Below are 144,179 nucleotides of genomic sequence, written 5' to 3'. Positions count from 1 at the left end.
GGCCATGACGTCAGTGGATGGAAAGCGTTACTGTCCATCAACATTTCACTGCTTTGTTGACAGTGTGTGCGGGTCTCTGTTGTTATTATTATTATTATTATTATTATTATTATTATTATTATTATTATATAACTTTTTGTAAAACCCTTTGCCTTTGAATTCTTTCATAACAAAAATGTTAAGAACTCAGATTCACAACAATTGAATAAGATATGGATCATTCCGATCACATTTTTAAGGTTTACAGTGCAGAGAATATCAAACAGAGAATAAGTGATTGTTTAAGTTATTGAAACAAATCCTGAAATAAATACATTTTATTACTTGTATTGAGTCAAACCAACAAGACTCCAGTGCAGAACCTGAAAGTAAGACTGAACAATAAGCCTTCACCCATCCACATCCTTATTATTGGAGTGGTTCTTTTCGTGTGCGTGCGTGTGCGTGTCCATCCTAACAGAAGCACACATGCTGTGAGTGAGTGAAACTGCTCCAGCTGTGGTGTGTGTGTGCTCTGAATGAGTGAGCAGAGGTGGGAGCACACAGCCAGGTGCTGCCCTCATCTCACCCCAACACCCCTGATTAGTCCACTTCCTCCCCATTAATTAGAAGGACCTGTAGGTGGGTGCGTGAGGGATTGTATAAGTGCATGTTGTGAAACAGCTGTCAAGCCTCGGTTACATCAGAGCCCCACTTCACACATCGACCCAGATTCAGGTAGATTAGTTACATTCCGACCAATCAGTGTCTTTCATTAGGGCTTGGTAATCACTGTCACCTGAATGAGGATTCACCCATGTTTTAGGGCTAATCATCTTAGATTTGTTATTGTACAAAATGATCACTTTCCAAGCTTTGAAGATGTAGGGCCTTAGATTTTCCATTTCAGAATCTCCCCAATTCTCTGTCAGTCTTCACCCATTTCCGTATCAATTGACCTATTTCCCTATAGTCTCTTTTTCATTGTCTTTCTGAACTCATCAGGAACATGCTAAATAGGGTAAATAAAGTCAACTACTGATATCAATTTTATATCTATAAGTCCCTAATTATTTTTTTTGAAACCTTTTTTACCACCAACCGGCAAATCCCACTCACGTTTTGAACTAAATCCCGCACAGCCGTGTTTTTGGAAATGCTTCTGCCGTGACGTGTCAACAGGTGAAATCAGCTAATCCACCATCAGCTAAACCTGTCTTTGTACCAGTGCCTTTTTAGATTTAAATGCAGTCATAGAAAAAATACATAAATAATTAAATGCAGTCATAGTAATCTAAACCACACATTAAAAACACAGGTCAGGTTAAGCTCTACATTCATTTTCGATCACGGGATAACATGATCACTACTTAACACTTAAAGCTGATATCCAGAGTTTCTGAGAGAACCTCAACAGCTCCACCTCCTCCCTCTGCCTCTGCAATCTATCAGAAGCCACGCCTCTACTTTCCTGCTTGTGCATCGCAGAACATGACAAGGTCACATAGGGTCACATTGATATATGTCTATGGGTCAGGTAAGAGCCTAAATCATATTTACCTGTTTGCTGTTGTGACGCGCGGCCTTGTTTCCGTGCACAGTTCTGCATTCACTTTGATTGACAGTCTCAAAAACAGGAAGTCGAAGCCTATTGGCTGGTCGCAGTCTGCGATTGTTTCTATTTGTATAGGGGTCTATAGGACGAAGGAGGGACTTATGTACATTAATGTATATAAATGACCACCGGCAGTAGATCATAGTAAAAGACTAGTTAGGTATTTTTTTAAATTTCAAAAGAATCATACATAAACATAGATTTATCAGAAACTCCGGATATCAGCACGAGAATTTGACGTGATGATCGGTGAAATTGAACATGTCTATTTGTCACACGTTCCGGCACAAAATAACATGTAAATGTGTAATACCGTCCCAAAACATGCATGTGAGACATTTCCATGTCATGTTGGGGCCAAAGTAAAACAGGTCAGATTGATTTTCTCCGTTTCAGAACGTGCATTCCATTTTTTCCATCTGTTTTCTGTGATCAAGAAAAATCAGAGGCCCTGAAAATGTTTCTTTTATCTGTTAAATTCTGTCAAACTTATTTTGTTGGCACTTCTCTCTGCTGCCAGAAAGAGATGTGGTGAAATCTCTGTTTGACTTCATTAAAGCATGTGTAGGGCCCTATAAAATCTGTTTGGTTTTTTTTTAGAAGTATTAATCTTTTTTTTCAGAAAATATTAGTTTTTAACTCCTGCGAGGAAACAAAATAAATACTAAAAAATAAAAAATTAACCAAAATTAAACAAAAATGTATGTCAAAAATAAAGTAATTCATATAATTAAATAGTAGATATAAGTTGTAGTGACATGGATTATTCTGACTGCTCCTTTTTAAATATTTATGTTACATAAAAATATATGAGATTGAGAACAGCATTAATGTCACCATATTTCCCTCAGGAATCAATGGTTTACTGAATCTGAGCAGGTTTATGGTTTAAGTTTTGATCAACTTAATTTAAATTAACCTAATTTAAATGATCATGATTAAACAAAGATAAATGAACCCAAGGATGCATCAGTTATTTCACCACTAGGGACCAGAATATTTTACAGTATCAGAAGTTATCATTAACCTACGATGTTTCAGACTCTACAATCCCTGACATTGATGGTCTCGTCCACAACTATAGAACAACTGTTCTAACAGATTTTCTATAACTCTGATGAGGTGTTGTTTAAACGCTCTGAGCAGGTGAAGCAGATTAAAGCTGACTCATGTTTTCATGTGTGTGTGCTGCGCTACACGAGAAATGGACGGAGCTTTACAGGCACAGCAAAGTTAAGCGGGCACTGGTCGGCTCTGTATTTAGGAGTCAATGATGATTTGTGTAGTTTTTTGGCAGTTTAGATGGTGTTTGTGGTGGTTTAGGAGGTGTTTAATGCAGACACAACAGGAGGGGAGAGGGCAGTGCACCTAATTGAGCGCTCCCCAGAAACATTCCCCCGTAAGAAAATGTTCCTTGCCTTATCGTGACGGTGTTATATGCCGATTCAGTCCATTTCTGTGTTTAACCGTTTTCAATGGTCGATTCCGTGATTCCGTCTGCAATACTGTTAACGTGGATTTTATAGGGCCCTATGTGTCTGTGGATGCATTGTTATATTTTAACTCACCATTCTGGTCTCTCTCTCTCTCTAACTATAAATATCCAACCACAGAAATAAGTACAGATTGATTTATGTGGGATGGTTTCCTGATGCTTGAACCTGTTGGTTGATGTGATTAAAGACTCACCCTCGCACTGCTTGCCGTCTCCTTTGTAGCCTGGTTTGCAGATGCAGTTGTACGACTTGGCTGTGTTCTGGCACAACGCATCAATGTGGCAGTCATCTGAGCCCTCTGCGCACTCATCAGCATCTGTGCATACATGAACAATCAATACTTCATTAGATCTGCGTCCCCGAGGATTCAACCCATGGTGAGTTGGGCTAATGAGACACCAGATCAGTGCCTCGGAGAATCACTGGTACAAGAGCTTAATCATAGGGAAATGTTCCTGGTGACAAATGGAATGAAGATGTCTCTTATTTCCCGGGAGTGACTTATCCTGACATCGTGAACTACCTCATCTTTACATCGAGCTCATACAATGGACCACATGGAAAGTTTCAATGGACTGGAAGCTTACAACCAGTTTGTTTGTGGCTGGATTTGTGAAGTAGCTGTTTTTATTCTTAATGGACTCCATGTGGTTAAATCCAGGGTAAGTAGGCAATTTTTCATAATTAATCTGTAATATGAGTGTGAAATGTTGGTTTTTCAGAACCTGAGCTATTTTATTGATGACATAAATTTGTGTGAAAAAAGATCTGCACACATGGATCAATGCAAATAAAACAATTCAGTTTAGTTTAGTTCAATTTCATTTCCTGAAGAAAGACTTGTGTACTCCAGTCCCAACCGTGTTAGAACACCCAAACACAGCTCAAAAGTTTACCATCTGTGGGCTCTCTGCTTCGCTAAAACGTTTCCTGCGGTGGCTTGTTCTTCCATCATGGCGGAGGGCCGTACATCACGTGACCTGAGGTCATGTGGCATGGGTCTATATCTGGCAAAGAGGATATTTGTGATTCATGGCAGAGGATTGTGCTCTCTGAGTGCCCTTGTTTTAAGTAAACTCAATAAGGTAGAGTTATTATTAATTTTGAACATGTTTGACAGAGAATCATAAATGTCAAACAGATCATGGCTCAGATTCCACAGTTTGACTCCCAACTAGCAGTAAACAATCACATCTAACTGTTTATTGTGAGGGACTCTTGGACGAATCTGATCCAAGCACCAGCACAGTGTATATGTACATCATACAGAGAGCCCAACGACTCCTCGATTGATCCACTTATTGATGAGGAAGTTGGTCACATCTGGGCAGAGGGCCAGCTCATTACGCAGCGTCATGTTCACGCGCGCGAGGAAGCAAACTGTGTTGAATGAATAGTAAAGTCACACTTAAACGATCCTGTTTTTAATCAGAAAAGCAGATTTCAGGTCTTTGTTCCTCTTTGCTCTGCTGCGTAAAGCTGGAGTCATCTCCGGGTTTCAGTGCATCCACTCATATACACGACCCCCAACACCATACCACACACACACACACACACACACACACCATAGTTCCCCCTCCCCACCTCAGTCAGACCACTAAACCCGGAGACGAGATGCTGAGGCGGACTCCTGAAAACTGCACCGACATCAGCTCAAACCATGTGAACGGGCTGCGACCAGGAGACACTTTAGGAAACGGAACCGAATTACGCACCCCAAACTACGCCAAGAGAAGATGAGCCGTGATGTAGGGCACATGTTGTATTAAAGCAGCCAGTGGAAAGTAAAATAAATGTATACAAAAAACACATCAATCCATGAGCGTGTTTAAGGGCGATGCGTAATTTCAGCAATGTCAAAAATAAAGACATAAAAATGATAAATATTTGGTGCGTAAAAACGTTTTCAGAGGTTCAATCTCAGATCTCCAATCACGTGCAGTCCAGTCTCTCTTAAGCACATCCAGTAACTATCACGGAAAGTTTAAGGGAAATTCAACAATGTTAAATAAAGTATAACGTGACAGACGAACAGGGGTTTTACAGCGGCTTCTTCTGTCTGCGAGGATCCCTCCGTGGAGCCGGTAAGCCTGGAGGCTTCAGTGAAAGCAGAGACAACAAGCAAGGCAAAGACAGGGAGGACAGAGTCTCTTACCTGTGACTCCGACATTCCCCATCACCATGCAAGTATTTATGAGGAGGATAAACAAACACACGTCCCGGGAAAAACAAGCGCTCCCCATGCTGACAGACGGTGTGAGGATTCAGAGGCTGTGGACTGGACTGGAGAGAGAGCGCGCACTGCGTGTGCGTGTGTGTGTGTGTGTGGATGTGTGTGTGTGGATGGAGGGGGGAGAGAGAGAGAGAGAGAGAGTCTAGTCTAGTCTTCTTGTAGTAAAGAAAAGACAGAGAGCAGATAGTGTGTGAGTGCTGAGGAGGAACGCTAGAGGGTTCACCAAACAAAGGGACGATGGTCAAATCAAATGTTATTTCTACGTCACTCTTTTTACAACGAGTTGCGACACAAAGTGCTTTACATACATACAATCAAACATATCCACTCTACACACTCATGCGCACTAAGTCCCACAAATTGGCCCATCACACCCCTCCCTGTTGGGGCCACACCCCTTCTCAAAGTAGTTAAAAAAATAAGCAGTGGCTATCCGTACGGTTGCCGTATCAATATACCGACATTCTATTCGTACGCAGATTTGGCCAATTTAGGTCACGTGATAGGTCAGTCATTGGCCAGTTTAGGTCGTGTGACTAAGACTAAACTTAACCAAAATGTTGCGATATTGGGTTATAACCTAACCTAAACATAACCCTAACCCTATCCCTAAAAATTGTTGCAATATTGGGTTATAACCTAACCCTAACCCTAAGACCCTGATAGCACACATACTGTACATCTCGCCGACGTCGGCATGATGAATGAAGTTGCGAGACGTATTATGGAGAGCGTTTGCTCATTAGGCAGACGTTGCAGAGACATCGGAGTTTGGCCGATGTTTGGACGATGGATTAAAGATGCTCAGCGCGGCCTCTCTACAGTTTATATTAACCAATATTTTGCTCGGATCATTCAATTAGTAGTGTGGAGTGAAAGAATAATGCAATGTAAAGCGCGATCTAAAATCCAATGTATTATTATTACAGATTTTTTTCCCCCATTGTTCATGCTCATGATAAGCAAGCCTGCTGTCTTCCAATAATCCCAAAAGAAGCACACCACAATCAATCTTTCTCCAACTCATGTGATCAAACAACTTATATCTAATACAAGCTACTCTGAACTCATGATTTTCTGACCTCCTACTTGACTTGGAACACCACCTGAAGTCAGAGCTCCTGCTCGGTAAAGTCTGGAAAATAATCTAATATGTTTCAGATATTTTCATGTGCTGGCGCTGAACTCAGTTGAACGCGAAGATGGGATTTTTCAACTGGGAAATTCCGATTTATAAGTTTCCCGGAACGCATCATTGCATGTTCCTCAGTCAGCTCGTTTCTTGGATTATTTCTCTCTACTCTCACAAATCACAGGGTCATGAGTTGGGAGTTGTCAGCTTTCCGCACACAAGAAGTGTTTTGGTCGGAAATATTGAAGAAGTTTAATAGATGAGATTTTAATAGATTAGATTTTCATCCCTGACTTGTTTCAACGCTGATTTCTGAGACAAATTCACTCTTAACACACCTCAGACCACACAATCTTAGAAAGTGTCTTGTACGGTTGCCGTACGAACAACCCCCAGTGCTATTGGTAAGGTTACCAAAGTAAATGTACTGTACGTAGCGGGTTAAGGTTAAAGTTAGGGTTAGGGTTAGGGTTAGGTTATAACCCAATATCGCAAACATTTTTAGGGTTAGGGTTAAGGTTAAGGTTAGGGTTGGGTTTGGGGTAAGGTTTAGTCTTAGTCACGAGACCTAAACTGGCCAAATAGAGGCGCTGCGTACAGATAGAATGTAGGTATAATTATATGGCAATCGTACGAATAGCCACTGCCATAATCTTATAATCTATAATTATAAGACATATTATAAGACCTTGTTCTGGAAGGGGAAAAATCTGGACGAAAGCAGCCCCATTATCTTTAAGTGTGTACCCCACTTTAGTCTTCACCCTCATTTGCGAAACAAATGCTTGTAACAGTGACGTCATAGTGGTGTTATTAAGAGGTGGATTAAGTAGTCAATTCTCCACTGAAGGCCAAGGTACCACAACTGCACTTATTCTACCACTGTTAAAAGATAAATATCTACTTTTGTTTTGTTTCTTCGACACTGCTCACCTCGATCGTTACTTGCTACAGTTTTTAGTTCAAATATTTCAACATCCAAGGATTATTGGGAATGGGCGTGTGTGCCTTATTGAACTGAAAAGGGACACACTTTGTTTAGTATTTCTCTGAAAATGTAAATAGACAATAAAAATGTTAAAAAACCATCGGGATTATGGAAATGTTTGAATTTTCCACCTTCCATCACACTCCCTTCGTTTAAATAACTGTAGATCTGTTCAAATCAGCCCAATTAAAAGAAACCCAAACCTTTCTGAAAGCTAAGATGCTGTTATGGTACTTTCACTCACATGTGAGGAGAAAGCTTTGAAATCAGCTGCTTTGTGTGTCGAGTGACAGTGAGACAAAGAAGAGAAACACACAATGAGAGTAAAATAACAGCAGATTCTGATCAAAATGTCAGCAGAAAAGTCTGAGTTTTCAAACCTTAAAGAGGACAGCTGCTTGCAGAGGTTCTCAATGCCAGGGTTGAGGCCCAAAATTAGGTCGCAGATCCATTTTAGCGGGTCACTGGCAAATAACCTTTTTGTTCCGACTTCTCTCTTCACACCTCCGATAGTAAAGTTCAGTTTTACAAACTAATAACAGGAAAGTTCGATTTCATATACGTCTTATATCCTTTTTTCTCTTTAAATTGGACTTTGATTAATTTATTTAGAATTTTTTTTAAAGAAAAAAAAACATTCTCTTTAGTTTCTTGGGGTTATTTGTCTTAAATTCCATCAAATGAGTGTAGACTGCTATGATGTGACTATCATTATTTTCTACTGCCCTGTTGTGATAATCTGTATTATTGCAGCTGTAAACTACTCCATATTTTAATTTACTGGTGTTTAAATTGAATATTTGAAGGTGTTGTTTTGACGTTACTGAGGTCGGCTGGAATTTTAATGTTTCGTATTATATTTTTTCTAAATATTCTGTACTTTGTGATTTACTTTTACTTTTACTTTTACTTGTAATATTTATGTATAGTTTTTCATAATATACTTTGGGTAATTAGGTACAAATAATTTGAGCTACTTGAAAACTTTATTTACCTTTAATTTACTTGACTTTCACTTTAATCAAAGGGATTTTCAGTTATGGTACTTGTAGGTTTACTTAGCGGTTTTTTCCAAGTACTTTATACACAATCCTCCTGCTCGGTGAGGGGTGTGAATTTACCAAAGAGCCGTCAACAGAGTTTCAGGACAAAGTGGAAAAGGTTCAACGGTCGAATCAGTAAAGAAAACAAATGCTGGTAAAGAATGGTATCAAATCAAGGACACTCATCGTAGATAGTAATAAAAATTAAAAAAACAGTTTTTACGGTTCATGCTGGATGTAATACACTGCTCTGCACATACCGAAAGAAGAACTGAAAAGATCAAGATCATTCTTAAATCAGCAGAACAATTTCTAGGAATCAAGGGGCTAGGGTTGGAAGAGGTTGCAGAATAATTGCATTGAGGAACTTTGAGTTGCTAGTCTGTGACTGGAGAACACTTATTACAGACATAACAGCTATATTGAAATATACAGAACTAGTATAGCACAGATTGAGTACTGTTATAGACACTGTAATGGACAATGCTGAAAGATTCTCGAACTCATGGAATGCACCTGCAAGAGACTGCAAATGGCCAACCATACAAGTAGAAGAAGAGAAGGTAGGGGTGGAAGATTGGGGTGAGAAAGAAAAGAAGAAAAAAAAGAAGCATCTCATCCTGGGGAGTCTGGTTTGCTCACTGGTTTCAGTTCTTCTCCACTTCCACTTCTATTCATTGGCCATTTGTGACAAAGATGTTCAGCTAAAATGTTGAGAAGACTTTTCTCATCAAACTTATTGTACCTCACCTGTCACCCTACCGTCACCTCTAATAAGGGCAAAGGACAACATGTGCTAGAGAACAAAACATTGCACAGTCCCTCATATTGCATTGTCACCTAAATGTTACAAAGATATTGAGGAAAGTCCATTTATTCATAATTATGTTTTGTTTTTCCAGATCTGGATGAAACTCTGTGGATGAAAGAGGAGCCAGCCCTACAGGTCTGTATAAAATCTATGCATATCAGTCAATTACAAACCAAGACATAAGTTTATGACATTTCACAATCTGGATGAAATGCGGTGGGTTATAGAGAAACCAACTCTATATGTCCCGGTCAAATTTGATGAACACTGGGATTACGAACCAAAATATACATTTTTGAAACTTTGCCAATGATTAAAGATAGAGATTTTTCTATTTATTTTTAAAACTGATCCAAATGTGGGATCTTGAGCCAGATAATCCTCAAAATGTAATCCCGTTTTGGATATTTCTTGAACATGTATGTATAACCTCTTTGGTGGAGATAATACATCTTTCAGGAACTGGCCCTACTGCCGGATGATGACTCAAGTAAAAGACCTCAGCAGGAACGATATTAGAGAAGAGAGTTTCCTCTCAGGAAGATCCACATCCTTCTACCACCATCAGTGCTGCTTTTTTAATTCCACGGGTGACTGATAACACAAAGCATGCTAAATAAAAAATTAAATGTTCAATAGAGTACTGACTTTGTTCATGAACACCTGAGTTCTCCCTCAATACACTCAGGGGACACTATTTGTGAACTTTTTTTTTTTTTAAGTTAGTGACAAGCTATATTATTTCCTATTGATGCGCGATATATCGGCCAATATCGGCATCGAGCAATATCAGCTTCTAAATGAAGTATGGGATATCTGCCAATCCGCCCATACAATGTAATCAATTAAATAACAGGCTTTACTTTCTTGATCGGCCCGTAGTCATCATATACAAGATGAAACCTCGTCTGTAGTGGTAGCATGCCAGAGCATGGAGGATGCCGTAAGACGTTTTCCCTGCAGGCTGTGCCTTCTCCTCACCCTCCGTTCTCTTTTCTGTTTCAGGAGTCTTGATGCTGGAGCTGGCGGTTCTTGATCAGTGGTTCACTGCTCAACTAGTCTGGAACACTCTGATGGACTATCCTATTCTGTTTGCCCTTCTGTCCACAAACCCCAACCAGTCAAAGCGGAGGGCTGCCCCCTCTGAACCTTTTTCCGCTGGAGATTTTTTCCTATAAAAAAGAGAGTTTTTTCTTCCCACTGTCGCTAAATGCTTGTTCATGTGGATCTTGTTGGGTTCTTTCTTTCTTACTATGGACTTTATATTTTGTTCAGTGCTTTCAGATGACTTTGTTGTATTTTGCGCTATATAAATAAATTTGAATTGAATTGAATATATGTAGACGCTATCTGGGTATGAAATTACAGAGAGGGTACTTACTGTATGATATGAAGAGGGGGTACATGTGATTTGACTACAATGTGAAGGGGGTACACGGGACACAAAGTTTGGGAACCACTGATGAAGAATGTCTAGACCTGGCAAGTAAGCACCAAATGTAGGAGATTAAAAGTCAAAAAAACGTCTAATTCTCTCTATTTTTTCTTCTTAGTGCCACAGTGGAAAAGGCTTAATCAATATGTTGGGTTTTTGGTCCCTTAATGAAATGCCATAGATTCTAGTATGTAGTTCTGAACATCAGGTCTTGTCTCAACGCCAGTCTCGAGACCATTTTTTTAAGAGTCTTGCTCTCGTCTTAGACGTGAGGGCATTTTTATTTGGACTTGTTTGGTCCTTGAATTGGGCAAACTGTGTTTTTTTTTTTAATAAAACCAATCGAGACATTTTCTGATGCTTTTTGTCTATGTTTTACGGACAAGAGCAAATGGCAAACAATCCAAAAAGTACCCTCTTAGTCTCAAATGCTACCTGTGCGATGTCGCTGAGTGACGGAGCCACCCCTACATATATGTCGGCCATATCAAACAGGCCAATCAAAGGTTTAGAAATCAGTCGGGAAAAAAAGAAATGTAGCTGAGATCAAGCTTACAAAAATAAAAATACAATAAACAAACTGCACATTTAATCTGTTTTCATTATTCATAGTCATATTATTGAACAAAAATATTGTCGATCATTTACAGATAAAGCTGCCAAAAAAAAAATACCCTCCTCGTCTCAATGTCAATAGGATAAAAAAAAACTCCACTAAATTCACTAAATGTAACTATTGGTTTATTCAGGGGAGAACATAGCACATCATCCTTGCAATTTGACAGGCTTTGGCAACTTTAACCATTCATTTTGAGAAAAATGGTTCTCTCGTGTTTCTAATCATTGATTTCTTCTTGATATTCAGATTTCTGAACAACAAAGCAGGACCAACCATGCCATCCTTCGCCCAGAAAAGGTCGATCCACAGTCCACATCATCCATCCATCCATTTTCTTACCCGCTTATTCCCGTTTAACAGGGTCGCGGGGGTCTGCCGGTGCCAATCTCCGGCTCTCATAGGGCGCTTGGCGGGGGTACACCCTGGACAGGGCGCCAGTCCATCACAGGGCAACAGAGACACAGACAACCATTCACTCTCTCATTCACTCCTATGGGCAATTTAGAGACTCCAATCAACCTTACGGTCATGTTTTTGGATTGTGGGAGGAAGCCGGAGTACCCGGAGGAAACCCACGCAGCACGGGGAGAACATGCAAACTCCACACAGAAAGGACCCAAGTCCACCCCAGGGCTTGAACCCAGGACCTTCTTGCTGTGAGGCGGACGTGCTAACCACAAAGCCACCGTGCGCCCCCAGTCCACATCACTGGTTCCCAATCTTTTAAGTCCCGTGTACCCCCTTCACATTTTATTCAAATCACATGTACCCCCTCTTCATATCATAAGTACCCTCTCCATAATGTCATGTGCTTATTTGTGGAACAGCAGGCTCCCCTAAACCCCAAAATATGTCTCCAACATTAGTTCCCTTAAGGCTTCATCTACAAATTCACGACAGTGAGTGTAATTTAAAGTAGGATTTAGTTAAACTACAACTTTTATGTGATTATACTTCAATAGCAAATAATTATAGTATCCTTTGTAAAATGTTGCTAAATATTGTGTCCTATTGTCAGAAATGTGGGAAAAATGGTCTCTACATTATTACAAATTACAAGAAAATATAGTATTTTATTGAACAAAAGCACTGTTAGTTTTTGGTGAATTTATTAAAAAAGAAAAAGAAAGAAGAAAAAAAATAGAAGGAACGAGGAACATTTCCTGAAGCAAGTTAATGGATAAACAGCGTTCTCAGCTGGACAATGTGTGACAATGCCGCTCTCGTTTCTGTCCAATCAGAGAGAGGACACGCGGTGAGGCGTTCACGTGTCTGTCTGTGTGTCTCTTTTAAGTGAGCCTGTGTGTACCGGTATATTTCCATAATACATCGAAGGCTATAAACCAGATATATTCATTGATTTTGTTTATCCACTATGGAAGCCCGTTTACACTACTAAAAAAATAAATAATAACTATGGCAAGGCATAATTATGAGATAAAAAGTCATAATTAGGATAAAATTATATTTTATGTAAAGTTGCAAAGAAACTATTGCAATTGCAATAAAGACTTATTTATGTACTTTCACTATTTTTTACACCATGTACCATGTGTTGAATTCTAACTGAATAACTAGCCAAAATATGTTCTGAATTCATTCTTATTCAAAGTGCAGACTGCAGCAATTGCTCAATTTGTATCTCATAATTAGGACTTTCTATTTCATAATTATGACTTTACTAACTCATAATTATGACTTTACTAACTCATAATTATGACTTGCTGTGGTGATTTTTATTCATTTTTTCCATAATCCTCTGCTCTTGCGTTTGGTTCTATTTCTAGCAGCTGGAAATGTGCAAACTGTAATACTGAAATGAATAAATAATATTAATAATTTGGAGGAAACAGAAGTTCCATAAGATTATTTTTGCTTAAAACTAGTGAAAAACTTTAAATAATTGGTCTTGTTCATTTTGACAGGAGTTTATCAAATTTCCGAGGAGGCGTGAACGCAGCACCAGCCCGCGGTAACTGTCATGGCGGCTTCCTTGAAGGGGGTTTGGTGCTGGAGAAAGTAGCCGCTGTCATTGTCTGTGTCTTTGGTCGCACGGAGTGGTTGTGCTGGTCTGAGGCGGTTGTTAGCGGTGTGGAGCCACCATGGGGACCGTTCATGCAAAGGTAACCCTCCTCCAAAATGGCTGGAGACCGCTTTGATACGTTCAGGGCCGTGACCTCCGAATGCATGTGTACCTAATGTACGGATACCGACATGTTTACCTAATGCACGGACACCGACATGTGTACCTAATGTACGGACACCGACATGTGTACCTAATGTACGGACACCGACATGTGTACCTAATGTACGGACACCGACATGTGTACCTAATGTACGGACACCGACATGTGTACCTAATGTACGGACACACCTGAGGGAGGAACTAAGGATGGTCAGTGAAATACGTGCAATGTGTGTTGATCTGAGGGACATAAAGGATCAAAATTTTCCTTAAGATGATTAAATGTCCGCTGTAGCTGTGGTTTACATCATCATATGGATGTTACTTTAGTGGATGTTTAACTCATCACCAGAGATTTACTTGTGTTTATTTCCTTTATGAAAACCCATTATTTCACGTGCGAAAGGTTTATTGTGTAACGTTCACTGGCCGTAGGACATCACATCGTCCTCTATAAAAGCCCCACTTACTGTATGTCTTTCTGTAGCTCACTCCCATTAAAGCTGCAGCTCACAACTACAGTATTTCACTGTTTCAAAGTTAGAAGCATGAAATTATTAAAGGTGCCAAGTTGTTTATTTGAAGCTGCTGGAGACGATGGTTAAGACACAGTGTAGGCCTCGTACATTAATACATCTGAGATCATTTGTTAGGAGGAAAAAAAATGTAAAAGTTTAAAATTTCCGCTCAAATCTTTCTGTTAAACACTCTTACAGTTATATTCAGAAAGACAGTGGCTATCAGTACGTAATACTAGGGGTGGGAACCTCAGGGTACCTCACGATACGCGATACAAAGCTCACAATAACGATGATCTCACGATATGACGATACTGCAACTGTCGATATTTTGGTCAGAAATCAATCAACGATAATCTATGACATAAGAAAAAAAAAGATTAAGTGAAAAAATATAATTTTTATTTTATATCTCTGAAAGACAATATATTGAAAAAGTGTCCTATGAACAGTGACACTATTTTAGTGCAACATTTCTGTAAATAAGTGTCAACATATCAATGTAAATGAATAAGTGTCTCCATTAGTGATTTCTGTAAACAAAAAATAGGGTCTTTCTTACCAGTGACACCATTATAGTGCAATATTCCTGTAAACAATATATTGGTTCCCTCAACAAACAGTGACAACATTTTTGTGAAGACGTACCTCCACATTTTAGTGAAAAAGCAGAAAAGGTTTAATAAAAAAAAAAAAGATAAGAAAAAATATCGCGATATATCACCGTATTGAGATATTGTCACACTCCTACATAATATGTGTCAATTAACTGGCAGTCTATCCGTACACAGCCCCCCTCCTTGGCCAGTTTAGGTCACGTGATCAGTGCATCTGTCAGTTTTATTTTTGCTCATTTATTTTTCAACTACCCCTCTAACCGTTTCATTTAAGCCCTAACCCTAAAATGTTTTTTTTTTTTTGTGTGTGTATGTATACTTAAAGACTGCTGGTATATAGATACGTATTATGTACTAGCAGACACTTCCTTTCAGAAAGGTTTCATGCATTGCATTATAGGAGTGTGACAATATCTCGATACAGCAATATATTGCAATTTTTTGCACGATCGATTATCAATATGCTCGCGCTAAGTATCGATTTAAAAAATATGTGTATATATATATATATATATATTTTTTTTATTTAAGATTTAAATTTTGTCACTGTTTGTTGAAGGATCCAATATATTGTTTACTAGAATATTTCCACTATAATGGTGTCACTGGTAAGAAAGACCCTATTTTTTGTTTACAAAAAGCACTATTGGAGATACTTATTCGTTTACATTGGTATGTTGACACTTATTTACAGAAATATTGCACTAAAATAGTGTCACTGTTCATAGGACACCTTTTCAATTTATTTTCTTTCAGAGATATAAAATAAAAATTGTATTTTTTCACTTAATCTTTTTTTTTCTTATGTCATAGATTATCGCAGATTGATTTCTGACCAATATATAGATAATCGCAGTAATGTCATATCGTGAGATAATCATTATCGTGAGCTTTGTATCACGTATTGTATCGTATCGTATCGTGAGGTACCCAGAGGCTCCCACCCCAATTGCATTGTGGGATGTGGAGTACCGTTATTGATTGCGTAGAAGTGTTTTTACTTAATTCTTACTGCAAATTCTTGTCTATCTTCACCAGACACAACGAGGAGACAGTGGTTGTTCTAGTTTGTTCCGTTATATTCCTCATGATATCATCTCACTCTGCCAGACATTTAGTTTTAGCCAGATTCAGATATTTCCATGTTAGCCCAAAAATAAACATCCACCATTGTTTTTCCACAACATTCCGCTCATGAAAACACCAGAAATGTGTTGGGAAGTCACGTTGGCAGCGCTTTTTGGGTACAAATGGAAGAAATTACAGCTTTTTGTAATGTTTTCCCTGTTGTTTAGGCAGATAGTTGGAAACCTCTGCTCATTGTACCAAGACTGTGGCCTTAAATGTTAAATTAATGATTTTTTCAGTCACTGCCCTTGTGTCCTTACAACTTTACTGTCATCTGTAGCTTATTTCTGATTACAACAGAAACCATCTTGTCTTCAACCTGCTTATCATATCCCTCCTTTTTTAAAAAGATGTGAAAGGATGGTCTGAGAAGCAAATGTAGTTCTAATTAAATGTAGTCATAGAAGAGTTGATTGTTGAAAACCAAAGGCAGAGATGGGACGTGTGTTCTTTAAAGCTCTTCTTCTCTTGCTCTGGGTGCAGAGTCTGGATTCTATCCCGATGCACGGCAGGGACTTGACTGTCCATCCAGATGACCTGATGGAGCCTCCAGAACAGGTGAACGACTCCAAGCAGGAGATCCTGGAAAACAAAGATGTGAGTACAACATAAATACTTGATAACTGACTTTATTTTATTGCATAACACAATGACAGCACTGTTTTTCTTCATTGTCATTTTTAAATAACATCAAGTTGCAGGTGTTTTGAGTTGATTAGCTGATTAGGGTGTGACGCCATGACTTTCCAAAGCTGAAGTTTTTCAAAATATTCTAGTTGTCTGAGACACCGAATTTTGGGTTTTCATTGTTTGTAAACAATAATCATCAACGTTTCAAGATATAAAGGCGTGAAATATTTCACTCTGCCATGAGCCTGTATCATATGCATTAGACTTTCTGAAATGAGTGACCAAAAATATTTAGCTTTTTCACGATATTCTAATTCCAATGTACCTGTATAAAGTGGTGGTGGTCTATTGCTTAGGGAAGCCGGTTTGTAACCGAAGGGTGGTCGGTTCAAATCTACTGTGGGCCATCACTGTAGGACCTTGATCAACCTCATTGCTTCCAGGACACTCTTAAAAAGAGGTTCTTAATCTCAGTGGGACTCCGCTAAAAAAATAAAGGTCATTTTTTAAAAAAATGACGGGGAATATATCCTCACATGCATGTTTTGGGAAAATATCCTGTATTTACACGCCATTTTTTGTTCTGTAAACGGGTGGTCAGAGAAATAAAAATTTGATGTAAAATGATGCGTTATAATGAACTTCACCTTCTAAAATGGAAACGTATATATGGCGGGAACTAAACCTTTACCCACATGTTTTGGAACAATAGCACACATTTACACTGTGTTTGACTGTGAAACAGATCGTCGAATGTATAGCATGTGTGAAACCTAACGTGAAGTCTTGCGTGATTTCAGCCCGTGCATTTGGCACACTTCTACAGCGGAGAAATAAGAAACTAATAACAATAGTTAACTCCGTTTTTACCATTTTAAGCATTTTTAGCATGATGTCAGGAAGTTTAATAGCCAGTAATGATGACATATCCGATTAGGGAAAGATGATGAAACGGAAACAAAATGGCTCTACTGCATGTTCACATAGTTAGTGAATCATGTGTTGAAAACATCAGTATTCTCTCTTCTCTTTCTGCTCTAGCAGCATCACAGCCCTGCTGAGTTAACCGGGCAGGACTGGCTCAGTTTCCTCCTCCTGTGTACCTGTATTTACTCTCCTGATATGAAGGGACATGGGGAGTAACGTGGCTAAATTGTTTTGTGTTCAGGTGGTGGTCCAGCATGTCAATATTCAGGGTCTGGGGCGGACCAAAGAAGACCTTCTTGGCTACGAGATCTCAGATGTTTTCCACAGCAAAAATCTGATTGATGTAGGTGTTTCTACTTCACAGCAGTGGTCATTTGATTTAGTTTTAGTCATTAGACTTTTGACTAAAATGGAACTTAGTTTTAGTCAAAATGTAGTCATCAGGACTATTTCAGTTATAGTCTAGTTTTAGTCAAATGAATGACATTAAGATTTTAGTCGACTAAATTTGTCACAGATAGAGTCGACTAAAATACAAAGCGTAAGTATTGGGACATCCCTAGTCCCATGTGACAAAATTATATATTGTTTTTATTAGTTGTCAAAAATATAAATGGTTTAGGTTGTGTTAATGTGTATTTCTTTTAAATTATTCAAAAAGTAGTCGATGAAAAGATGAAAAAAACGTGTCGACAAAGTTAGCACTGCTGCACTGCACAGTAAATCCCAGCATCTCTTTGAACCAGTTTAGTTCAACAGAATCCCACAATCTGTTTCAGGTGATGAGAAAAGCTCACATTGCCAGGCAGAGGCTGCTCCGCCTGGGAATCTTTAAACAGGTCGAAGTCCTCATCGATACTTCTGAAGGTAAAACGAGCGCACCCTTTGAATTAAATCAATAATGCATGGAATCAAAGTTATCATAAAAAATGTTTTTATGAAAAGTAAATTCCTATTTTCTTAATATTAGTTTTCTTATTGTTAATTGTTTTCTAACTCCAGATGTGTTGTTTTTTAATGACTAAATCTGACATAAACACTGTTAGAGCAGATACATGTGTATTGCTGACAGTGATGTATTTAACTGGCTTTGGCTTCTCTCTGCTTAGGCACTGATGCTCTGCCCAATGGTCTAGATGTTACTTTTGAAGTGACAGAAGTGAAGAGGTTGACAGGAAGCTACAACACTATGGTTGGCAACAATGAAGGCAGTATGGTAAGACAGGGGCAGCACACGAAGACACCAGCCAACCCAGATAAAGGCCGCTTTGCCTGTTGCCAACTGTGTGTTTTGTGATGCTCCGTCTGTGATGTTTGTCAGGTTCTTGGCCTGAAGTTGCCCAACACGTTTGGTCGTGCAGAGAAGCTCACCTTTCAGTTCTCTTATGGCACTAAGGAGACGTCCTACGGCCTCTCGTTTTTCAAACCTCAACCTGGAAACTTTGAACGCAAGTATGTTATGGATCCACAGAGAGACAGGGTGATGAAATATTCCCATAGGACAAATTAAAGGAAAAAAACTTTACTTTTGCTGATTACAGTTTCTATACCTCTCTATGCACCAAGTCTGCTGATATTAGGGCAGAACGATTTTGGAAAATAATTTCATTGCGATTTTTTTAATTTATTTTTTTCCTCAATATTGCGATTGCGATTTCCTATGCGATTATTTTTAAGGGCCTCTTATCATGTATTTTTCAATGAACACAAGCAATACATCAATCTGTTTCATATTAAACCATTTAAGATTTATTTAAACTTTAAATAAGTATAAAATATACATTTTAAAGCACAGATTACAACAACAAAGCAAACAAATCTGTAGCTTTACCTCTTCAACATATCTAACTTCACGTTTCATGAAGACTGCACTTATTAAACACTCTCTGAACTTAACAAGACAAAACAAGAAAGAAATTAATTAAATCAGATTTTTTTTTTTTTAAATTGCAGCATTTGCTATTAGAAATTAGCTTTTTATAAAATTGCGATAATATCGCAAATGCAATTAATCGTTCAGCCCTAGTTCTGGTCCACATGTTCCCCTCCTCTTGTTTTACACACATAGTAATTAGAAATGACACCAGTGAATCTGCTCACATTGCAAGCTACTTCATCTCCTTTAATGTAGACATGCATGTAATGGATCTGTGGCTCTCAGCTTCCTGTTTGTTTGGTGGGCGGGGCTAAAGTGGCTCCTATGATGTTGAAGTTTACCCTAGATCTCCTGAAAATAGAAAATTGCCAACAATAATGTATTTTTATTTTTTAGCTTATTTTTTTAATTAAAATACTTGTTTTTAGAGTCAACTTTTGCTACTTCTCAGAACAGCATGAAAAGCACAGTTAGGATGCACTCAGGAATCCATTTAAAAGAACTCACTCACACGTGCTGTCCCTTAGAGGAGAAAAAAGCCTAAAGTGTTACATATTGTGAGGCTGTTTGTTAATAATTGTGCCTGTGTGGCATTTTGCTTCAGCAAATTTCACCCAGAATTGTCTTTCTGGTAAAACTTGATTGATTTAGAAATACTGAAATTTGTATCGCTTCTTTGAGAAAAAAATCAAAATATGAATTTTGATCCATATTGCCCATTCCTATAGCATTCAACCTTTTATTACATTTGTAAGAAAATCAATGCATTAAAAATGTGTGTGTTTTTTACCAGTGTGTGTTTTCTGTTTCAGCCTCACCCTTAACCTGTATAAAGTTACAGGTCAGTTTCCATGGAGCTCCTTAAAAGAGACGGACAAAGGCATGTCAGCAGAGCTAAATGTAAGGCGACCTGTTACACCCTTACAATCTCCACATGATCTGAGTTGAGTTATAAAACATGTAGTTCTGGAAGCTTCACAGCTGATGATTTGTGTCTCCTGCAGTTCCCACTCGGGGTGACCAACCACACTCTGAAGTGGGAGGGTGTTTGGAGGGAGCTGGGCTGTTTGGCACGCAGTGCATCCTTTGCTGTGCGGGAGGAGAGTGGACACTCTCTGAAGTCTGCCCTCTCGGTACAGCAGTCTGATGCTTTTCTCCAGCTCTTTGGACACTCTTTTCTTTTTTAAGGCTCGTGCTAATCATTTCTCAGCAAAGCATTAATGAAACTGTTGGTTTTGTTTTTGCAGCACACCGTGTCAATCGATTCTAGGAATTCTGCCATCTTTCCCAGCAGAGGTGCCTTACTACAAATCAACCAGGCAAGTTTGAGCACAACCATCCATACCAGGGATAGATCAAATCCAAGGCATGACCATGTCAGTGGTTTATTACAGTCATGGACGAAAGCATTGGCATTGGTTGCCCTGGAATTTTTTCAGAAAATACGTCATTTCTCGCAGAAATAGTCGCAATTGCAAATGTTTTTGGTATACACGTGTTTATTTCCTTTATGTGCATTGAAAAAACACAAAGCAGAAGAAAAAAGCCAAAATTTTGGACAGGACAATATTGTTTGTTTTAAGAACCCCAACAACATAGTATTTGAGGTTTATTTTCCCAAACTCGCCTGTTTTCTGTTTAAGGCTAAGTTTTAGTCACTTTCTGACCATGACATTATCTTATGTATAGATTATAGGAATAGTTCATTCAAGGTGATAATTCGCTGTTTTGTCTAACAGCTGCGTCGCATTATGTCACAAACACACAGTCGGATTCGTGGTTCGTGTTTGGGCTGTTTTTATTGGAATGAGCAGGTTCTAAGATGTGATTGGGCTGGAAATTGTCAATCTGGCAACACTGATTCCTAATTTCACTTGTGATGTCACAAATGTAGAAAATTAAAAACGGAGCAATTTTCTCTGTGTTTTAAGAGTTACACAGACCACAAACAAACAACTGAATGTTTTTATTTCACATTTTGTGTGCTGGTGGACACTCAGGTTACCTCATATGTGATTTAAAAAAAAAAACTACAAAAGTAGATTTTTCATAATATGTCCCCTTTAAAGATGACGATGTGGATTGATGTCATTGTGCATTGATCTAATTGGATGAATTAATTAATCGATGTATCGATGTGGATTGACGTATTGTTATACACCACTATCTGCAGGACAGCCTGAATGTGTGGGAAGTTGACTGAGGATGTTTATCCACTATTCTAACTATCCTGCTTCGCATTCTTTCGTTAATTTTTCTCTTCCGTCCGCGTTCAGGGAAATTCACCACAGTTCCATGGCTTATAAACTTCTTGTCGGTGTTGTACACAGTGGACAAAGGAACTTGTAACCTTGAGATTATGACACACACAAAGGTTGAGTCAACTTTTATACATTGTCACTGACTTAAGGTGTGATTTTTTTATTTGCCAGCACCTGTTACTTGCCACAGGTGAATTTAAACGAGCATCGCAGGCTTGAAATAAAATAATTTATCCACAGTTTTAAAAGGGTGCCAAAACTGTTGTCCGGTCCATTTTGATTTAAATTATGTGTAAAATAATGTACATTTTGGCATTTGTCTTTGCTTTTTTGTGTTTTTTCAATACACATAAAGGAAATAAACACGTGTATACCAAATTCTGTAATTTTTGGGAGAATTCCAGGGGTGCCATTTGCCAATACTTTCATCCATGACTGTATGAATATCATTATCTACCCAAAAGTAATCACTTGTGACCCATACACTGACTGACTGAAAGTAGTTTCTGCAGCTTCTGTTTGATGAAATCACTTCATTTTCTGTAGAGTCCTAATTATGTGTGTGCGTGTGTGTGTCCTGCAGGAGCTGGCTGGATACACAGGAGGAGATGCCAGCTTCTTAAAGGAGGACTTTGAGCTGCAGGTCAACAGGCGTCTCTTCTGGGACTCTGTAAGTCTGAAACAAATCACTGCACACCTTTCTATTAGGTTTCCATCCTTTAGTCTGCAGCCAGTATACACTTGTTTTAATATCAATCCTGTGTGTGAAATACTCTCAATACAGCCTTGTGTGTGTGTGTGTGTGTGTGTGTGTGTGTGTGTGTGTGTGTGTGTGTGTGTGTGTGTGTGTGTGTGTGTGTGTGTGTGTGTGTGTGTGTGTGTGTGTGTGTGTGTGTGTGTGTGTGTGTGTGTGTGTGTGTGTGTGTGTGTGTGTGTGTGTGTGTGTGTGTTAGGTCCTGTCAGCATCCCTTTGGGGTGGGATGCTTTATCCTATTGGAGGGCAGTCATCGAGCATTGCCGACAGGTACTTTAAATAATCTTCCATGTCATATAACATGATGTATGTATGAGATGAGGGTTGAACCACAGAATATAACTTTGTCATTTGCATCAAGTACAATGAAATTGCAAAAGCCCTTTAGTCAGTGCAAACAACATCGATACTTACAAAGAGGCTGAGTATCACATGTTTTATACAAATATAGAACGAAAAAGCAATAAGAAAATTTAAATAACCCAGAAATGTGTTGGGAAGTCACTTTAGCAGAGTTTTTGAGGCAAGCACAAGAAATTACAGTAAGAATAAAGTAAAAACATTTCTATGCATCCGTATATGGGACTCCACATCACACAATGCAATTTGCAGAACTTTCCTGACAGTGTCAATAAACCGATTGTTTATGGCATAGATAAAACCAGACTTTTGAGCGGTAATTCCAACTTTTTACATCTTTTTTAGTAAATGATTTATTGATCTATGAGGCTTACACTATGTATTTATGTGATTTAAAAAAAAGATTTAAAAGCTTTAACAAGAAGAACACATGATAAATAGATGACTAATGTAGTGCATCTCCAAAACTGATCCTGGTCTGCAGGACGACAACCCTTTTTTCATCGTAAAATCCAAACTGAAGCACAAAACCAAGGATTTATCACACGCGTTAATGGCTGGTTGTGTGAGCATGTTGCTTTACTACACTAACTACATTCACTTGTATTGAAATTCAGTCATGGATGCTGCACATCAGATCTGATTTGACATCATTGACCAGATGCCACAGCACACAATTATGCATCTCATTTAAGTCCATGCTTTATTAGCCTGAGCTGCTTTGGTAGTAAAAGGGTGAATCTGTGATATGACCTGAACGTTGTTTCTAAAGAGATAATTTAGTCTTTGTGTTGTCCAGGTTTTATCTTGGAGGTCCCACCAGTGTACGAGGCTTTGGGATGTACAGCATCGGACCTCAGAGTGAAGGTAAAACACAATGTCTATGCTGTTTCAAACAGATTGGCACAGGGACACCATTTTCATCTACGATGCTCATAGTTTAAGCTTGATTTGTGTGTATTTACGTCACAATCACATAAATTGTGTAGAAATCACAAAACACAGGCTTTCTATTCTTTAGCAACCAAAAGTAGTTGGATTGAATAATTTGATAAGTGAAACTTCTCAATGTTTCGTGATAAATATATTAATGATAGTCCGATGTCTTAATGTTTCCTGAATAATGAAGGGATTTTGTTGACTGGGAAAGTATGATATAGTATAACTAAACTATGTTATAAAAATCACTTGTGATAAAACTACTTTATATCAGTTTGACAGCCCTGTTTTCAATGATCGTGAAGAACACATAGTGTCATTATCTAAATATACTTGGGCCTTATGTGTATGACTGTTTAATTACTAAGGAAAAATTTAAAGAACTATTAGTGTTGACAAATTTCATCAATAGTTTCTTTTTTTCTGCTAGTCCCCCTATGCACCACTTTTTAGGGTGAGCCTGAGGGTGTTGTATGTGTGTCAACTGTCTCTATGTGATCCAGGTGATTACCTCGGTGGAGAGGCGTACTGGGCCGGTGGGCTGCACCTCTACACCCCCCTGCCCTTCAGACCTGGTCGGGGAGGCTTTGGGGACCTTTTTAGGACACACTTCTTTCTCAACGCAGGAAACTTGTGCAACCTTAACTATGGTGAGTCAAATAAAACTTGAAGAAATGTTACTTTATTTTGGATTTTATTTGCATTCCAATATCTGCTGTTTCCTATCCAAGCTTGTTACTTAATTTGTGACATTATCCTCATATTTGAGCAGGTGACGGGCCGCAAGCACATCTCCAGAAGCTAGCAGAGTGCATCCGCTGGTCATACGGAGCAGGCATCGTACTGCGACTGGGAAACATTGCTCGGCTGGAGCTGAACTACTGTGTGCCAATGGGAGTGCAGAGTGGAGACAGGTGGGCATAGTGGAGACAGGTGGGCATAGTGGAGACAGGTGGGCATAGTGGAGACAGGTGGGCATAGTGGAGACAGGTGGGCATAGTGGAGACAGGTGGGCAGAGTGGAGACAGGTGGGCAGAGTGGAGACAGGTGGGCAGAGTGGAGACAGGTGGGCAGAGTGGAAACAGGTAGTCAGAGTGGAGACAGGTAGTCAGAGTGGAGACAGGTGGGCAGAGTGCTGCTAGCAAGGTGTACTGGGACTCGGGCAGGTCACTATAACAGTAAATTATTATGATCAATAGAAGAAGCCTGCCCCTAGAGCTAAATCTCACACACTGCATAGATCCGGGGTCTGTTCACGCAACACTCATAATTTTAGTATACTATACTGTTAGTATACACTGTGCTAACAAAAAATAATTCAACTCATCAAGGACTTCTCCAGCACTGCCCCTGGTCAAAGACATGATTGCTCTTCTACAGCATTGTACGTTATTCTAGTACTAAATCAGAAACAAGAGAAAATGATAATGATAATAAAAAAGCAATAATGACAAAAATGGAGATTTGCGCTCTCTGAGTGCTCTCCTTTCATATTTTTACACAGCTTAAATGCACTGACATAAGCATGCACTGAGATTAGGCATGAGGCATGTGAGTTGTTTGCTACGCTTGCTAAAATATGGTAGAAATGAGTGATATTGTCCCAAAACATATAGTTGAGGGTTTAGTTTGTGTCTGAGTTCTTTTTTCATTTCATATCTCCTCATATTACAATGGATTTTGCGATAGAATTTTCTGTTTCTTTGACCGCCCGTTTTCAAAGACAAGTGGGTAAATCGTGCAATATTTCCCAAAATTATATTCAGTGTTATGTTGAAAATTCTGCTTGATTTAAAAAAAAAAAAAAAAAAGATAATTTACAAATAATATTGATATTTCCGTTTCAAGAAATTAATTCTGTATTTCTGTTCATTTTTGTGATCATAGAGACCCTACACTCCATACAATTATGGTTGTCTTAGATTGTAAGACCCATCTCCATCAAATACATTTTCAATATTTCTGGAAAGCAATTTATCATGAGTTTGTACAATAAAGGTTAAATAAAATCATAAATTGTTTTTTTATTTGACCAATTTCACAAGTTTAAGAAGATTTTAATTCAGAAAGTTTGTTGGATAGGTTTAAAGCATTGTGCAAGGAGTCTTTAGAAGAATAAAGGCCTCAAAATGTGCTTTTTCTAAATTCATTTGCACTCGCAGAGACCTTAGTCTTTCTTTTTTCTGTGTCTTTGGCAGAATATGCGACGGCGTGCAATTTGGAGCAGGGATCCGCTTCCTGTGACCTCATCACTCCACTCCAGAAAGAGGCTTCAATGGAAAAAGGGAGAACTATAGTGTTCTGTGTCCCCTGTAACCTGTCGTATGGAGTGTTTCTCTGGTCTTTGAGTCTTTGTGCTAAATCCATCCACCAGAGAGTTCCACAGCCAGTTCTCCTGAGGGATACAAACTGAATTTTTAGCATGTTCTCAAGTCCTTTCCATCTGAGCTGCTTGTTGTCCAGGAGCAGCGTGCATTGGTCTAAGCGGAGTTATTCAAGCACTCACTTTTCTGCCTGCCTGTGTTAAGTAGAGTTGCACTTTTTAGGAAACCTTGTTATCTGGTCAGCAGCAGAGGTGGGAACACTGTTGCGTTCCCACTTGAAATGTACCACCACCACCAGTGCTCTTACTGTTGAATCCTTTTTTTGTTGTTAATATTCACAATAAATCACAGATGTTCCCCCATGTATTCTTTATTGAGGTGTATAAAAACTCCACCCAATGCATGTTGATAATTGCTCATGATGGTATTCCACAAATTGGTATGATGAGGTAGTGTTTTGCACTTTGACAACTACCCATCTTATTGTGTTACAGTTTAGTCACTTGGGGGCAACATTCAAACAGCTGTTTTTAATCCACTCCTCTGTTCCATCTTTATGAATCCTGGTGGCCTTCCAGTCCAGCACCAGCAACACAGTTTAAAGGAAAGAGACGTGGAAATGATCATGAAAATAAGGAACTGACTGTTCTCCCTGTAAGGAACAAACTCCTGTAGTGGGGGGATCACTCTGATCTTGCAGCTTTGCATTCACAAGTTTAATGCCACTACTAGTAGAGAATAGGGCTGTGGTAAATTATAATTGTAATCATGTAGTTGATAATTACAATTACGGTGGAATTTTAATTCTAATTGTAACTTTAGAAATCTGTTGCTATTGTAATTGAGTTCGGATAATTGACTAATTAAATCGAGGGGTATACTGACACAAAAAAGGCTCAGACGCCCGCACCAAAAACATTAAAACCTATATTTTCATTGATTAGGAAACCTAACAATGTAACCAAGAGATGGGAAAGAAATTGGATGATAGAAATTTGTTTTTAGTGTATTTTACAGCTGATTTCTGACCCGTTTTAATAAGAGATGCTAACACAAGAGGAAGGTAACTATCTTTTATTAGGTTATTTATTTCAGGCTCAGTAATTGTGATTAATTAATTGAGAACAGCTATCTGCGGACTGATGGGTGGGCCTGGGGGCGCCTTTGGTTGGGGGATGCTGCTCCGCACCGATTGTGTGCCATTGGGATGCCTTCTTCCCGGTTGGGGGGCATTGTCCGGTGGAGGGCGGGGGCCTGGGCTGCTGTTCTTGCGCCGGCTGGGTCTGCGCTGTCCTGCTGGGCTGTGACTGGTTCGTGGGCTGGGATGGGGTCAGATTTTTCTGTCTGTCACAATTTGGTAGTTATTTTTCATTGCAATCTAATCCCAGTTGTTGGAAGGCTTCATTCTTCTAAAATACTGCATTTTCTTACAAATAATTGTCCAATATTTCTCAAGAATTCCCCCAAAATGAATGCATTTTTAAGAAGACCCAACACTGCAAATTGTGATTTCATACTTGACTATTATAGGTGCCCACTGTATACATGAGTTACACGTGGAAGTGCAAACCTGGGCATGCAAATGTTGAAATTGCACATGAAATGCAGACATAAGGCAAAGCTGGAAGTGATGTAACACCAGTAATCATTCCTTGGGCAAAATAAGAGAAATGCTTAACTTACTAAAACATGTCATATTTATTCATGACAATTGTTTTGAAACAAAAAAATAAAGATAATTACATTTGAGTGTATAACAACATTTTATAAGATCCAAGCATTCTGTTCTATGTCATAGCTACATGTACTGTATCTGAGGGATAAATCAAACTGTTGGGAAATGGTTAACTTTAGTGAACAATTACACTCTTACATTATTGAGTTTCTCTTCCCGCTATTGATTTATGAGCTCTCCTGAAGTGTGCTCCACACAAACAAAATGGCAGTGCATAGTCACGCCTCTCCACAAGCGATGATGAATATATGATGTTTATGGGATGATCAAGGAAGCAAAGTCGGTTATCGATTAATTATAGGCAGTGGCTATCCACACGCAGACATACCAGTATACCGACATTCTACCAGTACGTAGCGCCCCTCATTGGCCAGTTTAGGTAACGTGATAAGTCACGTGACTAAGACGCTACATACTTGTACTTCTGTTTGCTATTAATACGTAGATTCTTAAAGTACGTTACAGACTAACTAATCCTAACCCAAAACTACGTTACGAACTAACTAACCCTGGCCCTAGCCCTAACCCTAACCCTAAACTATGTTACAAACTAACTAATCATAACCCTAACCCAAAACTATGCTACAGACTAACTAACCCTAACCCTAAACTACGTTACGGACTAACTAACCCTAGCCCGAGCCCTAACCCTAATCCTAACCCAAAACTACGTTATGGACTAACTAACCCTAAACTATGGTACGGACTTACTAACCCTAGCCCTAACCCTAACCCTAACTGCTACCGCCTCAACTCAATTGACCCTAACCCTGGCCCCAACCATAACCCTTATCCTAGATTTATTTTAAGAAACCCTAAATTTACACCAAAACTGAAAGAAAACCCAACATCTAAAGTAAAATTAACCAAGAATAATCAGGCAGATTGCACCAATACACTTCCACCTCCACCCCATTCCTTACAACAGGTAATGGGTGGGAGGCTGGAAGCTGGGAAGAGGTCCAAACAGACCCAGCTGTGGTGAAGCCCAAACAGGCTCTTGCTTCTGTCCCTCAGCTGACAGTTCTGTAAACCCTCATACCATACCACACGACACATTAATTGACAACAGGGTGTCCAAACAGACACAGAATGGGCGGGGTGCAACCATCCCCCCACGTTGTTCCTTGTCCCATATTTACAACACTGCATTGACACCGCACTATACTGATACAAACTCACAAAACCCCTTTTGGATGAATGGCACAAGGAAGAGAGGAACACGAATAACAGGCGTCAGCCCGTGCCTGCCTTTGATTCCCTGTTCAATTGGGGGGTCCTCGAATCCCCCCGGGGGGTCTCATCGAGAAAACACATTCCTTTACCTAACCCTAAACTATGTTGCAAACTAACTAATCATAACCCTAACCCAAAACTACGCTACGGACTAACTAACCCCAAACCTAACCCTAAACTACGTTACGGACTAACTAACCCTAGCCCTAACCCAAACCCAAAACTATGTTACGGACTAACTAACCCTAGCCCTAGCCCTAGCCCTAGCCCTAGCCCTAACCCAAACCCAAAACTATGTTACGGACTAACTAACCCTAACCCTAACCCTAAACTACATTACGGACTAACTAACCCTAGCCCTAGCCCTAACCCTAACCCTAATCCAAAACTACGTTACGGACTAACTAACCCCTAAACTACGTTACGGACTAGCTAATCCTAATCACCAACCCTAACCCAAAACTACGTTACGGACTAACTAACCCTCACCCTAACCTTCTGAAGTGGATTTGAGTTTCTTGCCACCGTGAATTCGTACGTGTATCGCTTGTTCAGCCATGAAACCCTTCTATGGCTCTGAGCTAGGAGCACTGTCTCTCCTAATGTGTCCCACCCCTCCCCTCCCTGCCTCCTCAGCAGTTTGAACCTGTGTGGGCCGGTGTGGTGTGCAATGCATGGCACAGGATGAAAGGATGGGAGCGTCACCTGTGTGAGAGTCATGGCAGGTGTGTAGCTCACTACTCCAAACTTCTAAGCCAGGATCTTACAGAGGCAATTGGAATGAAAGTAAATTAAATCAAGTGTCCAAAAGAAAAATTCATATGCACGGGTTGAAAACACACAAAAATATATATGTTTAATGGTGTAGTACAGAGATGGGCAACTTTTATCAGAGCCTAGCATTTAGAATAATGACCAATCCGAGCATAAACACAGGGAAGTAAATAAAGGTTTGGTCTTTGTGTGTGACATTTTGTGCATTTATGTTGACGATTTGTGTGTTTTTGTTGTTTTGTGTGTTTTGACAATAATTTGGGAACAGTTTACTTGAAGTTTTATACATAAGGCTGACATTAGCATCAATAAGGGGTCATAAAGGCTGTCATTAAGTGTTGTTCACTAATTTATGACACCTTTGGAGCTATGTTGGCATTTTTTTTGGGTTAGGTGGAGGGATCTCTGGGGGTTAGGTAAGGTTAGCGTAACGAATGACACTAAATGACAGCCTTCATGACACATTATTCATGCTAATGATAATAATTCATAATAATGACAGTGTAGTGTCAGCCTTATGTCTAATTTTTTTGGCTTTGTTTTTAGAGCTATTTAGTGTGTTTTGTGGAGTCATTTTCTGTATTATGTTAGCTTTCATTTTTATTTCAACTTCTTGAAATAAAACATTTGAGGTTTGGTTTTGTGGCCACAAAAAATGAGAGAGAGGGCCACATGTGGCTCCTGGGCAGCCAGTTACCAATATCTGGTGCAATAAAAAGGGCTGGAATGTGTGGGAGGGTTTCGAATAGAAATGTCACACACACACACACACACACACACACACACACACACACACACACACACACACACACACACACACACGCACACACACACACACACACACACACACACACACACACACACACACACACACACACACACACACACACACACACACACACACACAAGATATTTAAAGACAAAGAAATCTGGACTAAACCTTGCATGTTTCAGCCTGAAACACAATAGACAGACTATATATGATTTGTTACACAGTAACATATGTTACTATATAGTTTTTGGGATGTGTTTGCAATCACAGGAAACATTTAAAGCCTTCCATAAACTATGATTATTGTACTAAGCAAACCAAAATGCAAACATTTTGGTTTGCTTAGATTAAGACATATTATGAATGATGTCTTAATCAAATTTTAAATGGTAAAATAAAAAAGGCCAAATGATTTTGTTAATTTACAGTAGCATCTAAATTATTATTCTATTCATTTTAAGATATTAATTTTATTCAATATAGTTATTGGTTTAGAAAGCTACACTTTGAACAGGCTTCATCCACATTAAATAAACAAAGTGTGTAGAAGTGTTTCTGGTTCAAACTGCACTCCACTGCCTTTTCCTCTGAGGACTTTAACCCTTTCATGGTTGTTTCTGAGTCGTACATCCCAGTACATCCCAGTACCAAGAAGCATGTTTCCCGCGCGTGCGTATTCCTAGGCAGAGAGCGCGCACGTACGGCGCGTGTCTGTACGTGTCATATATATAAGCGGTGTGACGAGCCCGTCGCTCCGTGTCCGCTGCTTCAGTCACACGGTGCACCGGGACAGGTGTGTGGACACGGAGGGACCCAGTCTGCGGTTTATTTATAGAACGAATTTCACTCTTTTTACTCCAAATTTACACCGACATTATGCTGTGGACGGCCAGTCAGGTCATGAGGAAATTCTCCACCTCGTCCGTGAGTAGCGTTGCTCTGCAGCTAGTGAATGAAGCGGTGTTAGTGTGGTGGTGTTGGTGGTCAGCATGGCTCTGACATTAGGATGCTTTAGTGCTCAGTCAGTGTTTAGCAGCTGTCACCGTTAAACAGCCTATACAGGCTACAGCACGGGGACGTTGCTAGGTTGCCACGTCGTTGACCGCCGTTCGGCTCTTTGTGAGTGAGGACTGGGACTGTACCAGTCTCTGCTGGGACTGTACCAGTAACTACTGGGACTGTACCAGCAACTACTGGGACTGTACCAGTAACTACTGGGACTGTACCAGCCTCTACTGGGACTGTAACTGTACCAGTAACTACTGGGACTGTACCAGCAACTACTGGGACTGTACCAGTAACTACTGGGACTGTACCAGCCTCTACTGGGACTGTACCAGTAACTACTGGGACTGTACCAGTAACTACTGGGACTGTACCAGCCTCTACTGGGAGTGCACCAGTAACTACTGGGACTGTACCAGCCTCTACTGGGACTGCACCAGTAACTACTGGGACTGTACCAGTCTCTACTGGGACTGTACCAGTCTCTACTGGGACTGCACCAGTCTCTACTGGGACTGCACCAGTAACTACTGGGACTGTACCAGTCTCTACTGGGACTGCACCAGTAACTACTGGGACTGTACCAGTAACTGTACAACACTGTACAACATCAGAGGCAGTTGCATCAGCATATGGCCGAGAGCAGCTTATACATACAGTCCTAGCGTCATCCATTCATCCCTCCACCATAGCCCGACCATAATAACCTTCATGTACAGGCTGCTCCACCACTGGCAGCTCCCACTCTACATGGATCAGAACCAGTACAGGTCTGTGTCGATCCACCACACTTCACTGGTTCATTTGACAGCACCGTTCACGTGTGCCTGGGAAAGCTGACACCTCGCGCTCTCCCAGTGCTCCCACGTGTCCCACTGTCAGACGGTGGGTTTCCTCATAGAGGGAGGGAGGGAGAGGGGAGGGGGCTGTGGTCTATGACAGCCAATGGCTCTCTGCAAAGCTGCCTTTATCCCATAACCTCCATTAAAGCCTGTTAATGCAGGGGTAGATCCAGGGCTATGGGGACCAGTGAAGGAAAGACCCCTAAACTACACCCCCTCCACTTTATTGTATGTTGACATTCAGTGACATGCAGTTGTCAGATGTATGAGTGGTGGTGAAGCACTGACTCATCTGGAGTCTGATGTATGACCTGATGAACCTTCACTAGAGCTGCACGATTATAGCCAAAATGATAGTCACCCATTGTTTTTTATCAATATTGTAATCACAATTATGTGTCATGTTAGGGAAAAATCTGTATTTCTTTTGCACTACTATATATATATATATATATATATATATATATTACCATTGGTATGTTGACACTTATTTACAGAAATGTTGCACTAAAATAGTGTCACTGTTCATAGGACACATTTTCAAAATAAAATAAAAATTGTATTTTTTCACTTAGTCTTTTTTAGGGGTGGGAACCTCTGGGTACCTCACGATACGATACAATACGCAATACATAGCTCACGATATAACAATACTACGATTATCGATATATTGGTCAGAAATCAATTTACGATAATCTATGACATAACAAGAAAAAAAAGACACTATTTTAGTGCAACATTTCTGTAAATAAGTGTCAACATACCAATGTAAATGAATAAGTATCTCCAATAGTGCTTTCTGTAAACAAAAAATAGGGTCTTTCTTACCAGTGACACCAGTATAGTGCAATATTCCAGTAAACAATATATTGGTTCCTTCAACAGTGACAAAATTTCTGTGAAGACGTACCTGCACATTTTAGTGAAAAAGCAGAAAAGGTTTTGAAAATAAGAAAAGGGAAAAAAAAAATAAATTAAAAAAAAGTCGATACTTAGCGCGAGCATATCAATAATCGACCATGCGAAAAATATCGTGCAGCGCTAATAGTTTATCAATGTATTTTTATATCTGTAAATAGGGAGCAGTTATTTCCTATTACTTTTACATTTATTCTGTATGTGCTGGAACTGAAATGGTACGAGCCTGAATGTAATTATGTTATACTGATGTATAAAGACTTAATTAATTATCATTACATTTAAATTCTGACCTTAATTGAAACACTTAGTTCTTTTACAAGCGTTTATCATGGTTTACTCAATTCTGTAATGTTCAATAATACGGTAGAAAGAAACACAACCCAATATTTAATATAAGGTCAATATAGATTTTTTTTAAATGTTTAATTTTGGCACATCTCTTTTTAAATTGAAATGCAATCATGTATTATCTTTTTATTTGTCTATGAACTGAAGTTTGGGGGTTAGGGTTTTGTTTATGGACTAATGGTGGGGTGCATCCTGATAACTAGGCCACCATTTCACTGCACATTAACTAAATATGTCACATACATTCATTGATTATATTAGTCAGACTGTGGAAAGTCTGCAAGTGTAAGCAAACATGAATATTGAGGGTATAAAGTAATAATGCAATGGTCATGCTCCAAGTTACTGCGTGTTCAGTCACCCTGTGTTACAGAGAGACGTCAGAGGTGAAGCACAGCTCGTCCCTGCCTCCTCTCATCCCTTCCTCAAGGATTTAAACAGGAAATGCTTAAATACAATTATTATTTTTCCTGTTAAAAAACACTTTTAAATAAATTCAACATTGCAGATAGATTGCTCATCTATTGATTTGTGATTCTATGATTTATCTGAATACATTTGTTACTCAGATTGGAGGGTTAATCCAAATTAGTTTAACTGGATCAATAAAAATCCATCCATCTTTTCAATATATTGGATTATTTAAAAAAAAAAATGAAATAGTTGTATAATCATCACCTGCACATTAAAGCAGAACTAACTAAGTAATAGATGAGGTTACTCCACGTCTGTCAATATCACACTATCAGCAGTGTTGCAAAACCACTGAGAGTGAATGTTTGTTCTCTTCCAGGTTTATTACCAGAATAAACTGAAGCTCGCTATCATTGGCCAAAGCGTGTTTGGACAGGAGGTGTACAGCAGTCTGAAGAAACAGGGTCACAAGGTGGTGGGTGTGTTCACAGTCCCCGACAAGGATGGCAAGGCTGACCCACTGGGTGAGTTCTCTCTCTGTATCAATGCTGTTGTCCCCCTTAGTGAGACTGGTGTTTGTGTATATCGCTGATGTATCATTTGAGTTAACTACACAATCCTAAATCAGGTAATGATATGAACTGTAGCAACAGCCCCACCTTTGAACATGCCAGTTTATTTATGTGATAAAAAGCAACTATTGGATCTCCACCAGAATATGCTCTTAAGAAATGCCACGGTTTACTGCCCCCGAACGTGAATGATTCAAAACGGTGCATGGGTCACATCGTCATTTGTGATAAACACAGGCTTGAAGCGGAGATGAGATAAGACTGTAGTCTTATAATCAAAATGGGGTCATGATCCAAAAAAGGTTGGGAACCAATGGACTAAATACTGTTTTTTTTCCCACTTCTTTACAAAATTAGATTCTTTAAAATGTGTGTTATCACTTGTTCCTTCCATCATTATGCTCTATAGTTGTTTTTGAATAGTTCTCTAAGCAAAATGTTGCAGTCAGAAACAAGAGAAAGGGGGTACTTGAGCCAAAAAAGTTTGAGAACCACTGATCTTAAGAATATATGAAAAATTAGAGACATTCTGTCAACATCTGACGCAGAAAAAAAAAGTGATTGCCTTTATTTCAAGTAGACTGGACTACTGCAATAGTTTATTTACTGGCCTTTAAAATCCTCTGTTCAACGATTACAGCTTATTCAGAATGCTGCTGTTAGAGTCCCGACTAGAAGGAAAAAGTTGGAACACATCACTCCCACCTCAGATCCCTCCACTGACATCCAGCACATAGTAGGATTGATTTAAAAATTCACCACACACTCTGCTCCTGGTCCCAGGCAGGCTCTGGTTTAGCTGTCAGAAAGAGCATTCATTGTGTGGGAGCAGCTCTGAGGGGAAAAGTCTACATTTGGCCTGCAGGGTGATGCAATCTTTCTAGGAAACGCCATCATCTACTATCAGGGGCCTCATGACCTCTGCCTTTCAGCCCCATTAGAAACAGGAAGTATATGAACTTGTGAACTTGTTCCTGCATGCCTTTGCCTGCTTAGGTTTAGACTTTTTAAATAAGTAAACCCCTTCTCTAAAAAGGTCATTGTCAATTGGCGATTGTGACAGGCCTGCTAGAAAGGGCTTTGATGTTTGTAATGGTTACTGTTATAGCACGTAGCTGGCTCATTTATTAATGAATGTCCCAGTTATTACACGTTTTAAAGGCTGTGTTTTGGCCTGAGACCAACTGGAGTGAAAAGTGATCAGACACAGACTGAGACAGCAGGTGCTGCATTCAGCTCAAGGGTTGAATCATCTCTTTCTAATGTTAAGTAGTTCAGATAAATCATTTATTTATTCTTATCTGTCCAACTGCTGAAGTAACAGTCTATTAATAAACTTGCAGACATTTTATTATTGTTCTTCTGTATTATAGTATTGTTCCCTATGTCATACTTGGCAAGTTGCATTAACATAAACTCCTTTAGAGACTATTTTTACAGGTTTCTAAACCGGTTGTGTCTGCAATAAAAAAAAATAAAAAAAATCCTTTCATTACATTTCAAAGTCTTCTGGTTTTCCTAAAGTCTCTGCATGAGCCCCATTTCTGCATCACATTATACTTTTTTGTTTGGTTTCTGTTTTTACATCTTTCCCTGTTTAGATGACCTCACTGGCTATTAAACTTTATATCTTATTGAACTTCCCAAATATGTACCAAACATGCTACATTTGGTTAATAGAGTCAACTACTGTTATTCATTTTACATTCTATCGGGATGGTTACACTGAAGTCACGCAAGATTACATCCTGAGCATTGTTGGCCCCCATAGCCTCCTGTTTAATGAGAAAACTACCATTGAAATGTGTGATATGGTCCCAAATTATTATTTGCTAAACCTTTAATTACGCCAACCGACGAATAACCCTCAAGTTCTGCACAAAATGTAGATGCAATGCTTCTGTTTGTGACGTTTCACCAGGTAAACTCATGACCAGTTCAGCTACTACACCATCCGCTAAACTGGTCTTTGTACCAGTGCCTTTACAGATTTGAATGCAGTCATCATCATTCTGAAGCGCTTGTTCATCACATTAATTACACACTTCAGATGAAGCTCTGCCTTCATTTTCAGTCACACCTACTTGAATTATAACACGTAGGGCAAGAATTTGAACAGGGATTATTGGTGGAATTAGACGTATTGGTTCGTTTGTCACACTTTCTCAACATTCAGTCAGCAGTTTTTTAGGTGAAAAGTAGTGTATAAATACGTGATATTATCTTAAAACATGCAAGGCATTTCTGTGTCATATTGGAGCCCAATTTTAAATAAAGAGAGAGAGAAAACAGGTTAGACTGTTCTGTTTCAGAGCAGGAATTCAGTTTTTTCATCGTTCATTGCTTCTGTGATGCATAACTCATAACCATTACTGGTATGTGATGTACTTTAGAAACCTTCCTTTCTGGTGGATACTGTAGCAGGTTTTATATTTCAGTAGCTTCTATGTCTAGAAGGTTTCTCACTGTTCTTAGTTTATCCTAAAATGTGATCATTTCTCCTCCAGCGGTGGCAGCAGAAAAAGACGGAACGCCCGTCTTCAAGTTCCCACGATGGCGAGTCAAAGGGAATCCCATCCCAGAGGTGGTGGACACCTACAAGGCGGTGGGCGCTGACCTCAATGTCATGCCCTTCTGCTCCCAGTTCATCCCCATGAACATCATTGACCATCCCAAGCACGGCTCCATCATCTACCACCCATCGATCCTGCCCCTGCACAGAGGAGCCTCGGCCATCAACTGGTAAGAAACATCTCACTATCTAACATCAGTGGAGATAAGATCCACTAACAAACTGCATTACAAAGAACTCAAAGGTTAATGATCTATTAAAACAGCCATAAAAAAATATATTTTGGAGTATAAATTTTCACTGGTGACATAATAATGTCAGGATCTCTGTAATAAATCACCATTTATGTTAGTTCTTCATGTGACTCTGGTAGCACAGGCCTCACATATTTAGTGTATTTACTCTCATCGATCACCTAAAAAAACAAAATGAAATGCACAAAAACTCGGATACACAGGAAAGCTGAACATAAATGAGATGGATTAACTTGTAAAAGGAAAAAAATCTGCTTTTAAATGGAATTGTTGGGTATCTCACATTAAATATAATTATTGTGAAAGGTATTAATAGTTCTTTATTTGGCCTGCAGTGCTTTGTTGAACCGTGGATTTAGTGTATTATAGATCTTCAACTAATCACAAACAATCTGATTTTAAAGTGGTTTCTCTTTTTACATCAACATTGAGGTTGATGGTGCACTAGAGTGAAGAAAAGAGCAATTGAAAATGATTCATGGTGACATTGCTGATTATGTTTCATTTTTGTCATTCAACAATGCAATAGCAGATCTGAGTGGTGGTGGGTGGACAAGATTGATCTAAACATTTTTATATTTCAGTTTGTATTTGGCTGCATCTGATAATGAACCAAATTAAAATGGACAGTTAAAGCAGCTGTCAGCAGACAGCCTCATCTCTCCACTTCAAAAACCCTGAAGTACCAGAACTGTTCTAAGGGACACATTCAGTAGATTACATAAGGTAACTTCTTTGCATTATGTGATGTGTAGATAGCTACTCCACCTTCAGGTCAAAGTAATGGTACAGGTAGTTTGCTGTTGACTTTGCCATTGGGTTTAAACCAGTTCTGTCTGATCTAAACCTAGAAGCAAACTGGTTTTGTTATCTGCTTACCCTTCAGTCATCTCTCCACCCTCACTATCTACACGCTGCAGCCACTGTGTGCAAAGGATTTTTTCTTTTTTCTTTTAAATAACAATTCTTACTAAATGGGATCTTTTACTAGATTGTAATTCAAAACATACTGTCATACATAATGTCATACTGTATGTTTTGCACTCATTCAGTTACACTATGTATTTATTGGGGAACACCCCACATAACCCAGTAATGCACAGTAATGATAATAATAATCTTAGTCAATGTAAAACATTTTCAATGAAATAAAATTTTTATCCCATCAGTGCATCATTCATAGTAAATGAATGTACCATAAAAAACAACAAACTAACTAAATAAAAATCAATAAGATAAATAACACACAGCCAAGACTGTCCGTTAGTATTTTGGTCCTGTACTACGAAGTTGGATTTCCTCCTATCGCACTAACTTCCGGCATTTATTGTGTGACCTGTACTATGACTATGTTGTAAACACAAATAAAGCCCACCACGGTTTTTCATGATTAAACTGTAATTATATAAAATGTGTTTGCTAGTTGGCTAATTAGGGATTAAATCAGGAAGCTTGTTTCTGTCAGGCTTATCAATGTTTCTTTAATTAGTCTCATTCTGCTTTAATCCTTAGGGTTTCTGTTGTACTTAATAATCTGACAGTGAGTTGCTTATATTTTTCTGGAGGACGCTGATCCAGGGTGACAGGAAAGCAGGTTTCACAGTGTTCTGGGCTGATGATGGTTTGGACACGGGTCCTATCCTGCTGCAGAGGGAGTGTGCTGTGGAGCCCAACGACACAGTGGACACGCTCTACAACCGCTTCCTTTTCCCAGAGGGAATCAAGGCCATGGTAAGCTCATGGAGCGGCGATGAACCCTTGAAATGATTCTCACACACTTGCTTGGTGGAGACCAGTATGTTATTGTGTCTCTGGTGCAGGTGGAGTCAGTGCAGCTCATTGCTGATGGAAAGGCACCAAAAGTGCCCCAAACAGAGGAAGGAGCAAGCTACGAAGGCATACAGAAGAAGTCTAACGCCAAGGTAGATTATTATCATTATTATTATTAGACATGAGAATTTATTTTTTACTAGATAATGATTTTCAAATATTTTTAACACTAAGTTAGGCCATTAAAAGTTTGCTGCAAATTCATGACGACATATGTTTTCTTTTTTTTTTTTTTTAATCAAATAAAGACATAGTGTAGGCCTCATAGATCAATAAATCAAAGATAATTAATTCACAAACAAATGTAGAAGATTGAAATGGTCGCTTGAAAATCTGTTTTTATCTTCACTTCATCTTCGACGTGAATGGCAATCAATGAGTTAATGTGATGTTTGCTTCCAAAAACGGTACCAAAGTGAATTCCCAACACATTTCTGGTGTTTTCATGAACTGAAAGTTGTGGCAAAACAATGATAGATGTTTATTATGGGGCTGACACAGAAGGATATCACAGGGAAAACTGGGAACAAACTAGAACAAAAATTATGATAATTGTCCTACTTGTCTGTACAGTTTAGATCTGGCCCAAAAAAATCCAGCTCGAACTGACCCGGGCCCACGGGCATAAAACCAGCCCAACCCCAGCCCGACCCATTAACTTAAATTGTAGGCCTGAGCCCGAAGCAAACCCAAAATTATTTTATTGAACATATTGCTGCTGGTAGATTGGTAATGCGGTGCACACACGCACCGCTACTCAGCCCAAAAGGTATAACAATGACGTGACTCGAGACGTTATCACAGTTTTACAGGCTTTAATGGAGGTCGTAGTAACACGCCAGAAATAAACAATCAAACACACAAAGAACCATCTTACACCGTCATACACTCACACTATCGTGAGAACAGAATTATTCACTCTTTTCCCCACTTAGCCCGCCCTTTCCCCAGCCTCCCAGCCAATCAACACTCAGAACACATGTAAACAAAGACACACATTGGCAGAGAAAGCTGCTCGTAACCATGATGCCTTCTCGGTCATGAGAAATCTCAACAATAAGTTAACCACTGAATATACACAAGTGGAACATAACCAGAACATAGAACCCAGTCCGTTATAGCATGCAGACCAGATCAGACGGCGTGGAGCGCACGCAATCATTTTTGTTCCCTGCGCTCCAGCAGCAAGTGAGGAATGAGCAAAATCAGCAAATAATATTCAGTGAATGTGAACGCTGAACAACAAAACGCTACATAACGCCGGCAATATCCTGTCCCACTACTAGAAATCACTTTAGAAATGACACCACAACAATATAGAAGTGTTTTTGAGTTTATTAAAAAAATATATTAATGGCCGAGAAATCTAACCTCTACTTGTCTGGTAAAGAAACAACAACAAATCCCAACAAGAATGAAGTAAAAGCACTTCTATGTATCTGTCTACGGGACTCCACGTCCCACAATGCAATGCACAAAACTTTTCTGACAAGTCAATAAGAGAGCGTTTACAGTGGAGATTGAGCAGCAATTTCAACCTTTTACTTTATTTTTTCAGCAAATTATCTTTGATTTATTCATCTATGAGGCCTACACTATGCCTTTATCTGTGGAAACATTATTGTCCACAGCAGCTTTAATTATGTGTGCAGACCTCGTGGTGAAATATTTCCAGTGCTTTGTATTGTACTGTTAACTGCAACAGTAGTTGTGATTGGTCCTATCAGAGCAGTGTCATTTAATGCTGAGGCCTACAGTGCAAAGGAAACCACAGATGTTTGCCTTTCTGAGCTCTACAACATTACAGCGTGGTTCATTGTTGGGAATAGAAACAGTTTGCTGTATGTCTGTCATTCTGACTAATCACTCTGGCTTTGGCAGTTGTCAGGAGAACATGCTTGACTGGATTTTGCAGTCTATAGTTTGGTGTTGCGTTAGACCTCCAGATAAACTCAGATGAATATTCCAGGTCACCAAGGGCTTTTTGTACAGGTTTAATAAAACTCTCCATCTTTGTTGGGGGTTTTGGGTTTCTGGATTCTCTAGACAATTTTCTCAGCTTAAATGTTTGGCTTTGGTGGTGATGAGTTTTTTTTGGTGTGCTGCCTGTATTGTACACAATGTAAAATATGTTTGTGTTTGGTAAATATTTGGAGAAAAAGAAACCCTTGGTATCAGGTGAATTTCATGGAACCAATCAATTTAATGCGTTGTAGTGATTCCTTTAGTGTTTAGGCAGTGACTGCAGTGAATGCAAGAAAATGTAGTTGAGTTGTAGCTGTCAGTGATTCTTATGTAGTACAATATATTGCATAATAAAATACATGGTCTCTGCCAAATATTTTTTAAATTGCTGTGCATAAAGCAAGGTCCACAGAGGAACATATAAACCACCAGAAGAACTTGAGAATTAACTCATTCACTATCACTTTCACAGCAGCCAACCCCATTATGCCAGGCGTTTTAGATGATTTGCACTGATCCACAGAATATTTTGTACTATTACAATCTGAAATCTTCAGATTCTGAAAGATTAGACTCTCTATTTTCATCAGAAAAAAAAAATTTAGTTTCTATCTTGTTTTGTTCTTCAGTAATCCGCAGTTGAATAGAGGCAAATTTCAAATCTCCAGTTTATGACAAAAAGCTGAGAAAAAAATTTTGTTGCTGGAGTGACACCTCAACATTAGTTTCTTTCTATAAAACTATAAAAACAAGAATGAGAGCGGGCTTTTGATGGTGCAATCATTATTATTTTGCTATCTGAGTCAGAGTTGAATGGTTTGCTTACTGTATTTTGGCAATCCTCCAAGTCTCTCCCCCCGTCATTCTATACACACGGAACTTCTTCCTCCTCCCGGACATGCCGAGTCTCCCCGCTTGCCCCGTTTTTTGATTGTTTTCTCTCACCATCGCGACACTCTCAATAGTCCACTTAGTTCCACACATGCTCTGGTTGAGTGTGCGCTGCTGTGAGCTGGTGGGAACTTCAGCATTAACTCTCGTAGCGCCATTTTCTGTCTTGTAAACTCCTTTCCTCTTACTCTGAGCTCCGCCCATCACAGGTGATCTATCATCCAAAGGTGCACTGCTGCCACCTACATGGCACCAGTTGGTCACTACATCATGGTACAAGTTAGATATTCACAGGAGAGCTTCGTCACACTGTCTCCTAGCAACCCCAGCCAAAAAAACACAATTAACGTCTTTAGAGGTCTTTGGCAGTCAATGAGTTAATGAGAGCACAGCGAGTCTAAAACAAATGTGGAAACCTTCCCCTAGAAGAGTGGAAGTACGTTGTGCTAAACGTCCCTGCAGGTGTAGCATCTCATTAGAATTCATATTAGTCACAATGCAGGTGTCTAACGAAGGACAGGCTCGTACATTATTTCAAATTTCTTTTAAAATGTTTTCAGGTAATTTCTTTAATTTTTTAATCATTATTTTTGCATTTTGCCTTGTTTTTTGTTTTTTAAACCTGAACAGCAATGAATTTCCAGGAAGTAGAACAGCCAATCAGTTGTGTTATATCTTCATCTCCTAGTTGCTGGTTGAACGTATTACGTGAGGGACAGCAGACGGAGGATCTCTGCCTCTCTTTGTCGCTGCTAGTGTGTCCCAATGTGCTATTCATAGACCAGACTCCCAGCATGCCTGTGCCACGTGTCGTTCAGGGAGCCAAAGCCAGCTGTTGAGCTTTCCTCTCATTCTCAGAAGTTTGGGTGAGCTGCTGTGAAAGGGAATGTGAAATGTCAGCAAAGCTGCTTTCTGTTTGCGTTGCTCTCAGGTCAACCTGTCCCAGCCAGCTGAGGCCATCCACAACTGGATCCGTGGTCATGATAAAGTCCCCGGAGCCTGGACGCTCATCAACGGTCTGGTACGCTACAGGTTAAGATGCTGACACATCAAGCTTACCAAAACACAACATGGGCTTCTCCAATTGTTGAAATGGAATTGGCACATATAATTTTTTGAAACACTGTTATTAAATATAAGCCAAGCAGCTACAATTAAAACATCAAATGGGCTTTAATTTGTAGCAATCGTGATGTAGGTTAAAGCCACAGCGGGGGCCACCAAAATGTGATTGACTTGATGGTACTCTTTTGAACGAGAGGGTCAGAATGAACGTGTTGGCAGTAACGTTCATCAGGCAGAAACACAATATGTTCAGTTCACGTTCACTCAAAATATGAACTAGTTCATAAATGATTTTTCATTGAAAGAGCTCAGGTACAACACACGCACGTACGCACGCACGCGCACACACACACTTGAGGCCCATATTGTTTTATTTTATCAGTCCTTTACTACTTTTTAAAATATTATACTATAAAAGATTAGGATAATGAATAAAGTCAACTGTTTGACCCTTAAAAAACACAAAATTCATTCAGTATTGAACTTCCTTTATACACAAAGTTTAGTTCGCCAATGAATTTGAATAGTTTGTATTAAAATTATTAATAATGATTCCAGCGTTGCCGATTTATCAAAGTGATTCAGTTTAATATTAACATAAGGTGTACTTAATGCTTCTCTTATTGTGGTATTGAACGCAGCCCCGTTATGTGTCCATGCTGTCAGATGCGCTCCAAGAAGACACATTCACATGCACATCAATCACTCATGAACACATTTATTTTTGTAAATGAAAATAATTTGAAAGTTTGAAGTAACCACATGACATACCGATAGCGTCACATACAGAATGTCTTCTCTCTCCTGCTGCGCCGCTGTTTCTCACCCAAACCGACGCAGGTGTGTCTGCCACTTTAATCACCGATGCATCATCTTACTGCGCGCTCAAACCAAACTTTAGCTTTAGATTTTATATTTTGTTTTGGTTCAGCTAATTTGTATACCAGCAGAGAAGAAAATAAATTCTAAATCAAATATTTAAAAACATATTTTAAGTTGAATGTATATATTTATATATAAAATTGCTCATATTTCTTCTGTTTTTTAGTTGACTAAGTCAATGTTAAGTTGGAAATAAAAGAGTGTAACTAGCTAGAGTACGACCCCATTATAAACGTTTATTACTCAGCACTGAGGTTCTGGTTTACTGGTTTAATATTCAACCAGCTCTATTCAACCAAAGTTTGCTGAAAGCACACCCTCTGTGTGACCTGTTTCTCTTTCATCCTCCTCAGCCTGTCACCCTCTACGGCTCCTCCATGCTGGGAGGTTCTGCGCCAGCCGGTCAAGCCCTGGAGATAGAGGGAGCACCTCAGCCAGCCCTGGTCACTAAGAGTGGACTGGTCCTGTATGGGAGTGATGGCAAAGCGGTATGTGTATCAATTCAACACCCAGATCCCACTGGTGTGCCACTGTTTCTCTTTCTGGCATGTAGCAGCATAATGTGGCGTCTACTTTGAATACTACCTTGTTGTTCTGCAGCTGGTGGTGAAGAACCTGCAGTTTGACGATGGGAAGATGATCCCAGCCTCCAAGTATTTTTCATCTGGAGATACCTCCAGTGTGGAGCTGACCGATGAGGAGAAGAAGATGGCCGAGGAGATCAGGGTGATTTTCTTTTTCCTTTAACTGTCATTCCAAAAAATACTCTAATAGAAGCCAAACGGGGGACTCAGCCATGTTGTTTTATTGTTACTTCTAGAACATCTGGATGGGCATCCTTAGTAACGTACCTGCAGTTGAAGACACCACAGACTTCTTCAAATGTGGAGCTGCTTCGATGGATGTGGTCAGGTAAGGGAAACAGATTTAGAGAGTTAATAACAGTTAACTCTAACATTTAAAGTCCTTTTTTTTTTAAAATTAATCTTAAGGTCAATATTACCTCAAAATCAAAATTATGTATGTATTAATTTTTCACGAGGTAATAAGTTGCATTAGCCCGTGTTCTCACATACTTTAAATAAAATATTTAAAGCAGCTCATTGCCAAGTGGTCCAATTTCTCACAATTTTTTTTTCCATCTTTTTTTCAACACATTCCTTAATTCGTATATTACCCAACACCTAAATTATTCATGTGTTTGGTTAATATATAAAATATGAACAATATTAAATTCATATTCATCCATTTAATAATCAGGCCTCTGCTTTCATGTGCATAAACAATTTTACCCAAAATAAATGCTAAATATCCTTGTTTCCATCTATGCTAGTTTACAATTTTTTATCAACTGTTTATTGTGCATAATACATTGTACATAAATACACCAGATTAAGCATTTCAGCTGGATTTAGTTAAAGATAACCTTTTATTTTAATTTTGTTCTGGAAATTAGTTTTTGTCTCATTTTAGTCTAAGTAATTTGACATTTTATTTATACTGTAATAGGTTTTGCTAAATTGTTTGACAAGGTAGTTAAAGGTATGCTTACGATGGAGTTTCTACTTTTTGTTTAGTCATTTTAACCAAAAATACGTCATATGTCTACTCATACAAAATGTCTAAGGCCTGTTAGAAAATGTACAAATCAGAAAAATGTTTTTCACAAGTCATTTATTTTCTGTACATTTGAATAAATAACTTAGAACCTGCTAGAATAAAGCTCCAATCCTCTCAAGACATCAAAAAGATAATCAACAGCTGCCTATTTTAACTTTGTATTTTCTTAAAGGGCATCAATACCTAGACAACACATCTAATCATAAATCATTTCAGTGTCAAAATTGAACAGTAAGCCTCCTTTTACTTTACTTTTTCCTTTTTTTGTTATCGTGGCATCATTAGGCCATCAGAACAAACCATTTAACTGTGTGAAACCCTTTTTAACTATGTTCAATAATTTTCTTCAAAAATAAACCATATAAAACAGTGTAGAAAATTATAAAAATGCTTAGAGTAAAAAGAAAGAGAGTGTTGTTCTGCTGTCACAGAGGCATGTGCACACAGGCATGTGCTCACGTCCAGCTACTGTTTACCTTCCTATTTAGAAATGCAACGTTGAAAAGGGTCCGGTCTGAAAGGCGGCGCAGTATAGCGTTCCGAAAGTTGTGTTATCAAATACACCGGTGCGGCGGTATATTAAAAATTCATATCATAATGAAAATATATACCGGTATTCAGTATGAACTGGTATACCGCCCAGCCCTAAGTCATGGTATAAAGGGTTGATGAAAAGTTTTGTTTTTGTTGACACGTTTAACACTGGTCCATAGTCTCTAAAACATAAGCAATAAAACAGATCTTAGATTACAGGCCAACTTATTTTCCAGCTGTTTACTGACTCACTGTAAAACTGTTCCTGCCTGAAAAGTCACATTTCCATGGGCTGTAATTCTTGTATGTCTGTGTGCAAAGGCTGGTGGAGGAAGTAAAGCAGAAGTGCGCCGGTGTCCAGCTGCAGAACGAGGACGTGTACATGGCCACCACCTTTCAGGACTTCATCCAGATGTTTGTACGCAAGCTGAGAGGGGAGGATCAGGAGGAGGAACTGGTGGTTGACTATGTGAGTCCAACCAGCTGTTGTTGTTGTTCTTAAAATGCTGTTCATGGCTCTCATCCTAACTTTCAGTTGATGCCTTCATATTTCATCCACAGGCAACTAAAGAAGTCAATAGCATGACATTAAAGATGCCGCACCAGTGTTTCATCAACGGCAAGTTTGAAGATGCAGAAAACGGCAAATCGTACAATACCATCAACCCCACTGATGGATCTGTAAGTCACATGACTGCCATTGAATCTTAAGGACACTTCCAATGCTCGTCCTGCTGTATGTAAGCCCCCTGTGCTCCATCAGGTGATCTGTAAGGTGTCTTATGCCTCAGTTGGAGACGTGGACCGAGCTGTGGCGGCTGCCAAAGAAGCCTTTGACAACGGGCCTTGGGGTAGAATGAACCCCAGAGATAGAGGAAGTCTGCTGTACAAGTGAGAACCTGTGTGAGCGTGCTTATGTTGAAAAGAGAACAATGGATGTTTGTTTTTTTCTTTGTGCTAATGTAAACCTTAATGTGAGAGGTGTTAGATGAACATGTATTGCTTCACAAAACAAGTTTTTCTATAATCTATGTTCTATGATCTGAACAAAGCCACTTGTAGGAGCCATAATTAATTTCTGACATTATATCTGCCAAACACTAGGCCTGGAAAATCTGTGTATCATTCTTCAATCGTTTTTCATTATGTAAGAAAAACATGAAAAATGAAAAAAAACACTGATTATTTGATATTTGTTTCCAAAACCAAAATGAGAAAATGGAAAACTCCTTGTTTTTCCAAATTCAAGTTCTTTTGCTTCCGTACAGAAAACGGAAAACGAACACCCTTATTCGTTTTCTCCATTACCGATTGGCCAAAGTACGTGACCCGGAAGTGTACTCTCATTCGACGCTAACAGCTATGCTAACGGCAGTTCGGCAGATCGCTGCTTCCAACGTGTCCTTTTCGCTTTAGCTGGTGTTGGGCACAGAACCTTCTCACAGACATTTTGTTGGATTTAAAGACTCCTAAGTGTTGCAGAGCGGAATGTGTAATGCTTCACTTCCGGGTCTCGTTTTCTGTACCGAAGCAAAAGCTTGAATTTGAAAAACAAGGCATTTTCCGTTTTTTCATTTTGGTTTTGGAAACAAATATCAAATCATAAGTGTTTTTTGAGTTTTTTGAGTTTTTGTTACATAATGAAAAATGAATGAACGAACGATACACAGATTCGGGAACTATATAGCATTTTACTTTGTGTTTATCTGAGCTGGATGTGGGCGTGGCAAGCATGTTAATTTGAGTTTCCATTGTGTTTTCACAGGAGTAAAACAAGCAAACCCTTTTCCACTGTGCTTGTGTTTTCATTGAACTTGTCTTTCGAAATGATAAGAATCTGAATTGTTTTTAAATGGATAAAATGAGCAAATATATCTAAAGCAAAGGGGGACTTTTTTGGGTTTTTTTGGAACAAAGTGCATGCCAAAGCAACCCCTGATATACAACCAGTAATGGACAAAAGTTAAGGACTTTACTGCTACATCACTAATTATATTTAATATGAAATCACTAAATTATAATCATGTTATTTGATTGAATTTAGTGCAAAAACGTGAAGAAAAACCTCCACCTACAGTGGAAAATAAGAAGGTGGACAATGGGCGAGGGAGGATGCACTATTTTTAAACTTCCATTGTCTTGCTCCTTTGATTCTTTTAAAGGAACAACAAACAGACAGACTTGGTTCTCTGTTCTCAGGCTTGCAGACCTGATGGAGGAGCACCAGGAGGAGCTGGCCACCATTGAGTCCATTGACTCTGGAGCTGTCTACACACTGGCCCTTAAGACCCATGTGGGCATGTCCATTCAGACATTCCGCTACTTTGCCGGCTGGTGTGACAAGATTCAAGTACGTCCCTCCCCCCACTCATAATCTCTGCTCTATCTAAACATAGCTCACTTACTGTACGTTCTTCTGTGCAGGGCAAGACGATCCCCATCAACCAGGCTCGGCCCAACCGAAACCTGACCTTCACCAAGAGAGAGCCCCTCGGGTACTGCTCCGCCTCCACTTTCTGCCTCGCAATTTTGAATTTGAAAAGGAGTACATTGTTCTCAGTTCGGAGCTTTTTGTGTTGTGGTTCTGACAGTGTGTGTGCCATTGTGATCCCCTGGAATTACCCTCTCATGATGCTGGCATGGAAGAGTGCAGCCTGCCTGGCAGCAGGGAACACTCTGGTCCTCAAACCAGCACAGGTAACCCACGCAGAGTATTCTACAGCTTCTACATGTTCATCATTTCTTTTAATGTTAGACATAATGACCCCACCCAGTTTTAGGATCCTAATAGTTGTTGCTGCTGTAACAGGTCACCCCTCTGACGGCCCTGAAGTTTGCTGAGATCTCTGTAAAAGCTGGTATTCCTAAAGGAGTCATCAACATCTTACCTGGCTCAGGTACTGACTCCATCCAACATTTATGGCTGTTTAGTTCTCCTGATGGCATCAAGTGTCAATGAATAAATTAATAGATTTGTATTTGCCTAGAGATTGTTCAGACAGAAAAACCAGGTCCCTCTAGAAATATGTGATGTTGCGAATGCACCTATTAATGCAAATTCAGCCGATCTCCACAAATTCTGCACGGCTGCACAATTATGTTCAATCAATATTTTCAGCAATCTGACTAACTTCAGTACATCATCATGTACGTCTACAAACTTGCTACTTAGCTGTCAAAATGAACAAATATTATGACTAAACATCAAGCAGGTAATTTTCCAGATGTGTTGCATGAAAGTGGAGGTAAATTGCACACAAAGCCCAAACAAAAGTCATATTTTGAAAGACACTTTTCTACAGAGAACGGCAGAAATGCAACTATCACGTCACAAGTCACCATAACTGAAGCAGTGGCATTTTATTTTATGATTTTTTTAAACCTTTATTCAACCAGGAAAGTCTCATTGAGATTAATAATCTCTTTTTCAACCCTATTACCAGTGCTGAAATAAACAAACAATAATTAATATCACACGAGAGGGAGTGTCTGTTGTCCAATCAAATATAGAGTATGTATAGTGAAACTACACACTACATTGTGCACTCTGTGCTGCTTTGATTCGCACTCATTTCTTCCTATAATCACTGATATTTAAAAACAGAAACTTGTTCCATCCCAAAGGTTTAAGAAACAAAATCTAACAGCTGTTCATGAAGTGAGTTTAAGATTGGAGGATTATTGCATTTACCTACACATAGTTATGTAAATAAAATGTCTATAGATTTATCTCTTCTAGACAAAGATATATATTGTAATTGTTGATATCCAGTGCCATTTATGTCCATGTTTAATGTAGTGTATGAGCCAGTACATGTTCAATAATTGGTCTCCCACTACATGTTTTCAACATGTGAGCTCAAAGTTGATCTACTCTGGGTTTAGTTACTTAGTTAGTGCTGTGTCATAATAACTGTATGATTATTGTATGTCTACTTGTGGTGACTTGGTGGCTGTCATTTTAAACGTTGTGTTTCCTGCAGGTGGCATGGTGGGACAGCGTCTGTCTGACCATCCAGACATCCGTAAACTGGGCTTCACTGGATCCACGCCCATTGGCAAACAGATCATGAAGAGGTATGAGCAGGTGAAGTGTGTGATGTGCTAATTGATGAGGGGAGGGCTTTCATGGCTCGTGTGTGGTTTCTTGCTGCAGCTGTGCTCTCAGTAACCTAAAGAAGGTCTCTCTGGAGCTCGGAGGGAAGTCGCCACTCATCATTTTCAGTGACTGTGACATGGACAAGGCTGTCCGCATGGTGAGAGCAGTAGTACTGGACTCTGTTACTGTAGCAGATGCCTCTGTGTAAGGAGCACAGATGGTTAATGAGCACTTTCATATGAAGCCTGTGTGTGTCCACAGGGCATGAGCTCTGTGTTCTTTAACAAAGGAGAGAACTGCATCGCTGCAGGACGTCTGTTTGTAGAGGAGTCAATACACGATGAGTACATCAACAGAGTGGTGAGTCAGCTAAAACAGGCTCACTTCCACTTCACAGCAGATCTGGGCGGCTTCTATGACTTTATTTTTGTGCAGCATATTTGATAAACAATATTTGTGTTCATAAACCTCCTCAGATGCATTTTGCAAGTACCAGGTTGAGCTTGTTTCTCTATGCTTTCCCTCTAAGGTGGAGGAGATTAAGAAGATGAAGATTGGAGACCCTCTGGATCGTTCAACTGACCACGGTCCACAGAACCACAAAGCACATTTAGATAAGTTGCTGGAGTACTGTGAAGTGGGGCTGAAGGAGGGGGCCACACTGGTCTATGGAGGGAGACAGGTGGACAGGCCAGGTATGTCACCATCTTAGCCTATGTTTCCCTCGTGTTTCATGTTTCTCATTTAACTTAGTTGCAAAACTTTAAAATTTTTGTTGATATTAAAAAGTAGGGCCTCGGATGTTTTGTTTCAAAATTTCCCAAATTCTGTTTCAGCGTTTACCCGTTTCCACATTACATCAGCGCCACATTACACTTTTTATGTTTCCGTTTCATCATCTTTCCCATTTAGGCGACTTTACTGGCTATTAAACTTCCTGAAATATTACCAAACAGGCTTAACTGAGTTAATAGTCAACTACTGTTATTGATCATACATTGTATATGCCTCTGATTAACAATATTAGGGTAGCAAAGTTTAGCCACACCTGTTTAGTTTAAAAAGAAAAATCCCATAGAAATGTGTGATATGATCTCAAAACTTTTTTTGTGAAACCTTTAATTGCTGCCAACCAGCGAATCCCTCTCAAGTTTTGCACAAAACCCCACACGGCCATGTGATTGTAGAGGCTTCAAATGTGACGTGTCACCACGTAAAATGATCACCTGTTCAGCTAATACACCAACAGCTATACCTGTCTTTGTATAAGAGCCTATTCAGATTTGAATGCTGTGATGATAATCTTAACCATTTGTTCATCATAACACATTAAAAAAAGAATTAATAATTTTCTTTTTAGTAACAAACATGAGAAAACATGTTACAGAACTTTCCCTGACAGCAAGACAGGTTATACATGACGGTGCAAGAAAAAAAGAATACAGTAGTCCCTCGTTTATCGCTGGGGTTACGTTCTAAAAATAACCCCCCAATAAGCAAAATCCGCTAAGTAGTCTGCTTTATTTTTTTTTACTATTATTATACATGTTTTAAGGCTGTAAAACCCCTCACCACACACTTTATACACTTTTCTCAGACAGGAATTAACATTTTTTCACATTTCTCTCTTGTTTAAACACTCAAAGTTCAAACCTTCATAGATTTTAAAACATAAACCTGTTTTCAAACAAACAGAACTTCAGAGTCACACTGCTAGCGATCAGACATTGATGCCAAACACATTCAGAGTCTTTGTTGACGATGTCGTCAACATGGACACTGGTCTGTTCACTCATTCAACCATGGAGTAGAAGCTGTGTGTGACCACCTGGATCTCTATGACCCGGCCTTTATAACCAGGACCGGACTAGGAAGGATTAGGTGTGGAGGAGAATCAGCGAGGAGGTGGTAGTAGCAGGTAAAATTTATCTCTGTAGCACTGAGCTAGGATAGCATTAGCCGCTAATCACACCGGCTTTTTTCACTTGTGGTTCATGTTTATGAGAGGAGAAAAAGGAGCACAGCTCCTCGCTTCAGCAGGCAGTGAAACTCACTGAGTTGGATGTGTCGCTGGTGGGTGAACGCAGCATTAGCCAATCAGAACGCAGAACACAATGCGCGTTCATACGCTGTAAACAAATGCATGCAAAATTGCACTGTAAAAAAATCCGCGAAACACAGAGGCCGCGAACGGTGAACTGCGTTATAGCGAGGGACTACTGTTTATAAAGGAAAAGGATAAACATGTTGGGTCCCAGAAAACTAAATAAATAGATGGTCATTTAAGACATTACATCTGCATGCATTTCCAGTCACAGAATAACACGATCACTACTGGAACACAAAGTGTGAGATTTTGAACGCGATTTTGGGTTAAAATGGAAGTATTTGCAGATTTGTGAAAGATAGGGTGTGAATGTGTGCTATTGTCCCAAAAAATGGAAGTGAGTGATATCTGTGATGCTTTCTCTTCAGGCTTCTTCATGGAGCCCACAGTGTTCACCAATGTAGAGGACCACATGTTTATTGCCAAAGAGGAGTCCTTTGGCCCCGTCATGGTGGTCTCTAAGTTCCCTGATGGGTGAGATACAGAAGTAAAGCATTGTATGGCTTCCCTTGTTTAGCATGGATTTACCTGCCTCTCCATTCTCTGCAGCGATGTGGATGGCGTGCTGCGACGAGCCAATGACACAGAGTACGGCCTGGCCTCAGGTGTGTTCACCCGTGACATTAACAAGGCCATGCACGTGAGCGAGCGGCTTGAGGCCGGCACCGTTTTCATCAACACCTACAACAAGACAGATGTGGCTTCACCGTTTGGAGGCTTCAAGCAGTCAGGCTTTGGCAAAGATCTAGGTGAGCATGAGCACATAGAAACACAAGGTGGGCTTTTTGGTTCATCTGATCCTCTTCTATACGACCTGTGTCTGATCAGTGTTGTGCGGTGCTGGGGACGCTCGCTCTGTGAGTTAACAAGCATATGTTCTGGACTTGTACCAAACTAGTAAAAGAATGTTTCCCCTTGGAGAAAAGCTGGAAACTGGATTCAAACCATTGACCCTACAGGGTACATCTGTTATCTGTCACTTTTAGTAGAAATATCATTAATACTTAAAGCTCAGGTTGCACCAAACAAAGGCACAGGGCAAAACATGTGTGAAAGTAATTTGCTCAGGTTGAAATTGCCACTCAAAAATGTCTTTGGATCTCCACTGTAAATACTGTTAGACATTTTTGGGAAAGTCATTCTTTCCGTGATTATTCGTGTTTCTATGCCATACAAGGGGTACAGTGATTAGTGGACACCATTTTTGTTCTCGTTTGTTGCCAGTAATCAGAATCAGAATCTGCCCGTGAAATCACCTCACTACTCATTCAGTTTTGGCCGGATTCAGATTTTTCCATGTAATTCTCAAAATAAACATCCACCATTGTTTTTGCTGCAATTTTCACTGCGTGAAAACATCAGAAATGATTTGGGAAGTCAAGAGTTTTTGAGGCAAACACAAGAAATCACAGTAAGAATGAAGTAAAAACTAGTTCATGAATTTGTCCATGGGTCTCCACATCCCACAATGCAAATGTGCAAAACTTTTCTGATCATGTTCTGTAAACAGTGTTTATGGTGGCGATGAAAACAGACTTTCAAACATCAATTTCAACCTTCTCCGTCTTCTCTTACTTGGAGTGTTTTTAATAATAAATAATTCAATTAAACTTTTTTTTTTTTTTTTTTAAAGTAAACCTGCTGGCTTTAAACTCATTCTGAGGTCACCATAAAGGCTATGTACTTTGAATTACTCTCATGCTATAGGTATAGCATGTCCTTAACCTCTCTCTGAACATACTTGGCTTTAAAATACTAGGAGTTTTTGAAAATCCATAAAACCAAACAAAAACATTTGGGGATCTATTCTCCCATCTGGACTGGCTTCTTTGCGCGCCTGCAGTTACGCACTTTTGTCCTATGCGTATTCTCCGGTCCAGGCTGCTGACACGCCCACCGTGCGTAAGCAGAGCAAAAGCACATAGTCTGTGAATGAAGGCGGGCTGAAGGACAGGAGGCGATGATGTCATTTTTTTGGGCTGTCTAGAAATCAATGAACATGGAGTTTTCCCAATGCTTGTAAATGTCATTAAAATCCGTGAAGATGATAAGGTTCACTTTTAATTTGAAACGCCTTTCATTGATAAACAATATAACAGGTTGATTTGATCAGATTATTGATCAGATTATTGCAGTGTGATTGAGGATTGGCCGCATTCTTCAGTCCAAATCACAGTTAAAATATCATCATCTTCATCGCTGTAAAGCGTGACCGAGGTAGATGCACTGGAAATAACCTGGCCGCAGAGCGTCCTGCTTTAATACAGAGGGATGTTTGCAGTGAAACAGAACTATTGGCTTCCATAATACACAGTTATAAATATAAATAGTTTAAAGTGACCTGAGCTGAGTCTCATTAAAATATGTGTGGGAACAGTTTGTGGTCCATCCTCATCTGCATATGACAGCTTGTTTCACTCTGTAGTGGATCAAACTGTGACTTTAGGTTGGACATAGTATAAAATTAGTTGAATCACTGTGACCAACATGGACAGAAGTCTGCGTCTGTCACAGTTTTAATTAATCGCGCAGCAGCAGCTGAATAATCACAGCTCCACCCACAGTGCGTAACTGGAATAGCACACAGCCAGAAACAACGCTTTTTTGGACTTATGTGCATGGGAGAATAGAGCTCTGAATAAATATATACTGTAAAGGCCTGTATTTATAGAGATACTCATTTTAAGCTGTATTATTATATCCAGCCACAAAATGTGGAAGGTGGATATAGGTTTGAGGTATGTCCATTCGAGTTAAAGGGAACAGCTTTTCTCAGAAACCTTTTAAGATAAGATAACCAAATTTGTTGTGTGGCTTCAGGGTATCAATACCTTGATGGAGTTCGAAAATGAGAAGCACGCAATTATTTTTGGCGGGGTTAATGCCCTTGTGCCGTTTTTCTTTACTTTGTTCGAAGTATCTTCAAAGAGGACAGTTTTTCTTAGAAAATGTTTTACATAGTAATTGTATATTCTGATGTGATAATATTTTCTTGTGTATACATCTAAGTTCTTAGATTTAGGACATTTAGGAAAAGGTTGTGAGTTATAATGACAACCAATTTGGCGGTACGTTGATGACTGTCTTCTTGTTTTACATATTTTCTGCTGTGTTGTTTTTCCTTTGGGTTCCGGTGGAATGTTCCTCATTTTTCTCCTTCACCATTACAGGAGAGGACGCTCTCTTGGAATACCTCAAGACCAAAGCAGTGACTGTGGAGTACTGAGAAAGGAGCAACAGAAGCCACCTCTGAACATAAACGGTAGTTTTAGGTCAGACATCCAACTTCAATCAATGTTCGTCTCTACAGTGCATGTACGTGCACATGATGGGAGACGACGATTGCTTTGTCTTGACCACAGGTTGGACATTGTGCCAATGTTAGACACAGATGTCCTAGAATGTGTCTTTTCTTATTTCCGTCAGTTATCTTGTGATATTTTAGATGTCACTCTTAAGTGATAGGATCTCTACATTTTCAGGCTTTCCAGCATCAAAGTGTTTCACACTAAAATACGCCCAGCAGTCCCTCCTGAAAGCTGGCGTTCTGTTGTCTTCAGTTAATTGTGTCCAACTTTAAGCTAATCTCAATCACTCATGCAGCTGCTTTCCCCATTCCTTAAACACAGCTTCTTTAGGAGCTTTCAGGTTGTAAGACAGAAAAGACAAACAGGATTAAATCCAACGTTCTTTAATATTTGAGTCAATATTCGGAATAATCCTACCCCCAAGTTTAATTCATAGTAATGTTTAAGGAGTTTTGTTCATGATTATATAATTGGAATATTGATAAACTCACAGAACAGATTACTCAACTGAGTAATAACTAGACCTTGAGGTAAAGATGTTTGTACGTTTTTGTTCCTGTCTGCAGTGCAGTGAGCCTGAAAACCTGCACAAACACTTAATTTTTAACAGTCAATGGTATGAGCCAACTGTTGTTCTGAAAGACTGACAGACAGACAGAATTAATTGTTTTAATGATCAACTTAAGTCTTAAAAAAGTAATACTAACAGTTCTTGTTGTGGTATATTTGCAAACTTTTCTGGCTTCATTACAAACTGCCACTGGAACGTTCAGTGGACACACGCAGACTCTAGATGAACACTGTCTGATATTCTTGCACACTCCCATGAGGAATATTAGTGGTTAATTAAAGCTGAGGGTAGACATTAAGGAGAGAGATGCAGAATATATAAGTATAAAGTGTTTCTGGTAAGGATGAATAGAAGTGAAAGAGCTTTTATTGTGAAAAAGAAAATGGAGCAAAGAATTCCATATCAGAGCAGAACACTAAGTGACCCAATACTACACTTTATTGAACACTAGAACTACATGGTGCATCTAATGCATCCAGGAATGAGTTCGTCAGTGGAGTCCAAGTGCAAAAAGGTTGGATTACGATTAGAGATGGGCGATATTATTATCGGCTTTTATCTGCCATTAAATGTATTATCAGATGACATTGGTATTGGTTTTTCCACCAATATATTTTTTTATAAAATGTAATCATGTTTTTGCAACAAAAGGAATCGATCAACATGAACCATTCATACTCTTACTTATTTTATTTTGTGGAATGTTATAAAAAGTTTGATCAAGTGATATTAGTCAGAGAACAATAGTCAGGAACAGTAAGTATGAGAAAAACTGACTCCTTTATTATTAACTAATAAGTTACATTCTAACCTTAAAGGTGCAGTCCGCAACTCTCAGATCCCTCTTTCCCCCTCCCTCCCTGCTGCTCTCTTGCCCTGCCTCAAAACTTCCCAAAGTCCCTCCTTCAGAGGAGCTAGCAAGCTAACGTCAGTCCCACAGTAACATCACAGTGATATAACATTCTCTGTTAAAAGCATATTACTGCAGCGCTTCTCTCTCTATGTGCACACACCTCAGCAGCACACAGAGGCTGCTGCGCGCAAATCAACACATTCACAGCAGGGTCCCCACGGGCATGAAATTCTTGGAAAAGTTATGGAATTTGAAAAAAACGATTTTCCAGTCTTGAAAAGTTATGGAATATTTCAACTGTTTTCGGAAAAGTTTGAGAAATATAACCTATTTTATTTTAATGTTTAAAATATGTTAAACCCCAAAGATGCTAAGCGTTATCTCAAAGTGAAAGTGCTGCGTACTGGCAGCATCAATGAGCGGGAGTCACGAGATCTCAAAAATTTACGCAAATTCACTCTTTGCGTCATTTATAAAACTGTGCCTTGGCTGGTGTACGCTAAAAACCAGGAAATGCATATGCAAAAAAAAAAAATTTGGTAAAATATTTTGGAAAAGTTTTGAAAAATGATTGTGAAAAAAGTGTAGAAACCCTGTTCTAGGAAAATCTTCATGCTGTTTTTTGTGATGCTGCTTCAAATGCTGCTCGATGAGGTTGGTTGTATGAAACGTCCTCAGTTCTGTACCACCACGGGACCCTCGTGCATGTCTTTATCAGACTAATTACTATACGATTAATATAGTGTCACATGACCAACATCACTCCTACTCCTTAATACTTAGAAACACCTGAGCACACGCTGTTGCTGTGATGACGTGGGCTCTGCATACTTGACCCAGGCGCTGCTGATAGAAGTGGAGTCTGGAATTCACCGCTTGTCATTCAGTGCGTAGATTGGAGAATTTAGAGGAAGGCTGATATAATTACATGTTAATTTTTTTTTTTTTTTTTTTTCTGATATCAGATTGATATCTGATATCAATATCGGATCAGGACACTCTTTATATATATATATATATATATATATATATATATATATACACACACACACACACAATGTATAGTTCAGTATTTTGTCAATTCCTCACAGAATAATGGGTGTAGTTTAGGAAGCTGGAGAAACTTGAGAAAGGACAAGATCTGCTAAATAGAATCTAAATATTACTCAATAATTGATGTGTGTTTTACCATACAGATACACAATGTTATTTTTCCAACCTGTAGACGTCTAAATGAATTTGATGTTTAGTGCTTATATTCACAAAGGCAACCAAGCCTAAAAATGCCCAGTATTTATTTGTCTCCTAGATTAACATTTGAAGGTTCCAGATGACAATAGGGAAACTAGCATTTATATAAAAATACTACATATTAGCATTAGTTGGACATTTAGGTTTACATCACTCAAATAACTCCAAAGGAAGGTGAACTGTGTTTTATAGAAAATGCCTGTGTTCTGCTTTTGTCAGCCATTCTCTGACGTTTCTCTCCATCTTTGTGTAATTGTACATGTTCACACACTCTGTCCTTTGTCAAATGTAAATATTTCTAAACAAAAGGCTGAATAAGGATCCGATACAGTATTTTTTATGTATTTGTTTTGGACAGAGGAAGTTTATGACTCAAATGTATTATTTAAAAGAGAAAAAAAACCCACACCAGTTTTCATACTGATGGTAAGGAGTGTTCAGTGGACGCTGCAAGGGCTACAAACACGTTTCATTTCTTTTGAAGAGAAGCTGTCCCCGATAGTGTTTCGATCAGAAGCTGTTTATGTATTTTTATTGCCTGATGACACCACCCTCGTGCTTTATAAGGACAATAAAAGCTTGGATTTTGTATGTTTGTCTTTGCCAGAGGACATAACACACCCTTACACGTCTTTATCACCAGCTTTCAGCTCACACTGTAGGGATGTATTCATCTGTCACTGTTTAAATCTGTTTGTTGTGATGTTATATTTTTCATTTTTAGTACTTGTCGTTTCTCAATATTGCTTAAAATATTCTGCTTTTAGCTGCAGAACATAATGCATTTAATTTAAAAACATTACACATTCATGAAGTCTTTTTTTTTTTTAAATGCGAAAAATACCTAACTAGTCTTTTACTATGGTCTACTACTGGTAGTCATTCATATACATTCATGTATATAAGTCCCTCCTTCGACCAGTGTTTCCCAACGTTCTCTGTTTCATGTACCCCCCGATCCCTCTCTTCATATGAGAACCCCTTCCTCACTGCAATTTAGTAACCTTTGTTTTATTTACATGTTGGTTGGCCTGAAAATGTCAACCTGTAACATTAACGCACACTAAATATCAATGTTGTGAATTACAATTATTGTACTTCAGAGAATATATTTACCTCAATTTTTAGTAATGTGCAGAACATATTAGTATCAGTTTAGTAGGATATTAAGGCCACAGTATTGTTTATTCCATTAATGACGTTTGTCATCGGATTGAAAAGGTGTTGGATGAGCATGTTACAGTGTCTGAAATAGGCTTAAAAATGACTCAGCATGTTGGAAAAAGATTCATTATGTTTCCAAGTACCCCCTGCAATGTGTTCAAGTACCCCTATTGCTATAGACCCCATACAAATAGAAACCATCGCCGAGTGCACCCAGCCAATAAGCTTCGACTTCCTGGAGGGAGGACTGTCAATCAAAGTGAACGCACATGCTGCGTAAACTGTGCATGGAAATGAGAGCGTGCGTCTCAAACAGGTATCACTCTGAGCAGCAGGACGTCATGGAGGAGCGCTCTGAAACTCCATTTACTCATTTTATGATTGCTAACGTATAAAGCTTGTGGATAAATGTCTTCGTGACCACAACTGAATTGATCACAGAGCTGCTTTTCAAAGGGGCGGGACTTACAGCTTTTAAAAGGATTTTGAACAGACCTGGATTTGGCGACATTTCTCATGGACAGGTAATAAACATGTTTTAATCAAAAGTTATGGCACTAACAATAAATGTGTAGTTTTTGTAGTTCTACGACTGTTTTGCAATGCGTGTGCACAAATGTAGAGGCGTGGCTTCTGGTAGATTGACAGAGGCAGGGGGAGGAAGTAGAGCTGTTGAGGGCAGGATATCGAGACGTTCTCTCAGAAACTCTGGATATCAGCTTTAAACAATAATTTTTTCTTAAGTTTTAACAATATCTACTGGCATTAAGCTTGGAATTTTGCCCAAACAGTAATTTTTGGTAAAAAGAGAGTGGACGATCATAAGATAAAGCTTTCCATTTAATAAACCTAAACAGGTTAATCTATCGATTCATTGTGATTTTACTATTAACAACTATTCAATTTCTGAAGCTCTATTATTTACATTTCTCTTAATTGTAGTACAAACCAGGACATTCATCGGAATTTGGGTATTTCAATTACATTAAATAACATTGAAGGTGCTGTGAGGTGTTTCTCAAAAGAGAAGTCAAATAATTCAGCAGATGACTGATGTTAAAATAATGATAGAAAATCATTCATCACAAATTCAGTTTGTAAACTAATCGACACTTTAATAATCAGAATCAAATCTGGCTGATTAACCAGCTTATGGCATAGGAAGAATTAAATCAGGATATTAACTTTCATTCATAACATTCAGGGTGTCATGTATTTTCTATTTAAAGAGACAATCATTCCTCCCAGAATTCAGTGCACTAGGACAGCACAGTCTCTTTTTTCTGTTACAGTTTGTCTAAAAATAAAAGATCTTATGGTTTTAACCTGCTCGCCACAATAATGTGCACAGGCTCAAACAAAGGACATCTGTACACATGATCCAGGCCTCGCACATAATATTATAGATTTATCTCCACTTGTGAGGTCAGCTGATTCAGTGTTTGTATCACATGTTGAGCTTCCTCAGGCACATGGAAACAGTTTTCACTGATGTTCCTGCACATGGAGAGAACCTCCAGCAGCACACAGACAGAACCACTGAAACCTACTGCTGCTGCTCCAGGACCTGGATGTCCACCTTCTTCTTTGCTTTGTGTCCAGGAAGTTTAAGGTTCTGCTCTGTGATTTTAACACTAACGTCTTCATCCGAGTCTGAATCTGACGTGTCCTCCTCACAGTCGCTGTCTGACCCGTCCAACTGGAACACGCCCACATCCTGTCCAGTAGGAAACCATAGAGCCACGTCAGGTCATTAGAGCTAAAACATTGACGTATAATTTGTATTTGTTTTAAATAGAAAAAAGACAAACAAACAAGGTTTACAATAGAAATCAATGCTGACAATTTAAAAACAAGCTTCAACAAATCATTTAAAAATGAGAAACATTAAAACAAGCCATTTCAATTCTGCTGAGGATGGGTAACGATTTTATTTCTTGCAATGTGATTCTATCAGTTTGAGATATTCATACACCTATAAAACTAAAATATAAATGCAGCATCACTGATAGAAAACTAGTCCAGGGTTTTCACCAACATATTTCCACAGCATAGAAGGGTCACGACATTGGCGCAGAAAATTTTGAAATTTATATCTATCAAGGGATCCTCCACTGTTTTTATAAATGTAGTCTAAAACCTTTGAAATGTCCTTATTAGAAGATCTATGCCTAACAAAACACATTATTTTGCACCATATTCATTTTTATTAACTTTTAAAACTGGGACTATTTTACCAGGTGCGTCACCATGTTGAAATTTCATCATTGGCGTGTTTAGCCCCTTTTAGTCCATTGAGTTCTATATGAAGGTGAAGTATTAGTTCTGGATTATTTAGCAGCTTTTTCAGTTAAAATGACAACTTGTGCTGCTTTGGGTTGTTCTAAACATCAGTAAAAGTTAAAAAATCTATGTTAACCTCTTGTTTACTGAGAGATGAAGAGCAAAGATTTTTACATGTCACGGTTTTAATTTATCATCTCTCAGTAAACAAATATAATATCGTCAGATCTCACACCCTTAATATATATATATATATATATATATATATTATACCCGCAGTAATATTGCGACTGTTACGGCCTGTTATGCTACCATTGGGTCATTTTGATAGTGAGTCATGTATTGTTTCCTCCACATCTCAGTGGTCATACTGGAATGGCTGCTGGATCGTTTCCTACCATCTCAATGACTCTCTGTCCTTCTTCCACTCTCTCAATGTCAAAGTGTTCTGCTGGAGTCTCCTCCATCTGCAGCCTCAGCTTCTCATTGGCTTCTGCCATCTGAGGCAGGAAAGTCTGCAGCCGTGCCAGCACTAACCAACGACACACACACACGCACACACACACACTCAGAATCAATTTAAATGTAATGCAAAAACAATAAGGGCTCTATTCTCCCATGTGCGTAAGTCAAAACAGCCGTGCAGCGGTGCTGTTTCTGGCTGTGTGCTATTCTCCCCCTGTACTTAAGTCAGTTGCTGCACGCCTTCTTCCCAGTTACGCACTGTGGGTGGAGCAGTCCTGAAATGTGGGCGTTCCCATTCAAATCTGGCCTTACGCACTTCTAATAGGAATAAGCGCAGCGCCCCAATAAGGTTATGGTCCATATTACTAGTGCAATATAATGTTTCACCTTATCGGGGCGCTGTACTTATTCCAGGGTTAGAAGTGCGTAAGGCCAGATTTGAATGGGAACGCCCACATTTCAGGGCTGCTCCACCCACAGTGCGTAACTGGGATGAAGTGACTGACTTAAGTACAGGAGGAGAATAGCACAAAGCCAGAAACAGCGCCACTGCACAGCTTTTTGGACTTACACACATGGGAGAATAAAGCCCACAGTCAGTAGTAAACATAGGACCACTCACTGTTGCTCCTGGGCACACGTTCAGTCTGCAGAGACGAGGCAGCCTTTGGTTTGAGGAGCAGCTTCTCACTCAGACCTGCAGCATGAGAACATGTTCACAGCATTCCATCATTCACTTTACATTTGTAAACAGAAAATATTGTTAGTAGCAGAGGTGAAAGTAATGGATTACAAGTACTCACGTTACTGTATTTGAGCTGCTTTTATGGGTTTATTTTTCTAAATCAGTAATTACATTTCTACACCCAAACGTTATTGAGTAAATTATTATTTTTTGTGATTTTTTTATTATTATTATTATTTCTGTTTCATGGTCTCTTCATAAACTGTCAATGGTCTTAGTCGAGCCATTTCTTTCTTTCTTTTTTTTTTTTTAAAGGATTTTTTGGGTTCTAGTGGCCTTTATATGACAGTTACTTGACAGGAAAGGGATCAGAGAGAGCAGGTAATGACACGCAGCAAAGGGTCCCAGGCCGGGAATCGAACCTGGACCAGCTGCAGGTGAGGAACTACAGCCTCCGTACATGGGGCGGGCGCTTTAGTCGAGCCATTTCTGAACAAAGTCCAGCCACTTTCTGCGGTTCAGGTTGGAGTTTCTACCTATTATGTTGTTCCCCACATGGCACCGTTTTAGAGTTCATACTGTTAGCTATACTTAGTGCCTGAGAATTGATTTTGAATTGAATTCATCCATCCATCCATCCATCTTCTGACCTGCTTGCTCCTTTTTTCAGGGTCACGGAGTTGAATTCATTGGTGTCATTTTATTTAAAAATGAATCGTACATTTTGACAAACCTTTTTATTTTACACAGAGGCCGTAAATAAATAAATTAAGACCCATTTGTCTTAGACTTTCTCTCTTTTTTATTTTTATTTTTTAAAGTTTATGCATGAGATGTTTACTGTATGCAAGGGAACCATGTCAAGATTTATTACCAAACATAAACGTACTATTAAACTGAGCTACTTTTTACTTGTACTTGAGTATTTTATGTATGACTTACTTGTACTTGAGTACAATTTCAATCAAGTAACAGTATTTCTACTAAAGTAGATATATCAATACTCTTTATTTGCACCTCATGCTAGTAGTATTATTGCAATTATTCTCCTATTGTGTTTCTCTTACAAGGAAACCAAAAATAATACATTTTAAAATGAGGACTGGCACTAAGTGTTACAGGAAACTACAGTATTTAAAATGTTTTCAGTAAAAATTAGATAAGAAATGGTAAATAATTCCGCTTGTATGAATGTACTTTCTTCATTAGTTGTCAGTTTGTGTGTTGTAGATTAAAAAGAGGATTCAAACCTGTTCCGCTGCCACATGTCATCAGATCCTGAGATGTGTTTTGGTTTTTGAGCATGTTTAAATCTTTTTCACACACAGCTGTGTTTTCCCTCCACCGTCCATGTGTTATTGGGGAGAAGTACTTCCGGGTCAAAGAGCTTGCAGATTTAAACAGCGCCCTCTGTTGGAAAGAAAAGGCCAAACAACAAAACATCTTCACAGAGCTGCAGAAAAACTGAATTAAAAAAACAAAACAATAACACATGTTCTCAGTCATTACAGTGTTCATAAAATGTGATTTTTATGTGTCATGGCCTCTGGCAGCAGAAAAACACTCGATAAAGGTGTGTATTCCGCATGCGCAGTACCGTCCAAATATATGTGGCACTTAATTGTTCATGATCTTTGTGAGACGTCTCACTTCGTTTAGATAAACATTTACCTTCAAGTTCAACAGAGAACGGAGCATTAAAGCGTAATATATTTTGATTTGACGAATAGTCAAATATTTAAATCACCTGCTACGTCTTTAAGTGTATTGTACATTTAAGGTGTGATTTTATTTTATGAGATTTTTTAAACAGATAGTTGACAGTCTACCATTATTTTTTTTCAGAACATAGATTCTCAAATAAAATTATTATTTTTTCATATTAAGCTTTCCGATGCCATTTTAACATGGAGGACCAAACCTGCCAAAATAAAATGAATGAATAAATAAACGTGAAAAATAAAACAGGACAATTTACAATTAAATACAAATAAATAAATATAAGTAAAGAAAAATACAAAAGTTAAAATATGAATACATCATTAAATAAACAAATAAAAGCAAAAACAAAAAAATCGTCCCAAAATTAAATATAGATGTGAAACTAAAAATAAAATACGAATATAATATAATTTCTTTTTATATTATTATTTTATTAGTTTTTAGTTTATTTTACCTTTATTTATTTAATTTACATCTGTAAAAAAAAATCTATTTTTTATTTTATTCATTTGTTTTTATTTTGGAAGATTTGGTCCGCCATTTATTATTTAATAGAACTAACAAGGTTTGTTGATACTGTAAATAATCTGTATTATTATATTTCTTTAAATATCCGTCAGGGTTGGCAGTTTGAATCCATCCTCCTTCCCAGCCAAGCCTCTTAACTCATAGACGATCTGTGGCTGAGTCCTCCGCGGTGACGCGGCTCATCAGTGTCTGTGTCCGACGTCTGTGAAGAACGAACAACTGCATCACTCACGGATAACGAGTCTGCGCTGCTCTCAGGTAACTCTAACTAAAGTTAGGATCCACACAGCAGTTTTGCACCGTGGAATGACGCCATGTTTTTGGATTAGGAATATTTTTATTTATTTATTGTATGTCAGTGAACTCCTCATGTAGCCAGTGTTTAGACTGGTGCTTTGCTAGCTACCTGCTCTGTCCGTGTCTAAACACAGACATCTGTCTGTCACTGGTTACAGACACTACTCTACTGACTGCTGTTACCTAATAGAACCGGTTTGAATGTTCAGCTGTTTACTCAGATCCTGCTTTTTAAGACCGTGTGATCTTATGGTTACAACCAGGTTCGATAAGATAAGATAAGTTTGAATTCTGGCTTCTTTCAGCCCATTAAGATCCTGTCTCATGTTGGGTCAAAGTCAGGGTGACAATATTCTGGTTTCCTCTAAAAAGAGACTTGGCCTGAGCTCGATACGTTTGTTTTTATCTTTTGTAAGATTTGACAATTCGTTTTGTTTTTTTTTGCCACTTTCTCTTTACAACTAAAGACCAATAAGAATGATCTGAAATCAGAAGTGACTCAAGTTAGATAGCATCATCTAGAGCTGGGAAAGAGAGGTGTCCCGATCCGATATTAATATCGGTCCGATATCAGCCAGAAAAGAATATTGGGTTTTATTCGCCTGCATCTAAAATCACCGATATAAGCACTCCGGTAAAATGTTCCGTTCCAGCTCTTCTATCCATAGGTGACTGTGGTTCACACTCCAAAAAAGTAACGTACTGTTGCTGACTATTGTTCTCTGTTTGACTAGCATCAGTTTATCAAGCCTTTTCTAACATTCCACACTACAAAATAAGTAATAAAAGTATGAATGATTTATGCTGACATTGTATCGGATCAATATCGGTATCGGCCGATTCGCAAGGCGGCAATATCGGCATCATATTGGAAGTTAAAAACCTGTATCGGGACATCCCTATTGGGCAATACATTGAGATTCAACATATATAGAGTTTTCTATTTTGGCGATATAGAAAATTACCATATCGCCTATATATACATATATAGGCGAAAAGCCTGAAAAGCACAGTTGGATGCATTGCTGAGTGTGTCCTAACCCAGACCCTTCCCTTAACAAGCCACACTACAGAACTCACTCACACATGCTGTCCTTTATAGAGGAGAAAATGTTAGAAGTGGCACATATTGTCCAGCTGTTTGTTGATAAATATGCCTGTGTGATGTTTTGCTTTAGCAAATTAAAGCCAGAATTGTCTGTCTGGTAAAACTTTATTTGAATTTAAAATATTGAGATTTATATTGTATATTGCCATTTTAAGAAAAAATGTCGAGATATAAGTTTTGGTCCATATTGCCCAGCCCTAGCATCATCACATTATTATTACACCACTACCACTACACTTCTCAGAGAAGCCTCCATACTGTGTAGCACCTAAATGGAGTTTCTTTATTTACACTCATTCTGTCAGTTCATTGGTTGTTCATCTTTCCAAACAACGAGTCATGTGATCATCAACCTGGAGGCCATGCTTTGGTCCTGTAACCTCCTCTATGTTCTTTCTCTGTGTTTTCTCAGACTGACGAGTCCCTGAAGCTGGTTCTGATCATGAACGCTGGATATGAGCCAGAGTAAAGCTGTCTGTGCTCAGACTGGATGGTAGGAGTTGGAGATGAGCCCCTACAGCTACAGACAACACCATGAGCATTCAGAATCTTGGGGGATCTATAGGCGAGTCCCTGGGCTCTAGCCTGACGGTGCATATGAGTGGAGCAGGTGCAGGTTGGAGCGCTCTGTCCCTCAAATCTGCCTCTACAGGCTGGATTTCCTCCATGTTCCACACCATGGTTCCCACTGGATACACCAAGTTGCAGGATGAGCGGCTCGCCATGGTGGACCTGGGATCCAAACCTGAGGCTGGTTCCCTGCAGAACGGCTACAGACCAGAGGCTGCTCACATAGAAGGAAGACGGGTCCTGGACCGGGCCTCCCGTTCCTCTCTGAGTCTATCTGACTGTGGAGATGGAGAGTATTCTGAGACGGAGCCCATGCTGGCTGAGAGGAGGCCGTCTGGGGAGGAGGCTGATGGAGAGGAGGAAGAGGAGGAGGAAGGCCTGGGGTCTCAGCACCTCAATATGCCTAAGGAGTCGCCCTTGGCCATGGCCTTCCAGATTCTGGTGCCTTTCCTTCTGGCTGGATTTGGGACAGTGTCTGCAGGGATGGTGCTGGACATTGTGCAGGTACACAGTGGAGGTTCTTTTAGTCACACAGACTGTTGGTCAGCTTCGGAAAGCTAAAAACTACTCCATCAAGTTTTAACTGAAAACAATAGCATTCAGAGAGCAAACCTCATCTAGGGCTGAACATTTTTGAAAAATAATCTAATTGCGATTTTTTTTTCCCCTTCAATATTGCCATTGCAATTTAATATGCGATTATTTTTTCGAGGGCCTCTTGTCATTTTTTTTTCAATGAATCAATATGTTTCGTAATAAACAATTTCAGATTTATTTAAACTTTAGATAAACATAAAATATAAATTTTAAAGCACAGATTACAAAAATAAAGCAAACAAATCTGTGACTTTACCTCTTCAACATATCTAATTTAATGTTTCATGAAACATGTAAACATGTGGACTGCACTTCTTAAACACTCTCTGAACTTAACAGGACAGTACAAGAAAAATAAAAATACAACCTTTGCAATTAGAAAATGGCGTTTTCTGATATTGCTATTAATGCAATTAATCGTACAGCCCTAACCTCCACGAAGCTCTAAATCTCTTCTTTTCCACATAAGGTCAGTTATCTGGATCATTGATCCTGGTCGTGATCAATATCACACTTTAAAGGCTTGGAAGACATTTCTATCTCCATTAATCAATCGGTTCATTTTATTTATAAAGTGCTTTTCATACAAATGAATGCAGCTCAAAGTGCTTGACAAGGTTAAAAATAATAATAACCAGGCAGTCTAAATGTATAGGCACTCATTAAAAAAAGAAAAAAAAATCACGATAAATGCCAGGGTTTCTGCAGATCCTTAAAAATAAAAAGTCTGAAAAGTCATTACATTTATCAATCTAAAAATAAGGCCTTCATTGTCATTAAAATGTCCTAAGTCAATGTTTCAAAAGTCTTCAATTTTACACATAATAAGCATGATTGTAATTTGTGTCACATTTCAAAATAAATGGTAACATTAATTTATGGCAGTGGCTATCTGTACGGTTACCGTATCAATATACCGACATTCTATTCGTACGCAGCGCCCCTATTTGGCCAGTTTAGGTGACGTGATAAAGACTAAACCTTACCAGAAATCTATCCCGAACCCTAAAAATTGTTGCGATATTGGGTGATAACCTAAACCTAACCATAAACCTAACCCGAAGATGCTACGCACGTGTACTTTGTTAACCGTACCAATAGCACCGGGGGTTGTCCGTACAGCAATTGTATGAATAGACACTTTCCTAATTAAAAAAAAGTATAATTTACCGTAACATCACACATTTACGACAGCAGAACCAAGTACAAAACAGTTTTGTGGTTGTAGTGGGACTCAGTGCTGCAGATATTATTGTGGGAATGCAAAGCATTCCCACTTTTAAGATCCGTTTTCTTTCTTATTCTTATTTTTCTTATTCTTCCGCAAAAATTTGCGTTCTACTACTTTGCCAATTCTTAACCGATCCACTCTATTCAAATATCAAAATGCTCCACTATATAGTGAAAATGCTGCTAAGTTAATTGTGAAATGCTAGCACTTGTACTTTTAATGTAATATTAGATTTTATGCTTTTACTGTAAACTGCCATAACTCTGTTAATATTTAACTCAGAAACGCCATTTTAGCACTAAAATGTAGCCCATTCTCTAAAATACAATTCTCAGTAATTTGTAGTGGCTGTACTCTGACAATATAGAGCTGTAGCTCTGTGTGATCAGAGCCTTCTTCTAAGTTCAAGCAATCATCATGAGGACCCTGGTTTGAGTCCTGCTCTGGCCAGTCTCTGTAACTCAGAATAATTCTTCAATTACTGAATGAAATGCTGTTAGTTATCTGTGGATTCGCATTCCCGGTTGCATTGTTGCAGAAATGCAAAGTTTCTAGTTATTATTATTTTATTTTAGTCTGTTTTTTGTGTGTGTATTTCATTGTCATTGTGTGTGTTTACTTTGGGGGCCACCTGTGGCACGTCTCTACTAGACACTAGAATAAATTGACCCTAACCCTAACTGATGTGGCATTCTTTCCCCCAATTGTGTTTACCGTGAAGTTGGTCTTTAATTTAATTGCAAATGGCAAAAAGTCTTAAAAAGTCTTGAATTTAATTTGAGTGAAGCTGTGGGAACCCTGAATGCACAATATTGATCCGATCCAGATGAAACCGTTTAGGGTTATTGAGGAACCAACCAGACATGATAAGTCAAATTTCATAAAGATGGGTCAGTTATAACCTGAGATGTAAAATAAGATTTTTGATTTACACTTCGGACAGTTTGAATTCCATTCTTCTTCTGTGCCCTTTATATGTTTAATTAATTCACTGTTTTAACATGTATGGACAGATTAGGGCCAAATACGGACCAGCTCCATTACAAGTAAGCCGCAGGTTTTAGGCGGGAAAACAAACAATTTCAACATTAATGTACCAAAGTTTGCAGTTCCAATTAGGAGTGTAAATGACCGGTTTCATTCCGATACGATATCAATTATCAGAACAACAATTAGATTTTTTGCCGATGTCACAACGCCTGCCACGATATATCGATTTAAAAGCCTGCGATTGCTATCAGACAATAATCATGGGGGAGTATTCACATTAAATATCTATACATTTTGAGAATTTTATTGCTTGACTGTTTAAAGCTGATATCCGGAGTGTCTGATAAATCTGTTTGTTTAATTTTTTTGAAATTTGAAAAACTACCAAACTAGTCTTTTACTATGGTCTACTGTAGGTGGTCATTCATATACTGTACATTAATGTATATAAGACCCGCCTTCGTCCTATAGACCCCTATAAAACCAATATAAACCAGCCAATAGGCTCCAACTTCCTGGAGCGGACTCTGTTAATCAAAGGGAATGCGCGTGCGTAAACTGTGCACGGAAACGAGGACGCGCGTCACAACAGCAAACAGGTGTCACTGAGCAGCACAGCATCATGGAGGAAGCTCTTACCTCAGAAATGTCCATCACCACAATGACCCATAGATCTATATCAGTGCAACCCGACGCGACCGTGTGTTCTGCTATGAGTATGCGCGTGCACAAACGTAGAGGTGTGGCTTCTGGTAGATTGCAGAGGGGGGGGAGGAAGTGGAGCTGTTGAGGGCGGGACATCGAGACGTTCTCTCAGAAACTCCTGATATCAGCTTTAAGGCATTTGCATGAAAAACATTCTCTGAAAAACATTTTTTCTCACCAACTAATGTTTGGTGTTTTAACAAAAAAGTAATATCAGAAGGCAAAATGGCAATGGATATCGATGTTTATACTTTAGATTGATTTGACTAAATCATTGATCAAACAATCGATTAATCGATATAAATATATAAATATATATATATATATATATATATATATAATATATATATATAAATTAGACACAAAGTGTGAAAGGCATCAACACTATTTAAACAATAAGTGACAGATACTGAAATGTCCTTAGATTTATTTATTTTTTGACCAATTTTAATTTAATTTGGGAAGATTTTCTGAAATAATTGAGAAAGTGTGTGTGTGTGTGTGTGTGTGTGTGTGTAGCACTGGCAGGCCTTCCAGTACATCACAGAGATCTTCATCCTGGTTCCTGCACTGCTGGGCCTGAAGGGCAATCTGGAGATGACCCTGGCTTCCAGGCTGTCTACAGCGGTGAGCCACCAACACATCACACACACATTTATTTCCTCTCTACACACCTCAGCAACTGAGAACAGAAAATAAACAAGCATCCGTCTGACCCTGCAACGTTCAGACAAAACCTCAGCACGCTAACATGTAGGGATGATAATCATTTATTCCTGTTATCATCCCACTTCATGGAGCAGGTGGAAAAGCAAAGTACATAATAAACCAGGAGACAGTCTTTGTGTGTTGTTCTGCACACTCTCTTTAGCAAAACCTCCGTCAAATGACACGGAGTCAGGCTTCAAAATAAAAGTCAACAGACTCAACGGCCTCAGTGTGGCGTTTTTTTTGAAGGAACTGGAAGTAGTGGTACACAAGAAGTAAGTTGAAAAGCCATCCTTTCCTTTTATTTTTTTAAAGTTGAGGTACTGTATATCAACGTTTTGTTTGATTAATAAATACATGGTTAAATGAAGCGTTGATATATCTTAACATTTAAAAATAAATAGAAATAACAGCTTTCAACTTCCTCTCATGTCTGAAGCAGGGGTTCAGTACCAGTGTAGCTTGATGCAGGACATACAGTCATTCTGCATTTTGGATATTAATAAATGTGTATGGAATTGACATTGTGGAACTTTTTGATGAACGTTTAATCAAGCCAATGGCTTAGTGGTGTGGTGTATATTAGAAAGTGGATAAGTCGGAGCATCTCCACAAATTACAGGCCTTAGTTGCAAGTGTGCAGGATTTCTTAATGTGTTACAATTAAACATTTGGATTAGAGCCAAGCTGACAGCCTCATTATTCCTAAGCATCTTTAATCACTCTGCACACACCAGTAGATCACACCTCATACTGTAGCTCAATATGCAGAATAGTAACATCCCATTATACTTTCAGCACAAAAAATAAATAAAAGAGCCAAGCTGATCTTAAACCTGCTGGAGACAATATTTCTTATAAAGACAGTGTAGGCCTCATAGATACAAATAGATTATAATAATACATTTGACTTAAAAAGCAACACCACTCATTCTCACCCTTAAGGACATTTTAACACAGTGATAAAAACAATAAACTAGGCAATACCTGCATTCGCAAGTCGAATACGTATTTGGCAATTTGAAAAAATTGGCAAAAATGATAACCTGTATCTGGAATTGTTGACAAGTTTGTTCTTTTTACTAATTAAATTGAAAGTAATAATGCAGCAAAAACAGAAGACTGACCTTGACCTTTAGGTCGTACAGCTTCGGTCCAACAAAATAAAATACTGAACTTGAGATGAGCTTTTCATAAATGTAAGCGTCAAACTTGTGCGATAAATATTCACAGAGATATAGAAAATTGGTTTTTTGACACGACCTGGACCTTGACATTTTGGCTGCAAAAAAGGTTGACTGCACATCTTTGACATTGCCTCTATGAGATGACATACAAGTCATTAGTACTGCATTAATAACCGAGGAGTAGTTCTAGGACAAAGGAGTTGCGGAAGAAAAATAATACAAACTCCAACGAGAACAATGTATTTGGCAATTTTCAATTGCCAAATACATTTAAGTATAATCAAGAAATGGAAGCACAAGATGAAAATGGTGAAATTTACAGAGTATGACTCTTTGAACGGATGGGTTTTTTTAGTTTTGATTTGAGGAACTTAGAGTCAATGTTTCCGATTCCTGGGGGAATGAAAATGTAAAAGGTTGAAATTGACGCTCCTTAACATTGTCATAAAGGTTTCACGCATTGCATTGTGGGATGTAGAGTCCTGTGAGACGAATACATAGAAGTGTTTTTACTTCATTCTTATCAAGATTCCTTGCTCTGCACGGTTTTTCCGTGTTTGTGATTGGTCTGACGCTGCAATCTCCCCTAAACATTCATTTTAAGTTTGTTTTTTTTAATAATGGGTGATGAAGCACTATAAACCAAAGAGAATGAGTTCATATATTTCTACTTATTGCCTTGAAAAGATTGTGTGATACATTTTGTACTGCTTTTTGGAGTCTGAATTTCCGCCCAGTTCTGCGGACGTGGCGTCAAATGATGCTGATGTGCGTTCATGTTGGCTTGAAGCGGCGTCCCTATACCCTGGAAACAAAGAAGAATGAGGAGAAGACGCTTGGAAACTGAAAGAAGACACGCTCGGTGGACTAAATTACTGTTTGGTTCCACAGATGTAAGCAGAGGCATGTTCACAGGTTTTGCAGTAAACAGTCACATGAACGGCGAGTAAATAAATAAACATGGCACAGTTGGAGTGTGCATCGGGCCGCATTTTCTCGTCCGAGTCTGACCCAACATTGAAAAACTAATTTTTTTCCTTAAAGAAATTACATATTTATGTGTGTTTTAGTGGTAAGTACCGATTTTTATTTACAAACAACTGTTAATGTCAACATCAGATCAGCTTGGCTGATGACTGCAGTTACACTAACCACCGTGGTGTCACTATGGAGTCTGATTTCTAGATCCTGCCCTATGCTCCTTTAGGTGAACATGTTGATTACCTGCTTCGTAGTACAGCTGCTCTGCTGACCTGCCACTAGGGGGAAATTCAAAAAACGACTTGATTATGGCCGTTACTCCTGGAGCAGTAAGACACGCCCAGTCATGGCAGCACACAATGCTGGCAGTGACAGATCGCTGTCGGCTCAACTACTACATGCAATACACAGCAACAAGAAGTACACGCACGTTCATTCACACACAGAGACAGACGGGGATACACACATTGTGTCTGTACATACACATAGCTTAATGAACCCTCTGATTAGAGCAGAATCTGCTCTTTATAGAATTCTGCAGCAGAGCGCCTGCTTCACACGCAGCATTGAGTTCCTAATTGGAGCTGTCAATCAATGCTCACTGAATGCTGAGATAGGAGGAAAACTACTCCCTCCTCCTAGCTTTTATAGAAGGGGCGGGGCCAACAGTGATAGTTGGGGACGCACGATGGTCCAAATAATCTGTCTCAGCCAATCGTAAAATTCAATTGGAATAGCAGGTGTTCAACCCTTAGAGGCCAGTAACTGGCCTCTAAGGGTTGAATTAAATACGCAAAATTAAAATACTTTACTAAAATGTTAAAAGTTGGACGAGGATAAATCAGCAGCACTACTTAATACCCAAACACATAAGTATTCAGCAGAAAAAAGTGGATTTGGGGTTTAGTTACTCTTTAAGTGAAGCCTGCGAACGGAGAAATATCCCAGATATACTTGTCCAGTTTTGTAGTACAGGCCCATTAGGCCTATGCTTCCCATACTGCATCATAATTTAAGGTGGCACTAAGCCTTCAATGGTATGAACCTGTAATGACCTGACCTCCAATGAACCACAGACGGCTTAAAAAACAATAATTCCAAAAATTGCAATTAATGTGCGTTAAAATTATCAGCCTTAATAAGATAACGTGTTACCTTTGACAGCTGTTGCAAAAGCATTTACATTTAAGTAGCATCAGCAAGGATGGGGAGGACTAAGCCCCTTTGAACAGGAAGAAACCTCCAGCATAAGTGGAGAGAGAAGAGAATTCACTGACGCCTGAAGGCCCGCTCCACTCATTGTCTAGAAAACAAGGTGAAATGAAGCAGAAGCTGCACAGAATCAGTGGAGGGTAGGAGTGGACAATGTGACTACACATGGGTCTCATGTTTTCTGGGGCCTGGACTAGCTTTTCTTGCCTGGATGCTAAATGAAACATCCGCTGCTAACATCTTTGTGTCAGATACTTTTGGTGTCTGTGCCTCCTAGCAGGAAATGTGAGCTTACAAACATGAATTACAACTTCTTAAATTCCACAGTGTGAAACACAGAACCAGAGGTTCCAACATGACCATTACTGCTGCTCATGCAGAACCATCAACACATCTTCTCCTTATAAAAACAAATGTGATGTGAAGGCACTTATTATATTAAATACATTCCTTCACATTGATCCGTGAGACAAAACAGATATTTAACACGAGCTGTCATACTTTCTGCTGGAGCGGTTCTTTGGTAAACTCTGTGGGGCAGGGATTCACATTCACAGCACTGTCAACATGGACGTGAGAGCTCAGCATTGACTCACTCCCCCAGTGGGATTCTACAATAACAATCTAGGTTTTTTGTTTTTTGCCAAAATACAGTGTTCATCCCCTCAAAGGTCAAAGCTGCTGGAGACAGTAATCTTTTATCGGATAAAGACATAGGGGCGGATTCACTAAAGGTTTAGGGGCATTAAAACGTGTGCAAACTTCACTCCGCGTGCTAATAAGGCCCCATCAGGAATCAGGACTGCACGTCTTCAGCTCATCACATTGCGCCCTCAATCCATTTAGTGCGTTTACCTCTGATTAATATGTAAAGTAGGTGGATCTTATTATTTTATGGGGCACAAATAAATGGGAGGAGGAAATACAAATAAGTTAATGCAGTGGACTAAATGCAATTAATCAAAACTGGAACTGTTTGCGATGACTGTGAGCTCAGACCGACTGGATGTTGTTTTCCATGGACTAATAAAAGCAAATTTACAGTTTTAACGGAGCAGACACAATAAATTAGGGAGGAAAATTACATTAGATTTTAAAGTTTATTAAAAGCATTTTTATGTGTTTGTTTTCTACATTATTGAATGTGTTTGCGCATCAGACAGAGAAGTCCACTTGCCTCCAATTTAACATCCTCAAATGTCATTTTGCGCTTCTGTGCACTAACCTCTCCACGTCGAACGAGCAAAATGTTAATTTAAATAGGGCGGTCAACTTTGTCTATACTCGCACCTATTTGTGCCGCAATGTTAGTGAATTCCCCACAGCAGGTGAGGAAACAGCGCCACCAAAGGATTTAGGGACGCTCCTGGTGGAAGTGTAGGCCTCATAGATCAATAAATCAAAGATCATTTGCTCGAAAAAAGTTGTAAAAGTTTGAAATTGCTGCTCGAAAGTTTGTTTTTATTTCCACTGTAAAAATGCTCTATTATTGTCATTATCAGAAAAGTTTAATGCATTGCATTGTGGGATGTGGAGTCCTGTAGATGGATACAAAGAAGTGTTTTTATTACATTCTTACTGTGATTTCTTGTTTGTTCTCCAGACAAGGACAGTGATTTTCTTGATGCCATTTTTGTCCTACTTTGTTCCCTGTATTCCCTGTGATATCACATTTCATTTTCACTGGATTTGGATTTTTCCATGTAAGCCCCAAAATAAATATCCACCATTGTTTTGCCACAACTTTCAGTCTCAAAACACCAGACACGTGTTTGTAAGTCACACTGGTTGTTATTGGGGGGTAAACACAAAGAATCACAGTAAGGGTGAAATAAAAACACTTCTATGCATCCCTTTATAATACTTTACAATGAAATTTTTCCAACTATGTCAACAATGTGTTTACAATGGAGATCAAAACAAACTTTTCAGTGGCAATTTTACCTTTTTTCGAGCAAATAATCTTTGATTTATTAATCTATGAGGCCTACACTATGGTAATAAATAAATAAATTAATGACCATCTCCTGCAGCTTTAATGATTAAAAGGGAGTTCATTAGTTGTAAATGTCATGTACATGTTTTTTTGTGTTTATTCAGGTGAATGTGGGAAAGATGGATTCTCCAATTGAGAAGTGGAATCTCATTATTGGTAACCTTGCACTAAAGCAGGTGAGTGCCGAACTACATATATATTAGGTGGTCAGTTAAAGAGCCGCAGATGTTTAAGCGACAGCGTGTAGACACAGATGTTTGGGAAAAGATGGGTCACTCTCAGGAGCCATAAGTAATTATTCTATGATTAAAGAGTGGAAGCAGTTGACAGTAAGAACAGCCCAGCCACAAAGAGTCAGACCATGTTATCAAAAGCTCTTGTGGAAAGCACTTCGAGAAGAGATTGAACTTTGGATCAACTCCACATTAAACACTGTTGGTGTTATACGCAACAGTTTAGGAACTGATGTCACTGAAATTGATTTTTTTCTGTAAAAGTGACCTTGAACACTCTTCCTACTATTTTATTTAGCAACATGTTGTTCTCATTGGATGGTAAGGACAAGTCTTTTTTTTACTGATCTTTGAACTCAACTAATGTTTCCCCCACACATGATTGTTGTTTTTGCTGAGAAACCTAATCGCCACTCTTCACAGCGTGTGGGTGTACCACTCTGCTGGATTGATATGTGATAGACGTGATAGTGAGCACAAACCCAGCTAATCATCTACTCACATGCTGATAAACACACCACAGCCTATGTAACATTACAGCACCATGGCCAGCTGTTTGCCACATGTGTTATGTCGTGGAATTTGTCAGCAAGAGCGACATCAGCTACTCAATGTCTAAATCCTTCAGTCCCTCCAGGATTTTGAGGCTAATTTTTGTGATTGTTGCGGCCTAAAACACTAGATTTTTTTGTCTGATTGCCTTTGAATCTCTTTCCAACTCTACAGAAAATGGCTTAGATTCACAACAATTTAACAAGATAAGAATCATTTCCATCACGTATTTAAGGTTTTTATTGCAGAGAATAAAGTGGTGATTTAACTTTTTGCTACAAAAACAAAAATTGCCTTTGAAACGATATATCACACGACTATGTTCCCATATATTTGGAAATTACCGGAAATGGGGGGTGGGCCCCGGGGCCCCATTTAAAACAACAAAAGGGCTCCAAGCGTCTCATCATATTCATTAATAGAGTCTTCATACCAAACTGCATTCCGATCTAATGAGATCTAACAGAGTAGTAGTCATTTGAAAAATGGGGCCCCCTGGCACCCCCCGTGACTAGTATGGGGTAATGGGCCCCATTTATATATCGTATGTGCCAATGATTTGGTCATATTTGACCCGCAAACAAAAGAAACTTTTTCTTTTGGGGCCCCAAATCGAAAATCAGGCTCCGAGCGTTGATACGTACACATCCATAGATTATACCTACTTGTTCACTAATAACAGAGGATTAGTGATTTTAACTAGTGTACACAACAACAAGAAGAAGAACAAAGTGAGTGGCGTTTTGAGTCCGGTAGCCCAGCCTAAAAACTAGCACCTGTGAGCTCTACAATCTGGTGAGGTTGGATTGAGAAAAGAGTGAATAGAGAGTTATATTGAGTAATGAGTAGCTAGTTAAAATAGCATAGATTGTTCATTGTAGATTTTATAGTATAGACGGTATGTCTTAACTGCTCCCGTAGCCCCTCCCATAATTGAGGCATTTTTTGAATTTCCCTAATATTGGCAGGTCAGGAGAAAGCAGGGCTTTAGTTACACTTTCGTTCATTACATTAACCCTAAGCCCACTATATCCCTCCACCTAACCAACAAAATGCCAACATAGCTCCAAAGGTGTCATAATTTAGTGAAAGGTGTCGATTTTTACCGACGACACTTAATGACAGCCTTCATGACACCTTATTCATGCTAATGACAGCGTAATGTCAGCCTTATGTATGTAGCTTCAAGTAAAGTGTTACCAAAGCAAGTGTGTAGACGTACGTGATGGCGTACCAGACATCATTTTAAATTCCTGGAGGGACTGATTGTTCTTCTTCTCCTTCGTAGTGTAAGCAGTGGTTGTGTTGTGTTGAATAGTGTATGACCCTCCCCTGTTGTAGGTTCAGGCCACAGTCGTGGGCTTCCTTGCTGCTGTAGCAGCTGTTATTCTTGGCTGGATCCCAGAGGGCAAGTTCCAGATGAGCCATGCTGTGCTGCTCTGCTCCAGCAGTGTGGCCACGGCCTTCATCGCCTCCCTGCTGCAGGGTACACACACAAACACACACACATCTGCTGAGTCATGCGCTCACTCACATGACGTGTAATGTTGTTTCTGAGTCACTGCTGACGATCCATCTTTTAAAAAGGTCTTCACACTTTATGTCGCCTTCAGGAATCATCATGGTCGGGGTAATTGTTGGTTCCAAGAAGACTGGTATTAACCCAGACAATGTAGCCACACCAATAGCAGCCAGCTTTGGTGACCTCATCACCTTGGCCATCCTGGCCTGGATCAGCCAGGGCCTCTACCAGTGCCTAGGTAGGTGACAGAGCTGTGTTTACTGGGCTGTGGTTTGCTTTTAGAAATACTATAATGAACACACTCAGAACACATCAATAACCACAATGAATGCAATATTACAAGTTGTGTTGAATGATAGTCCTTATCAAAGCTTGTGAGTATGCACAGCACTCAGCTTTAGTTTTTGTTTTATTCTGCTTTATTGTCACTCAATGCATTATACTTATGGCTCACAGTCCAAGGACTGATTATTAGCTGAACGCTAACATCCGTCTTTATATTGATTTCTTTAACAATCAATGTGTGTTCTTTGAAAAAAGGGAGCAGAGAGACTTATTGTTTGGGATAAAACTAATCTGAGACATAAAGGAATCCAAATGTAGCCCCAAAGGAGGTGTTTAAAGGACAGATGTTTCATCCTTTTGTAGGAGGAAGTCTGGTCTCATGTAGAGACAGCATGAGTTAGTGATATGAATTGTCTGTTTTTATGCGTTTTATGTTTTTATGAACTCTGATTCAGGATTACCTTTGAAAAAGAAGAATGTTGGCCGACCATTTATTTATATTTACCCTTTTGGAATAGGCTTGTGTTTCCTAACACTAAACCACATTCTGCTGGTCTCCAAAAATCATAAATGACTTTAGATTAAAAAAATTACTCAAATGCCAAAAAAAAGCTGGTTTTTAAATGTGGTGGTGTTTGTTATTTAGAGGGAGAATAAATTATAAAATTCCCATGATTGCCAAAGAGTTTTTTAGAATCTAACAGCGAGAAAGAACCATGAAACTGTTGTCAGTTCACACATTCTTCATTAGTTTTTAGGAGCGCTGATCCACTCTGTCCAAATTAGTGCTTTTCTAAATTCATCCCAATCAGAATAGCTTTTTTTTTTTTGTTTGATTGTTCACGCCCACCATCATTATATTTAGGCTGGGTGTTGCATCACTCTCATTAATCTCCCCACATTTGTCACTGGAGTGGTTCAATAGATTACACCCCACGACACAATAACTTGTGTTAACCACTCCTTCCATTTTCCCACCCTTACTCCCTCTCTCCTGTTCCCTTTCCCCTCACCAAGGTGTAACACTGCCCTCCCTTTTTATATCTACCCTCTAATATATGTTTTCTTAGCCTTCCTTAGGAAGGACTGGTGAGGATCACAATTAAGCAATACAATAAAACATTCATAGTTGTCGCATAAAGACACTTGTAGTGTTCTTTGATAGCATGTGCAGGCATGGTAGGGAAAAACAAGGGGAAACAGTTTGTTCTGTTCAAGGAATTAGTTTTGAAATTCACATTAGCACACAGCAGCAGTATGTTCAACTGTCATTGTATTACTTCCCACTGTCAGTGGGTGGCAGTAGGACAGTAGGTAAACTTTGAGGGCCGGATTCACAAAAGGTTTAGTGCAAATGTCACTCCACGCTCTAATAAGGAGTAGAAAGCCCAGAGAATCAGGTGTGCACTGCTGCTGCGCTTCCAAATGTGCCCTCATTTCATTTAGTGCATTTCCCTCTGATGAATATGTATAGTAGGCGGATCTCCCAGAGGGAGCAAAAATATGGGAGGAGTAAATGCAAATAAATGAATGCAGGGGATGCAATGCAATTAATCAAATCTGGAACTGTTTGCGGTGATAGTTTTAGTACCAGAAAATACCACAGCTGAGAAGGAGGTGCAAACACACACGCAGACATCATCGCTGCCATGAATGTGGACAGAAGACACAGCAGAGATGGGAAAAAAAGGCTCCAGTACATGCATGCCTGTGTATGTGTGTGTGTGTGAAAAAGCTGGATGTGCATCTGCGATGGCGCGTATGTCCAGTGGCTGCAGTGCAGAGAGGATGCTTTGAGCGAAGATCATGGATGTAGCTCTGGACGCACAGCTCCAATGAGCTCCTGCAGGTCTTTTTCTCTATGTTTTGACCGTAAAACTCTTGTGTCGCGTTGATGGCCAGCAGAATCAGCTGAGCAGCATGTGTAATTTATGCAGCGATGGCACAAAATTCACAAATGAGAGTGCGTGACTACTCAGGAGTACAGACTTGCTGGATGATGGTCAGTAGCTGACCTAAAAATGGTGCTGATCGGCTAATTGACAGACTGTGTAGCTACATTAACTTAGATCAATGGCGTCAACAGATCAATTGGACGGTTTTGGTCCAAATCTGCCTGTTTTTCATGGACTGATCAGAGGAAAATTACTGGATTTGCCGGAGCACCCACATTAAATGAGGGGGAAAAAATATCATTAGGTTTTTAAGTTTTTTTGTTTTATTTAAAAAAAAGCAGCAGACAGAAGTCCATCTGCCTCAAATTTAACTTCGTCAAATGTCAGTGTGCTTATGCGCACTGACATCTCCACATTAAACGAGCATTTAACTGCACCAGTTCTGCTCGTGCACTAATCATTGCTGCAATCTTAGTGAGTTCTGCACAGCAGGTGAGGAAACTGCGTCACTAAAGGCTTTAGGGAAGCAACTGCATTACCACCCTTTATTACAGATCCTTGTGAATCAGGCCCTAACTCGAGTAGGCAGAATTAGGGACTATACTACTAACGCATTTGGAGACGAAAATGACTTTTTGAAGGTATGTCAGACTAGACTGTTGCCTTTTGTTCTCTCAGGGCTTTCCTTGTATTTGTAATGTTTGCTTAGCTAAAAAAAAAAAAAGAAAAAGGTTTCACTCTGCAAGACTTAATAGTTTTACTGTTTTACATCTGCACACATGATGACGTGGCTTCAGTTAGATTTAAAGTAGAATACAAAATAATTCAGAAAATCCTCACACTCTTCCCCCAGTCAGCCACTAGAGGTCTCTCCCACATCGCTCTGGATCAGATCCATCCTCTAGTGTCTCTTACTGAACAGAGAAACCACTTTAGTGGTTAGTACATTCCACATGGCCAGTGCATGTCCCACCCAGGTCCACGCGGCAGCACTTCCTTCACTAAACTCAGCCTATCCTTTGTAAAGCGTCTTGCACTAAGATCCTGTCTGCTCCAGTTGATAATTGCAGCATTAGGAGAGTGGAATCTAGGTTTGAGTTGTGATTTCATTCATCCTCTGCTGAGAAAGGAGGGAGGGCTGTGTTGTCTCACAGGACAGATGCTGTTTTCTAACTGAGCCTAAATATTCCGTATAAACTCAAACAAACAATCATTTTATTCAAAGCTTAAATCGTTTTTAATTTTCATTAGGGCTGAAGACTTTAAATATCATCAAGTGAGCCTGAGTAGAGATGAAGCGCCCAGCCAGATGAAGAAGCTGCAGACTGGAGTCCAGCTGAGGTGGCCTCATTAACGGAGTGCTTTTCACAAACCGGATTGTTACGGAGTGCTGCAGCGAGAGCCTGCCATGGTAAAAAAAATAAGCTGTAATAATGAGAACGCAGCTACAGTGCAAACACCACAAAATGGGACAGAGCTTGTGAGTGTGCACAGTGTGTTTGTCTATGGTGAGGACGGGAGGCTGATTGAGGACACGCTACAGGACAGAACACATGAAGAAAAGATTTTCCTGTTGCGTTTAATGAGACGCGCCGTCTAGATAGTGGTACACACTGGCACCTGCAAAGATCATTTAGTTAAGTGATACATCATCAAACACTGAGTAGGCATGGCAGGGTAACAGAGACCACAGTTAGTGTGGTATAGAGAATGCAAAGATTTTTAACTGTCGTTTGTGCGCTTGTGAACATGTACAGAACAAAAATTCATACCTGAGTTTTCCATTGGGTCTTATATAAATAAATAGGAAAACACGCGAGTATACAAGTAATATGGTTTACAACAGAAAAGGCTCACTGCAGCAGCAGTTATTGTTGTTTTTCATCGCACTTTGAGCAGAATAATTTCTATTTATAAAACAGGAGATGTCTGGATCTATAATTTATCATTACATTATTGCGTTTCTAGCTGTTGATTAGAAAACATGTATGATTTGGATAGAGATGCACCATGTAAACAGTGGCTTGTTATTAATGCTGTGACATTGAGGGCCTATACTACGAAGCTAGATAATTATATCCTAGATTTATCTCTGTTAGCAGGCTTCTCCGAACCAAACATTCTCATTAAGACAGAAGCTGTCCTACGAATCTCGATTACAACACACTAAGTTAAGCGAGGTGATTAAAGCCTGGCTATGTGTGTGCTTTTGTGACAGAGGAGGAGATTGCAGCGTTAGACCGAACACAATCACGGAGAAACTATGTAGCAATTTACGTCACCATTGAGGAATAATTCTTTAAAAATATGAAGAATTAAAATCCATAATTCAGACCAAAAACAACAGTGATGCTGCAGTAAAAGCAGCAAGTAATTAATGCAGGAATTGATGAGTGTTAATACTAGAAATTAGTGAGATTATAAATGGGAATAAACAGACACTCAGATGAGTTTCACTTTAACATTGTTTGTGGCTCTGACGTTGCGTTCATGCAGATCAGCCTACATCATAGGGTGGAATATATTTATATTTTATATTATCTTACAGGACTGAGGCTCTCGGCGTCATCACAAAATACATGAATGAATGAATAAATGAGTTACTTTATTGGTCTGAAAGCGACCGACTGGCTTTATCAGCTGACTAATGTAGGTCAGTCCATCAGATAAAAATCTAAATGTTTCCTATAGGATGTCATGGGTAAATGAAAAGATTGCATCAATGTCTACATATTCTCTCTCTGTGTCCGCATCACATCAGATCCACACAGAGACGTGTTCACAATGATCCTCCTTTGATTGGACAGATCTGATTGGTCAGGAGGCGTGACTTTAGTACTCTCTCAGATCCTAGCCAGAACAAAACCTGGCCCCGACCAGTTTAGTCATTCAGTGTAAGTTACCATGGTGATTTAGCCTCGTAAGATGTTAGCCACTTTCGTAGTATAGCACACACCGATGAAATCCCGGAAGTCAGCGTGATAAGAGGAAATCTATCTTCGTAGTACAGGGTTTGAAAGTGTCTGTGTTCTGGGCTTTGCTTTCATTTGCTGTTATTCTAAAACAGTGCAGCCCCTAGACCACAAACGAGGAATAGCAGTTACTTTTATTGAATATCTGAACTTTGTGTTCTCTATGTACTCCTGGGCCTGGTGTGTAATTGTACTGTGATCCTTGCACTTTTTGTTTAACTTTTCTCCATGCCTCTGAGAAGCAGGACTGTTACTTGGCAGGTGGCTGTAGATTTGGTTTTACAAATACGTTAATGCTTTATTGTGATACTCTCTTAAAGCATTTAACGTGCTAGTTTTCATACCTTGTTAATTATGTTTTGGATTCCTCCTTGCCGTCATAAAGCATGAACGTACCTGTTATTTAGAACAGTCTGTCTCTGTCATAGCTGAAGGAGTTTTCTGGCAGCTGCAGTGGTCTTCTTCCTGGCAGAGGCCTTCAGTCAAATGTACCGCTTCAGAAATGGACAGGAATATCAATGATTTGGTCACTGGTTAATTCAGCAACAGTATAACTGTTGGGTGACAGACTGTCAGAGCCTTAATGGGAGCCTGGCCTATTGCCAGCTGACTCTGAATGGTTCCTTAGGGAGTATCAGGTTCCCTCTCTCCTCACTGAGCTGGGATGCTGCCGGAGGTGGAGTTTATCTTCCTCTGCCTTTATATTGAGAACTTGATGCTAAATCGATTTTATTTCTGCGTTGTGCAGCAACCTCTGATTCTTTTATGGTCAGAAATCTAGGGTTTCCATCCAATAGAAAGGCACTTTTATTGTATAGCACATTTTATACACAAGGCAACTCAATGTGCTTTACTACACAATTAAATAGTTCAACCAAAAACATTAAACAGTTTGAACTCAAGCATGAAAACATTCAATCAAAAATAAAATGGTTATAAATTTCCCTCTCAATCATATGCAGTAGAGAAAAAGTGCCTTTAACTTTGATTTAAAAATGTTCACATTAGATGCTGACTTCAGTTCTGCTGGCAGTTTGTTCCACTTCTTTGCAGCATAACAACTAAAAGCAGCATCGCCATGTTTGTGGTGAACTCTGGGCTCCACTATCTGACCTGTGTCCATAGATCTGAGAGACCTGCTGGGTTCATACCTGACTAACATCTCACTGATGTATTCTGGACCAAACCCATTCACAGATTAAGGGTGCTTTCACACATACCTCTTTGATTCGTTTCCTTGGATAGTCCAGTTTTTTTGCGATATGTGTAAGCTCGCTTGAAGTCTGGTGTGGTGCAAACAAGCAAACTCTGGTGGGTCTCTGTTTGGCTCAAGCGAAGCATGGTGTGGTTTTAAATTATGTGAAAAATCAAAAAGCCCAAATATAGGACTTTACGTTGTAAATTGTGACAAAGCATATCCATCAGTGACTGGGGAGCGGCGGAACACAGCAATCACACACATTGTCGCTGTGGCAACAGGCACACTCACAACCCAGCATTTCAGCAGGCAGCACACACACAAATGTCCATGCATTTTCAGATCCACTTTGTCAGCAAACAAACACGTGCCTCCCGTATTACTCCCACATCATTCATTTATTTCACTTCTTTCTCTTCTCTAAACTGTTTACATGGTCAACATGGCTGCACACCTTACTGCTCTATGTTTCACCTGCTTACACATTATACACATCCTTCAGTTACCGGTGACATGACGCCTCTGAGCGCTGACCTGTGTGGGACGGAGTGGCTCATCTCTGTGTTTATGTAGCGCATTAGCGCAGGTTGTGGGATCGTGTGATTATGGGTTAATTTTAATTATTATTAATTACGTTTCTGGGGAGTTTGTTTTAGGATTTCCTTTGGAAAACATAGGAAGAGGGGAAAAAAATATAGGACGTGACGGCGCAACTGTCAGTAATCACACAAACAGTCATGTCAACGAGCGCACACAGACATAAACACACTCTGCTCTCTTCCGTCCTGCAGCAACACACATACATACACAACACAAACATTTCCACACTCATTGTGTATATGGCTCATTTTGAATGATTATTAATTACGTTTCTGGGGGGTCTGTTTGAGGTTTTCCTTTGGAAAATGCATTTTTTTGAGAGAAGTGTTGTTTTGTTCTATGGAGGCTGAAGTATTCTGTTCAACGGGCAACCGACTGTTTTGCCTGCATGACGTTGTTCAGAAGGTTTGGTGCGTTTGGCAAATAGCATGTGTGAAAGCGGACCAGACCAAATGAAAATGTAACAATGTTGCAGATTCACCACCTGAACTGCACCGAGTCCACCGGACTATATGTGTGAAAGCACCCTTATACACCAGCAGAACTTTAACTTTTGTTAGAATCAAACAATTCTATTAAAGAGCAGCAAACTGAGCTTCTTTTCCTTTCACAGATTCCTACTCGTATGTGTCGTCGCTGGTCTGTGCCTTCTTCATGTGTCTGACTCCTCTGTGGATCATTATTTCCTCCAAGCACCCGGCCAGCCGCACCCTGCTCTACTCTGGATGGGAGCCAGTCATCACTGCCATGCTCATTAGCAGGTGTGTGCGTTTGTCACTAAAGTCCTGACTGTGTTTGGGGAAAATACAGCTGTCCTGTGACTGAGACTCCCACTGTCTGGTTTGTTAATGACTCATTCATGAAAGAAATTGTAGCCTGTTTTCCTGAGCCTGGTACAGAGGGAACTAAACATGTATTCATTATTCTATTGTTCTCTTTATGGAAGCAAAAAGTGTCATTAGTACCAGTAGTGAAGCTTTTTTTACCAGTAACATATTTTAGGTCTACTAGTACGACTAATAACACAAAAATGTCAACTAGTGGACTATATTGCTTTATTAGTAAGGTCTTCTTGCACACTAGTGCACCAAAAATCTTTAGAACAATTTTGCTGTTTACTAGTACCACCAGCATACTCAAAATCTCACAAGTAGTACTCGGGAACTGTTTTAAGTCTACAAATAGTACTAGTAAAGACAAAAGATTCACTGGTAGTACCAGTAGACCTAATGCCAATGAAGTAGCAGGGATTATAACAAAATCCAGTCATCTGATTGTGGTAGTAATATATATATATATATTATTTTTTTTAAATATATTTTCCCCACCCGCTTATTAGCATATAATGCTTTCTTGTAGTACCAGTGACATGTTTTGCTTCACCAGTAAAGTGTACTTGTAGTAGAGCAAATTTTACTACTAGTAGAGCTAAGCTATGGTTCATATTATGTTTATGCTCTCCTGCTGGGCTGGAGTTTCAAACATATTGTGGTCAAAATAAGTCATGTTAATAAAATGATATATAATTATGAATGAGTTAAGCATAGTGTGCCATTTTCTGCCTGATTGTTTAATATATATACAGTATATATACAGTATATATTTATATATATATATATATATATACATACTAGGGATGTGTATTGACTGGCATCTGGCGATATGATTTGTATCCCGATGCATAGGACACGATGCGATATATCCCGATTTTTAAATATAAGGCGATTATTGCGATTGTTTTTTTAAATATATGACTTAAGAAACAACTTATCTGTACATGTGTACACCTTCATGAGAACGTTACGTATGAAATATGTTATTGGCATATTTTACACTCAAAACATTGGCTTCAACATGCCATGTGCCAACAACTTAAAATAAAAAAATAACATACAATCTGCCTGTGGCTTTTAAACCAACTTTGACTTTAGTGCAACATGACTTTAGTGCAACATAACTGAGGTATACAGTATGTCTAGAACAATAAATAAATGCAGAAAGTTAGTACTTTCTTTTTATGATTTTATTGAAAAAACACAAGCTGGTCAATATGTACAGGTTTCAGCACTTCTTTATGCAGTTACAAGTTACAATGTCTCCTGCGGTGGAAAAGAATTTAAAGGTTAAAAAAATATATATATATATATTGTTTTTTTTTTTTAAAAAATTCATATGGATGCATTTAGAATCGATCTGTAAATCGCGCGACATAATATCGCGATATATCGCTGAATTGATTTTTCTTCAACACCACTAATATATACACATCTCCAACTCTCTCTCTCTTTTACACTCTAGTCAGTGAGTGTGGTACAACTTAATCAAAAGGAAAGAATGCAGATGTTAATACTATTGATAGAAACACAGGAGAAAGCTTTCATTTATTGCGGCACACAGTCACATTTAGGAAAGAACATTTTTGAACACACAGTGACTGATCTTATTATGTTGTGTTCTTTAGCATCGGGGGGCTCATCCTCGATAAAACCGTATCTGATCCAAACCTGGCCGGCATTGTGGTATACACCCCGGTTATAAATGGTGAGTATTAATCTTTCTCTATGGCTGAGCAGGAGAACTGTTACATTTGTTATCACCTGCCTCTAAGGCACAAGGAAAAGCACAATCCGGTCAAAGATGAGACCAAAGGTTTTAGAGATATTGCTTTCTACATCCTGATGGGGATTAAAGGGAGACAGGCACATATGTAAAGAAAATCCCTCTAATCCTTCGTTTTATATTCATTCTCTGTCAAAGTGTAAAACAGGCTGCAGTCTTCAGCAGCCTGATCCAAGGGCCTTTTATCAGCATTCATGACAACGTTTAGGATCATGACCAATTCTGTACTTTAACACAGGAAAGAACAAAGGGTTTTTTGTTTTTGCTTTTTGTGTCATTTCTGTTGTACTTTTTTTGTTTTTATGTGTATTTTATTGTTGTACTTTTTTCATCATTTGGAATTATTTTCCATATTTTTGTTGTTATTTTGTACGTTTTTTTTCTGTAGTTCTGTATATTTTTTATATTTTGTGTTTGATGAGTCATTTTGTGTTTTATTTTATTTTGTTTTTATTGTTTTGTATATTTTTCCATTATTTATTCATGGTTTTAATGTGTTTTTGGAGTAATTTTTTTTTTTTTATTTCAGTCTTTTTATGTGTTTTTCTGAAATTCTATGTTTTTGTGTTTTTTGGATTCATTTTTTGTTCGTTTACTCTGAGGAGCCTCACAGAATTGGATCTGGCCTGTGATTAGAGAATGCAAGCATTGGGAACATGTGTCAGAGCTGAAAGAACATGTTTTGTGGTTTAGTGGTAGACTCCTGGGGCCTCATTTATCAAGGGTTTTTATCAAGGACAGATTTTAGTACACTCCCAAGCAAAGTATGGTATCTATGAACTTGTACATGTGTGCTTGAACACACTTGTACAGGTGTAAATATACGCACAGCTCTGACCAGGCATACACTCAAAGCCTAGTGGTAGAACACTGAAACTACAAATAAACTGTACAGAATCCCTTGATGTTCAGCAATCGTAAACCTCAGATGTTCTGTTTCCTCTAATTAATGAAAGTTATTAAAATAAGCAATTTGAGTATTTGGTGTAACGGGTTATAAAACAGCGTTGGCGGGACAAACTGAAAAGGAAACTTGAAATGTGCGTGCCATGGCTTATCGTGCACTGTTAGAGGGTTTGGAGAGCATTTAAAGATGGTGCTGATCTGTTCAGTGGGAGCACAGAGTTGCTACTACCTCCTCCCCAAAAATATACTGATTTATTTTATGCTGTGATTTGCAAATGTTGGAGCGACAGACGATGCACACATAAAAGCCATCCCCGGTGCGCATCCAGCTGCTCTTTGCGCCTCCAAGCAGGAGCTGCTGACGGTGAATACTTGATTGTGGAGTGTTACAATGTTTCAAAGATATTTTCTATGGTTTGTTATATCATCACTCGATAATTGGGGATATGGTTATGCACTGAAGCCGTGGCTAATGACGCCTGGACCCTTCAAAGCAGACCTGCAACTGGGCCCATACGCGTTCAAGAGGCATCAGTGACTGAACACACACTAATTTTGCTAAAAGGCCGATGGTTGTGGCTGTTCAAAGTCTGTCACATTATTTTGGTTCACTGCGCGGAATCCCTCGGAGATGACGAGCCGGTTTCACACAGAGCCTGTCCCACCACGTAATGCTGCTGCCATTCCAACAAGACAGAGAATCATAGATATTTTAGAGAAGTCTGCCTGTTAACTGTCTACAAAAAGTGACACATTTCAGATTTGGCATTTTAAAGATTATTTTTGCGCGTGTATCATTCTGTGCTAATGATTGGAGTATTTGTGATGTTTGTCAGTTGATCCTTTATTTCATTTACGGCTTTGGTTCCTCTGGAAAAGTATGTTCACGCAGAGCTGCAGTATGTAAGTTATTTATTTATTCATTTTTTTGCTTCATCTGGTCAAAAATCCATAATAACCTTTCTGCATATTGTAATACAAAGTGTTCTGAGAGAACAATGGACCTCTGCTCTTTCTCTTCACTCTGTATTCAAGCTTTAGAAATCAAGGAGTGGGATGCTCTTGTTCAGCCAATCAGAGATCTTTATACAAACCAAGTGCTCCATGAGCTGTTTTGGGCGTTACTATTGGCTGCTCGAGAAAAGTTGATGCACATTCACATCCTGAAGGCACAATGGCAGACGTTCCAGCAAGAAAAGTCCCCATTGCTGCGTTATGCAGAACGGCTTACATGACAAAGCAAGCTAAAAATATGGGAGAACAATGTGGAGAAGCGAGAGTCTCAAGCCCCAAACATAACAGTTGAGTGTTAACCACTTCTTCCATCATCCCACCCTAACTTTCTCTTCCCTGTTCCTTTCACTCTCACCCAGGTGTGTAACACTGCCCTCTCTTATTATATCTGCATTATATATGCAATAAAATACGTGTATTTGTTTCATTGAAATAATAAAAAATGCATAGTTGTCGTAAAAAATATTGCACTATAAGTAGTGGTGATCTTTGACAGCATGTGCAGACAAGGTTAAAAGATTAACTGATGCTGATATTTTAGATGATGCTAAAATATATTTTCTCCAATTATAGTTAACATCACTGTTAAGGGCCAACCATTTATTTGGAAACTTCAACTAACTGACACGACTAGTTTACTGTTTCTAAGCAATAGTTTGTGCTGTTCGTTTGACACCAGCTCTATCATCTTACTAACATAATAGTTTTAACCATGTTGTCTTCCATCCTAAGGTCCTTGGTTGCTGACGTTTGTCTTTTGTTGTGGTTTCTGAAGCTTCTGCTGAGAAATAAAGCTCTAGTTATTATAAGACTAGAAATCTAAATCCGAAGGATACGACAGAGCTTCTGTTTAATGAGTTTACTATTTGATTTATGTTGCTAAATTTAAAGCATTCTCTTTGAGGCTCCAGTCTTAATGAGGATCAGATTTGTGTAACTCTAAAGATGACAATAACAGCCTGTTTCAGTTAGAAGTTCAGGCAGGCACAATCAAACTCTGCTGTTGTGTTGTTTTTCTTGTTGTTGGGCTCATTTACGTCTTTCTGTTTTTTAATTGATTCAGTCTTTTACTCCTGGAGCAAGATTCACCATGGATTCTAAACTTAGAAACAATTTACTGAACACATTTCCTTACTTTTATTGTTTATTCATCTTGTGCTGCATGGCTCTGAGGTGTGAGTGTATTCAGATGTGAGAACAGAAAATAAAAGTGTGGAGAGTAAACCAGTCATGGTCTTGAAAAAACCCCTGAATTTTCATCAGTCTAACAAAGCTGCTTCCTGTCAGCTGCTTTTTTATGTTCCTTCTTTCATCGTCCTCTTGTAACAGTTGTGCCTGAGATATGGCACCTCCACAGCAATACATTAGAAACAACATGTAGTGAGATGGATTACCATTTGGATTTTACTAAAATTTATTTCCTGTTGGAAAAACCTCGGCAGAAAGCGGTGGCCGGCCAGGGGTCTCTGTTTTTAATATTGAGTCATTCTGCAACATTTAGGCAACCTATTAAAACGCACCAGTGTTTTTGTTCAGATTTCTATTATTTACCTCTTTGATCCTCACCATGCTTTGCTTTCTCAGATATTCCGCTCTTTCTGTGATGGTGTGAAAGCTCACTTGAAGTCTGGTGCAGAGCAAACAAGCAAACTCTGGTCCTCTATTAAATGTGGGTCTCGGTTCGCCTCAAGCAAAGCATGGTGCGGTTTTTAACCATGTGAGAAAGCAAACAGGATCAAAGGACTTTACGTTAAGGTGCAATTGTGATGGAGCAACTCCATCAGTGACTGGATAGCGGCGGCACACAGCAATCACACAAACTATCATCGCGGCAACAGGCACGCTGACACACTCACAACCCAGTGTTCCATCAGGCAGCACACACACAAATATTTATCTATCCATCCATCCATTTTCAGACCCACTTTGTCAGCAAACAAAAAAACACGTCACAAACATTTCCTCACTGCCTTCGGCATTAGTCCCACATCATTGATTTATTTCACTTCTCTCTCTTCCCCAAACAGTTCACATGGTCAGCGATGGCTGCACACCTGACTGCTTTGTTTCACCTGCTCATACAGTAAATTCTCACATCTTCACACATTATAGGATATTTACCGTTAACTTAAGTTACCGGTGACATGACGTCTCTGAGCGCTGACAGGCGAGATGTTCAGCATCAGCTGTGTTTATGCGCACGTTTAGCGCAGGTTGTGAGATCGTGTGATTATGGGTTATTTTTAATTATTATTAACTAAGTCTCTGGGGGATTTGCTTTAGGATTTCCTTTGGAAAACATAGGAAGGACAAAATATAGGACTTGACAGCGGCAATAATCACACATTGTCACGGCAACGAGCACACACAAACACACCCAGCGCTCCTCCGTCCTGCAGCAACACAGAGATATACACATCACAAACATTTCCACACTCATTGTGTTTTTGGGTTGTTTTGAATCCTTATTAATGACTTTTCTGGGGGGTTTGTTTGAGGATTTCCTGTGGAAAATGCTTTTTTCTGACCGAAGTATTGTTTTTGTCTATGGAGGCTGAAGTATTCTGTCCAATTGGCGACTGACTGTTTTGATCAGCCAAGCACAAGAGCTACAAATATACACTGCTTTCAATAAGTGTTAAAGGATGTAAAGTCTGCAACAAATGTGTCTAATAAGTCATTAGTGAATACCAGGGAACCACGAGTGATCATGAGAAATTAAAAGAAAATATGTAATGAAAATAAATAAGTTACACATTAAAGACAAGCAACGTGAAATGAAATAATACTAAAAATACTCGTTTTAGGAGTCGCTGCTTTTACTTTTCAGAACAACATGTAAAGCTCAGTGCGTCCTAACCCAGACCTTCCCCTAAATAAGGCACATACTACAGAACTCACTCACACATGCTGTTCCTTACAGGTGAAAAAGCCAAAAGTGGCACATATTGTGCAGCTGTTTGTTAATAAATTAGCCTGTGTGGTATTTTGCATCAGAAAATTTAACCCAGAATTGTCTTTCTGGTCAGACTTTATTTGAAATAAAAAAATGTGTAATGTGATGCGGAAACGGGTAAACCCTAAAAAGCAATTTGGGAAATTTTGAAATGGAAAATTGAAGGCCCTGCTCATGGCTCCTCTTTAATTTTTGTTGTCTTGTCATATGTACCTTTTTTCCTGCACCTTCTGTTCAACATGTTTAGATAAGGTGTCTTCTGCTTTCATATTTTTATTTCACAAATAATTCTGTTTTTCAGCCCACACCCAATCTTTCTTTAGCATGTTTCTGTCATTTGTACCACATTGGAGAGGACAGCAGGAGTCCACCCAACTCAACCTCACCCTCCGGGTTTAGTCTGGAGCTGACTAGAAGCTTGACAGTCCTCCTTCGCCTCATTCACCCTGTCAGACCCATTGACCTAAATAAGCACGGTTCCCCCAAAACCCCCCACACCTTAGACGCTGCTGTGTGGATGTGTGTGGTTGCACTGAAGCCGAACATCATCATGCACAGTCAGACCAGTGGAGCATTGTAATTTTGATGTTACTTGATAACATTTATAATCTGAGACTTCTTAGTTTGTTCAATAAAATGATGCACTTTCTTTCTGTAGGAATGGTTACAATAATTTGTTCTATTGTTGGTACTGGACTGTGATGAACCAGGGCTGCTTCCTGGCTGCAGATCTATTTGTACCACATCTCATCTTCCATAGAAACAAAGAATAAAGAAAGAACAGGCACTAACGAGAGCAGGATCGGCCGTGCATTGCGTTCAGACAGGAGTGTGAAAAGGCACTGTGATATAATATGTGTTTACAGCCCCAGTGGGAGCACTGGCAATGCTCGAATAAAGGCTCAGCAGGCGAACAAAAGCCCACAGGAGATTCAATTAAGTGGACATCACCTCAATGGTGTTGGTTGTGTCTAATTCAATCCACTTGCTGTGAAACTGTTTATTCTGTCTGTACAATTTCAAATATACAACCACATCTATAAATGCCACATTAGCAGCAATCTGATTTGATCTGCTCTGTGCTCACCTGTCTGCAGCTCTTAACTATTAGTATGTAAGTGAGCTTTCCTCTGGCGGTTAGTCACCAGACTGTGGCTTTACAGATTAAAAGACCAAGGAAAAGGTAGAGGTACGAAACGAGAATTCAAATTGCCGGTAGTCTGTCCTTTCATAATTACAGATGGCAACGCACATTTTCATGACTGATCACCTGTTTCATGTTAATTAAATCCTAACACGAGTAAGCTGCAAAGCATTGCTACACACAGGTGATACAGGCAGACACCGAATAACACGGAGCCTGGATGAAAATGTGTCACCAGAGACCCAACACACACAGTTTATAGGAGCTACTGAGATTGTTCTCAAACTGGTTTATGCTCCTTTCATTATATTACCCTTTTATTGCATTTTTTTTTTTTAAAAACATGCTTTTAAAAACATTTTTCAGAATTTTAATAGAAGACTGCTGAACTTAATTTAGTCTTGAGAAATCTTTGGTTTTATTTGGACTTTAGTTTTGTTATTTTGAATTGATTACCAATCCTTTTGTCCATTCCCTACATCTTATGTTCAATCTTTACATTAAGGCTTTCAACTGCTTAACATAACTGGCCATATTGTGCTTGTTTGCTTATTTCTCAAATTGTAATAAGTTGTTTGACTTATCGATGTGTTATCTTCAATCTTGGTATGTGGTCTCTGCAATTTTATTTTTGTTGACTTGGAAAGGACTAAAAAATATCAAAATGTTCAAAATGAAAATGTTGTCATAAATGTCAAAAATCAAGTAATTAATAGCAAATCTGACTTTAATTAATTGCAAGTTATTGCCCAGAAATTGTTTATTCTGAAACATGTACATTTATTAAGGAAAATGTGTAATAATTGCATTTTCTTTTACAAAGATAATTATCAAAAAAATGTTGTGAGCCAGACAGACTTCAGAAGTTTGAGCTTTTTTAAACATCAGTCTGTTATTACTAAAAATATTATTTAAAAAATACCCGAGATAGTCCGCTAAAAAAAGTGCACATAGGATCTAGCTCATCAGTTTAGAAAATGCCAGTGATAATATGAGGGAAGTGCAGAATAAATGTGAACCTTAAACATTCAAATTTGTTAAAACACAATCTTTTGCTCTTTTACATTTAGCTGCTAAGACACAGCAGTCTGTGCAGATTATTGAAGGAAAGAGCAGCTCTCTTTTTTTCAACCTACTATTATTATTAATGATGAATAAAATATTGTTCCAGTATTTGTGTTCTTAGTCCCAGTGTGGTAGTGTTGCACACAGGCTTCTGCATAGTAACGCTCTGTAGATTCACTCACAGTCAAAGCAAACCGCTGCAGACTCAGTCCTCTGTGTTAAAGCAAGCCGTGACTCACAGACTGCTGTCAGTGCCTACAGAGGTGCAGTGGTCACACGTTAGCGTCACATATGGAGCTTCGTGGCTGTATGATAGACTCCACCCCCCTCTCTTAGTCCGCGATCCTCCTCCACATTAATGAGATGGCCAAATTTATAGCAATTAGATGTAGTAAATTCTTAAATTGGCCATAGTAACACCCCTAAGCTTAGGGTTTTTTCCCAGGTTGTCATTTGTCCTCCCAGAATGTTGTTTTGCATTTTTATTGTGTTAGCTATATAACGGACTGATGACCAGATAGACCCTCAGTAGACCTACTAATAATTCTAATTCTCTTAAACTAAGAGTTGTCACAGTGTATTTATTCAAATCTGTAAGAGTACACACAGACTCGGGTATTTAAACACTTTACCAGCATGTCACCTTTATCCTGAATGTGAGTTTTGGATCCGATTTCTTCTGCATACCCTTCATGATATATTGGATTCAAACACAGATCTCTGAACCATATACCTGTCTCTGCTGCAGGTATTGGTGGTAACCTGGTGGCCATTCAATCCAGCAGGATCTCAACATATCTGCATTTTCATTGTGCCCCTGGGGAGGTTCCTGAGGAGGCCAAGGGCTGCTACTACCCCTGCCGCACATTCTGTGGAACAGGTCCGTTCAGACGTGACTTTGTGACACTGCTTGCCTTTCGGCTGCGTCTTTAATAAAGAAGGCAAATGTTTTCACTCTCTGGCACAGTAACAGAGAACTGTGCAGTGCATCCTCCTCCACTTTGATTTCTTTTTCAGGAGCCAATCATCGCTCTGCTCAGGTGCTCGTCCTCTTGGTCATCCCGGGCCACCTGATCTTCCTCTACACCATCCACCTGATGAAGAGTGGCCACACCACCCTGACACCCATATTTATGTCTGTCTACCTGGCTGCTGCTATGCTGCAGGTAAGGGTATAGTGTACTATGACCTTCTCAGGCTTCCTGTTGCACACATTGATCTTTGAAAAAAAAATTGGTATAAATAACTCCAAACAAACTAAAAATGTGTCCTGTAAATATGTATAAGCAAGGTTTAGTAATTTATCCAAAATAAGTTTGGTCCACATACAGTAGTAAGGCCTGTGATATTCCATGTTTGTGGTAAACAGACAGAAAAAATGTTCTGACACAGAAATCTTTCCTTCTTTATTTTTTCTCTTTATTGTAAATTGGGCTCAACATGACACAAAAAGGTTTCACATGCATGTTTTGGGACAAATATCACACATTTACACGCTATTTTTTAGTAGAAAACCTATGATTAAACATCTAGTAAGTGTGACTAACAGACAAATATGTCCATTCCGCCCATAATCTCATTCAAATTATCATGCTTTGTGTAACAGTAAATTCTCTGAAGCCTATAGAACGTAAAATTAATTATAGTAGTTTACACTATTGACACTATATAGCGTGTTTTGGTACGGTGCTGTTGTAACGGTAAAGAAAACATCAATCATTGGTTCAAATCCAACTTGGGCCATTACTGTGGGATGTTGAGCTCCTTAACCTTTACTGCTCCTGTTGGATGTCACTGTGGATAAAAGTGAAATTGTAATTTTGGGAAGTTTAATAGTCAAGTGAAGTAAGGGTGCAACGATTAGTCGACAGAACTAGTCACCGACAAATGTATTTGTCGACAATCGCCGTCTTTTTCAAGCTCTAGCTGAACATTGTTTTTCATGAGGAGTGGCTCATCCCACCTTCTATATATCTTTACTTAAAGCTGGTAAGAATACAGGTATCTTGCTATTACCGGGATCTCAGCACTGTCACCAGGAGCTCCGCACTGTCGACGCCGCTCACACATGCAGCTCTGCTCGTCACAGTCTACCTGAAGCTGTGACGAGCAGCGATACATCCTGCACCGCTACTTGGTTAAGACCAGACACCCATCCAACAAAGCTGTTTTTGCCGCGCCGCCTTTACCGTGCTGCCTTCACCGCGCTGTCTTCACCAAATTGCACCGCCTTCGGCAATCTGCTCCGCCTTTACTGTGCCGCGTTCGCTGCATCGCCTTCGCTGTGCCGCCTTCGATGTACTACCACTACTTCATACAAAGACATAATATAACATTGAATCTTATACTACTATTTCAATGCATTATCATTGATTTGTTTAGACAGAAATGTACTATTGAGATATCAACGTAGACATATTTATTATTTTTGTCGTTGTACTAACACATCCAAGGACATTACTGTAGTTGTAGTAGTAGTAGCTCCAGGAGGAGTGTGTTAAAGTTTGAGACAATTTTCAAGATTTGGCCAATTTTCTATTAACACAAAAGAGTATTTCGATTCAAAATAACATACAAAAAATAAAGCATGCAAGTCGCTCCGATGGCCCCCAGGCGCAAAGGCCAAGCCCCCCAGAGTGCCCCAGATCACCTTTTATAGACGTGTATCTGTGAAGTCCTGCATCGCTGTGGTTTGAGGCAACGCCTGAAGGACGTCTGACTTCTGTTGGTGTTTTATTTTGGCAGCAACAGCAAGAATAATTACCAAGGAGCTGCTTGAAATATGAAGTGCTGATATTATGTTTTTGGGTGTAAAAAAAAAAAGGCTGTGCTAAGGGCTGGACAAGTCTTTTAATAAAAATAAATGTGTTTTATTGTAATTGAACTTTAGTCATTGTATTTCACTGTAATCATAATTGAGTTGTAATTGAACAAGGGTAACGTATTTCTAACTAAAAAATTTAATTGAACCCAACCCTGCATGATGCTAACTCATCAAATGGTAAAATTAGGATTAGTATCATTTATAACGTCATATGTGATGAATTTTTTTTGTATTTAAAGTCATTGTCTTGCTTTGAATTTATTGTGAAGAGAGCCCAAAAAAGCTTAGTGATACTTTTAATGTGTCACATAACAGCCTTATTTTTGTCTGTCAGCAGCTAAATTCATTAACCTCTTAGGACCCTCGTGGATCAGGGCATAATATCCTGAAACCACAGTCTTTTATTCAGTATTCATGCAGATGCATTTCATTTGTTCTGCTGCCAGTCGCCCCAAATATGGAGATAAATGTTTCATTTAAAACATGAGCTGCATTTTAAATGTGCAGAAGCTCTTTACACAATCTCATTTCCATCCCGGGGTCAGTCTGGGTCTGCTTGCTCTTCTCCTCTCCGTGCACTTTTGAACTCTTTCTATATTGTCTGTGTGTTGCAAAGTGGCGGATGCTGTGCGGCCTGATAAAGCCGTGTACCTGAAGAGCGCCGTTACAGCAGGTTTCATTATTAGCAATCATAGAGCGGCACATTGTGTGGGTTGTTGCATTGAAAGTGAAAGCCAGAAGAATATGGAGAGAGATGGGAGCTTTTGCAAAGAATGGCATTACCTGACTCATGGTGAAAGAATTAATATATTGGATTTATATATATTTTTGTATACTTTAGAACTGAGTTCTGAAACTTTTTTGGTTCAAGTACTCCTCTTTCGCTAACTTTTGAATCCAAGTACCCCCTTTGTCCGACTGCAACATTAGAATACTATGAAAAACAACTCTAGAGCATAATGATGGAATGAATGAGTGATAACACACATTTTAAAGAATTGTCATTTTGTAAATGAGTAAAATCAAACAGTATTTATTGTCTCCTGAATGAATTTATTTCTCTTGTTTTTATCATTTACAGTCATCTCACGCCTGGTGTGGGACCAAGGCTGACTCTTCTATTTTCAGTTCATGTTCTAATCAAGATCATTTCTATCATTCTTCAATGAGTTTTTAGTGTAATTTAGTGTATTTTGTCGTTGTTTGTCTGTTCTTTTTGTTATTCAGTAGATTTTTCTCATATTTTGTGTTTTTTTGTTGTCATTTTTGTGTGTTTTTGGTATTATTCAAATTATTTTTTCAGTGTGTGTATTTCTGGTGTCGTTTGGTTGTTTCTTGTGTCGTTTTGTATGTTTCTGTTATTTTTGTGTATTTTGTAGCGATCTTGTGTATTTTTCTCTCATTTAGTGTGTCTTCGTTGTTGTATTGTCTGTCGCTGGTAATAGTAATTGTCTTAGTGCATGTGCTTTTGGTCTGTTCTTTTTATTATTCAGTATATTTTTCTCTCATTTTGTGTGTTGTTGTTGTTGTTGTGTGAGTTGCTGGTAATATTTAGGATGATAATCCTTTTGAACTAAAAATAAACATTATAAGACCCCATATTTTTAATGCTTTAACTTGTTAATTTCCCTCTCTCTCAAGTATCTACTGTAATGCCATTGTGCACCCCGAGGGGTACACATACCCCCACTTGAGAAACACTGATTTAGAATGCACTAGGAAAATAACAATAGCTGAAGGAATAAAAATCCCTGGAACATGGAGGCACAATTTGGACAACACACTTGGCAAAATGATTGTACAGCATTGGACCACACACAGCATGGCAACACCAAAAATAACACACTGTGACATTAAAAGGAGCAGCAGAGAAGTGTATTAGAGGTGTTACAGAGAACAAGTCTGACATTTTAAGACTCACCAATGTTCATCACTGGAAAGGTTGCTTCAAGTTTAAAGCTAACAAATATGCATCAGTGAAGTGAAGCTAAACCTGACATCAAGGGAACATTTATTAACACCACAAGCGTTTTCTAACCACCTGTGTTTTTCACAGGTGTTAAGTTCTGCCTGTGAAGTATTTTCACTGATTATCACTGAATGCTGTCAGGGAGCTCGCACAGTGTGAGTTCCCTGATCATGTAGTCGGCACACAAGCAGAAGCCAAGTATAGGCGTGTTAAAAGGCGAGCACCTCTGGCTCCATGGCCCAGCTCTCATTATTTTAGTCGCGGCTGTGTCGGATCGTTTTAACATTATCTTGAAAGATCAGGTATGCTGCGAATCCAAGCTGTGACAAAACGACTTGATCTGACACCCGTCAGCTCAGCATTCATCTCTGTAAGCACTCCACTACTGAAGAGCAACAGATATGCTAACAAGAGTTTTAATGTGACACTAATTCACCTTATCTAAAGATGCTACTTGGGATGTATTTTTACCTCATCCAGTCAAACATGTAAAGCAGCCATGCATGGATGAAGCTGTGTGGCACAATGCAGAGAATGGATTGATCGCTCATAAGGACGGCAGGGCAAAGAGAGCAGGAAATGTTTTCAACCAAACCAATTAAAGAAATAATTGACAGATAAATGTGTCAAAGCAAAATAACCTAGTCTTTTAAGTGGCAATATCTGTCAAATGTGAAAGAGATCATTCTAATATTTAAAAAAATGTTCCACTTTGTTTGCGTTAAGACTGAGAAATAATGAGATTCTTTTTCCACGTTTCCACATCTTTGAGGAAGTAAATATTGGAACCTGTAGTTCTTAATTTCCATGTGAGATAAGTTACCATATTTTGTATAAAGGTCCAGTCCCGTGTCAGATTTCCTCAGCTGCAAAAAACAGGTCAACAGTTCTAAAGGTGGTGCTACGCAAGCGTCTAAAAATATAAATTTAACTATACTAGTACAGTGCCCGTCGGAAGTATGTATTCATATAGTGGGAGCTTAAGTTGAGTCTATTATGACCATATGACTATGTGTTTGAAGGTTGGATGTACATACTCTGTACTCTGTAGTGTTATAAAGGGGTATATTTGTGGGTGCAAAGTAAAAAAGCGTGTGCGATTTCCCTGGTTTAATTCTATGGGACATGCGCATGATAAATGTTTTTGTTGTTTTTTTTTACGCATTTTTATATATTTTTTGTTTGGTGTATTTTTTTGTAATGTATGTTTTTTGGAGTCATGTGTATTTTTGTATCTTTCTGTTGTCTTTTTGTGCATTTTTTGAATAATCATTGTTTTGTTGTCATTGTAGTGATTCTGGAGTCATTTTGTGTATTTTTGTATTTTTTTGGTGTAGTTTTTTGCATTTCTGTGCATGTGAGACTCTCTACCTGTCCTCCTGGTTGCTGTGTGGGACTCTCTCCCTCTCCTCCGTGGGTTCTTTCAATAGACTATCTGTCTCACCCACACTCATGCACATCAGCCGCGTACATGCACATACTCCGTCACAAGTAGTTGAAATGCATGAGACTTGAGAGAAAAAAAACGGACCCGGAAATACAACGAAAAAAAAAAAGTTTTGTGGTCTTCTTCTACTGATTATTAGAGGTTGTAAATGAACAGATTGGTGTGCTAGCGCCCCCTCACACTGAGGTCAAAAGTTGAATAGGTTTCACTTCTGTGTAAACATGTATGTGCTGTCTGGGCAAAATAAAATTTAAATAAATGTTTTGCAACACCAAATAAGTTCAAAATAATGGATGCACACACTCGGGCTATCTTGCTAAATACATCTTCAATGTTAGTTAAAAATGACAATATTTCGAGTCATTGTCGATGATGTTTGGAAAATATCCAAATTGTATCTAAAAAACTGAACACTTTTACAGTATTTTGAATTTCTCTCGTTAACATTTCAAAGCTATGCAAAAATAGTATTTAAAAAATAATCAGTTTTTCACTTATAAAACCCATGAATCATTGTTAAAAACAGCAGCTATAATTCTGATTCGTTATCCTAGGATTGTCTCTGTCACAGTTATCCTTTTGTCCTTTTCCTTTTTTTTTTTATAAAAGCTCATGTTTGAATTTATCCACAGCTTTTTTAAACCATTAAAATGTTGACTATCAACTCTTCTATCATCAGTCATCAAAACCTTTATTTCTTTGAACCTCCATGTTCGACCCTCAACTGCTGTAAGCCTGACATCATCTTTGAATAAGTTCATAGACTCGTTTATCCTCTCTTCAGTTTGTTCCTAAACATCCTTCTAATGAACTTTTTTCATTGCAATTCACCTCTACAATTTACAGCTTTGCCTTTAGTAGGTTTGTTTTTCCAGCAACTGCAACATTCATTAACAAAAAGCTTATAATAATAATAATAATAATAATAATAATACATTTTATTTGTTTGATGACACCTTTTAAGTCACCCAAGGTCACCTTAGATAGGATGAATGCATATAATAACATCACAGAGTATTAAAACCAAACATTGATTAAAAAACAAAACAAAAAAAAAACAAAATAAAAGACAAGTGTAGTGCGCAGTAACTAATTAGAGAGTATGCCAGTTTCAACAGGTGGGTTTTAAGTTTTGATTTGAAGGTTGAGATGGAGTCTGACTGTCTTGTGGGGGGAGGGACTTCCAAAGTCTGGGTGCCGAGCAGCTGAAGGCTCGCTCACCCATGGTACTGAGGTGTGGTGTGGGGATGGTTAGCAGTCCGGCAGAGGTTGAGCGGAGGGTGCGTGAAGGGCTGTAGTTATGGAGGAGGTCGCAGAGGTAAGTGGCCGCTAGATGGTGAAGAGCTTTGTTTGTAAGGAGAAGGTTTTTGTAGTGGATGCGGTATTGTAAAGGGAGCCAGTGAAGTTTAATGAGAATAGAGTTGATGTGGTCAGATGATTTGGTGCGGGTGATGATCCGGGCGGCTGAGTTGTGGATGATTTGCAGTCTGTTGATGAGTTTGGCATGGAGTCCAGTGAGGAGGGCACTGCAGTAATCGATGTGGGAAGTGACGAATGAGCCAGGATTTTGGTGCTGGACTGGGACAGAAAGGAGTGGAGTCTGGAGATGTTTCGGAGGTTGAAGAAGGCAGTCCGGGTGATGTTTCTAATGTGAGGTGCAAATGACAGGGTGCCAAAGCTCTTGACTTGGGGGGGGAGAAGGGTACAGGGAATTCGTTGGTGATGATGGGTGGGGCTGGGTTGTGTTGTGATTTGGTGAGGTTGGATTTGGAACCGATATAAGCAGGGCCAAGGTTATATTGCCATTTGCCGCTGCAGGAAGTTCCTGCTCATCCAGCTCCGGATGTCGTCCATGCAGGTGATGAGGGAAGTAGGAGGGGTAGCAGCAGTGGGTTTAGAGGCGATGTAGACATGTGTGTTATCACTCTTCTGCTTCTTGACAAAGGCGGTCGCATTTATCTTCTCCCGCTCTCCTCCCTATCTGCCAAAACTATGGAATTGGTCAGCTGGTCACTTAATGCTATTTATCAAATTTTTTCAATGAAAAGACCAGGCCAAGGTGATCCCGTGTGCCCTAATGGAATGTTTCTAGCCGGATACACAATGGATTCCTGGGATTCCTGGAAGGTTGTCTGGCTGTCTCTTTTCTGTTGAGGATATCTACATGATTGAAATCATGGTAGCAGGGATTGCTGCTAATTGGAGCTGGCGGCTATCTGATCTATCGTAAAGTCTGTATTACATTGGCAGCTGTTTTGGGAAGGCTGCCAGTCATGACTGAAGGTTTGGGCAGGGCACGCGTGCGCGCGCGCGGCTGACAAGGGAGAGAGAGAGAGAGAGAGCGCTGATCACTTCTTCTCCTGCCGTATCGTAGACAGCGCTGCTTCTATGGTTTAAATGATCAACTTACGGAGTTACTAAAGAATGAGTTCACCCATAATGTGGGCGTATTCATGAAGTTAGCAGCTTTAATTTAGCCTAAATGAGGAAGTGTAGGACAGTCCTCTGCTGCTGCCGTCTCTCTGTAGCGGGGGAGGGACTGCTGCCTCGGAATTACAGAAAGTGACGGCCAGTTGTTGATTTTCTTTTTTTTTTTTTTACTGACACGTGCACTCCCTACAACTATTACAATATTAACAATTCACACATTTACCTGTTTATATAAAACACGTAAATTATTTACAGTCATATACAATTTACGTATGTACATAAAGAAAAAAATACTTGGGGTACTTTTACTTTGATCAACAGATTCAAGGATTAAAAAATGTCCAAAGTTTCCACTGCTCTTTTGTCTTCTACTCCATGTAAAGAGGTCTTATATTAGTCTATTTTCTTTTGAAAGTGGTGCAATTTTTGTGGCTTTAGACTCCAATTACATTTATCTACTGTATATAATATCTTCCGTACAATATAAACAAGTTCAAAATATAATTATATTTTATAGTTTCTGTTTCCACTGTATCCAGAGTAATAATAATCTTTCTCAACAAGAACTGTTGATTGACTTGTCACATGACTGCTCCAGGTTTTGAGTTTGTTTTTATTTTGTTTCATATCTACCTGGGCTGTAGCTCTTTGTTTTTTAGACTGCTGCTAACTTGTTTGTAGTGTTATTTCAGCAAGTTTCAGTTTTACAGTTACAGTTGAGGGCCTTTGTAATTGACTACCCTAGTTACAGTACAGCAATCAAATTCAACTGTATCAACTAAGTGAATTAATAAAAATTGCCTGTGTAAAGGCTTTTTCAAATGGAAAAAAATATCCTGTGAAATATCCTGTGAAATTTCACAGGATATATATCCTGTGAAATCTGTGACCTGTTTAAAGAATCGGAATCGAGAATCGTTTAGAACAGGAATCGGAATTGAGAATCGGAATCAGAATCGTTATAATCCAAACGATGCCCAACCCTGCCCAACGCGCTCAAGGATGTGTCCATTTTCACCAGAATGTTTACAGATGTGATGTCTCCCCCCCATTCCCTGCTACCAGCTGAATTCTTTTCTCTGAACCATATCATCTGACTGTATCAGAGGACAGCAGAGTTTATTGAGTCTGTGCTTTCTCTGCTTTGGTTTTTCGCCGGCCAGCTATTAGGAGTCTGAATTAGGTGGCTGACCGTTGCAAAGAGGACTCTGTTGTTGCCCGTACCAGTGTTGATGAGGTTGGAATAATAAGAAGATTTGGCAGTAGTAAGGGCGTTCTTGTCGTGATAGAGTTAATTCATGACTCCATCTAATGAGCTATCAAGTGAAACAATAGTTGTACATTTAAGATGTGATCCCCAATGAAACAGGACATCAGAAGAACATGTAAGAATGAAAGTAAATTAACTCATGTTTGGTAAATATTAAAGGGATCTTGCACTGTTTTTACAAATGTTGCCCAGAATGTTCATTTTATACTTACTACAAGAACCGTACCTTTTATAGATGAAATGCCACAGGTTTTTTGTATCTTTTGCAGAAATACTACAGGGTTCCTACGCAAGTATGGAAAGTATAGAGTTTGCTTTTAAAAATTTAGATACTAATGTATGGAAAAATATTAGTGTTTCTAAGTCTGTCTTTACTTTTCTATTTTCTAAAACATAAGATTATGAATATCTCAAAACAAAAGAAACTGATCGAAGTGTTTTTGAAGTGTTTGCTAGCACAGCTAAAAGGTTTGTGTGAGAGCACACAGTAGGTTACACATATTGACAAGTTTAATGCTAAATACAGACTTTGTGTGAAATCACTTAAGATCTCCAACATGGGGGAGGCGGCGGTTGCCAGTCATATTCAGGAGAAAGAGCATATTATTTGTATAAGCTTCATTGCCACACTTTAATCTTCTTTAAATACTTTGGTGACATAATGGCATATATATTCAGAATAATAAAAACAAACAACGATACATTAATTTACTTAAATGCCACCAATTAATTTTTTTTATACTGATGTGTGGAATGTGTGGAACCCTGATATGATGAAATCAGTGTTTCATAGTAATCAGTTGTTTTTGTATTTAACAGTAAAGCTTTATCAGCATATTTTCCATGCATACTTGATGACTATTGTTGTTTTAACACAGTGTAAATAGAGCATTAACATAAAGTCCAGACCTGTGTGAGCCACTGAAGCAGCAGTGTGGTATCTGTGACTACTAGACACAGCTGTTTACCTCATGCCGATCATAATGTAAGGTTTCAAAGCTGCTTCTGTGCTTTTATCGAGGCTAAAGATTATACGATTAGTGTTCAGACCACATATTGAGCATTAGAGACGAGCAGCACTGTCAACAGTTTATCTGATTCCATCCCACACATTAATGTTTGCATACATAGCAGTTGTTGATCCTCCTGCTATCATTAGTCCCCACTTTACTCTCAGCATGTCTGTGCTCATCAATGACAGCGTCTGTCAGTCAGTTTGTGTCACTTTAAACTCTGTAGGGTTCTCTTCATCTTTTAATACAGTTTCATTCTTGCCCTTTTTTGCCTAAAACATGGAACTCGGATTGTAAGTAACACCTTTTTAGGTGATTTCTCGATCTGCTGCTTAGTCCATTCCTTCTTGTTCTCCTCACAGCTCAAATGTTTAGACATTTATTGCAAATCACTTTGGAGAATTCAAGCCTTTCTGACATGATATTCCTGGAAAAATGTTCTCCTTATCTCACTTTTTTAAAGTTGAACTTGGATGCATTTAAAACATGCAGGAAAAAAAGAACTGCAAAGTTTGAGCAAGATTCGGAAAATCACTAGAGCCAGCAAGTGTTACCCATCCATCCATCCATCCATCCATCCATCCATCCATCCATCCATGTTTGTTTTCCAACACCTGAACTGATGAATAGTGGTCTGAGGTTTTTGAATTGTAATTGTAATTATTTAATTACTGACGGTCCCGGGGGCCACACACAGCCCTTATTTTGTGAGGCCCCCAAAGAAAACACACAAAATTACAGAAAAACACCCCAAAGAACAACAGTAAAAATACACAAAATGACTTGAAAAATTAAATAAATAAAATACACAAAAGGACAATGAAATAAGACAAAAGGACAACAACACCCAAAAGGACTCATAACACACAAACCAACAAATTTACAGAAAAACACACAAATTGACAACAAAATTACACAAAATACACCAAAAGCCCGAAAAGACAACAAAAATACACAAAATGATTGTAAAACACAAAACAACAGTGAAAACACACAAACCCTTTGTTCTGTGTAATGCTCAGATTTGTCATTATTCTAAATGCTGATATGAATGTTGATAATGTGACTCAGATCAGATACAGTCAGTTTGTGGCCCCTCTCTGATAACAGTTCCTCATCTATAATAATAAAGGTATTTGGCTACTCCAGTGTTGGGCTTGGCCCCTCATCACCAGTAAAGGTGAGAATGTTAATGCTTCAGCCTACCACTGTGTTCGTTTCATTTATTCAGACAACTGTTACTCAGGAAATCCACCTTGATCTCCTCATACGTTTTAACTGCCAGTTTTTGTAAGAGGAGTTCTGCTGATCGCCTTTAATGCTTCCTTTGAAGTTTCCTTGACTTCCGTGTAATAGTTCCAGCAAGATTCATTTTGTTTTCAGAACTCCTCTGACGAAACATGTCAGAGGAACAGTTGTCTGAAAAAATAAAACCTTAACATACGATTAAAAAAGAAGACAAAATAAATCTTGCTGGACCCAGTGAGCACCTTTGTGATTTGTGTGCCAGGCCTTCTTATCCTACATCTTACAAGCCTTCTTAGAAGAGTGGAACCTCTTAGAGCTGCAAAAGAAGGATTAACTTCACATTAAAACCTATGTATTTAAAAACATCCTCATTACACCAGTGTGTTGATTCCAGCTGTCAGTCTGAACGTTGCTCTTCCTCTCCCAGGTGCTCTTGCTGTTGTGCATAGCAGACTGGATGGTGCACTCCATGTGGCGCAGCGGCAAAGACCCCGACAGTTTCTCCATCCCCTACCTAACAGCTCTGGGTGATCTGTTGGGCACTGCCTTTCTGGCCCTCAGTTTCCACTTCCTGTGGCTCATAGGAGACCAGGACAGCGACGTAGGTGACTGAGCAGAAGCAACACGGTCGGACACAGTGCTGAGCATAACCACCCCCCCCCCCATCCCCCCGTCTGACTTCTCAGGCCCTGAAGCCTCGTGGGAATGTGGGTGCCTCGTCTCCACGCAGAGTTTCATCAAATATCTTCAGCTTGGCTACACATTTCGCGCGTTGAATTTTGGACTACAGTCAGAGGCCTAACCAGCATAAATTGTTTTCACCAAAGCTTTTGGATTTTCCATTGAGGTGGGGGACACCTGCAGCACTGTGGGAAGTCCTGCAGGGTTACCTTAAAGACTTTCTCCATAGATGGATTTATCTCCCACTGTGTCACACATTTCTTTATCGGCCTTTTGTAGCACTGGTTTCTAGTATCATGATAGGTTTGAGGTGGAGGACAGTATAATGGGTCTGGTGTCAGATTTCAAATATTATTAAGGCTTAAAAGGGAAATAATTTATTGTTAAGGTACGAGCTGTTTTTCTTTTGTGTTGAAGGATTTAGTTTTGTGGATAGTTCTTTTTTTTTTTTTTTTTAAAGAGGACCAGTTCCGTCTATTGCAGCTTTTATTGCAGTTAATCATATCCGAGCCGAGCCATGTTGGATCTTTAAAGCGACACACACATACACAATACATGCCTGTAAAAATCTAGCATCACGTAGTTGTTATTAAACACCAGCAGTTGGCAGGGGTGACGTCAGATTGTCCAAGTGTTCACAACAGTTTTCCTAAAGGAGCTACTGAAACATTATGGCTCACTTTAACGTTTGTTTTTAAATGTTAAATGTAATCTCACGAACTCTCATACATGGGTGTAGGAAGGAAATAGTAGAACCATCAATATTAATGGGTTGTGTTTTGAAAGGTTGGGATTCCAGCCCTGACGAAACCCCGCCCCCTCTCTGATTTATGGTTCATCATAAGACAACTGTCATAGTACCACGATAGACCTTTATTTGTATTAGTCAATCTCACGGAAAGTTGCATTCATAAAGATGTACAGTAGCAGTAGATTTTTGAGTTGTTACTATAAAAATCTGAGACTTTGTCTCAATCTTCAGCAAACGAGTAAAACCTTTATATGCACTAGGTTGTGGGAAGAGTCCAATCTTTATTATTCCAGAAGTTTCCTGTGTTTGCAGTAATATTAAAAGGTGACCAACGGAGCCGTTTTTGGTTAATTCTGCGTCGTCCCATGTAGCGTTGGCATTCCACCAAAGGCTTCCTACTCTCCTATTAACACAGGAAATGAGCACCTTCTCTTTTCTTTATGTTTCCATGATGTTCATATTGCTGGAAATGCTTCTTTTACAGTTGGAATTCTCAACATGAAGGCTATGCAATGATTCCCAGATCTCAGAGGATTTCCTGTTATCCGTGGTTATCGTTTATATCCAATGATGACGTTTGCTGGTGTGGTGAGGACTACATGTTTAGAACGGTGCTTTACCTGATTCACAAGTTCAGACGTTTTGACATGGTTATAAATTAGTTTGTCTGAGGTAATTATTAATCAATGGTCCAGGGCTGAATTTCCACTGCGTAAAGGGCCCTTTGTGTATATAAGGCTGACGAATAAGGTGACCCAATACGTTCTTTTTACAACGCATTTTTCACTAGATATTTTGTCTTGTTTTAGTTTTAGTTTGAATGTCCTATCATCTCAAAGTTAATTTAATTCTTTTTTTTAAGGTGTAGCTCGAGGGGGATTGCTAACTTGATTTTGCACATGTATCATGCCAATGAGAAATCATGTTCTCTCTGTCTGATCTGCATCCAGTCTTCGTTAGTTACTCTCTCTGAACACTATCAGAAACCACATAATCCTTGGTGAATTAAGTCAACGTTGTGTCTATCTCCACCTTTGAGGGGGTTTGGGATCGTCAACATTCCCATGTAAAGGTTTGCACATCAGTCAGGGTTTACACATGCATGCACAGGATTATTCAGCCGTTTACGTTTGGGAGCCCGAAGAGGTCACCTGACACCAGCAGCACCAACCCACGAAACCACCGCTGTGTAATGCGATGTCTGCAGCTCTGCGTCTCCAAAACGTGCCTCTTAACCAAAACGGATTGACAAAGTATTTCTCTGTCATGCCATTAATGCAACTTTTTCTTTCTATTGCATTGTAAGACTCGACAAGACTTTCCTTTTTGTACAAAAAGGTTTTTATGGAGTTTTCATTCGACTCCCATCATACTGATCACATTTCAGATTTTTGATACGTGGTTGGAGATGGAATTTTGTTTTTGAATGAAATGATCTGCTTCAGACCCAGAAAGATTAAATAAAGGTCCATATTTCATACCTAGATCCTCTCTGTGTTGTATTCTTGAACTGCTGCTTGTTTTGGGACCCTTGTGTGAAATGGCAGGTACAAATGTTGGGCAGAAGAAAAAAGAGAAAGAAAATGCTACATCAATATTTTTATCGCAATCTATTAATTTAGTTAAAACTAGTACAGTGCCTGTTGGAGGTATGTATTAATATAGTGGGAGCTTAAGTAGAGTTGTCAATTATGGCCAAATGAGTAAGTGTTTGAAGGTTAGATGTACAAAGAGGTGTACATACTTTGTAGTGTTAAAGCCTTCCTTCTGCTGCACGCTGTCGTGCCTCGCGCACAGCGTTGCTAGCCAGGTGGGCATTTCGGACTTCAGGTGACTCAGCATCACGTGCATGGCGCATTGCAACCAAATCAGATCAATAAGACGGTCTTGATTGAAACTGACGAAAGGATCCTTGAGGTAAAGCTGTTGTTCACGCGTGAAAATATCACACACCAAATATCTCCAGTTTAATTTTAATTCAGTAGCAACACATCAGCTAATGCACTTCTTTTATACTCACTTACTGGCACAAGAGATGATGCTCTAGCTTACTGAGTTAATTAGCAAGAGACAACTCATACATGTGTTCCAAACTTCTTCTCACTCACAAACATAATGAATCCACAACTATTTCTCTGAGCTGATGAGCACATGGTAACGTCACCTGTAGCTTTGCTAATAAACTAAGCCAGTCACCTGTGTGCAAGACATTAGCTGTTAGTGTTTAAAGGCAGATTTCATATGCCTACTGAAAATTCAGGTATTAATACAAAAATACACAAATGACATCTAGACAGCACATCCTGCTCTGCACACTTCCCCCAGAAGAGAAGCAAGTTTAGCCTAAGCACCTCCCACAACTGGTGTTCAACTATAACGCTACCTCCCATCAGTCCACTGGTGAGTAGCCCCACCTGTTGATGGGCTAGAGCCCCACCTACCTGTGGATTTTCTCCTTGGCAACCTCCCTGAGCCTGAAGTTGGAAGAGTGTGCGTTTGGGTGATGGAGCATCGGAGGTGCTTGTAGGTGGCTATGGATGTTGCCCGGAGTCGGATGGAGTCTGCAGCAAAGCAGGGGAAGGAGAAGCATGATGAACGAGCTCTGTGTGAGTCACTGGTGGAAGGCCAAAGAGTGTATCCGGGGTGTGGGCCCAGGATGCGGAAAAATCCAAGATGCCTGGGGTTCTACCGTCTACCAGGCCGTAAAGGCTCCTCCCTCTGGAGGTATGGTCTACTCCATTGCGCCAGTCAACATGATTGACCGAGTAAGGCAAGTGCACCGTACCAACTTGAAGCCTGTGCTCCTTCCTCAAGACATGAACCAGGAAGTCTGGCCCCAAGGACTACCTGCAGAGGAGGAGTCCAGTAATGATGAGTTTGAGTTAAGGGCTTTGCTGATGGTCAGAGAAATGGTCAGTGCTTCATCTACGCCTGTTGAACCACTCACACACTCTCTCTCCAATTCCAACTCCTTCTGTTCCCGTTGTGCCTCACAGCTCTGGGTCTACACCAAGGAAATCAACGCGAAGACTTCAGGAAAGCACTCTAACCCTGGTGCTGAAAATGGGGCTTCTGCTTCTTGGACCCAAGGTGCTAGCAGCATAACCACTGCCATATTTCGCCCATGGTCATAGGTCATTTTATTAATCGGTGGGCCACCGATTCATTAAGGGGAATAGATGTAACCAGCCGGTTAAAGTGTTGTAATTTCCCACCGACATACACCACATCAAATCATAATCCCTGTCTTCTGGACGCTTTCTTAGCCGCACCCTCCGATTAGCAGGATAACAAGCAGATGTACACGCCATAGCATCTGCGAGTTCGGGGCTCCTAGGCTGTACTGTCGGGCGCTAAATATGAGTAACATTCAAATCCAATGATATTAATGCACTCTTTGAACTTATTGTTGCCCTGTCACTGGGTTAGGGAATTTATGGAGTTTGCATTGAGGGGGAAATGCTGCTCTCGTGATGCGCCCTGAGCCCCTGTGGGAACCGGGTTTCCAAGTGTGAAAGGTACATATTGTCTTGCTTATTCCGTATTGAGTGTATTTGTTCAGGGGGCTGACTCGTATGTTTTTTTTCCAATACAGTTGGTCCTCAATAAGCTCTCAATTTGCGCCGATCATGTCCAAAATAGCTCTGAGTTAACCCTAAACGTATCACCATGCACTTTAACGGAATAAAGTAAGGTTTAACTTCTTAGTTTGGTTTGGTTAATCTTTTTCTAATGTTTGGTTTGTTTTTGGTTGATTTACTAACCTTAAGTTTGTTAGTATTTTCGTTTTCTAAACTTTTTTGTTTTATTGGTGTTTAATGTTTTATTAGATTTTTGTGTCAAGCTTTTAAAACATTTCATGAAATAAAAGTAGTATTTTTAATATTGTTGTTGAAGATTATATATTGCTACCACTCCTGCCTCTGTTCATATTCTTGCCAGACTACTAATACACAAAAATGGAACCCATACCTTCTCTGGTTACATGTAAATCACACCGTACAGACCAGCAGATCTCCCTAGTGAGCAATATTTGTGACGGTCAACCCAAGTGTGTTTCTTGTATGTATTTACGTATTCATTGATATTCCTGAATCAAGTAAAACACACTGTTTGCTTTGAAATATTGAAAATGTAATTTTGTATTTAGGGATATTCCTGAATCAAGTAACTATACACTGCTTGCTTTGTTATATTAAAAACGTGTTTACTTATTCAGTGGCATTCCTGTATCAAGTACAAACATTCTGCTTGTAATTTAAATGACTTTTTCAGCTAAACTGAATCCAGTAAGTAAAGAGTAACTAAATCTCCAACATGTTTGGGTATGAATTAGTGTTGAATCTTGTCCAACTTTTGAAATTTTAGTCATAATATTAAAATTTGGCATATTTTGATGTAAAAATGTATGACTTTCACTATTGGCAGAGAATGGTGGTTTGTGACATTTATGGGCTTCTTGTGTCACTCTTAGCCCAACCTTTCATATAAAAAAAACTAGCACTTCTCAACTCTGCAATCTGTGACGAGTAGGTTGGATTAAGATAATGGTGAATAGAGAGGTATAGTGAGTATTGAGTAGCACCTGACCGAATAATTGTCGGGCCAATTTTGGCACGTCACAGATTAATCAACATCTGTTAATAAGTAACCGATGTTGAACCAGTGTTGCAAGATAGCGCAAAGATTCGCTTCATGCAGTACGAGAAATATAACTTTTTTGTGAGCAGGTGGGTCCACAACCTCAGTACCAAACGACTCCACGATGATTATGGTTTGATCTTCGTCAGGGTGAGTGTTTGTTCATGTGTGTTATGTGTTAAGATGCTAGCAGTAACGGCTATAATGTAAATAAACATCCAAAACATCTTAACTACAACGTTAGCCTGACAGTCAAGGATACCTGAGGTTTGTTTGTCACATACATATATACTACTACTGAATAGTACATTTATGACATGTAGTACTGTGCGCGCAGTGTGCAGCAAGGGTGAAATAAAGAAGGAGCAGGGGGCAGGGCAGCCTAAAAAGTCCTAATGAAGTCTATATTAGATTACCGGTAACTTAATAAACATTATTTAGTAAATGAGCATTTAACGACAACCTAATGCTATATAAACACAGCCACAAAAACAAAGTTAGCTCGCTAACAGACCTCTGACGATGTGGTCGCTACAGACACGGGTATCAGCAGACTCTGCTCCTCCTGACTGCTGACGTAGGTTTAAAATCCACTTTTTACGGCGTTGGTTTGTGAGCTTTTTTACATTTCTCACCTTTTTGAACGACAATCTTCGGTACTCTGTAAAATCTCTTTTCCTTTTCTCGGTTAGAACAATTGGAGCAGCCGAAAACTACACAAAACATGGGCATTTTGATTATTTGATTTGATTAACTGATTGGAAGTCAAAAGGGATTCCTCTGGACATGAACGATATCGAGGCATGCCACACTTATCCGAGGAGAAAGGACAACGGCATGCCTGCAATGAATTTGCGATTCATCAACAGAAAAAACAAGATTGCCCTGTTTAAACATGGACGGAAGCTAAAAGGAACTGTTTATATGAATAACCACTTGACAAGGAGAAATGCTGAAATTGCACGAAAAGCCAGATACCTGAGGAGGCAAAACAATATGATTATTGCAGCATCTGCAGATGCTGCAATAATCACATCATCAGCTATGATCCGAACACTTTGAATGTCACTAAATGTGTCACATTTGCATTGTTGGAATACCTCGCTCGCTGATTTAATTCTAAATGGAAGGCGTAGTGAAGATCATTGGTCAAGCTTTATTTGCCAGTGTCCTTCCTTTTCATCCAACACTGCTAACATCTTCATTCCTGTCAGCTTGCTCATAAGTTCCTCTGTTGTTGGTATGGGATAATGTTGTTTTTCTTTAGGTTCCTAGGGTCTTGACAAACTCAAATTTTCCTTATATCTTTCTTTTTATTACCCATTGGGCTGTTGACCAATGGTGTTGGTTGTGTAACTTTAGCAATCACATCTGTTTTCAAAAGATCATTCAGTTTTCTTTAAGTCTATCCATTACAGTTAGTGGTATTTTCTGCAGTCATTTTTGCCTGGATGTGACTTTTGGGTTAGTGTGGTTATTATAATTATTCTTCAGTACTCTTCTAAGCCCTAAGCCTTCACACACTGATGGGTGTCCTCTAGGGTCAGTTACATCCTCAGCATTCACGTTTAGACATCACAAGCCACGGGTGAGTACACAAGCTTTACGCTTTTCCTGACTGAATGAATGCTTTTACACTCAAACGTTATAACAAACAAAATTGCCTCTTTTCCAGATATTTGCAGTTATTTGGATCAGTGATCCTGATCATGGTATCCTGATAATTCACACTCCAAAGGCTTATAATTAATTTCTATCCCCCTTAATAACCACACAGTAGGTCCAAATGTCAGGGCACCCCCATTTTTTTGAAAACTCTGTGCAGTAATTGATGAAGCCAACCAGCCATAAGGGCGACAAAGTGTTCTCCAGGCCAACATTGGAGGTGAGGTGCCCCAGTTCAGCTCCCCATGCAGTAAAAGGTCGTCAACGCCAGTGCCAGCAGATTTATTTGAATCCAGGTCAAGCCTTCAAGATTTTTTCATTGTCACCTTTTAATGCAAACATCTGCACAATTACCGTTTGTTTTGTGACAACAGTAAAAAAAAAGGAGCATTTGAATGTAAATGCCAGACAATTGGAGCGTCTGACTGGGTGACCTTTGTTTTATTGGTCAAACTAAGGCATTCCCAGCACCTCGGGGTGACATTCCTCTGCTAGACAGTGCAAACTGTGATCGCGTCTGGAGCATTCATGGTGATCTGCCCTGACCTGCTGTTATTCATCTCCTACAATGTTTGCTTGGTCCAAAGAATGAAGTTCCTGCTGTTTTAAATGGAGAGTCACTTCATGTGAAAAAGCCTGAGGCAGCTGGTGTGACGGCCTGTCAGTGACACGGTGACCCGTGCACTCCTTGCTGCTCAGAGCATCCCCTGTGTTCATCAGTGACAGAGGAGGATCGATACATCTGCTGACAGGCGGATTTGGCTCCGCCTCTGCTGCTCGCTCAGTGGACTCAGTGCAATCTATTTGTATTTAGGCAGCTATAAATCTTATCTGGCACCAAAGTGAGATGGCAGCAGGAAGCTGGCAGCTCCTTTGCCGTGGGGAAATCCACAGCTGCATGTCTGCCACAGAGAAAACGCCCCATACGCAGTAACATGTCAGCATTAACGGGGAGATGAATGAGTGCAAGCCTAAAGCAGAGTGACAGAGTCTCCTCTAATCATCAGTCATCACCAGAGTGTGGATGAAAAGGCCTGAACAGCAGCCTTCCTACCCATTCAGATCATCACATGGTGCAGTGAAAACCATTACCACTCTCTGTAAATTACAACATTTCTTTTGAGCTCAATGTAAGGGCAACCCATTTTTTTCTCTCCGAACCGCCTTATTAAAGGTCCCATATCATGCTATTTTTCACCCATCATTTGTTCTAAGGACCCCAAAAACATAGTATTTGATGTTTATTTTCCCAAACTCGCCTGTTTTCCAGAGTTTTAGCCTCTGAAAAGTAACTTTCTGAGCAACTCTACACAAACAGGCTAATTTGTGGCCTACTGATGCATATTCATGAGTGGGCGTGTCTATAGACAAGACACGCACTGTGACGTAGGGCCAGAGGACGGCCCGCCCTCCTTCCACCCACTTCGTAGCCAAGCCCATGCTGCTTTATAAACACGAGACAGAGCGTGGGGGCGGGGCGTTCACTGGTACATACATAGACTGTAGAAAATACATACATAGCACTGTGTGAAGGACGCTGAGATGCTCACCTTTGTGGGCGTGTCGATTTACATGTCTATCACAGCAGAGAGCTTCCTGGAGGCGCGGCTTCTCCAGCTCAATACTGCGTCAAATTTGTTATCAAAGTGGGAACGCGTCATCAAATTGTAGCGAGGTGTTTGTGTTCACCCTGCAGTAAGAAAGGAGCAAATCACCCTCTAACTAACGATTGAGGGAATCAATGAAAAAAACACTTAAGGCATGTGTATGAAGCCCATATAGCACTTTATAATGTTTAAAACACAGAAAAGTTGATTTACCGTAACATGGGCCCTTTAAAGAACCATATTAGATTAGTTGAACATTTTTAATAGACTTTTAAAAACACTACTAACCAATGCGCACAAATCGGCAACATTATTGTACATTATTATAAACTATACGCCAAAAGTTTTATTTGTATAGCGCATTTCATACACAAGGTAACTCAATGTGCTCAAAAAGTGCAACAGAAAACATTCAATAGCTTAAAATCAATAAGAACATTTAAAATCATCAGTAAAATCATTTGAAATCAACAACAACATGACCAAAAATCTCTCTCTCAATCATACGCAGTAGAAAAAAAAAGTGCCTTTAACTTTGATTTAAAAATGTTCACAATAGATGCTGACTTCAGCTCTGCTGGCAGTTTGTTCCACTTCTTTGCAGCATAACAACTAAAAGCAGCATCACCATGTTTACTGTGAACTCTGGGCTCCACTATCTGACCTGTGTCCATAGATCTGAGAGACCTGCTGGGTTCATACCTGACTAACATCTCACTGATGAATATAATAATACTTCTTTTTTCTGACAATTTGTTTTGGCAATTATAGCTGATGTGCAGCAATGGTCGGGGCCAGGCTATATTTTGCACAATTAGGCACTTCTGAGCAACAAGCAGAGTGTAGGAAGATAAAAAAAAAGGTGACATTGTAATTTGTATTTTATATCAGTTGAGGCTGGAACTCACAATTTCTGGCACAAGAGATGATATTTGGCAAAAAAACTCAGTTATTAAGACAAAAATACAGAAAGTAGTTTTTGTACTTCATATTTTCCAATAGGTTTAAATGTACAAATATTTCTTCTGGTGAAGCTGCAAATCTGTAGCACATATTGTTGATTCGTTGTGATTTTTCAAAATGTTGAACTTTAGGGGCCTGTACTACGAAGCCGGTATTCCTCTTATCGCTCAAATAGAGTGATTCCTTGTGGGCTGTATTAAAACGCTGATTAACTTCTTACTGGGGTAAATCACCATAGTAACACATGCTAACTTAACGGCTAACCTGGTCTGGAGTAGGTTAAGTGCTAGGATAAGATTCAAGCCAATATACAGTACCGCCTCCTGACTTATCAGTTTTCTTATTCTCTGGACACGTCGCTGAGGGGATCTGATCTGACAGTTGACAGGAGAGAGATAATATTTAGGTATCGACTCAATTCTTTCATTTACCTGATGACATCCTATAGGAAACATATAGATTTTTAGCTGATGGACTGTCCTACATTGGCCAGCTGATTCATTCATTCATTCGTTCATTCATTCGTTCGTTCGTTCGTTCGTTCGTTCGTTCGTTCGTTCGTTCGTTCGTTCGTTCGTTCGTTCGTTCGTTCGTTCGTTCGTTCGTTCGTTCGTTCGTTCGTTCGTTCGTTCGTTCGTTCGTTCGTTCGTTCGTTCGTTCGTTCGTTCGTTCGTTCATTCATTCATTCATTCATGTATTCATATATACGATGTGGTGACGCTGACAGCCTCAGTCCTGTAAGATAATACAGGCTGTACAAAATACATATATTGTCCACATTATGTGGAGGCTGAGCTGTGTGAATGCAGCATCAGAGCCTCAGACAAGGTCTGTGCCTTAGTAAAGTGAAACTGACCAGTATCTGTTTATTCTCCAATGAATTAACATTGTAAGCATTAACAATTGTTAATTCTGCATTCCTTCCTTCCTGCTTTTCTTCACATTTTTAAAGACTTATTCCTTATTTGTGACGTCGGTTTCTCTGCGCGCTTTCTCTGTGATTGTATTTGGTCTGACGGTGCAATCACCTCCCCTTTCATGTCAGTGCACACATATTCAGGCTGAAATCACCTCACTTAAGTGAACGTGTTTATAACCAGCTTCAGCTGCTCTGTGACGGTGAATTTTTGGTTAAGTGAAGTCCGCTAACGAAGAGATATCCCGGATAAACGTATTTAGCTTCGTAGCACAGGCCCTAGAGAGGTTTGCTGTAGCACCACCTTTAGTACCATTCGTCTGTTTTTGCATCTGGCAGTCTTTGTGGAAAAGTATCTGTTCTCATTCTATTGGATCTAAGTGCTGCATTTGACACTGTCGACCATACAATTTTGTTGCACAGATTGCAAACATGGGTTGGACTAAATGGAAAAGTAATGCAATGGTTTAAGTCCTACTTGGAGGAGCAAAGTTATTTTGTAAGCATTGGAAACTTTGAATCTAACAGATTACCATTGTCCTGTGGGGTTCCTCAGGGCTCTGTTCTTGGACCCTTTCTGTTTAATTTATATATGCTTCCTTTAGGACAAATTTTACAAAACTGTAAGGTTGATTATCAGAGCTACGCAGATGACACACAACTATATCTATCACTGAACCTAGATGACTATGGTCCCATTGAGGTGTTGTGTGACTGCTTAGAAAAAGTAAACTGCTGGATGAGTGACAACTTCCTTCAACTAAACCATGACAAGATGGAGGTGATTGTCTTTGGTAACAAGGAAAAGAGGACAGCTGTCAGCAATTATTTTGAGTCTCGATCTTTAAAAGCTAAAGACCAAGTCAAAAACCTTGGTGTTCTGATTGACTCAGATCTTACATTCAGCAGTCAGATCAAATCTATCACAAAAACAGCTTCTACCACCTAAAGAACATCTCCAGAGTGAAAGGTTTAATGACTCAGAAAGATCAGGAGAAACTGGTCCATGCTTTTATCTCCAGCAGACTGGACTATTGTAATGGTCTTCTGACAGGAATCCCCCAAAAGAGTATCAAACAGCTACAGCTGGTTCAGAACGCTGCAGCTCAGGTCTTAACCAGAACAAAGAGGTCAGAACACATTAGTCCAGTTTTAAAGTCTTTACACTGGCTCCCAGTCAGCCTCAGAATAGACTTTAAAAATCTGCTGCTGCATATATATATATATATACAGTATATATTATTATTATTATTATTATTTTTTTTTTTTTTTTTTTTTTTATTTTTATTTTTTTAATAGTGCATGAACTTTACAACACACATTTTTTTAAACATCAACATCATAACTTTAATTGTCTGAGTTATTCTATGGAGGACCAAACCTGCCAAAATTGTAAATACTTAAATAAATGTATAAATAAATATTGGAATAAATATATACAATAATGAATAAATAAATGGGTGAATAAGTGAATAAAACGAAAAAAAACTGTTAAATAAATAGAACATAAATAATTAAATGTCCTAAATTTATTTATACTATTATTTATTTATACTTTTTTCAGGTTTGGTCCTCCATATTATTAAGTCTTTTCACTCCAGTTTGTCAAGCCCCGAGAATTTCAAACCTCAAGCTCCGCCTCCTTTTTCTTCTTCTACTGTTTCTCTGTGAGGTTGATTTAACCTGAGGCTGCACTACTGCCCTCTACTGGAGGAGAAAAGAACTAAAGCCTTCGCCTATGTGTGTTTGGTTAGATTATTGAATTAAAACGGGAATAAACGGAAAATAAGCACAGATAGACGTCACTACATTACACCTACTATATCGTATGCACTTCAGAACGGGGCATTAGGTCATTAGCATAGGGCTTCTCCTTCACAACGTGATTGTTTTTTAACCGATGAGAAGTCGTATCTGATTGGCTGCAGAGGGCACTACGTCCTCAACCAATCAGGAGCAGGTATGAGATGAACGCGAGCTGTCAGTGAAGACAGAGCAGTTGCAGTTAGTGAGCATTGTGAAGACAACTGTTTATGTGACTTTTAAAGCATCTGAGTGGAAAATGTCCCAATTTCTGTTCTCTGGAACTTCAGCTGCTGCAAGTAAGAAAGACTCAATGACAAACAGGGCTTTTATACTTTAGACTGGAAAGTGTGTGTTATTACAGTGGTGTAGCAGCAAGTATTTATGTCTCCTCATAAAAATAGTTCCTGTATTTTATTCCTGAGATGGATAATTAAGCAATATCACACCAGAGGGAGTGCTGGTGTGCTGAACTATCAGCACTGGTGTAGATTTGATTGTTGTAAACATCTGTATCTATCTAATCCTTATTTTTAACAGTCTTTTACTTAATTACTGTATACACTTATTTAACGTTTATTCTTTCTAACGTTTATTCTTTTATTTGTGATTATTTCTTGAGTGGCTGTAACAAAAGTAATTTCCCCCTGGGATTAATGAAGGAATTCATTATTTAACCCAACAGCACCACCTCAAGTGTGATATTAGCTGTTGCCAGGCAACACATAAACGTTTCCTAACTGACCGTTGACTAATGTCTGTATAAAGTCCCAGTGCTGTTGTTGATCTATAGCAGCAGTTAGGTTTTCAATTACCCATGTTCAATTACAATTAAATTAAGATAACAGTGAGCAGCATCACTGCGCAAAAAGAGCAAGAATCGAGAATATCCGGTTTTTGATTCTGTCGAGAATACGGACATTTCCGATGCATATCCGGAGTTTTTTTGATATGCCCCATATCTGGTCAAATACGGACCCAATATTCTTTATGAAGACAGTATTTTGTATTAGAATACTAACAGTATTTAGATTTTGTCATATATGTGTTCCGGAAATGTCCTCAGGGTGAAAACACCCAGAATCCCTAAATATCTGGTTTTTGATTCTGTCGAGAATACGGACATTTCCGATGCATATCCGGAGTTTTTTTGATATGCCCCATATCTGGTCAAATACGGACCCAATATTCTTCATGAAGACAGTATTTTGTATTAGAATACTAACAGTATTTAGATTTTGTCATATATGTGTTCCGGAAATGTCCTCAGGGTGAAAACACCCAGAATCCCTAAATATCCGGTTTTTGATTCTGTCGAGAATACGGACATTTCCGATGCATATCCGGAGTTTTTTTGATATGCCCCATATCTGGTCAAATACGGACCCAATATACTTCATGAAGACAGTATTTTGTATTAGGATACAAACAGTGTTTAGATTTTGTCATATATGTGTTCCGGAAATGTCATCAGGGTGAAAACACCCAGAATCCCTAAATATCCGGTTTTTGATTCTGTCGAGAATACGGACTATTCTGATGCATATCCGGAGTTTTTTGATATGCCCCATATCTGGTCAAATACGGACCCAATATTCTTCATGAAGACAGTATTTTGTATTAGGATACTAACAGTATTTAGATTTTGTCATATATGTGTTCCGGAAATGTCCTCAGGGTGAAAACACCCAGAATCCCTAAATATCCGGTTTTTGATTCTGTCGAGAATACGGACATTTCCGATGCATATCCGGAGTTTTTTGATATGCCCCATATCTGGTCAAATACGGACCCAATATTCTTCATGAAGACAGTATGTTGTATTAGGATACTAACCGTATTTAGATTTTGTCATATATGTGTTCCGGAAATGTCCTCAGGGTGAAAACACCCAGAATCCCTAAATATCCGGTTTTTGATTCTGTTGAGAATACGGACTATTCTGATGCATATCCGGAGTTTTTTTTGATATGCCCCATATCTGGTCAAATACGGACCCAATATTCTTCATGAAGACAGTATATTGTAATAGGATACAAACAGTGTTTAGATTTTGTCATATATGTGTTCCGGAAATGTCCTCAGGGTGAAAACACCCAGAATCCCTAAATATCCGGTTTTTGATTCTGTCGAGAATACGGACATTTCCGATGCATATCCGGAGTTTTTTTGATATGCACCATATCTGGTCAAATACGGACCCAATATACTTCATGAAGACAGTATATTTTGTTAGGATGCGCACATTATTTCGATTTTGTCATATATGTGTTCCGGAAATGTCATCAGGGTGAAAATACCCAGAATCCCTAAATATCCGGTTTTTGATTCTGTCGAGAATACGGACTATTCTGATGCATATCCAGAGTTTTTTGATATGCCCCATATCTGGTCAAATATTCAATTCAGTTCAACTTTCGTCTCAAAGTGCTTAACCATATAAAATGCATAGTAAGAAAACCCAACAAGATCCACATGAACAAGCATTTAGCGACAGTGGGAAGAAAAAACTCCACATTTTTTTTAACAGGAAGAAATCTCCAGCAGAACCAGGTTCAGAGGTGGTAGTCATCTGCCTCGACTGGTTGGGGTTAGTGAACAGAAGGACCATCAGAACAGGATAGAGGGCAGAACATCTGAGTGTCCCAGACTAGTTGAACCATGAACCATCGACCAGGAACTGCCTGCTCCAGCATCAAGGCACCATTAATCAGGAACTACCAGCTTCAGCCGCAAGACACAGACTGCAGGATAAACATGATACACTACGATATACTCGTATCGATGCCATGCTCTGAAATGCTACCACTACAGATGAGGTTTCGTCTTGTACTGGGCACACGTAGGCATCTCAGCGATCACTACAGAGGGGACCATGTCTGCTTTAAATTATATCAATTATACGATGTACGCTTTAGTAAATAAGTAGGTTTTGAATGTAACGGTCTGAGGTGTTGTCCATTTACGTGTAATGGTCGGTGATTATGACCAAAATTACCAGGTTATTGCTATTATACGATATATGCTTTAGCAAATAAGTAGGTTTTGAGTTTATTTTTAAAGGTGGAGAGAGTAGCAGCCTCCTGTACTGAGATTGGGAGCTGGTTCCAAAGGGGAGGAGCCTGGTAACTGAATGCTCTGTCTCCTGTTCTACTTCTAGACACTAGAAACTTCAAGAAGACCAGCAGACTGAGGGCCGTATTCACTAAGATCTGAACTAAAGGGTGGTAAAACAGTTGCTTCTCTAAATCCTTTGATGACGCAGTTTCCCCACCTACTGTGAGGAATTCACTAAGATTGCAGCAATAATTAACGTGCATGCAGTGGTGCAGACCGCCCCATTTAAATGAGCATTTTGCTCATTTAATGTGGATGTCAGTGCGCTGCACAGACATTTCAGGAAGTTAAATTGGAGGCAGATGGACTTCTCTGTCTGCTGCACAAACATATAATAATGTAGAAAACATAATAAACAAATAAACATAAAAAAATCTAACAAAACGTAACAAATGCGTGTATTTGTTTTTCAGCAGCACTCTGGGCCAAGACATTCCTGATTTTAGAGATAATACGGAGGGGGAAGAAGGCTGTCTTTGTGATTTGTTTAATATGAGAATTAAAAGATTAGTGAGTATCAAAGACAACGCCTAAGTTTTTTACGGTGGTGCTGGGTGACAGAATAATGCCATCCAGAGACACTATTTACTCTGATAATTTATCTCTGAGGTGTTTTGGACAAAATAAAATCACTTTGGTTTTATCCTGGTTAAGGAGAAAATTACGGCTCATCCAGGATGTGATGTCTATGAAATCTATGCTTTGAACTACAGTGGTGTGAAAAAGTGTTTCCCCTCTAAACCGTATCAGAATCAGAATCGTTTTAATTGCCAAGTACAGTTAATTCCAAATTATGTGGCTGGTTTATTCCGTTTTTAATTCCAAATTAGATAATTCCTCTTTCTTGTAAACACTTAACTTGGTTAAAGCCGCTTTATTTTAATCTGTATTGTTTTGCGCATGCGCGACTTGCGAAGATGACGTGCTGGTGACGACATAATCCAAGATAGCGACGGCCCGGACTCCAGCCTAGATTATTTGATAAGAGCCTTAAAAGACATGGATATAATGAAAAGAGTGGATGGACAAAGGCATAAGCATGCAGACTTTCACACGGACATACACGGACTTATTAAACACACACGAACCTCGGTAAACGTAACAGGCTTCATCGGACGGCTGGCACTAGGACCCCCCGGAGTAAATGCGTCCCAGTACTGCATTCTCAGGCTGTAATATCACCAGTTTATCATTTTACCTGTTTTTTGAGCTACTGTCTTTACCAGGGAGCAAATATTTATTCGTGGTGATTGTTTTCAGAGTTTTACTGGGATTTTTACCAGTGATTAGTTCATATCTCCCTTCCGCTCCGTGGTCCAAACTGAAGCCGTGTGTTATTGTTGAGCTGATGCTTCAAAACTAAATCAAAATAAAGGTGAAAACAATTCTCGTGTGTGGTCTTCTGTTTCATAGACGACAATAAAATGTTTGTTGTATGTTTTTCCTGATAAACCCCTGTCCCCCTGTCCAGTCAGAGCCTTCCCAACCCCCAGCCCTAAAGTGGAATTATCTAAAGACGAATAAACCTGTTTTCCAAGAAAACCTCGTTCGGGAATTACAACTTTAATTCCGAATGATTTAAATCGGAGTAAATAATTCCGAATGCAAAAACATCATGTAATCGTTGCCATTCTGCAAAATCAAAGATAAAGACATACATAAATTATGAAGGCCAAATCATAGATTTCAAAAGTGTATATCTACAGTATTCTTTTAATTAGAAGATATTTTACATTTACAAATCAAATGATCAATTTCTTGTAGTTAGTTATAGATTAAATTTACTGCTGATTTAAAGCAACACAAATTATGTTAAAGATCTATTAATTGATTTATTATTATTTATTATTTAGGGGTCTATTGTGCCTGCTTTATTTGATTTATTTGGTATCTGTATGTGAGTTGTTTAATGTGTATTAAGTTTAGTATTTAAATTAGAATTATTTGTTAAAAATTTAGATTTTGTGTATTTTTCTTCCAAACTGTCTTTTTAGTTTCAATCTGCCTCAGTTATATCTGATTAGTCTCATTGCTTACGTACATGGTTGTGCTAAAGTCAATCTTTGACTGCCCATGAGAAGCTGCGTTGTTCTTTAGATTATCTTGGAGCCCATTACATTCTTTGATGCCTGTAAAGGAACATTCTAAGGCTAAACACAACTGATTTTATGAAGGTGAAGCCACTTTAAGTTTTGATCTTTGATTCTGAATAATATTCAGGTTGTTTTGTGTTATTTATTTCAGAATTCCTTGTAACATTTTCAGTTTCTGCTGGTCTCAGGTAAATAAACTGGTATTGAAAGAATAGAATACTTTGTGTTTCAGTCAGATTGGTATTTGTAAAGATTAATACTGAGCAGAGTTTAGTACTGTTAATGTAAATGATTATAAACTGTAGGGTTAGATACAATAACATTTCATTTATCAGAGGCTTTTATCCAAAGCAATGTTAATACAGTAGGAGTAGGAGGGATTCAAACCTCTGATTATAAGTCAGCTTCATTAACAACTATTCCTCCACTACAGAGTTGATCAACAGTGGATTATTTTCTGATACAGCGCTGATATGAAGCTGTACAGACACAGATGACCCAAAAAATAATGCATTCTTTAATTCTAAGTAACTTAAAAGTTACCTTTTCATGTAACTCATTAGTTTTTGCGGTAAGTAATCAAAATAGTTCATTGTGAATGAAGTAACTAGTAACAGTAACTAGTTACGTTTTTTCAGTAACTAGAACAACACTGGTTGTGACAGAAGTGTGACTGAGTTCAGAAAAAATTATTGTACCAACGTTTTTATTAAGATTTTTTACTTTTTCTTGCAGCTAAAATTCACCAGAATGCAGGAATTTGCATGTCTTTTGTTAAAACATTTCTGGGGGGAGGACCCCCATGACCTTTCCCCTCAATTCTAGGAGAGGCTTTAACATGTAAATGAAAATGCTGTGAGCTATACACATGCAAATCAGGGTAGCAAGGGAACTTCTACTGAGCTTCAGTACAAACCACATCTTCGTCGCAGCTGTGGAGTTCAGCTCAGACGTGACCGATTAAGATCAAGGAGGGTAAGTGTTATTATATTAGATTTGTTTTTGGTCAGTGTGACTATTTTTCATGTGTATTAGTGTTTTATTCAATGCTAATAAGCATTGGTCTAATCTGAAGTCACATGTTCAAAACTCTGAACACGGTCTGCAAATCTCTCAGTCCATGTGGACTAAACTGTGACTCATTTTTCATTGTTTTCACACAAAACACATTCACTGACCACAGTCAACAACATTCATCAACTCTTTTCTCACTCACTAGTTTTAATTATTAATATTATAATTAGTTCACCACCTGCAAAACACTAAACGTTTACAGCACATTTTTAAAATGCTAACACACTTTGTTCAAAACACATCAGCTAAATGAAATATATTGATTATAGTATTTTGAGTTTTATATAACTGTACCCTATAGATTATTTTTTTGTTTACAGTAATTTTTGTATTTTTTTTGTGCAAAGATCTTATTTTGTATTAAAATACTGATTTACCTGACAATGTAATGCTCTTTGTTGTTAGTATTTAGTAGTTCAGTGTGCTCAGAGTGACTAGATGAGATTATTTGTTAGTGTTGTGGTTGAATGAGCTTCATTTGAGACGTGTATGAAGTGTTTTGTTGGTGAGAAACACTTTTGGAGATGAGAGTAACTGTTGAGCTGAGATGACTGATGGATATGCAGGCTGTGTTTAGAGTTTTGAACATGTGACTTCAGTTTCAACCAATACTTGTAAGCAATCGGGAAAAAAAAACTCTAATAGAGTGGAAGGGTCCTAACCCACAGGTTGAGAACCACTTGTGTATTGCATGTCGAAGAATCCATGTACTATGGCTAGATTGTATGTCCAAGCATGTATTTATGTCTGTCCTCTACATTGCACACATTTGATCACCACTGTATTTATATCCATACAGGGCTTGGTCCGTCATACATATAGAAGCCTCACAGAGCTGCAATGGAAGGTCTAGCCAGAGGACAAGTATGTTTTTGGTCTTTTTCCCTCTGAATTGGCACTGTTTGTGAAAATTACAAAACACAGTTAGTTAGATTTTTTTTGTTTTTTTTTTGCAACATGTTTTGCTGAATGATGAGTATCTTCTACCTCCACCACCACCACCACAGATTCTGTTCTGATCACAATGAAAAAGTGACCATGGCTGTGATGGGGGCCATTTAAGATGCTGAGCCACACTGGGGCACAAGCCAAGTTAGAAGTAAGTCTGATCACGTTCATCTGGGGACCTAATTTAATGTATTTGAGTGATCATTATCCTTTTCAGATGCCTTAAAATAATACATTTAGTATGAATTCATGACATAGTATTTGTGTTGTCATTTTCATTCACTAGGAGCCTGCAACAGGGCTTTAGAATCCTACAAGGCCAGTGAGGAGCAGGACCTGAATGGGACCAAGGAGGATGTAAACAGTAGGAAGACTCTTACCACCAGGAGAGATCCAATGTTATTGCCGTGCTCCATACTGCTGCATTTACTGATCATGGTATTTATCAATCACCTGTAAACAAAGTGTATACAGGCTATTTCTAAAGTGACTCTTTAAGACATTTTAATTGCCTGCGACAAGCTGTTGAGCTAAGGTTAATGCATCAATAAACCAATTGGAACAACAATTAATATCAGCAATGGATTTGTTTCTGTTATCATTTATTGTCATAATTTAAGGACCCATAATTGTTTTGTTTCATTGTGTTAGCCAAGAAATGTATGGGATTAAATATTTAAAGTGGGTCTTGTGTTCATGTTAGGACAGCTGAAATGAAAATGGTCAGGATACTGACCTCTCTTCCCATTTGTCACACAGCTTTTCAAGGAATGGGTCAAAGTGGAACAGAGGATCCTCTCTCCAGAAGAAAAAACTGTTTACAAATTTGCCTCTACCAAAGTGGCGAGCAACACAGCTGTCAGAGATGATGGAAACCTGCTAGAAAGCACTGGGCAATAACAGAAAAAAAAGTGTTGAGCCAAGATCCACTTACTTATGCACAGACTCTGGACACTTTTCAAAAAGGCTCTGCCCTAATTCAGATAAAACATCTATCTGTCTGCATGTGAGTGAGGTGGAAGAAGACTCAGATAGAGATGTTTAAAATTTTGTTTGTGTGATATATGTGTGTGTGTGTGTTTCTTTTTCTAACTCATTCTAATTTTATTGTGATAGAATAAAATGTTATGTGCACTAAGTGATTTTTGTTTTTAATATTTATCTTGATATAGTCTCTATCTTCAATGTAGATCTGCCATTTTTGATGAGACAATTGGTACAGAGGGGAAAAAGGTTTAAGTGGACCTAGTATAGAGTTAGGGACACTGCATTTAACTGTCCTGGGTATGGTGAGTCACCCTATGGGCCATGAATTGTATATCGTACTTCGGATATGACCGGGGAGAGTATCGGTGCAGTATTCGGAATCAAAATACTAGTGGTGTTCGGACTTCGGCTATGACCGGGGAGAGTATCGGTGCAGTATTCGGAATCAAAGTACTAGTGGTGTTCGGACTTCGGATATGACCGGGGAGAGTATCGGTGCAGTATTCGGAATCAAAATCCTAGTGGTGTTCGGACTTCGGATATGACCGGGGAGAGTATCGGTGCAGTATTCGGAATCAAAATACTAGTGGTGTTCGGACTTCGGATATGACCGGGGAGAGTATCGGTGCAGTATTCGGAATCAAAATACTAGTGGTGTTCGGACTTCGGATATGACCGGGGAGAGTATCGGTGCAGTATTCGGAATCAAAATACTAGTGGTGTTCGGACTTCGGATATGACCGGGGAGAGTATCGGTGCAGTATTCGGAATCAAAATACTAGTGGTGTTCGGACTTCGGACATGACCGGGGAGAGTATCGGTGCAGTATTCGGAATCAAAATACTAGTGGTGTTCGGACTTCGGACATGACCGGGGAGAGTATCGGTGCAGTATTCGGAATCAAAATACTAGTGGTGTTCGGACTTCGGATATGACCGGGGAGAGTATCGGTGCAGTATTCGGAATCAAAATACTAGTGGTGTTCGGACTTCGGATATGACCGGGGAGAGTATCGGTGCAGTATTCGGAATCAAAATACTAGTGGTGTTCGGACTTCGGATATGACCGGGGAGAGTATCGGTGCAGTATTCGGAATCAAAATACTAGTGGTGTTCGGACTTCGGATATGACCGGGGAGAGTATCGGTGCAGTATTCGGAATCAAAATACTAGTGGTGTTCGGACTTCGGATATGACCGGGCAGAGTATCGGTGCAGTATTCGGAATCAAAATACTAGTGGTGTTCGGACTTCGGATATGACCGGGGAGAGTATCGGTGCAGTATTCGGAATCAAAATACTAGTGGTGTTCGGACTTCGGACATGACCGGGGAGAGTATCGGTGCAGTATTCGGAATCAAAATACTAGTGGTGTTCGGACTTCGGACATGACCGGGGAGAGTATCGGTGCAGTATTCGGAATCAAAATACTAGTGGTGTTCGGACTTCGGATATGACCGGGGAGAGTATCGGTGCAGTATTCGGAATCAAAATACTAGTGGTGTTCGGACTTCGGATATGACCGGGGAGAGTATCGGTGCAGTATTCGGAATCAAAATACTAGTGGTGTTCGGACTTCGGATATGACCGGGGAGAGTATCGGTGCAGTATTCGGAATCAAAATACTAGTGGTGTTCGGACTTCGGATATGACCGGGGAGAGTATCGGTGCAGTATTCGGAATCAAAATACTAGTGGTGTTCGGACTTCGGATATGACCGGGGAGAGTATCGGTGCAGTATTCGGAATCAAAATACTAGTGGTGTTCGGACTTCGGATATGACCGGGGAGAGTATCGGTGCAGTATTCGGAATCAAAATACTAGTGGTGTTCGGATTTCGGATATGACCGGGGAGAGTATCCGGGAAGAATTGAACTCCGGGATATGGCAAGTATAAAAGTGTTCCCATATCCGGAGTTTGACATGCTCCGAACATGACATCGACTTCAACTGCTGTTCGGAGAGTATCCCAGGTGGATATCACCGTATTTGACTCATATCTTGGAATATTCGGGGTTCGATTCTTGGGCTTTTTGCGCAGTGCATTTTTTCCCAATCACAATTAAATTACAATTATTATTTTTTATCCTCAGAAAGTCAATTACAATTGTGTTTTCAATTACTAAAGTCCAATCACAATTACTGAGCTTGAAATAAATAACCTAATAACATTGAACCTACCTCTTGTGTTAGCTTTCTGTTAGCATCTCTTACGATAACAGGTCCTAAACCAGTTAAAACACACTAAAAATTAATTTCTATCATCTAATTTATTTCCTATCCATTGGTTACATTGTTAGGCTTCCTAATCAATGAAAGTATAAGTTCTAATATTTTTGTCGTGGGCATCTGAGCCTTTTATGTGTCAGTGTACCCCTCAATTTTTATATTTTTTTAATGGTAAAATGTGGAAAAGCTGGATTTGAACAATATTTTAATAATTGTTAACTACATATGTGTAAAACTGTGCATAAAACTGTAACATGGTTCTTTCATTTTTGTGTCAAATTATAATTGACAATTTTTATAGAATTTACATGGTAATTACAATTACAAAATTAAATTTTCTGAATTCAATTACAGTTTAATTACTCTTACAACAGCAACATAATTTTTCAAATGCGATTACAATTAGAATTACACCAAAATTGTACTTAATTATCAATTACACGATTACAATTTGAATTGACCCCAACCCTGATCAGCACTCATGGAATGTGTGACGTCTCTTTTCCAATCAAATGACTAACTGTTGTATGAGTTGCATTGAGTCCCTTCCAGGTACCAAGTCCTGTTGGAAAATGAAATCTGCATCTTCATAAAGTTGGTCAGCAGCAGGAAGCATAAAGTGTTCTAAACTTCCTGGTAGACGGCTGCGTTGATCTTGGACCTAAGGAAACACAGTAGACCAACACCAGCACATGACATGGCACCTCAAACCATCACTGACTGTGGAAACCACAATACAATTATGGAGAAAATATGTTGTCCACTACAGACACATACACAGACTGAACTAGTCTATACTCACCCTCTGTTCTTTCTTTCTACTGCAGCAGCAGAACTTCAGGTTCTCCACAGCAGCACTGTGGATTACTCCATCCTGGAGTGTGTTGGTGAAGGCAACTTTGGGAAGGTGGTCAAGTGCCAGAACCTCAGCGACAATGAGACGGTGGCTGTAAAAATAATCAAGGAGGGCTTTGAAGAAGATCTTGAGCATGAGGTACTTGTTTGTACCTTCTATCATATTTGAGGGCTCAGGTTTTGCTACTTCTAAACTCTATGAAGAATATTTTTTGTTATTAATGTGTAATTACTTCAACATAGCAATGTACATTTCAGGACTTCTGTTCTCTTCAATGCAATTTTGGGAATAAACATATCTATTTTTATTTATTCATAACCTAATATTCCATGTACATATCATATCAATATACATGTAAATGTAAAGCTGATTTACACTTGTTTTTATAGCTTTTGTACCTATTACTGTATATATTTATTCATATCTAATACAACATTGAAAACAAACTTTGTTACCATTTGCACTTTTTTGATATTTGCAAAATAACATTATAAGATTATGTAAGACCTGTTGGAACCAGATGATGTATTTTAAATCAAACTGTGCATTCTTCTTCTTTTTTCTATTTTTTTTTTTTACAGATTTCTATGCTGAAGTTAATCAGTGTCCTTGATGCTGACTGCACAAATTTGCTCAAATTTTATGAGCATTTTGTGTACATGAACTACAACTGCCTGGTATTTGAGATTCTGGACGTCGACCTTTACACTGTAATGGAAAACCGAGAGTGGGAGTCCCTGAGTCTGACTGAAATCCGTTCTATTGCTGAGCAGGTATGGTTTATAACATTTGTTGTCAGAGTGCGTGTGTGTGTGTGTGTGTGCGTGCGTGCGTGTGTGTGTGTGTGTGTGTGTGTGTGTGACCTTTTAACCACAAATTAATGCAATATCATCCGACCAGCAGCAAAAAGGGGCGTTTTGGTTTGTCAGCGGGTACACCCCCTTTAAAGGCAGATACACCCCCTTCTTCTCATTCATTTTTGAATTGTAACTTAACGTCTGGTCTTGATCGGTATTTCATCTGACCAGCAGCAAAAGGGTTAGGTTAGGGTTAGGGTTACTTCTACTTCTACTTAGACTATGACGGAAGTCAAGTAGCGGAAATGATGTATTTTCAAACCTTATTGGTTGGTGAAAGGCCGATCAGATTAGTGTAAAGCCTAGCTCATACAGCAAACAGACAATGTTTATTCTAATCCTGTGTCTTCTGATCTTGTTTCTGCAGCTACTGGTGGCTTTAGATTCCCTGAAAGACCTTGGAATCATTCACACTGACATAAAACCTGACAATGTCATGGTGGTCAGTGGGAAGATCCAGCCATTGAAAGTCAAACTAATCGACTTTGGTCTGGCTATTACAACTTCCAGCATGGAGCCTGGCCTTGACATTCAGCCTCTAGGATACAGGTAGGAGGATTTCTCCTCACATGGCTTAGCTGTGGTTATGACAAACCTGTATTGTATTGTATTGATTTGTTGGTCACAGATTCTCACTCTTAACTCGTGTCCTTGCTCCTCAGGGCTCCTGAAGTCTCCATTGGCCTTCCCTTCAGCGAGGCCATTGATGTGTGGGGCCTGGGTTGTTTGCTCACATTCCTCTACATTGGAGAAAACCTCTTGTCTGTGTCCTGCGATTATCAGATGATGAAGCGTGTTTCAGAGCTTCTTGGTCTACCAAAGGACGACCAGCTCCAGGCCGGGGTTCACACCAGGAGCTTCTTTTGTGAGGATGAGGGAAGCCCAAAATGGCGATTGATGGTAAAACTGAAGTTTTTTTTCGGCAAACCTGAGTTCACCAAAGTTTAACTTTACAATGAACTTCATGACACTCATCTTGTTTTCTCAGACACCAGAGGAATATGAAGCTGCGAACAACATCGTACCTGAGGAGCAACAACGTTTCGTTGAGTTCTCTTCTTTGGATGATCTGGTTAATGTAAGTTTTGAATTAACATTTTCTATTTAAACATTTGTTTTTTGTCAATTTAAAAAAAGCAAGTTTTTAAGTTTAATAACTCTTAAAACATGGATGACATAGATTACTGTTTAAATATTCTAGATCATTTATTTGGAAAATGCTATTCATGATGAATGAGAAATTTCCTTTAAACAAAATCTGATGTAAATTCATGCAGTGTCCAAATCTATTCACTGTCCTGTTATTAAGTCTTGACTGCCATGAAGCTTGTGAGATATCCTGACCATAAACTACTCACTGATATGCCTGATGTGTGAGCTTGTGTAATAACCAGTGTCTTGTATTAAAATGCAGGTTCATCCAGGAGAAGAAAGTGGTGAGGCTGAGGACAGAAAAGCCTTTGTGGACCTGCTGAAGCAGCTCCTGTGCTTGGATGGAGATGAAAGGATCTCTCCCTGTCAGGCTCAGGTTCACCACTTCTTCACCACATCCCACCTCAACCAGCAGGAGACCAGCAGACACTATCAACCCTCCTCACAGGCTGATAACACAACATGCCCTGCATCTGGTGAAGAGTCTGTTCTGGATCAAGCCTGTGTGACAGAATCAAACGATGGTGACAGACTGAATTTGGCCGCTACATCCTGGGATATGTTCAATGTGACTCTGCCAGAAGAAGAACTTTCCCTCTCGTCAATCAGTTGTGATGCCTTGGTTGCAGAAGCTTCACATGATCTCCCTCCTGTAACTGATGTGAACCTGGTTTCTGTTCCCACTCCTCATACAATTGATCAAATTCTGGATCAGTCTTCAAGTGGAGCAAAAAAACGTTCTTTGATGAAGAGGATTCGAAGGCTTTTCCGAAGAATCAAGACTTTTTTTGTTAAGAAGTGAATCCTTATACATGTAAAAACATATATGTTCAATAGTTGGTTTTAGATCATTTGGACTTTCACAGATATATTTTATATATTTTTTATATTAAACAAATAAACATGTAAATATTTATTCTTTTGTTCTTGTTCCATGTTTGTGTTGTAGTTTAAGAGAATCTTAATTTTATATAATAAGTGACTTAAACTGGAGGTGATCAAAGAACAGGTGGAAAACGCTAGAACCTTGGTGTTCTGATTGACTCAGATTTGATCTAACTGCTTATTGTTAGATTAAATCAAAAACAGCCTTCCACCACCGCTGCAGTTGGATTTGCAGGTTTGTAAATTCTCGTTAAATTTTTGTTAAGAACTAATACTGAAACACACGCTAACACAAAACAATTCAGTCATAAAATTGTGACCAGTGACACCTGCAGAAGGGGCGGAGCCACGGTTGCCCTGACTTCCTGTTGTACTGGTCGCACTCCATCAATGTTGGGTGGAAATATGCCTGATCAGAATAAATGATAAACAAGAGTAAAACCTACACCAAGACCTAAATATCCTCTTTGTCAGATATTTGTCAGTTATCTGTATCAATGATCCTGATCATGGTACCATGATCATTCACACACTATTCCCATTAATAACCATACAGTAGGTCCAAATGTATGGGCATTAGGGCTGGGCGATATGGACCAGAACTCGTATCTCAATATTTTTTTCTCGAAATAACGAGACACAATATAAATCTTGATTTTTTTCAACTCAATAAAATCTTACCAAAAAGACCATTATAGGTTAAATTTGCTGCAAAATGCCACACAGGCATATTTATTACTAAACAGCTACACAATATGTTTTGGCATTTTTCTTCTAGGAGAAGCTAACAAGCTAATCTCAGGATTTATTTTCGCATTATTGAATTCAGCAGAATAACCAAACTAAAAACATAAAATCCCAATAACCATCTGTTTATTCCCAGACTAAGGTCTCTGGCAGAATCTGAAGGTGAATTGCACAATCTAATCATCATGAAGGTGAAAAGCAACATACATTGGGTAGATAATGAAGTGATAATTCAAGCCAAAAATGTATCTGTTTGAGCTTAAATCCACAGCTTGTAATTACAGAGCAGCTGCTGACAGTTTGTGTCTGTGGGGACTTTAGTCTGGGGGTGATGTTGGATTATTTGGCACTGGATATTCATCAAACAGAGATTGCAGACAACTTCAGGCGGAATGCTAAATCTTATCTCCCATTCATTTTACAAAAGCAACTTTTCAAAGTGTTTTTGTTTCCCCAGATGTGTAACTACATTCTTCATTTTTAACCCAGCTCACCTTTTACACACTCGGGTGATGACTCTGCATAACGTCTTTGATCTAATCACCATAAGAATGAACTTACTTTTTATGTGCAATGTCTTTTTAAAGTCTTGCTTGTTGTGATGATGAAATGTGCTTAAGAAATGCACCAATGGTAAAACTTTGGATTTTAAAGTGCTTCCTGTCAAGCAAACCTTTCTTTTTCAGCCCTCTCACCATCTTACAGTGATTTTTCTCTCAGGTCACACTTTTATAGCATCTTTAACCCTCAAAGCACACACTACCTAGGTTGTCCCTCTCTTATCTTCAATACACTCTCTCCTCCTAATGTAATTTATAATTTGATCAGATAAATCCATCTAGCTTTCAGATCACTGCCAACATTTTATCATCCTAATGGGAGAAAAAATGACTTCCCACAAGTTTAGTTTAACTTTGTTATATATGTTATTATTACAAAGCCGTAAGGAGTATGAAGACGTCACTTATTAACTTACCGGCTGTGTTACACTGAGCATGCTCAAGGTAAATGGGTCAGTGCCAAGTTCCCAGAACAAAGAGAAACGTGTGTTACTTTTTCTCCCGTGTATGCTAGCTAAAAGTGAGTGCTAGTTAACCACTTTGGTGACTGTCATGACGATAGACTGCTGCAGGAATGGCAAACGCTACAAACTTAATGAGCAATCCTCACATTTGTGCACAAATGCTAAGATGCTATGAGGCCAGTGTCTTCCTCAGCGACTCCTGAACCAATGATATTCTGGTAAAATGGGTACTTCAGTCATTTGCAATGAGAAAAACAAGGATAACAACTAACCCAAGGTAATAGGCTTATGAAGGTGTTGATTCAGTCAAACTAGTGCTAAGTGAGCTCCAATCGCACCAATGTTTCCCTAAATATACTCCTGTTCATTGGACGGTTAAAAGTTTACCAACAACAAATGGAAGACGATGTCAAGAACAGACTAAAAACTGGACTTTCAAAGTTGGCAGTAAAGCAGAGATGGCAACTTTTATCACAGCAGGGGACAGGAAAATGTGTTCGTCTGGCCCGAGGGGATACATTATCAGCATTAATGTCAGCAACCTGTAACATGTCAGGCCAACGTGAGCATTAATACAGGAAAGAACAACGTGTTTTTTCATGTTGTCTGTATTTTTGTAGCATTGTGTGTATTTTGTTGTCATTTTGTGTATTTTGTTGTCATTTTGAACATTCTTCTGCCATTTTTCATTTGTTTTTTTTTTTTTTGTAATTTTTTTTCGTTGTCATTTCTTGGTTGTATTTTTTGTAGGCGTTTTTTGTTTCGTTTTGTCATTTGGTGTATTTTTGTTGCCTAGCGTATATTTCTGTAATTCTGTATGTTTTTTGGAGTCACTTCATGTGTTTACTTGAGGGTGGCACAAAACTAGGCTGGCTTAGAGTATTTTAGGACCCCGTATGGTATAAAAGTAGACATTTGATTTAACGAGCAGATGAGATGAGGTGTATGAAGACTTCATCCCATGCTGAGTGGAGTTTGTATGCTTTCATTTTCCTTCATTCCTTCTGCAGGGAAAATACTAATCATGTAAAACTGAACCACTGAAGTGATTTTTCGGACTATAAGGCGCACCGGATTATAAGGCACACTATCAATGAATGGGTCTGACTGGGTCTATTTTCATACATAAGGCGCACCGGACTATAAGGCGCACCGGTTTGTTGTTATTATTATTATTATTAATAAGCAAAAACAAAATAGTCAGATAAGTCAAACTTTATTCAACTCATTATCAATAACTCTCAACATTGTTCAGGTTTAACACATAAAATACAGAACATTACACTCACTTTTTCACAGTTCAGTATGTTGAAGCACAGTACAGGTACACATCACTCCACGAGGCACCTGACTACGGTAGCCCTGAAGCACCAAAAATCCATCAAGAGGTGCAGCTTCATAGTTTACTGAAGTTGTACTAAAACATTTTGACATATTCATTTCATACATAGGGCGCACCTGATTATAAGGCGCACTGTCGATTTTTGAGAAAATGAAAGGATTTTAAGTGCGCCTATAGTCCGAAAAATACGGTAATATCTCATCGATAAAGTGGAGCACAAAATGTGGAATTCCCACTATTTTTTTTTTAATCACGTAAATTGCTCAGAATTTTCTGGTACGCTCTGTTTAAGCTCTAACTGAAAGTATCACAGCCCTGTTATAGAGAATAGAAATGGCAGCAAGTATTTCTGACACGAGACCACAAGGTCGGCCAGGAGTGTGTGTGTGTGTGTGTGTGTGTGTGTGTGTGTGTGTGTGTGTGTGCGCTCCCTACACTTCCACAGGGCGTTTCTACCCTAGGGGGCTACCAACGCTGACTGTTCACTTGATGAGTTGAAGTCAAGGTTATGAAAACAAATGACAGTTTCTATATTCGGTGGAGAAACTGCTGTTTGAGGTGATGTTCTGGGAAAGAAAAGGGGCAGAGATCAGCTTATTTTATGTAAAGTACAACTTGTCTTCTTTTGCTATAAAGTGACATGTACCAGTACAAACACTTATACGGTTTAGTCCAAAGTAGTTACAGTACATGACAAAATGTTGAGCCAAATTTTGACATTTTTAATTCAGCATCAACTAAGGGTGTGAAATAGTCAACCCACAATAACATATAAAATACAGTATGATATAGGGCTCACAATATGAAATACTCATGATACGATGTAAAAAAAATGAAAAAAAAAAAAAATTCCCAATGAAGAGTAACAAATGTGTAACAAATTTTGTTGATGAGAAACATTTTGACTGCAAAAGTTGGAGACAGTGTGTAGGAGTGTTTTGCTTTACAAATAAAGAATAATAAAGACAAATTTACCCAATCTGACTTAATATATATATATATATATATATATTTCTCATTTTGTATGTAGCTTGGTTGGAAAACTGACATTTTACGATGGTGCCACGGGGGGCGCTGTGCCCCGTGTGGTGAAGCAATGCAGGAATCCACAGGAAGCAGAAGAAGAAGAGCTTCCTGGAGCATCTGCTGTGGGTTCTTTGCTGAGAAAGAATGGTAGATTCTCAATCTAAAACTACTTTATGTACAAAACGAGTTATCTGCATTTCCCTGTTTTACTTTGTATGAGTGTAAATTGTGCCGCTTGTGACCGATGGTGTTGTAATTATGTCGGTGTTTATCGATGCATGTCACACGTGCCGACCGAGCATTTGGCCTAGCAAACTGTTAATGAAAGACGGCTAAAACCTTTAAGTTTGTGTTCTTTGAATATGTTATGATTGTTTTCTGTTCACGATTATACTGAAATATTTTAGTCTACAGAGAAAATGGTGTTCATGCCCTGCAGTGACACATATATGTGGAGCTAGCTCAGCTAGGTCGATAAAACTACTACTGTACGTATATAAAGGTTATATACTGATTTATTATAATATCTGTATTTTCGTTTGTTTTATTTCATTCGGGACAACCACTACAGTTGTTTATGCACATGACTGACACATTAGAACGTTGACGTACTGAAGTTTATGGGTTAAGTGTATTTCATGCATTTGTGATAATAAGCAAAAAAAAAAAGGAAAATTCCAAATTTATTTAACACTGCTCCTCTTCCTTTGAGCAATCAGGGAATAAAAGACCCCGAGATCTAGTTTTGTGTCTGGTTATTTTACATTACACTTGAACATAAAAGTTTTTGTCTTTATACTTTGAGCTTTCCATTCATTAGCTCCACTTTCATTACTGCAGCAATGTTTAGGCCTGTGTGTGATTCATATATTCTTCGTGTTTGGCTTTAACTGTTAATTAAACTTCTTCAATTCAACTTTATTTATATAGCACAAAATACAACAAAGTCATCTCAAAGCGCTGAACAAAATATAAAGTCCATAAGTAGCTTTAAGTAGCATGTGTGGAGTTATCGCTGCTCTCTCAGCCTTCTCCATGGCGTCTTTTACTTTAGTGGACCGAGTACAGTTACAATGAAATGCAGAGGATCTCTGTGAAATGTGCTGCTGGGTAGGGATCCGTGTGTTGACACAGGAAGCTGTGCGTTGCTGTGACAGAAACACACCTGAGAGTGAACATTTTACTGCTTTCATTCCATGCTTTGTCTCAACTTCTGCTTAGAAGACGCTTTAGTGCTTAAATGTGTCAAAAAACAGCCGCTCCACGTACATTTTGGTTCGTTTACAGACAAGCGTGCGCTGACCACGGTGTTTGCTCGCTGTTTCATCAATACACACAACCGTCTGAGTCGACGAAGTATCCATTTTGTAAACAGTGCAGTGTATAAGCTACTACGGCAAGAAAGAGGGACAAATGTCATTGCACCCCTTTGCAGTGTTTACTGGATTTTATTTCATGAACCTTTGAATTTTATTTTGCCATGTTTTTATATTGCGTTACATTCCTAGCATCAACAGTCCTCGGAGTAGGCAGAATATCTGGAAGGAGTTCACTCCATTGTGATAGTTCTCTTCATGAGATTCCACCTGGTCGAGGCACATCTGACTGTTACGACTGCTGTCGTATGTATTTTGCTTTGTGTTCTGCCGATGTTTCTGTGTTGTGTGCTGTGGGTGTGTCTCTATTAACAGCCAAGCCCAGACTGGACGTGTGGTCTGGAAAGAAAACGAGTCTTCGCTGGATTGGCTTAGCTTCTCTATGACTGTTGCTGTACGACTGTACAATAAAACAGTCTGAGGCATTGTAAATATGTATGTTTCTCCTTGCCCCCGCCAGTTAATATGTATATATCTCATCTGTATCATTTATTGTTATTATTATTATTATTGTCGCCTGTTAATATGTACTGTATGTATCTGTATCCTTTATGCTTTCTAGATATTTTTTTAATCTATATTTGTATTTATGTATAGCTTATTTTATTGTTTTGTTAATTTCATTTTCTCTTCATTGCACTATTTTTCAGGTTTTTCTGTGTTGCCTTCTGTTATTTTTTTATTGAGCTTTCATTAATTTGAATAAAGAATCTCTACTCTATTCAGTGGAGGCTGGCTAGATAAGGATTGAAAATGGCATTGGCTGACACCAGAGAGGGTTCAGAGGGCGGGTCATCCTAACCCTGCTCCAATCAGCACCCAGCGCGTTCTTCTGTCCTTCTGACAGTTTGACAACGAGTCAGATGCTAGAGTGGTTTGTTTCATTATAGGTCTTTTAGTTGAGCTCAGTTGGCTAAAACGTATGTTCTTTTCATTTGTGTTCTGCGCAACTTTGTTTGTAATGATCCTGATCTTATTTGTGGCAAATAAATAGCTCTAATTTTGTAAAACGTGTGTTGGTGTGCTGCTTGAGGCTGGTTTAGGGTGGTTCTTTTATGTGCTGTTCAGTAGCTCCTATAAGCATAACAGGACAGAAAGCTTGATTTATTTAGCTTGTCATCTTTCTTCCACAAGGAATTTCATTCAATTAGAAAAAAAAACCCATTTCTGCATGAACACAGCAAGTATGGAGAGTAAAAACTTAGCTTGTAAAAACTCCCTTTTCCTCACCCCACCAAGAGAGAAATAATTTTGCTCTTTGTCAAATAAGTAAGTTTTATGTTTTGCCTTAAGTGGAGTAGTAGCCTCCTGTACTGAAACTAGTAACTGGTACTATAAATGAGGAGCTGAATGTTAAAAAGCAGGTTGTAGCTAATCCCCCTTCTGACCCTCGTATACCCACCACACTGCTCATACTGCTTACACATCATGTACACAGATGTCCACCCCATACTCATTCTCATTCCACTCACAGATAGTTTAGCACCGGGTGTTTCCGTGCAGGCAGACCTGCTTATACTGTATCATGTTTTTCTGCAGTCTGTGCCTTCTCCTCGCCCTTTTCTCTCTTTTCTGTTTCGGGGTGTCTTGAAGCTGATGATGACAGTTCCTGATCTATGGTTCAAGGCTCAACTAGTCTGGGACACTCTCATGTTTTATATCTCCATCCTGTTTTGCTCTTTCTGTCCACTAACCCCAACCAGTCAAAGCAGATGGCTGCCACCTCTCCTGGTTCTGCTGGAGAGTTTTTCCTGTTAAAAGGTAAAAAAGTTGTTCCTCCCCACTGTAGCTGTTGCATGTTCATGTGGATTTGTTTGGTTTTTTCTCAAGAATTGTATATTTTGATAACACTTTGAGATGAGTATTGTTGTAATTTGCGCTATATAAATAAAGTTTAATTGATGTGAATTGTTTATGTGTCAGTATTACCCCACAACTCATTACAATGGATGCGTTTAATAAGCACAGTAAGGCCTATAAATGCAAAATGTGATAAGGGTAAAATCCTGCAGACAGCTGTACGTGGGGAAGGAGCAACTCTTCTTTGGCATTAGTGCGTCATGTGGTGTTTGGACTCTGACCTGTTCTTTTTGAAAAGACTCCATTAAAAGGACCACATAGCTCAAGTAATGAGGAGGAAGAGGGACTCTAACCAAAGGCTGTGATGTAAACACAGCTGCAGCTGCTTTAATAAGCTGCAGTTTGAAGAAGCAGGTGCAGGAACGTGATGGAGGCTTCAGCTTCACCAATGTCCAGGCTTCCCTGGTTGGCTTTCTCTCATATAGTGCTGAATTCTTCACTTTAGTTCTGTTTTTAGAAAAGATGAGGCATCTCTGTATGAATGTATTTATGTACCTTGTGCACAGGGGGACGCTCCTAAATTTTAGAAATCAATGCTTCACTGGATGGAGAGCCGGTCTACAGTAAACTCATTGTCATGTCCCATAAAAAGCTTGCATCGGACTGCCACTTTGGATTTGTCGTTACGCACTCCTTTGGCAGCGTTTTCCTTCTCTGAATCAATAGAAGGTGATGACTCACTGTCCTCTGGGTGAAAGAAAGCATTCCAGAGGGTCGACACCACAGCTGAACAGATCATCATCCGCCCTCTCCTGTCCTTGAAAGATCTATACAGTATTCTCAGAAACCCATCCTAACTGCTGCCTGCAGCCACACGTTTCAGCTCAGTAATAGCAAGAACAAGCTGTTTCTATGCCAGAGCCATGATTGCATTTAACGCTGAGAAAATCTGAATGTAATTCACTGGTTATTTATGCAATAACTACAGTGTAAGAATGTAGAATGCTTGGTGTGGTATTTTTTATTATTTGAGTTTTTAACACTTTGGCAGAGATGAAGTAATGGATTACAAGTACATTACTGTAATTGAGTTGCTTTTATGGGTACTTGTACCTTTTTGAGTATATTTCTAAATCAGTAATTTTACTTGTACTTAAGTATGTTTTAAAAGAAGTAAAGTTATTAATTACATTTCTACACCCAACTCTTGCTGAGTAAATTATCAATTTTTATTTATTTAAAGATGTCAGATTTATTGAGTTCTTTAGGAACATCAGTGAAGAATATACATGACTGTTTTAATGTTGTTGGGTTTTTTGTTTTACGCTTTCTACTTTTTTCCCACTAAAATCCCCACCCAAAAAAAAAAAAAAATCTAAATTAGTGAAAGGATGGGTGAGAACTGTGTGGGGTTTTGTGTTCAACATGTTCATTTGAGGTGCTCCTCAGGTGCTGTATGGATGAAGACTGTGAGTCGAAACGCATTGACCTGACATTCCTGTGATGAATAAAGGGTTTTTTCCCTCAAGAGTTCCACGGATCCTCAGTTTTGGCTGCCACTGGTATTTTGCATTGTTTTTTAACACAGTAAAAAGGCAAGTCACTGATCCCCGTCTTCTTGCACTGACAAAATAAAACAGTTGGACTAACTTCACTGAATCTATACTATAATTCAAGGGAGGTCGGTGTGTGTGTGGAGCAAATATCTCCCCGACGCTTTGCGAGTTCGACCTGAAACGCGGTGTACGGGTTCCAAATA

At 39.1% G+C, this 144,179-nt stretch overlaps 6 protein-coding genes and 1 long non-coding RNA gene across 9 annotated transcripts in view; 5 read left to right on the top strand and 2 right to left on the bottom strand.

Annotated features, from left to right (window-relative positions):
- The window catches only part of scube1 (signal peptide, CUB domain, EGF-like 1), a 137,197-nt gene extending 131,741 nt beyond the window's left edge, over positions 1-5,456 (bottom strand). For all 3 annotated transcript variants that reach the window (XM_028450277.1, XM_028450278.1, XM_028450279.1), the window contains exons 1-2: positions 5,246-5,456; positions 3,284-3,406 (exon numbers count right to left, since the gene is read on the bottom strand). In XM_028450277.1, the coding sequence (XP_028306078.1) occupies positions 3,284-3,406; positions 5,246-5,333 (211 nt within the window). In that variant the 5' untranslated portion in view covers positions 5,334-5,456. The remainder of the gene's footprint in view (positions 1-3,283; positions 3,407-5,245) is intronic.
- Positions 5,457-13,306: 7,850 nt separating this feature from the next.
- On the top strand, positions 13,307-26,232 carry samm50l (sorting and assembly machinery component 50 homolog, like). Its single transcript, XM_028449643.1, has 15 exons — positions 13,307-13,474; positions 16,283-16,396; positions 17,598-17,699; positions 18,136-18,223; positions 18,466-18,572; positions 18,678-18,808; positions 20,045-20,132; positions 20,237-20,365; positions 20,480-20,551; positions 22,077-22,163; positions 22,447-22,517; positions 23,407-23,474; positions 24,050-24,196; positions 24,319-24,460; positions 25,745-26,232. The coding sequence occupies exons 1-15, from the start codon at positions 13,454-13,456 to the stop codon at positions 25,788-25,790; spliced, it is 1,413 nt and encodes a 470-aa protein (XP_028305444.1). The 5' UTR covers positions 13,307-13,453; the 3' UTR covers positions 25,791-26,232.
- A 5,031-nt stretch (positions 26,233-31,263) lies between these two features.
- aldh1l2 (aldehyde dehydrogenase 1 family, member L2) lies at positions 31,264-58,880 on the top strand. Its single transcript, XM_028449224.1, has 23 exons — positions 31,264-31,311; positions 34,297-34,441; positions 36,997-37,231; positions 38,881-39,046; positions 39,136-39,237; positions 42,933-43,022; positions 44,302-44,436; positions 44,549-44,674; positions 44,769-44,860; positions 46,424-46,571; positions 46,664-46,783; positions 46,866-46,993; positions 48,302-48,452; positions 48,527-48,597; positions 48,694-48,799; positions 48,912-48,999; positions 50,086-50,179; positions 50,259-50,358; positions 50,463-50,561; positions 50,731-50,896; positions 52,677-52,782; positions 52,858-53,057; positions 55,479-58,880. The coding sequence occupies exons 1-23, from the start codon at positions 31,264-31,266 to the stop codon at positions 55,532-55,534; spliced, it is 2,772 nt and encodes a 923-aa protein (XP_028305025.1). The 3' UTR covers positions 55,535-58,880.
- A 1,713-nt stretch (positions 58,881-60,593) lies between these two features.
- nopchap1 (NOP protein chaperone 1) lies at positions 60,594-64,586 on the bottom strand. The gene is made up of 5 exons (XM_028451229.1): positions 64,560-64,586; positions 64,139-64,298; positions 62,826-62,900; positions 62,137-62,270; positions 60,594-61,172 (listed from the first exon to the last, which is right to left on the bottom strand). The coding sequence occupies exons 1-5, from the start codon at positions 64,584-64,586 to the stop codon at positions 61,002-61,004; spliced, it is 567 nt and encodes a 188-aa protein (XP_028307030.1). The 3' UTR covers positions 60,594-61,001.
- A 709-nt stretch (positions 64,587-65,295) lies between these two features.
- On the top strand, positions 65,296-110,798 carry slc41a2b (solute carrier family 41 member 2b). The gene is made up of 11 exons (XM_028450580.1): positions 65,296-65,396; positions 66,956-67,617; positions 71,156-71,263; positions 76,825-76,896; positions 78,847-78,991; positions 79,119-79,265; positions 86,591-86,738; positions 88,439-88,518; positions 96,430-96,561; positions 96,699-96,847; positions 108,310-110,798. The coding sequence occupies exons 2-11, from the start codon at positions 67,078-67,080 to the stop codon at positions 108,493-108,495; spliced, it is 1,707 nt and encodes a 568-aa protein (XP_028306381.1). The 5' UTR covers positions 65,296-65,396; positions 66,956-67,077; the 3' UTR covers positions 108,496-110,798.
- Positions 110,799-126,836: 16,038 nt separating this feature from the next.
- On the top strand, positions 126,837-129,357 carry LOC114466000 (uncharacterized). The gene is made up of 5 exons (XR_003674370.1): positions 126,837-127,094; positions 127,993-128,057; positions 128,201-128,292; positions 128,428-128,579; positions 128,901-129,357. It is a non-coding gene; the product is annotated as an uncharacterized LOC114466000 (long non-coding RNA).
- A 2,627-nt stretch (positions 129,358-131,984) lies between these two features.
- LOC114465890 (homeodomain-interacting protein kinase 2-like) lies at positions 131,985-134,876 on the top strand. Its single transcript, XM_028451212.1, has 7 exons — positions 131,985-132,349; positions 132,793-132,984; positions 133,436-133,617; positions 133,731-133,968; positions 134,057-134,146; positions 134,483-134,725; positions 134,850-134,876. The coding sequence occupies exons 1-7, from the start codon at positions 132,053-132,055 to the stop codon at positions 134,874-134,876; spliced, it is 1,269 nt and encodes a 422-aa protein (XP_028307013.1). The 5' UTR covers positions 131,985-132,052.
- The last annotated feature ends 9,303 nt before the right edge of the window (positions 134,877-144,179 follow it).

Source organism: Gouania willdenowi, chromosome 6 (genome assembly GCF_900634775.1).
Source record: "Gouania willdenowi chromosome 6, fGouWil2.1, whole genome shotgun sequence".
NCBI classification, from domain to species: Eukaryota; Metazoa; Chordata; class Actinopteri; order Blenniiformes; family Gobiesocidae; genus Gouania; species Gouania willdenowi.
Note: the sequence above shows the minus strand (reverse complement) of the source record. Positions and strands in the feature narration are given on the sequence as shown.

Excerpts from the sequence above, each read along its gene's own strand:
- samm50l (XM_028449643.1), top strand. The coding sequence starts at position 13,454 with ATGGGGACCGTTCATGCAAAG. Across the intron at positions 17,700-18,135 it reads ACAGCAAAAATCTGATTGAT|GTGATGAGAAAAGCTCACAT; the intron begins GTAGGTGTTTCT and ends AATCTGTTTCAG. Across the intron at positions 18,573-18,677 it reads GCAACAATGAAGGCAGTATG|GTTCTTGGCCTGAAGTTGCC; the intron begins GTAAGACAGGGG and ends GATGTTTGTCAG.
- aldh1l2 (XM_028449224.1), top strand. The coding sequence starts at position 31,264 with ATGCTGTGGACGGCCAGTCAGGTCATGAGGAAATTCTCCACCTCGTCC. Across the intron at positions 43,023-44,301 it reads GGACGCTCATCAACGGTCTG|CCTGTCACCCTCTACGGCTC; the intron begins GTACGCTACAGG and ends CATCCTCCTCAG. Across the intron at positions 52,783-52,857 it reads GTCTCTAAGTTCCCTGATGG|CGATGTGGATGGCGTGCTGC; the intron begins GTGAGATACAGA and ends CATTCTCTGCAG.
- nopchap1 (XM_028451229.1), bottom strand. The coding sequence starts at position 64,586 with ATGCTCCGTTCTCTGTTGAACTTGAAG. Across the intron at positions 64,299-64,559 it reads GTTCTCTGTTGAACTTGAAG|AGGGCGCTGTTTAAATCTGC; the intron begins GTAAATGTTTAT and ends TCTTTCCAACAG. Across the intron at positions 62,271-62,825 it reads ACGTGTGCCCAGGAGCAACA|TGCTGGCACGGCTGCAGACT; the intron begins GTGAGTGGTCCT and ends GTCGTTGGTTAG.
- slc41a2b (XM_028450580.1), top strand. The coding sequence starts at position 67,078 with ATGAGCATTCAGAATCTTGGGGGATCTATAGGCGAGTCCCTGGGCTCT. Across the intron at positions 96,562-96,698 it reads CCGCACATTCTGTGGAACAG|GAGCCAATCATCGCTCTGCT; the intron begins GTCCGTTCAGAC and ends TTTCTTTTTCAG. Across the intron at positions 96,848-108,309 it reads TGGCTGCTGCTATGCTGCAG|GTGCTCTTGCTGTTGTGCAT; the intron begins GTAAGGGTATAG and ends TTCCTCTCCCAG.
- LOC114465890 (XM_028451212.1), top strand. The coding sequence starts at position 132,053 with ATGGCACCTCAAACCATCACTGACTGTGGAAACCACAATACAATTATG. Across the intron at positions 133,618-133,730 it reads ATTCAGCCTCTAGGATACAG|GGCTCCTGAAGTCTCCATTG; the intron begins GTAGGAGGATTT and ends CTTGCTCCTCAG. Across the intron at positions 134,147-134,482 it reads CTTTGGATGATCTGGTTAAT|GTTCATCCAGGAGAAGAAAG; the intron begins GTAAGTTTTGAA and ends ATTAAAATGCAG.